The 115,033-nt window shown below is 39.2% G+C and overlaps 12 protein-coding genes, 2 long non-coding RNA genes and 2 pseudogenes across 16 annotated transcripts; 4 read left to right on the forward strand and 12 right to left on the reverse strand.

Annotated features, from left to right (window-relative positions):
- Positions 1-2,017: 2,017 nt before the first annotated feature.
- LOC148909132 (uncharacterized) lies at positions 2,018-4,500 on the reverse strand. Its single transcript, XM_089033963.1, has 2 exons — positions 4,005-4,500; positions 2,018-3,681 (listed from the first exon to the last, which is right to left on the reverse strand). Exons 1-2 carry the CDS (start codon positions 4,217-4,219, stop codon positions 3,264-3,266), a joined length of 633 nt encoding a protein of 210 aa, XP_088890089.1. The 5' UTR covers positions 4,220-4,500; the 3' UTR covers positions 2,018-3,263.
- Positions 4,501-12,154: 7,654 nt separating this feature from the next.
- Positions 12,155-15,178, reverse strand: LOC116299126 (uncharacterized; annotated as a pseudogene).
- Positions 15,179-15,599: 421 nt separating this feature from the next.
- On the reverse strand, positions 15,600-18,630 carry LOC148909133 (uncharacterized). Its single transcript, XM_089034022.1, has 3 exons — positions 18,437-18,630; positions 17,025-17,092; positions 15,600-16,285 (listed from the first exon to the last, which is right to left on the reverse strand). Exons 1-3 carry the CDS (start codon positions 18,628-18,630, stop codon positions 15,600-15,602), a joined length of 948 nt encoding a protein of 315 aa, XP_088890148.1.
- Positions 18,631-19,110: 480 nt separating this feature from the next.
- LOC148909134 (uncharacterized) lies at positions 19,111-19,940 on the forward strand. The gene is made up of 2 exons (XM_089034023.1): positions 19,111-19,191; positions 19,611-19,940. Exons 1-2 carry the CDS (start codon positions 19,111-19,113, stop codon positions 19,938-19,940), a joined length of 411 nt encoding a protein of 136 aa, XP_088890149.1.
- A 3,754-nt stretch (positions 19,941-23,694) lies between these two features.
- LOC148909135 (uncharacterized) lies at positions 23,695-27,442 on the reverse strand. Its single transcript, XM_089034024.1, has one exon. The coding sequence runs from the start codon at positions 27,440-27,442 to the stop codon at positions 23,840-23,842; it is 3,603 nt and encodes a 1,200-aa protein (XP_088890150.1). The 3' UTR covers positions 23,695-23,839.
- A 1,938-nt stretch (positions 27,443-29,380) lies between these two features.
- Positions 29,381-30,011, reverse strand: LOC148909136 (uncharacterized). Its single transcript, XM_089034025.1, has one exon. It carries the CDS (start codon positions 29,957-29,959, stop codon positions 29,381-29,383), a length of 579 nt encoding a protein of 192 aa, XP_088890151.1. The 5' UTR covers positions 29,960-30,011.
- Positions 30,012-31,219: 1,208 nt separating this feature from the next.
- On the reverse strand, positions 31,220-37,086 carry LOC148909137 (uncharacterized). Its single transcript, XM_089034026.1, has 7 exons — positions 36,910-37,086; positions 36,727-36,794; positions 35,987-36,482; positions 35,308-35,482; positions 33,811-34,080; positions 31,993-32,211; positions 31,220-31,920 (listed from the first exon to the last, which is right to left on the reverse strand). Exons 1-7 carry the CDS (start codon positions 37,069-37,071, stop codon positions 31,238-31,240), a joined length of 2,073 nt encoding a protein of 690 aa, XP_088890152.1. The 5' UTR covers positions 37,072-37,086; the 3' UTR covers positions 31,220-31,237.
- A 394-nt stretch (positions 37,087-37,480) lies between these two features.
- Positions 37,481-38,613, forward strand: LOC148909138 (uncharacterized). Its single transcript, XR_016120440.1, has 3 exons — positions 37,481-37,730; positions 38,124-38,168; positions 38,514-38,613. It is a non-coding gene; the product is annotated as an uncharacterized LOC148909138 (long non-coding RNA).
- Positions 38,614-38,635: 22 nt separating this feature from the next.
- Positions 38,636-44,085, reverse strand: LOC148909139 (uncharacterized). Of its 2 annotated transcripts, none has more exons than XR_016120438.1 (2): positions 38,789-44,085; positions 38,636-38,680 (listed from the first exon to the last, which is right to left on the reverse strand). XR_016120438.1 is itself a non-coding variant. In XM_089033961.1 (2 exons), the coding sequence occupies exon 2, from the start codon at positions 43,755-43,757 to the stop codon at positions 38,988-38,990; it is 4,770 nt and encodes a 1,589-aa protein (XP_088890087.1). In that variant the 5' UTR covers positions 43,758-43,827; positions 43,936-44,085; the 3' UTR covers positions 38,636-38,987. The 2 variants fall into 2 exon arrangements, 1 of the variants encoding a protein (XP_088890087.1); XM_089033961.1 differs by having other exon boundaries at positions 38,636-43,827; positions 43,936-44,085.
- A 7,166-nt stretch (positions 44,086-51,251) lies between these two features.
- On the reverse strand, positions 51,252-56,118 carry LOC148909140 (uncharacterized; annotated as a pseudogene).
- A 12,724-nt stretch (positions 56,119-68,842) lies between these two features.
- On the reverse strand, positions 68,843-78,549 carry LOC116299131 (transmembrane prolyl 4-hydroxylase). Its single transcript, XM_031707765.2, has 11 exons — positions 78,288-78,549; positions 77,075-77,156; positions 76,327-76,461; positions 75,531-75,604; positions 74,308-74,369; positions 73,534-73,568; positions 72,640-72,805; positions 72,066-72,123; positions 71,552-71,676; positions 70,697-70,787; positions 68,843-70,314 (listed from the first exon to the last, which is right to left on the reverse strand). The coding sequence occupies exons 1-11, from the start codon at positions 78,444-78,446 to the stop codon at positions 70,027-70,029; spliced, it is 1,275 nt and encodes a 424-aa protein (XP_031563625.2). The 5' UTR covers positions 78,447-78,549; the 3' UTR covers positions 68,843-70,026.
- Positions 78,550-79,473: 924 nt separating this feature from the next.
- On the reverse strand, positions 79,474-87,333 carry LOC116299132 (transmembrane prolyl 4-hydroxylase). The gene is made up of 11 exons (XM_031707766.2): positions 87,045-87,333; positions 85,872-85,953; positions 85,318-85,443; positions 85,075-85,148; positions 84,356-84,417; positions 83,507-83,541; positions 83,263-83,428; positions 82,886-82,943; positions 81,872-81,999; positions 80,938-81,028; positions 79,474-80,599 (listed from the first exon to the last, which is right to left on the reverse strand). Exons 1-11 carry the CDS (start codon positions 87,231-87,233, stop codon positions 80,318-80,320), a joined length of 1,293 nt encoding a protein of 430 aa, XP_031563626.1. The 5' UTR covers positions 87,234-87,333; the 3' UTR covers positions 79,474-80,317.
- Positions 87,334-88,758: 1,425 nt separating this feature from the next.
- Positions 88,759-94,127, forward strand: LOC116299117 (ankyrin repeat and SOCS box protein 7). Of its 2 annotated transcripts, XM_031707754.2 has the most exons (3): positions 88,759-89,707; positions 91,684-91,824; positions 93,839-94,127. In XM_031707754.2, the coding sequence occupies exons 1-2, from the start codon at positions 88,852-88,854 to the stop codon at positions 91,821-91,823; spliced, it is 996 nt and encodes a 331-aa protein (XP_031563614.1). In that variant the 5' UTR covers positions 88,759-88,851; the 3' UTR covers position 91,824; positions 93,839-94,127. The 2 variants fall into 2 exon arrangements, with proteins under 2 accessions (XP_031563614.1, XP_031563613.1); XM_031707753.2 differs by having other exon boundaries at positions 91,684-94,127.
- Positions 94,128-94,798: 671 nt separating this feature from the next.
- On the reverse strand, positions 94,799-98,476 carry LOC148909141 (rhodopsin, G0-coupled-like). The gene is made up of 2 exons (XM_089034531.1): positions 97,579-98,476; positions 94,799-96,001 (listed from the first exon to the last, which is right to left on the reverse strand). Exons 1-2 carry the CDS (start codon positions 98,271-98,273, stop codon positions 95,668-95,670), a joined length of 1,029 nt encoding a protein of 342 aa, XP_088890657.1. The 5' UTR covers positions 98,274-98,476; the 3' UTR covers positions 94,799-95,667.
- Positions 98,477-99,676: 1,200 nt separating this feature from the next.
- On the forward strand, positions 99,677-101,973 carry LOC116299104 (uncharacterized). The gene is made up of 3 exons (XR_004197426.2): positions 99,677-99,809; positions 99,978-100,088; positions 101,821-101,973. It is a non-coding gene; the product is annotated as an uncharacterized LOC116299104 (long non-coding RNA).
- A 955-nt stretch (positions 101,974-102,928) lies between these two features.
- Positions 102,929-103,902, reverse strand: LOC148909142 (uncharacterized). The gene has a single exon (XM_089034604.1). It carries the CDS (start codon positions 103,797-103,799, stop codon positions 102,966-102,968), a length of 834 nt encoding a protein of 277 aa, XP_088890730.1. The 5' UTR covers positions 103,800-103,902; the 3' UTR covers positions 102,929-102,965.
- Positions 103,903-115,033: the final 11,131 nt, after the last annotated feature.

The raw sequence follows: 115,033 nt of genomic DNA on the forward strand, positions 1-115,033 counted from the left end.
GTTGGTTAATATGTTTATTTTGTATTATTTAAGGTAAAGTAGGCCTCGAAGAATGGTTTATAGTATTGTTGAAAACATTGTTTATTTTTGTATTTTCAAAGAATGTGGAGCAGCTATGTGCCACAATAAATCCCTCGTGTGAAGATCCACCAAGTATGGAAACACCAGAGTTCTCTCCTGAACCACTTTGTAAGGAGATTGGTGTTCAGTGTTGCCTTGGTTGTAGATATGTTGTAACATCCACTGCATCAACTCAGACAGAGCCTGGATACTATAAAGATGCCGACACAACAACAGTTTACAATCCCTCCCCTTCACCAAACATCAGTAGAGATGAAATACTCAGTGTGAGCTTCCACGACCACAGCTACAGTACTAGCTATCACACCTCACCAGTAAAGTCAATGCCAACAGTGTCTCCACAAAAGTCAGAAAAGTCTTTGTTTTCAGAGGAAGAGGGACTCCCACTAAGTGACGATGATGATGGTTTCATTGTTTCATCGCAAGAGACAGTTTCAACAACGGACAGTGAATTAGAGCCAGAAAACAAAGACTGCAATAAAACTCTTGAAAACCATATCAAAGAACCTAAATATTTGGTATTTAACTCTTGTTTGCAGCAGTTATTCAAGTTTTGTAGAAGCTGTGGAGCACCTATTGCTGATGTCAACTTTGTATGTCAAGGCAGCCTACTTATTGTGACAACTATATGTATGAAACATCATGCTTTGACATGGTACTCACAGCCAATGTTAAATCGCTTAGCTATTGGGAACTTGTTGATTTCCTCATCAATATTATTTACTGGTAATACTTTTACCAGACTTCAAAACTTTGCATCCTGTCTTGGCCTAAAATTTCTGAGTGAGAGGGTCTTTTACAGACATCAGGAACGTTACCTATTTCCTGTTGTTAATGATGCTTGGAAGAGAGAGGAGGCTGCTGTAATTGAAGAGCTGTCAAATAAGGACATAGTAAATCTCAATGGTGATGGCCGAAGTGACAGTCCTGGCCATAGTGCTAAATATGGCACATATACTATGATGGAGACAAGCACAGGGAAAATTGCCACCTTCAGCATTGTTCAAGTCTCTGAAGTAACCAGCTCCAATGCTATGGAGAAAGAGGGGTTTCTAAGGTGTTTGAACACTTTAGAAGACACGGTCAGTATAAAATGTATCACAACTGACAGACACACATCCATCACCAGCACTATGGCAAAAGATTTTAGCCACATCAAACACCAGTATGATGTGTGGCATCTTTCCAAGTCAATTGTAAAAAAGCTGAACAAGAAAGCAAAATTGAAGAAAAACCAAGAGCTGGCACCCTGGATACAATCCATTTCAAACCATCTTTGGTGGTGTGCTGCTACATGTAATGGGGATGTACAACTTTTGAGAGAGAAGTGGAAATCTGTTGTTCACCATTGCGTGAACAAGCATTCCTGGAAGGATGCAGAGGTATTCAAAAAGTGTGCCCATCCTCCCCTAACCCGCAGACAAGTGCGCACCACACACTGGATCAAGCCGGGGTCACCAGCTCATGTGGCCCTAGAAGAGGTTGTCCTTCAACCAAAGTTACTTAATGACTTGGCAAGATTGACCGACTTTTGTCACACAGGAGGGCTTGAAGTTTATCATTTGATGATGCTGAAGTATTGCTCAAAAAGAGAGCACTTCTCTTACAAGGGAATGGTTGCTCGTACTCAACTTGCTGCCATTGACAACAATTTCAATACAGCTAGAATTCAAGCAATTGTTCAAAAAGGCCCAAGGAGTGGAGAAGCTCGTTATCGCAAGTGCTTCCCTAAGATGCACAAGCGCTGGGTTGTTAAGCCAGTCTTACAAAGAAAAAGCTATGCTTTCCTCCCTGAGCTACAACTGAAAGTACTTGAAATTTGTGAGGGTGGCATGGAGGCTGCAGGGGTTGACCCAATTGAAGAGGTTGAATTACCAAGAAACATTGCTAGTGTTCCTGCCCCAGACAAACAGGAATTGATTGAATGACACCGGTCAAGATTTTCTAGGTAATTAATTTAAATGGAATGTAGTAGAGACTAAAAACACTGAAATGTGTAGTGTTAAGTGATGCTAATTCTAACCATTTCCTATTTTTAATTAACACTATTTAGTAGAAAATAATGCAAAGCATCATTGGCACTCTTTTAGTGATTGTACTCTAGTGAATAGCTGTTTTGAAAGAACTGTCAAGTAAGCCTGTCGTCCCAATCCCCCTCATCTTTGAACAGTTGTGTTCATTACTGGTAATAATTACAATGCTTCTACAAATGGGAAGGTACATGACAGACCCAAGTAAAACTGCTATAAACAAAATATGTAATTAATGTGAAGGGGACCTGATTAAAGTGGTAGATAAGTTTGCAGTTTTTAGATGTTCAGATGAAAATTGTATTAAAATATCATTACCACTTAGGAAACGATTGACTTTTAAATGAAATCTTAAAAGAGGTCTTTTCTTTAACTATCTACGCTCCATTATATATGGGGTCTCTCCCAGTATGAATGTAGTATAGAAAAAATTCCAGCTGAATAGTGACTTTCGCTTTCACTCATGGGAATCAAGATGTTCATTCATTTGCTCTCAGTGAATTAATCAGCACATGATTACTGAGCTGCAAAGGGCCTATTTGCCTGGAAAAAAAATATATGAGCCATAAATGGCTGACAAGCCTGGATGCCAAGATTTCCTAGTGCCAATTTGTCTGACAATGAGACTAGTCAGTACCGAGATTCTAAGATGGGGTGGGATTCTATCACCAAGAGAATTTTTTTTTCATTTAGCACAATTTTTGAATCCATTATAGCATGCTACTTCAAGGCAAATTCTTTATAAACAATACTGACTAGCCTTGTTTTCAGACAAATTGGTGCCCAGGAAATATTGGTTATCCATGTCTAGTATAACTGCAGAATTTGCTTGGTTAGCTCATGATTTTGTCCACTAGTGCTTTGTACACTAGGTTCTCTATTCAGCTGGATATTTTGTCTAGGTGTAGTTGTTTTTAAATAATAAAATATGCAAAACCTAGAAAACATTTATATAAACAACTTTCTATATGTACTTCATCTAAAAATAAATTCATGACTACTCTTATACATTTTGGTCTCAGCCTTTCCATGTTTTCCTTTTCAATTTATCAATTCAGAAATCCTGATAGAAAAAAATCCACTCTGTGTATATGAAATGAAGTAAGGAATAAATAAAATGTATATAATAACTCCATGTAACTTTAGGCCAAGCTAATCATCTGCATAGTGAAAACCTTCAAATTCAAAGTCCTCCTCTAGTCCAGGGGGAGGGAAGTGTGCTCTGATGCACATGACAGCACAAGAGGGCAGAACAACCCGAACTTCCTTTCCAAGAACTCCCCAGCACCATCTTGCTAGTTGCCTATATGCAATGTGTCTGTACTGCTTGTGCTCTGGGCCTTCATACGCATTACTGTACTGCTGTTTGTACTGAGCCCATGCGGTTCGAAGAACATACTTATTGGCACAAACAGGTAAGAATCCAGGATGTTGAGTAATGCATGGTGGTGGTTCATCAGCATCTCCATCTTCAACAACAGACTGGCATGTTGCAACCACTTTTTCGATTTCTTGGCAACAAATGCATTCAGATATTGAATCCATAATTTGGCAGCTACCACAGGTACACCTATTTAACAGAAATAAAACAATTCTTAGTATCTTTGAACATTATCAACGATTGTCCCAAGTGAGAATATACATACACAACTTGTGACACAACTATATCCCTGTATCTATATCCTGCAGTATATAACTTATTGACTATCAAGCGATGTTTTTAAACATGTTTTTAATTAAAATTGTGAAAGTTGGTATTGCTTTTGGTCGCAAACTGGATTCATGCATACCAATATCTAAAGAACAGATTGCAAGAACACGAGTGGCAAGATACGATTTTATATAAAATGGATATGTAGTTCAGTTTTGTGATAAGACAGAGGTACGACTTACCAATCTGAATTTGTAAGTCGATTGTTCTCTTGTTCATCGTCTTCAATAATGTCACTGTCAGATCCTTCTCTGAACTCTTCATCTGAGGAGATTTCTATTTCTGGTTCAAACTGATATGGCCGTAAACCAAATTCGTCGTCCATTCCGAAAAATTCTTGAGCGAAATCGTCTCCCGAGCTGTCCGAGCCTTCGGAAGAAGAATTAGATTCTGACATGCCTTTAATTTGATGACCAAGTTGTATTTTTTGAGTAAAAAGTATAAGAAACTGAGGAAGAAGTCAGGCAAACAACTGGAAGCTTGAACTCTTGTGACGTTGTGACGTCATTACGCTATTTTTCTGAGCCCGCGATAAAAGCGCAAGATGGCGGCCACCAGAGCGATATATGCGATGTTTTCAAAAAATTGTTTTAGAAAAATGGATGCTCTATCCCCTTTAAAAACTGGATTTTTGGACTTCTCAAATGATGTAGTTCCTCTTAAAAATGGGTCATTTTGGAGGGTCAGTTGTCCTTTAACGCGCCATTGACCACTTTCCGCCAACTCGTCGTCGGTGTAGAATTCCTTCATCTTTTCTAACACTTCGGGCTTTACGTACAAGGAATCCGTAGCTACGCGCGGGATGTCTTCTTTATCAAACCACAGTAGCATCGCCAATAGGTTAATGTGCGCATAGGCAAGCATGCTGGCACGCAGATGGTAATACTGCGGTCGATGGTCCTGGTAATAACACAGCGCATTCCATTCGTGTAGTTTATCATCTACAAGGTAATCCCATTTCTCTACAGACACCATTGTTCCTTCATCATGTGCACGCTTGATGAGGAAGCTTAGCTCACCTTCGTCCGTTATCAGGCGCCGCTGCATATGTTTTTCACCTTCTTTTGCGCCTTGCGTGAATTTACCTATGACCACACGCGCCGTGGGGTTATGCTCCGGTAACCACTGCGTAAAGGCGCTGTGACAAAGTATGGCTTCATGCGCTGTGTATTTTAAAAGTTTGCGCTCTTCAAAGAACTTCAATAGGGGTATGGGTATCCATTCTTTCTCCTGCAGGTGCTTCCCATACCACGCATGGATTATGGGGTGCAGACCCGCTGCTAATTTCCAGGTGGTCAACCGTACAAACCCCGTTGCTGGGGCGTCGTAGTGACCATCCAACGCAACACGAAAGAACTGTGAATCTGGATGTCCTTCTGGAACATTTGGGCAAAGTGTTGATGATACTTGGCAACCATGGAAATACAATAGGAGATTAGAGGTTGCACAGGAGGTTGCGAAGTTGAAAGGGAGAGTTGAAAAACTCAAGAGTTCCGAAGCTACAAAAAGAAAAAGGATTCTTGACTATATTTCAAATAAGAATAGTAGACAAGAATTTGAGCCTTTGAATTCCTTCCCACCTCCTCTCCATTTGTTAAGCTTGTCATTTGCCTTCAGAAGAAAGCAAAGCTAGCTCGACTTGCTAATAAGGTGAAGCAATGGTTTAATGAAACTAATGGTTCTCAGAAGGATTTTCAATATCGGTTTACAGGGCAAGACTCTAGATTATTTCTCCATAACTTCATGTACGTCATTGATGCAGTCAAAGAGCAATCTGATAGTAATAAGCAGACGTTTGCTCTTCATGTTTTTGCATATCTTTGCTTGCAGCTGAGGCAGATTGTCTGTCTGTTTTGTAGGGTAGTGAACATTACTGCACAGGACATTCAAACATTAAAGCATCATTGCACAAACTTTTTCAGAGCTTCATGTTTATTCTCAGTTTCCATTACACCCACAACCTGGGGAATTGGCCATATCATCCCAGCACATGCTTTAGAGGTATTTAGGGCATATGGATTAGGCCTTAATGTTGTCTCAATGGAGGGACGCGAAGCTAAACATGTAGCTATATCACGTTATAGCCAAAACACAAATTTTTCTGGAAGATGGGAGCAGATCTTTAGATATGAATTTGTCCAGCTTATATGGTTAAGGGAAAGGGGTTATTATGATGAGGAAAACAATTTATCAAAGCAAACTTACATCCCACCTAGAGTTTCTAATGAGGAATCTTGCTTCTGTGGTTTTGATAAGGCAGAACAGGGACAGTGTCCCTATTGTCTGCATAGATACAGAAAACAAATCGAGGAAAGTGTTAAGTCATGTAAACCTCTAGTTGACAAAGATGTCTTTACTTAAAGTAAAACAAAGGATAAAATTAAGCTTTACCTTCATGAGTAGGGGGAATGTTGTGATCTAAAATGAGGTTAGATATTGAGTTAGTATTTAAAACCAGGGAATATTTCATATACATTTTGTTTTTATTGAAATCATTTGATTTCTATTATTGAATGGAGAACTAAAACCTTAAATGACAGTCTCAAGCCAGCAGACAAAAACAAAAAACAAAACAAAAAAACACAACATACCACATGACGAATTTCTATTATCCAACTAATTTATTAGGGTAGTTTTATTGAACCATGGAATACTGTTTGTTATTGTCTTGCCTAAATTATTAAATTATTGCAAATCCTGCAATCTGATTGGTTAAAAGGAGTGCGATTAATTCCCAAATCGCATCCTTAGAGGCTCTTAATCGCATCCTAAAAAATATTCTTTCTAAACAATAAAATAAAGCAAAGTAAAACAAAAAAAATTTTTTTTTCTTTAGATGTATTTTTTTGTTCGCATTTAGTTCTTCTACTACATTAAATTTATTATTCTGCACTCTTTATTGTGTCTTTTTCTTGTGTATGATTACAAAAAGGATATGATTAAGTGGTAACTGAACTTCGTGTCATGCAATTTTAGTCTGAAATCAAACTTGCAATTACAAATCGCACTCCCGCAAATTGCACTCCACTCAGTTCAATTACATGTACCATCATTAATTCAACTCTTTGTTTCTCTTTCTATTTTAAAAAACTCTAAAAAAGAAAATTCATTTTCATGTGTTCATCAAAACTACTCTAGAAACTAACATTATTTTTTAAAGGAGCAGCTGAAACCATAACTAGGGCTTCAATAGTGACATGAGCATGAGCAGAATGTGCCAGTAATTTCTTGCTTCTTAGCAATGCTTGTCTTTTCTCACACCTGTGTGAGTAATAGCTCTGCAGAGATATTCCGAGTTATGCTCATGCAACTAATGAAAACTAAGAAACAAACAACATTGGGCCTACTGTAGTTGTTGCCTTAACTACTGTTATTTGATGTCTACTTTGCCCAATTTATTATACTTTGTTGTAAATTCTGTTTGAAATGAATAAAACAAATGGTTTGGTTACAAATTGTTTGACTTTGATAATTAAATAGAGGTAGATCTATAACACCTAGAGCAATAGACAGTCTTTAACAATGTTTGTTAAACTAGTTTACTATTTTACAGGTTAAGTACCACCACTATACTTCAACATACTATTATCTAGCCATGTTTGAGTCATTTCAGGAATAAACCTGGGCTCTATTAATTTCTGTATATGCAATGTCCAAATGACTCTGTGAGGAAATGCATGAATCAAAGTAAACCCTGTAGGGAGGAGTGCAGATAAAAAGAAAGGGGGTTTGATAGCTAACATGAGCACTGAGTGGGGAATTTGATCAAAAATTCTTTGATTTTTTTGAATATTTTTTTCTTAAGATTTCTATGCTTTCATGTTATTTGATCAAGAACTGCTTCCACAACTTGGGGCATTTAAATATGTTTACATTTTTTAAAGAATTTTGTTCAATTCTCCACTATTTGCCCGCAATCCCCCATCCCATCCCCTTCACAGGGTTAACTTTGATAATTGCAAACATTACTTATTGTGTATGGCGAATCCGGCCTTGTTCCATACCCCATAATGAAAATTTATATGAAGTTCCGATGGCTTAATCTTGTAGATGAAAGCAAAGTCTTTCTCGGGACTTACAATTACACGAGACTTTCCATTGATTCTCCCTGACGGTGACTTCTTGAAGTAGCTTTTGACTTGTTCTTCGCCTAAAGAAGTCAGCTTTGAGAACAAAGTTATCACACTTGGCTTTGATGTAAATGAAAGCACATACCCTTTCTTGTTCTCACTAAAACAAACATGATCAGAAATATTTCTATCCCTTGTATGACTAATAGCTTTCCTTAAACAAAGGAAAAGGTCAACTGGGACGTTTCTTACAACTTCTCCTTGATATGGGTTCCTGATTCTTGTTCTGCCATTCAGCCGGGAACTTATTTTTGTCAACCACATTTTGGCCTCCGTCTCAAAACAGGATCCACAATTTACATTCGTATTTAATATCACCTTCAGGGGATCAGAAGGTGGTTTGAAAGCTGCATGTGTTGCTCTGATATAGCCACGTACGCTGTTCTTGAAAGCTTCGATATTTTCACCAAGTCCAATGTCTTCAAAAGCCTGTATACATGTCTCTATTTTCCTTTCTATCAGCAACGCTCCTTCATCATACAGCTGAGCATCAGAATGGTCTGATTCATCTTCGCTTTCAGAGTTCATAAGTTGATCAATTACTTCATCCACCAAAAACGTCGCCATCTTGAATTACTTACAAATCAATTTTTTCAAGGCATACTGCTGACCCGGGATATCGGCTTCCCATGCCTCATTTCAAGGCCTGTGTGCCCACCCTGAAGGGGACCCTTTCTTGGCGGAAGCGGATGAGCACACCTGTCAGGTCGTTGATGATACTTAGGCCTTGTAACAGCTGATGGTTGAGTGATGTGCCGCCGAACTTAGCGGCCGCGTCGAAGACGACACGTGTCTTTGCCGGCTTGGGGTTGCTGACAGGGTGGTGGGGTAAGAACCAGGTCTTGTCGCTCACTGTCTCGACTTCGTCCTTCGTAAGCTTCCGAGCGTGTCCCTTGTCTAAGTGGCCCTCGATTGCTGACTTGTATCTAGACAACAACTCCGGATCTCTAACGAGACGTCCCTTGAGACTTCGTAGTCTAGCTTCAGCAAGTTGGCGGTTGTAAGGTAATTGGAGTTTCTCTCTCTTCCATAGCAAACCCATTTGGTAGTGTCCATCTTGCTTCGATATGGTATCTTCTATCACCTTCATTGCTCTCTTATCCTCCACTGACATTGGTTCGATCTCCGGTCTCTCAATACCATAAGACTCTACTTTCCAAAACTCCTCTACTTGATGGCTCAGAGTAACGTCTGTTCCGCAGACGTGATTGGAACACGACCCTTTGCATGGTCTCTCCTTGGAGGCTCCACCGAGGACGCTCCAACCTAAGATTGTTCTGATGGCAAAGGGTTCGTCGGATTTTCCCTGTCTGACTTCAAGGGGTACGAAGGCCTCTTCGACACCCGTTCAGGTGAGGAGTGATATCTTCTTTCTCTGCACTTCTGGAAATGGCACTTCTTTCAGGTGTGGCCAACGATCAACGGCCTTGAGGATCTTGGTGTGTTTGAGAGGGATCTCCAGCTCCTTAATAGCCCACGCTGAGCTGACATTAACGGATCGTTTGTCATCAGTGTTCTCTTCCGTTTCTCTACCGTTTCGTACCGTTTTCTGGAACTCCAGTATTGCTGACGGTAGACAACGAGATTCGGCTCGGAGTCCCTTGCATGCTGAGTTGGTTTGCTTATGATGGGTCTATCATGCTTATGTCTGAACCCGTGTCTAGTAGACCGTAGGTTGTGAGTGAGTCTCCGTTCTTACTTATCACTTTAAGTGGTATGACTTGTAACAGAATTTCACAGGAGTCAACACTTGAGGAGACTGTGTGCGATCCACCAACATCTGAATTCACGGTGGGTTCGGTCTTGCCGGTTTCTTGTGAGAAGGTTGCAGCATTAGCTCCTTCAGTCTCCTTGTTGTCATTGAAATGCAGCAATGTGTGATGCGGTTTGTCGCAGCTTGGCGCACGACATCGCGTAGATGACCCGCACGATCTGGAGCGGTGTTTAGTTGAACTGAGGCAGTTGAAGCATATATGCCTGGACTTGACAAAGTCGTTTCTCTCTTTGGGTGATTTGGCTTTAAAGACATCACAGTGATACAGTCTATGCGACTTGGAACACAGGAAACATGACTCTGCTGGACTTTTAACATCAGTAGTGGTAGTAAAGGTTTAGGCCCTTTGTGCTGTTGTCTTTATTCTTGGTTTTAGGCTTGTCAGTTCTTCGGCCGGCGGCTTAGCGAGGAAGGGGTGGTTGACGACATCTGCTCTCTCTCTTAAAAACTTGGAAACGTCCTTGAAGTTTGGCATGGTCTGACCTTGCCTTTCACGCTTGTTCAACAGCTCTACAAATCTGGACTGTATCTGTCTTGGTAGACGAACCATTATTTTCTCTAGGTTATCTGTGTTCATCTCGGATAGATAGCCCATCGCATCTAGGGTATCGTAGTTCGACTGTACCAGGTCGGCGAAGTTCCGTAGTGTCTGACTGTCGTTCGCTTGGATGACTGGTTCCTTTGTCATTGTTTCAATACATGCCTTCACAACTTGATACAGCCTTCCGAAGCGTTCTTCTAGCACCTTAAAAGCCTTGTCGAGCCCTCCAGGTATGGTTTCGTATCTCTGCACTGCAGCTAAGGCTGGTCCCTCAAGGAATTGAAGTAGTCGAGTCATTTTTACAGCGTTATCCAGGGGTCTCGATTCTACCAGCTGCTTGAACCTCTGGCGAAAACCATGATATTTGTTGGGCGAGCCGTCGAACTTTAAAACTTGAACATTTAGTAGGTCGTTGGCTGCACTAATCCTGTCCATGGTTGATACGATAGTGGTGAGAAGGGTTTCCCCTGCTAAGGCGTTGGTAGTTGAGGGTGTGTCTACTGGTAGGCCCGTCTGTGGGACGGTTAACATGGGCTTGATCTTGGTGGGTTCTTCATCGTCCTTCATTACTGTCTCCTGAATCATCATAGGTCGCATGGGCTCTATTCCGGCTGTTGCAATGTTTATCCAGTCCTCGCTCTCCATGTCGTTGTGCGTACTTGTTTGGTCCCTGTTCGGACACTGGTATTCACGGTTTTTCGGGGGTAGAATATCCTCTTGATAGCAAGGTGGGTCTTTGGGTGTGGACGTCTTGATCATTTTCGGTAAGACCGATGGGCTTGGTGTTTGGTAGTCCGAGAACATGGGTGGAGGTGGAATTATAGGTGCCTCAAAACTGCTAAAGTTTCCTCCTTCGAGCGAGTTTTCAAACATTTCACGGGGCTGGTCGGACTGGTCGGTTTGCACAGGTTCCTGGTTCCGGGTAGTTTGCACGTTAACTGATCTCTCAGGAGAGAAATCCACTGATTTACCACCGCCACAGTGCACTCTGGACAGCTCTAAAGCCTGTTGTAGTTCTTCTTCCTTCTGTTTGATTTCTATTTCCAACCTTGTCATCTCGAGCTCAACTGTGTTTGAGATATAAGAATTTATTTTCTTGTTGTATTCTTGCACTCTAAGTCGCTGGGACTGAAACTGTTCTTCAACACTGCGGTATTTCTCACACGATTTGTTTGACAATTCTCCATATTTTTCACAACATTCCTTGTAGCGATCAAAGGCGCCGCTAAGGCGGCCTTGGAGGTCTTGAATGTCTTCAATATTTGAATAACTATTCAAACTCTCGTCGATTTTCTTGTACAAACGAGTCAAAAAGGCAATATATCCACTTCGGGATTTATCAAGACCACGGATCTTCTCAATTAACACTCCTTGCTTGTCCATAGCTTGACATTTCACTCATGGGTGATCACGTTTGGATTTTACGGCGATGTAGAAGGTTTATTTCAAAACAATGTTTACGTTCGATCGATTGGGTTTACAAACAAATCAGAGTAAAATCCTAGGAAAAAAGACATTAAGTTAAACACGTATGACACCACGAACAAGCAAGGCACATTTAACTCACAAACAATGCGATAAGAAGACAAAAACAAGATGAAAATGAAGAGAGAACAAACACTTACCAAATGATGAATGACTCACAATAAAGCACATGGCAGAAAACACGGCGCGCGGGGTTAATCGGTGAGGGAACACACGGACACTGGACATACGGAACGACGGATACACGAAACTAAACTTAATACTGTTGAGAATGCCTCAACATAGTACATAGTATATCTAATGTAGTACTGTTTGGTGGATTAAGCATGAGCACCATCTAACAAGAACAGGAACTTTTCGATTTTACAGCCATGATATGAAGTAAATCAATATCTAGCATGTTTAAACAATGCTAAAAGACCATAAATCCTTATTGTTAATGACATTTGAGAACTCTTCTGCAAGCTCATTATAAGATTGGTAAGACGTGGGCACTTCAATAGTTGGCCCACAGATGTGTGCAATAGGTTTTCGTAAAGCACCATCTAAGGTATTAAAGGTAACTTCAATGGATGTCACTGTAACTAGAATACTACCAGTTGTAAACTCCAAAAAACTTTTCTGTGAGTTTTCATTGAGAGACTTGATAAAACGTTTCAGAAAATCTAAGCAGTTATGTTGTTAGTCATTTGAAGGAGTGACATCTAGCAACTTTACAACCTTCTTTGCAGTTGGCTTTTTAGCTTCATAAAACTGTTTCATAGCTTCTAAAGAAGTGAATGCAGGTTGACCCTTCAATGATACAAAAATTGGTTTCCAGCAATTTGATATGTACTTAGGCTTTTGTATGAGCTCCTGGTGAGCGAGTTGACATGTGAGTTGTAAAATGTTTTCTTTTGTTGGACGTTTATAACACTTATAGCTGCTTAGCAGGTCAAGAAGGTCTTCATCACATTCATCAAACTCACATGTTTTACATTTAAGCAAAACTTCTGCCTCATTATTTGCCACATACAACAAAAATGACTCAAAAAGGAAGTCTTCACTAATAGAATTCTCATCAAACAAGCAGCACCCAGAATACACCATAAAGTTCAACTGGAAAGTAATTAACCTTATTGTAACCATAAACTAAAATTCTGGCTTTAGCCTCCCATTCTTGGCGCTGATAGTCATGTCTGACTGATGGCACTTTTTCTGTTGCACCCATTGAAGGGAAGTAAAAAAGTGATTCATGATCTCACGTAACACCCCAAAACCTCTACCCTTCTCTTCCTGCCCACGCTCATCTACAATGATTACGTTTAAATCATTACTGAATATTTCAGTATATTTGAATTCTTCAATAAGATCCTTCAACAGATTACTTCTGTGAACCAGTACATCTCTTGATGGTAAGTTTCCTAAACATAAAATACATAGTTAAAATATAGTAACATAGTTTATTTATATATTTCATTATCAAGCTTTACGTCCAAAGAATCGCCAGTGTTGCAACTTTTAAAATATATGATTTGAGATTAATTTTCCCTTGTGGATTTTTGGCAAAGCAGTAATGGTCTTACCTTGGTCTAAATTCAACAATATGCTGGGCACAGCTTCCTTGCTTACACCTTCAGCAGATGAAGACCCAGATAAGGTACATTATTCATTGGACAATAGTTCATTAACAATTTTACAGTATTTGTCTTGTCTGTTGTTTCCCTTAGTAGATGGCACACTTTATAAAAGTTAAATGCTGTAATTCTTCCTGCACGTTGGTTGAACCAGAATTGGCTTTGTCCCTGGTGAATGGTTTTGTAACATATGACATCTATTTGATTTTCATCAATTTCAATAAAGTCCATAAATTTCAAAACAGTTTCCTCATCCAACTCTTCCTTGCAATCGTGCAATTCAACACTTTTGAAAATGTCAGCATATTCCAACATGGTATATACTGTAACATTTTGAACAGTTTCAAACAATTCGACATTCAAGTTTTTTTTTCCTGCAACATGATTTATATTTTATGATTTACATCTTTTTCCATCTTATGATGAAAAGTTTACATCATATATAAATCATCAGTATAAATATATTGATATTAGATTACAGCACACACAACAACAAGCACACAAAAAATATATATATATAAATATAAATACACGAAAAAACATAAGATTTGCCAGTTATTTGATTATATCTAGTGCGAGACATATTTTCCCTCATTTCTTTTTGTGTTTGAAAATAACGTTATTCTCCTTGGCTACCTTATACTCCATTCTTTCATTTTGTCTCAAAACATTTTGTATAAACTTTAAATTAGGAGTTTTCTGGCTCTCTCTTGCTTTATATAAACACATTTTGTATGTTAATATGATATTGTTGATTATGGTATCATCTACACCTAAAATAATATTGGATTTATTACATTCTGGTAAGTGAATATCAAAATCAAAGAGCCAATTCCTTAATTCAAAATAAAAATTCATTGATTCAATGCACTCTACAAAGAGATGATCAATAGTTTCAGGATATAATGAGCAAAAAGAACAGGACGAGTACTCCAAAATTTTAAAATGGTGAAGATCCCGGTTGAGATATAATATGTTATTCAAAATATTATTCGACATTCAAGTTATCATTCATGTGTTTGTCCAGACTAGATTTGTCAGTGACTTGTACACTGGGTTCTTCCAAAAACGCCAAGGCCAAAGAATCGGGACAAACTTACTGAAGACCCTTTCGCAGAGACTCACGTTTTGAACCTTGATCTACAGCAGTACATCTTGGGTCAAAATTGTGTGGTTTGAAGTACGTTTTCTCTTCTTTTCCAAACTCTGCTTTAGTTAACTTTAACTTATCAAGCGAAACAGCATAGCTATCATTTCGTTGACGCCTTTTCCATACACATTTTTCAGAGGTGCACGTACTTATCATGTTACTGCAAACAGTTGCTTGAAGATCAAACAAAGCAGCAGCGACATGTTTATAAAGACCATCCATCCCCCCTTTACACTCGCAGTAAGCAGAGTGGACGTCAGCGTCATCTTTCATAAACGCGAATCCATTGTATGTTGGCAATCCACCTTCTGTTTTGCTCCTATCGGTTGGCTTAACGGAAAATTTAAAGAAGCAGTACTTGGTTCTCGGTACGGCATAAAATTGCAACTGCACTACGTGGCCGTCTCTGTATAACTTGAATCCTGTGAGACTTTTGAAAGCACGGAGACTCTCTTCCGTATAATCATCCTTGCCAATGAAGTAGCTATACAGTTGTCCAAAAGTGAACTCAGGTATTGTGGAAAAATTGTACGTCCATCCAGTCACATCTTTAGGATTGGTAAGCTGATCTCCTTTGTCAGTTCGCAACTTTTCCTTCAATACTTCCGATAAATTATACTCCAAAGGATTATCCAATTTTAGGCTTTGAATTTCCTCCATATTCTTGCATAAAAGGATACTAAATACAATTTTTACCTCACTTTTATTTCTCAAAAACTATGTAAGGTATGTTTTCATTTTACCCTTGTTATGACGTCATATGGGTCACGTGACCCGAAGTTAATTAGTTCAACAGACTATTCAAGATGGCGGACGCTAAAGAATTTTAGCCAAATTAATTTGTGTTTTATTGCCCACTATATCGGTTTGTTCACTAAATATTAGCATTTTTAATGTTGCACCATAGTGTGAGCCTTAAACAGACTACGTTTTTCTACATTGCCAATGTCCTTTAATTAGTCCGCCTGGAGGATTAGTGTGCTCACTCGAGCTCGTAAATCATCCATTTCTTTCACAAATTCTTCCGCAGCAGTATTAAGTGGTATGTTTTGGCGCCTTGTTGGAGTGTAATTAACTCTAGCTATCTTATGTGGGGGTTCAATGTAAAAATGTGAAAGTGAAAATTGATGAACAACAGCCATCTTGACCGACCAAAATTAGCTAAATTTCCGGCTCTTGACTGAATCACACTTCGTAAAGCGCCATGAGTAAAGAACGTTTGCGCGTGATCACGAATCGCTTCGGGATCGGACCACTGTAAACGGTCAGCTTCAACAGCATTATTTAACAAGAAATGGAAATTTCTCTCACTGGAGCACGAGTAGGAGGCTGCCCCTTGCATCAGGAGTTGTAAATATTGCATCAGCGTGTACTGAGCCATACCTTGTTGATGAGTTGTATATTCAAGAAAGCCACCGATAAACTCGGTAATATTTAACTGGCTGTATTCAACATTACCTTTAGGTGAAAACAGGAATTCATTAGGAAGCAGCCCTTTGTTCTTCTTCCGTAGGTCAATCAGAGTAGGTACAGAATGTGGTGGCGTAAAAACAATAGGTTCTCCAGAGGTAAAAACGTGCTGTAATGGATTACTGTCGCCGGTAGTATAAGCGGGTGTAGCGCGATGTGCCTCTAAATCCAACTGAACGTTTGCTAAATCCAACTGGAATTTGAGGTTTTCGTGTTTTAGCGTCTCCAATTGAATTTGCTCGTCGATGTCTATAGCTAACTGGTGGTGTGAGACAATAGATTCGGGCTGGCGAGAACCTGGTGAGGAGCGATCGGTTTGGATTTAGATCACCAAGTTCAAGATGAGCAGAAAGCTCAGATAAATCCGTTAGATAGTCGGAAGGCTCGAGGCGTTTGTGTAGCTGCCTCACAGGCTTTGAACTATCTGGTTTATTTCTGTGAATTCTGGTTTGTTACAACTATTTTGACTCATTTCTCATCCACTGTTTGATGTTTTGACCTTTTGTTTTGTCAAAAACCTATGAGGACTACACGTGCAAATATGCAAATCAGCACAGGTAGCCCAAACTACAAAAACTTAACAAAATCAACTCAAGAAACGGGAGTTACAGTTTGGGTTCTTTGGGCTTTCGCTGAGATTGACTAGAATGAGCCATTGCGAAGAATAAAAGAGCGGCTAGTGGATATGGTTACCTGAACGAAGAGATTGCTAACTGATTATATTACATATGCTTGCTCATTATTGTCCCATGACTGCTGAAGTGTTACAGGATTAATTGCACATTTTAACATTCCCATGTCAAAATATACACATTACCATAGCGCGGTCTTAAAAAATGGCTGGAGAAGAAGCACTTTATGTTTACAACACTGCTTTTAAAATTTGCTTGATTTTTGAGAAAGCGAAATCTATTTCTTCTCAATCTGAGGTTACATACTTTGCAAAGGAGAAGAAGACGTCAATTGGCGATTTCTTCTAACGATTCAACTCCAAAATAGAGTTTATAATCGCAGACGACCAAGAGCACGGGTTTACCCTCGTCCTCAGTTCTGGTTTGGACAACTTCTAAACGACTTAAATCAAGACCTTCTTTGGCGTGAACACTTCAGAATTAACAGAAACTCGTTCAATTTCATTTGTGGTATTTTTGGTCCAGATATGAGTAAGCAGGACACAATATTTCATCAAGCAATCTCAGTTGAGAAGCAAGTAGCGATTGCTTTATGACGGCTAGCTACTGGCCGTCTGGCTAGCTACTGAACGATAGGGCAAACGTTTGGAATTGGACGTGCCACAGCAATGAAAATCAAGGATTCCCTATGCTCTGCTGTCATTCGTAGAGCCAATGATTTTATCAAGCTTCCAAAAATAGGAACAAGAAAATGTATCCAGGGGTTTCAAAACAGCAGCACATTTCCACAAGTTGTTGGTGTTTTTGAATGATGGATCGCATATAGCAATAGGCACCCCAAGGGAAAACCCAAACGCGTATTATGACAGAAAGCAGTTTCACAGTATTATTCTGCAAGGAGTTGCCGATAGCGATAAGAAATTCTTAAATGTTAGCACTGGGTATGCGGGAAGCATCCACAATGCAAGAGTCTTAAGAATGAGCTCCGGTTACGCTACGGTTGAAAACAATTCCATTTTAGACGCCCCCTTGGACAGAATTTCGGACAGGGAAGTAAAGCCTCTATTAGTTGCCGATCCAGCCTACAAACTGACTATGTGGTGCATGAAGCCATACCCAAAGGTAAGAGGTATCACCAAGAGGCAAACAGCTTTTAACAGCTTTGTGATTGAGCAAGCTTTTGATCTTTTTAAAGGGAGATGGAGATGCCTACTAGATAATCTTAACGAATCTGAGGAGAAGGCTGCTTACACTATCATTGCCTGTTGTATTTTACATAATATATGTTTAGATGTAGATGACGAAATTCTAGTTAACGTTGTGAATGACGGAAATGGCAATCAAGCTAACGCACTGCCAGGCCATGTCATAAACCAAGATGGTTCAGGTTAAGAAAGCATATAAAAAATTCTTTCCTTTGATAATGACTGTTATCAAAAAAGATATCTAATTCATATGCAACAAGAGAACTCATGTAAATTTATTTTTAAAAATATTTCTGCTTGCATGAACTTCCAGAATATAAATCAAAGACATTTCAAATTATGCTTCTAATAGTATAAATCATTGTTTATGAACAGTAGCAAAAGTATGGTAGTTCCAACCACAAAAAAATTGAAAAAAAAAAAAAAATCACTTCTTGCCGTCACCTTTGAAAATTTTGGCTACTTGTGTGGTGTCCATCATAAGTTTTTGGCTTTTAAGTTCTCGTTCGCCTTCAGCCTCTGAAAGGCGCTAAAAAATCGTAATGTTTCCTCTGACTCTCCTGCAAATAACTAATCAACTCTGCAGAATTCGTAGGGTCAGGATAACTTGCCTTTCTCTTCCTTTCCCTTTTTTTGCTGGAGTTTTCCCCTTTGATGATGAGGCATTTTTCTTGGCAGTGGTCTTTTCTTGATCTGGATCTTCATTGCCACTCTCTTCCAAGTCTGTTATGATTTCGGAATCACCATCAAATGATGTTTTGTTCTTTGAAGAGGAGGCAGAGGACTCACCAATCCCAGTTTCCATCACCAACTTCGGTGTAATGTTGGGTTTGCATCCCAGGACGACCCATATCGTCGAAATATTCAAATTTCTCCCTGTTGTTGCCACTTTGGTTATTATGATCTTTTACTTTTTTGTATTTCTCTTCCAGTGATTTGATGCGGAATTTGCACTGAGGTCCAGTCCTGAAGCTGCTGAGACCTTGATCATTTAATATTTTGTTAAATTTCTTTGAATTATCATCCCAAACATCGCTGTTTCGGCTTTAGGTTATAGGGAAACTATCAGGCCACAATTCAAGAAAGAATCTTGTCACGGCGTCAGACCAGTTGGGACCACGTAGGCGCTCACTGCTAGTTGTTGAGATATTTGTGGCAGAAGCTTGTGGTTGAGCCAAGTATTCACTTGGAAACTCCAAGCTGAATGCTGTTGCAGATAGGTTTGGCAATGGTGGTCGGCTGCCATGGAAATGCAATGGGGTATTTGCGCCGAGCTGGGTCGGCAATGGTTAGCAGATCCATTGCTGGTACATGGGAAAGAGAATCGGTCAACGTGGAGCAACTGATTGTGTATCACGCGGAGGTGGTATGACGAAGCGATTTCTAAAAATCAGATAGTCAAATATGTATTATAATCAGCAGTCAGATGTAACAATTTGGGAAGTTGAATATTTACATATATACCTTGGAGTCGACAAACGAGTATTTTCCTCTGGTGCTTTTCAAGTCAGCCTTGATTTAACAGATCAAAAACAGTTTTCCGTGTTTGATACTCTGATCAAAACACGCGGGATGTTGGGAGAACACGAGAGGAGCGTAGGAAACCACGACGCGTAGCGGAGCCACATTTCTGCGCCTTTAACCAAGGTATTCAATCAGTCATATAGATGCGGGCGATTCCCCTCTGCATGGAAGATTGCCAAAGTAAGTCCTGCTTTCAAGGGAGGATCAAAATTTGAACGAGACAACTACAGACCCATATCAGTGCTTCCGTGTGTTTCCAAGATACAAGAATCTCTTGCAAACAAGGCCCTTGTTATATATGCACAAGAATTTGGTCTTATAAAACAACACCAATTCGCTTTTAGGAAGCATTCATCAACAACGGTTGCACTAATTCAAGCTGTAGATTCATGGAAAATGGCTATCGACAAAACAGAGAAAGTAGTATGTGCATTCTTGGACTTGAGGAAAGCCTTCGACATCATTGATCATCAGATCTCGTTACAAAAGCTTACTCGACATGGTGTCACTGACAAGGAATATGAATCGTTTGAAAGCTATCTGTCCGTAAGAACTCAGTTTGTTTCTTGTGGTGGAATTGACTCTGAGTGATTGACAATTACCCATGGAGTGCCGCAAGGATCCGTATTAGGTCCAACTTTGTTCAATATTCACATAGATGACGTCTCTGACGTCTGTAATAGCTGTAATGTTGTATTATACGCCGATGACACAGAGATCCACGCTAGCTCTAAAGATGCTAAAATTGCTGAACTGCGTATCAATGATAATCTTGAAGAAGTTAGTGCTTGGCTCAACACTAATGGTCTCATCAGTAATCATAAGAAGTCTAAAGCAATGCTGATTGGATCAAGACATGCAGTGAAAAATGCTCTGGACCTACAAATTATCTTGAATGGAAAGCTATTGGAACAATGTGAACACTTTAAGTACCTAGGTGTCTATATAGATAACTGCCTCAGTTTGAATAAGCATATTTCATACTTAGCATCTAGAATATATCCTAAGCTGAAGATGTTAAATAGAATTGCACCTTTTTTGAGCCAAAAAGCGCTTTTAACTATCTATAAGCAAACAATATTACCTATTGTAGATTACAGTTGCATTATATGGGGAGATTGTGGAAAGAACAATTCTCAGCGCTTAGAAAGGTTACAAAATCAAACAATGCGTATCATTTTATTTGCAAACCGTAAGACATGTTCTCAAGAGATGCGTAGTAGGCTTTCTCTATTGTCTCTAGGGAGTAGACGTAGATTTTTAAGACTCCAGCTTGCATTTAAGATTGTACATAATATAAATTGCCCACAGCAGTTAGAGGGCTATCTCTTTAAGAGGTCATCCTTTCATAATAGGAACTTTAGAGATTCCACATTATTAGATATCATTGCGACTAAGTCCAAAATGGGTCAAACGACTTTTAAATGTGCTGCTGCTAGGGACTGGAATCTTTTACCAAGGGACATTCGTGAAATACAATCATTATCTAAGTTCAAATCTAATGTTTTTAAATATTTTCTTGAACATGATGAGCATAGCCATTCATGTAGTTTAAGATAAGTATAGTATTTTATTATTTAGTCTAGTTTTATATATATGTGTCTTAGATGTATTTATATTTTTATTTATTTATTCTTTTATATACAGATTTTTTAGATATTGTATTGTAGTTTAGACTTTAGATTTTATTATTATATATTTATTATGCTGATCACCAGTTAATACCAGCTAATCTTTTTAGATAGCTGATTGGTCTTATCAGTTGAAATAAAGTTTCTTTTTTTTTTCTTTTTTTTTAGGTCAACATATCATTATTTGTTTTAATATTCAGTATTTTTGCTATTTGTGGAGAGTTTATGAAGTTTTCAGAAAAGTTTTCTTCTCTCACAAGCTCCAAAAGCATGGTAGCCGAGCTTTTTGCAAATTCAAAAAGGATTAATTTTTCAAATTTCATATTTTTGAACAATTAGAATAATGGAAGTAGCCTGCAAAAGTCTGAAGCCTTTCCCAAAAAGCCGGCAAGCTTCAAAATTTTTCAACAAATAATATTTTGAACCCTGAAATCTCATACAAAATATTAAAAATCATGAACTTGCCATCATGAAGCCTTTCTTGTATGTACTGTACAGTTGAGAGACAAATGCATCGTTTGCAACAACAAAGTGCCAATCTTCTGCACATCGGGATTTAAGCAAAAGATAAATTTGGCACTAACTTTGTCGTTGTCTTTCTGTTTTGGCCACTGGTAGTAGTAGTTTGTTGACTGCTTCAACAAGGTAAGGAATGTCACTACCTTCTTCAGGGCTTGGAATAGAAATTACCTTTCCAACATAGTATGCATCATCATATGCCACAGCAACCCACTGGTTGACTTGCAAGCTTTTTCCATCATGGGCCTGCAGATGAAACATAAGATTATGTTTTAGGGAAAGAGATAATTCAAAAATTAAACGAGACTTACCTGTAAGTTGAAGTTTGATTGGAATTCTATCTGTCACCAGGCGCTGAGGGATAAAGTGAGATAGCATTGTGCCTGCGCAAAGTCAGTTTTTAAAGGACTTACCATGTGTGCAGTGGAAAACTACTGTCAGTAATTTATTACATGGGATGGGATATAAGGGCGGGCACGTAATCCCTCAGCGCCTGGTGACAGATAGAATTCCAATCAAACTTCAACTTACAGGTAATTCTCGTTTAATTTTTGAATTCTATTCTGTCACCGCACTGAGGGCTCACGTGAGACTTCAAAGCCCAATGCACACACGAACACAACATGTTAATAAACAACATGGTTTATTGACTAACTGATGTCAAATAGTCCAGTAGCTTAATGCTTAAATCGTGACCGAGGTGACTAAAGCACCAAATTTGGCACAGAACTTCGTTTTGATGTAACAAACGATTTCAGAAGGGGTGCCCAGTGAAACGAGGTCGGGGGGTCTGATTTCACTCCAAAAGGGGGAGGGGTGGGGTATTTCTTTTAAACTCGCTATATAAAGTAAATTGAATATATTAAATTCTTTGAAATAGTAATTTAAGCACTCAACTCGTGTACAGATCTTCGTTTTGATCTAAGAAACGATTTACAAAGGACTGATTAGTTATATGAGGTCGGGGGGGGGGGGGGGGGGCTGATTTCACTCCAAAAGTTTGAGGGTATTTCCTAAAACTGTCTATATAAAGTAGTAAAAATATAAATAAAAGCCATACGGTAATGATAAAGTTGATGAATAGCTCCTCATTAAAATAAACAATTTAAAAGGGATATCCATTGGTTTTGGGATGGGAGTGGAGGGGAATGTTTTTTAGAGGGGAGGGTATGAGACATTTTCTTCTTGAAATATACCTTTTCAATCTACTAATTAAGATATCTTTTCAACGCAAGATAGTTTTGGGTCTTACATATCACTCAATGTTATTTGCTGTGAAGCATTCGGGACATGCTGCATGGCTGGAGGGATATGATCTGGACCTGTTAGATCGAGAAGGAAAGCTTACCTCATCATATTACAGGTTAGCTAGTATTGGTGCACCCAGCGGAGCAATAACAAAGCTCTGTGCACGAGAGATTCGACTTCACACATTTGCATCGGTTACTGCAGCCTTTTTTGCATCCACATCTCAGCAGCTCGGCGCAGGCTTTTGACGCATCGGGCAGTGCACTCCAAACAGGATCCCAAGTCTTCTTCATGGTCCACCCCCAGCCTTCTGGCGGGGGAATGTTCTGCTGGGCCTCCATACAAGTTGTCCAAATCCCTCCCTGGTAAATAGCTCTTCGTGTGTGCTGTAACAACGCTTCCTTAATATGATTAAAAGTCAAATTAATTATTTAAGACCAAGTGATGTATTTCTCAAAAACTAATGCAGCTAGTCAGTTACGAGCAGCAAAACCTCTTGTACTTGTCTTCTTACCTGTGTTGGTGGAATATGTTCCAAGTTTCGGTTTTGCTTGGTGAACAGGTGACGCCGTGATTCATTGACACAACTGGTTGAGCTTGATTTGTCATACATGACCACAGTGAGACGTTCAAGAGTCTTGAAATGGGGTGACATTATGTCGATGGCATCAAATGGATTCTCCTTAATATGAATGAATGCATCGGTTGCTTCTTCATATGATTTCCAAGCCCCCCAAGCAGTCTGCTTCCCCCTACCAGAAAACGATGAAGTCGTATCACAGCCTGTAAAGGCATGGAAGAGTGGTAGGGCATTAGCCTTTCTCTCACCAAGCTTCTCGCAGATAGCATTAATATGGTAGCACCGATAGTACTTTCCCATGCCAAAGCCAACCCAAATATCAAGAGGGCCATAACTTCTCATCAACTGATAAAAATGTCCAGCAATGATTACGATAACATCAGTATCGACTGTGCGAACAAAAATGGATTTCTCGCCGTTTCTTAGGGCGTCCAGGATGTGTACAACTATCCTCGTGTCAGCTTCTTCCTGGTCACACACCTGCATGACACTCTCCCCACCTGACGTGACATTCACTCCTGAGGTGATATAGATCTTCTTGCCTTCATATGGGCAAACAAAGCTTCCAACTCGCTCTGACAAAAGTGCAAAGAGTTCTTCCTTATTTGTCGAATCAAGAAGAAAGTTTTTCCAGTCTCGAGGAAGTTGGTATTCCCTCCAACTTTCTTTCTTCTGCCTTGACCTCGTTTCTCTCGTGTGGCCTCTTTTAAACTATCAGAACGGTACTCATCCCAAACGACATCAACTCGCTTTGACGAATGAAGCTCCCGAGTTAAGAAAGGTAAAAATACTCTTTCGACATACTGTGAAAACGTAGACGCCGGCCCAGGTAGCAATGCATGGACAAGAGCAGCACCATCAAAGATTTTTGTATCATAACTGGCTGGCGGGTCTTGCTGTGATGGTACTTCAAGGCATTTTAGAAGATCTGACTTCTTGCCGAAGCGCATTTTACCAAACTGAGACAATGATGGTGGATATGGCTGGTTCTCGTGTTTGAAGAAATCTTCAAGGTCTCCATCCCGGTTCTGACTGGCAATATATAGTCGACTGAACAAGCTACAATCGCTTTTAAGTACAGACAATTCCTTCGATGTTTTGGAGGAGGTTTTTGGTTTCTGGCGCTTGAACAAAGGTAAGGAATTCTTCTTGATCGGGTCGTTTATAGACACCTTCTTCTCTACGATCACATTGTGGACATAATCCTTGTATTTCGCGGATCCGATATCTTCGATTGTGCGCACAGTTATCGCAACAGATTCGTTTGCACAGTCGCGAGAGTCTAAAGCGATAAGTTCAGGAGAATCATCGATGAAGGGATTACCCATTTCAGAGATAGTGGCAGAGAGGTTTTTCACTTGCTTTTGAAAAAGTTTCTGCGAGGAGAGGCCTTTATCATGATGGGCGTAGCTACTTTCTTCTTCATTATCATCGTAATAAGGCAGGTCTACTTCAAACTCCTTGAGAAGTCTAGCCAGCTCAGGACCTGAAACCATCCATCTGGCAAAGGCTCCAGGGTTTTCTGTCAACCCAACGGCTCCCCCAGAACCCTTAACAAGAGCATTATTTTGCTCGTGTGCTTGGTCAACTGTAATGGAAGAGAACTTCTTCGCAGTTTTCTGGATAACCCAAAACTGTGACAGCTGCTGCTTGATTTCATCTGGCAATAACTTCATATCTTGAATGAAGACGGGCACCCATCGGGAATAGTTCACATGGTCTAACGCAAAAAACCACGGGGTTAATGCCTCCAGTACTTCTACAAAAAGATCAAACTTCCTTTCGCGGTGAGCTTTTATAAACACCAGGATCTTGATTTCCAGTTGCATTATAATATCCCAGAACTGAAAGGTAGGACTCTTCGTCATCATATTGGACCTCCATGACGCAAATGAATCTTCATCATCAAAATCTTCTGCTGATCGAAATGCATCTCTCTGCAGCTTGAAAAGAGCAACCACTGTGACCTGATGAGCATGTCTCGTTCGTGCTAGGTGAGACACTTTTAAGAAGGATTCTGACGTTCCAGACGACGCAACTCCGGCTTCTGTTAGCGCACTGGTCCAACCAGACCCATCGAGTAGATCGCCGCATAGGGCCCACAGAGCCATTTCAATGTGAAGGCCGCCTAGCATTGTTACATACATATTTTCGCCATATCTGTCCGGCCATTGCCACTGAATATACTTTGAAATGGCGTAAAGTAGTTGATCAATTGTCAGTACAGGAACCTGGTCTGGATTAAGAAACGATGTTGTGTTACGCAAGAGATCCATACCATGCTTTATCATTGATACCGATGCGGCTTTTTCATTGAACATTGGTAGAAGACTAGATATAGCAGGGTGTTCTTTGCTTGACTCTATTAGCGCAGCGTGATAGCCTGACCATGATACAAAGCTACCCTTGACAAGATTGCTTTCTAAGAGAGAAATACTTTGTTCAATCCAGCACTTTTCTTGTTGAACTTCACCAATGAGGTTTCCATTGGTTTCATGTGGATTGTTATTTCTGGTGTTAAGAGTAATTTTGGAAGTATGGATATTAACTGCTGGCACCGTCGCATAGTTGTCAGGAAGTGTAAAATCTTTTTCAAGATCTTCTTCTGACAGAGATACTGCAGGTCTCGATATCCCTGGTTTACCCTCAGTTGGAAATTGAAACACGCTTAAAGCAGTGCCATGAAAAGAACCTTGCGATGTGGTCGAAGAAGGGTTGTGATCGATATTGTCAAGTGCCCCAACTGTGTAAAGTCCATGACGTAGATTTGAGGGGCAAACAATGTTTTCAGCTCTAAACTGTCTACAAACTGATGATGCTAATCCATTTATAATCTCTGTAACCCTGTCGTAGGAAACACTTAGGCCTAATTGGTACAGGCTATCAACCAGCATTCTACTTCTGGTAAGAGTATGAATATTCAAACCCACATATATAGGGAGTGGCGGTTCTCGTGATCTGGAATGGCGTTTCTTTTTACTTGCTTGAGAGGCGCCTTTCTTGGAATTAAAAATTATCATCTGCGCAATTGTTAGACATGCTTGTGAAACATCTGAGGGTTGATCTTGGATGTTAGGCCCATTTAAGAGCAGGGATACAAAATATAACAAGTTGGGTGGTACGCTGTCAAATTGACATCCTTGCGTGAAGGTCCCTGAGAACTGAAAACCATCATTTTCAAACATTTCTCTTCTGATTAGTTTTGCCACACTCGTGAAATCCAGGGCCTCTGACTGAAAGTCTCGTGATTCTAGCTCCCTTTTCAAAAGTGATTTTAGAGCGTCACTGAAAATTAAGATAACATTTCTACCATCTGACTGCTCCTTGAGATCTTCACAAAAGTGTCCAAGAATTTGATTCTTCAGACGGGTCTTGTTTACAGTCTTGACGATGTCGAATGCCTGCAGACGCTTAACATAGAGCTGATGGAGGTCAGAAAGCTTAAAGATACGAACGCCATTTTCTGCTGAATATTCCATATATGATATCAGTTCCGAGAAGGCTCGTGCTTCAGCAATTAATTCGCTTTCACCAGAGGAATTTTCAGCAGTACCCTTTTGCAGCAGCGACCTGTATCGGTTCTTGAAAGACCTCATGCAATTTCGGTGATATTTCGCTTCGCTTGCAATCATATCTGTGCCAGCCAATTTGGATAACAGCTCGACGTCCTCAAGCTCTGTGGCCATCATTTTCACTGTCTCATCTACTGTAAAAGTCGTCACTTGATGGAGGTCTTCATTTCCATCTCCACAGAAGATACAGACATCCTTGTCACAAGCATGACGTTTTGACGCTCTTCTGTCAGTTTCGGCGCCACCATCGTCACTTTTTCTTTTCTGTGCTGACAAAGCTTTATCCAGCTTTGTTTTTGAAAACTTTAAATGACATGATTTGTGCCAACTGGCTTTGTTGTTAATAAGGCATTGGGCATTCTCATCATCGTCTTTGAATGCCAATTTTATGGGTAAGGAATTGGCTTCTCTAAACTGAGATACGGTATGCAGAAATGTTTCATATGCATTCAAAGCAGTGCCATCATGAAAGCTATTAAGAGGGCATCGTAGTGGCTCTGAAGGCCGTTTTTCTTGACATATGCAACACAATGACCAGTCCATACAGGCATGAATTGCTGGATAAAATATCAATAAATTATAATAATTCTGCTGGTTTGTCAGCATTAACTTGGAACTATTCATTTAGAGTGATTACACTAAGCTATTACACACTAATAATCAATTATTATTTAAGAGGTTAAGTGCAATCACTCTACCTTATTTAACTAGGCAAATGCAATCAGGTGCAAAAAAATATTTTCAAGTTCGTCTGCTAAAAGTAGTCTGACCAAAAAAATAATGTCAAATTCTTAAACGAGTCAACCAAAAATTATGTATCTTACCTTAGAAGTAAATAAGAGATTGTTTAATGAAAATAATGCTAACACGAGCAATTTTTCAAGGTTAATTTTGAAACTTTACAGTCTGTGTAGTGACGATCACGATCAGTTAAAAAGACAAAATGGCCGCCTTAGTTTGTGATTTGTAGAGAAACTCTGCTGACCAGTTTACTGCAGCTTCACACTATTTGATGAAAAATACTCATAACTTTAATTTGCAGTATAATTTTTAAAACTTTTTTTCCAAGAAAACATTTAATAGCTTGATGTATTCTAAGAGAAATTACTGTAAAAATAAATATTCTTTAGCAGTACTTATACGAAACCCTTCCTGAAGAAACTCTCCCACCCCTTCCCCCAAAAAGCCATTACCCCTTCCCTCCCATCCCCAAACCACTGGATATCCCTTTTAAATTGTTTATTTTAATGAGGAAGACTATTCATCAACTTTATCATTACCGTATGGCTTTTATTTATATATTTACTACTTTATATAGCGAGTTTAAGAGAAATACCCCACCCCTCCCCCTTTTGGAGTGAAATCAGACCCCCCGACCTCGTTTCACTGGGCACCCCTTCTGAAATCGTTTGTTACATCAAAACGAAGTTCTTTGCCAAGTTTGGTGCTTTAGTCACCTCGGTCACGATTTTAGCATTTTTTGGGCCTAAGCAACTGGACTAAAAATCTTATTAGCAAAACTGTTGTCTACTTCTCCCTGAATTAGTTTATCATAAAACTTAGCAAATGTGTTTGCTGAACTCCACCCAGCTGTGAACAATATCTGATCTAATGGCACAGAACATGCACTAGCTTTAGAGGTAGCCGCTGACCTTGTACTATGTGGTTTAAATGTATCTGTATTAATTCCCGAACTGTTCATGACTACTTTAATCCATCGACTGATCGTGCTTCTGGATACTGGGTGGAATGGTTTCAAATAACTGATAAAAAGTTGCTTGTGGTCTCCACGCAATGACTCTGTGTGTGCTAGATAATTCAAGACACAAAACAAGGAACTTGCTTGTTTAGTCTTGAGGCAAATAAATCAATAGAAGGCTCTCCCCATATTTTGGTTATTTGTTGAAAAATGTTTGGGGACAGCATCCACTCCTTGTTATCATTAAATACTCTAGACTCTTTGTCTGTATGTATATTGTCTTTCCCTGGAATATGGGCACATGACAACCAAATTTGCCTTTTCATGCAAAACAGCCAAATGGCTTTTGTAACACCATTACAATCCATGGAGTGTGTCCCCCCCATTGCGTTAATATAGTTAACAGTAGTGGTATTATCAGAATAAATGCGAATATGTGTTGAGTGTAGATTACTACAAAAAGATTTCAAACCATAGAGTACAGCTGTTAACTCGAGGCAATTAATGTGTTTGTTTGACTCACTCTCATTCCACCTGCCTCCTGTTCTGTTAGAACCCATTACTGCACCCCACCCTAAGTTGGATGCATCAGTGTACATGATGTTGTTTCTGGAGTCGCTGGAGTAACAACGTGGCCTCGTAGACGTAGAGGAGCCCGCAGTAGTGGTTGTAACTTTCTTACCAACACGATTCACTTCGGTCAGGTCTTTTACCTACTTTGCTAAATCATCTCCAAATAGCTGGTCGGTTATATTGAGAGATGAATTAGCTGAACAGAGATGTTAATAATCATTGTGTAGGTTGTTTATTATGCTCGCGAGTTCAGTGTCCACATCAGGACCTGTTTCCTCTTTCGGAAGTTCTTGTTTGAGGCTATTAAGCACTTCACTCTTTTCCTCATTAGAGGCTGGTTTGTTTTTGGTGGATCTACCGATTAAATTACCCAAAGACGTATCAGCGTCCATACTAGTATCGTCGCTGACCTTTTCACAGCGCTTCTTCGCGGGGGGTTCCTCGTCCTCGTCTGTAATGTTTGGATCTTCTGGCTCCTTATTATCGTCGTAGACGACTTCTAGCTCTCCTCTCAGTGTCTGAAAAGCCTCCGAAATGGCATTAGCCATTTTCGTGGAAAGCTGAGCAAACCCTTCATGCATTACATCTAAGAGGAGCTGTTTTTCTGAGTTGTCAACAGGATTTGTATGGACACCAATTTTGGCGCCATTTTCCTTCTCCACTACCTGGACTTCGATATGCTCTTTAGCCGGGGAGTCCTCTTCGATTCTCTGCTTCCTTTTCTTCGTAGAAACCTCTTTGCTCCGCTTTTGGTCATTAGGGTCAATTTTTGTGCTGTTATCGGGCATTTTGAGAGGCAAATTATTCCCCCTCAAAAAACTCCTAACTGATCGCTTGTGGAGGCGGCAATACACTGACTTCGGGCAGGCGCAATGCTATCTCACGTGAGCCCTCAGTGCGGTGACAGAATAGAATTACTATGTGTTATTAGGATCCAGTGGAATTACTTATAGCTGTTATTTAGTTACCTTAACTGCATGATCAACCATTTGTTTATGTTCTGAAAGGATATAAGAAGCAAACTTAAAATTAAAGACCCATAATAGAAAATTACATGAAGTATCATCAGCTCCAAAATTATGATCTGTCTGGGTTTTTTTTTTTGCTCGATCGAAAAGTCATTCCTATGACGAGTCGATTGTAGCAAAATTCAATACTCATATATATATGTTCAATTCAATGTCTATATGCACTCAATTCAATGTCTCGATTACTACTCATACAATTCCATCCAAGTATATGCATTCAATTCAATCTAAATGTATATTCAAATTCAATCCAAGCATATACATTCAATTCAATCTAAATATATATTCAAATTCAATCCAAGCATATACATTCAATATCAATGCGCCAAAATATATTCAATATCGATCCGACTTGATTCAATTTAATCCACCAAAATACAGAATTCAAATGGCTTTGCCTCAGCGACACGCACTTTCTTCTTGGAATTTCCTGTGGCCCTTAATCGCTGGTTCTGATTAAGTCTTCTAAAGAGTCCACCTTTAAGGGCTTTGCTCTATCATTGATCTCGCACGTCGAACGGTGTTGGACTGTTGAGATACCTGAAGCAGAATTCCTGTTACTTCCACCTGATCCTGAAGAAGAACTACCTGCTACTAACATATCTGATGCTTTTTTGTTAAAAGGATTGCGGCTTTTTCAATTTTTTTCTCCATGTTTTGTAATATTAGGTAAAAGAACAAGACAGCTTGAACTGAACTACAAGCTTTAATCAAGATGGCAGATTGCCTGCCCATGGATACCGCTGCAAAACGTCTGCGCATGCGCGAGTTTATATATTTCAAAATGGCGGATGGCGTGCTTCGAATAGGATGCGATCGTTGGAAGAATGGCCAAGAAAAACTCACACCGTGTAAATTTTTCATCGAATTCAATTCAATGGATTGAACCTAACTCTGTGTGAGAGTTTTATTTGTTTGATCATTAGATTTACCGTTCTGAAAGTATTTTTCGAACTCGATGATGTTCGTAAACCTTCGTAAACAGTGTTCTCTGGTCCATACTATTAGACAAAGGAGGCAAAAGTCAAAGAGAAAACGTTAAAGTTGGGGCAAATTATCCACAGGTGCCATTCCAACCATTGCTCCAAATACTTGCCCATAATAGTGTGGATGACTGTCCAAAAAATACACGTTGTTGTTTTGACCAACGAAACACACGGTCATCCCGTTCGCTATGATCAACGCTGCCAAGTTTCGTTCTCTAACTAGCCGTTGTAGATAGAAGGCAAGGGAACTCTGAGGTACTTGAGGATCCACAGAAGTAATAGAAAGATCCAAGGATTCCTCCAATGTCACAGTGACAGGGGCAATTACAGCTGTTAGATGGTGATTTGCTTCAGCTACACTGAAGAATGGATTGCCTAGGGATTGCGTTACATTGTCATATCCCTGGTTCCCTCGAGCAATGGCAGACAACAACAATGATAACCATGTTTGATTCAGATTGGAATTACAAGTCAATTGGAGAGTAGCATAATGTAGTGAGCTAGTGTGTTCCTTTGCCATTAACAAGGAGATGAAAGTACAGGCATTAGAACCATTCCTTCCAAACTGAGTTGCTTGAGACAGCTGTGGTGGTAGAAACCAGAATTTGGAGGTACCAAGCGATGATTTAGCAATCTGAATATTAACTGCAACTGGATGATGCACAGACTGGGATGTTTGCTGGGAGCTTGCACTGACATTAATTTGTGGTTGCAAAACTGTCAAGGTGTCTAATTCTTGGTCAATGTATGATTCTCAAGCTCTTGAAGAATACTATTCAGGATCCACTGTTTGGTTGATGTGGATACTATCGTCATCACTGCCATCACCAAAATCATCATCATCTGAATGGTCTTGGGAAGTTGTGTTTGAACTGGACGTTGGTTTAAGGAGGCTTTCATTAAAGGAAGTTGCTAAGTTATTTATTTTAACATCAAGATTTTTAGTGCAGATGGGACATTTCTTTGCAACCAAGTTGAGACATGTTCTGTGGATGGTGTGGAAACATGGAAGTCTTACAGCATGAGCTGTTGAGTCAGTAACATTGCATTCAGTATAGTCACAGACTTTGGTTGCATCTGGGAATGTTGCTGGGGCAGACTTGCAGTGAGTGTAAGCAAATGGGAGAGCCTTTGCGTCGACAGTTGAGTCAAACGTATACATACATACATACATACATACATATTTTATTGTACCAAAAAGTAAAATAGAACTAATACAATGTGTATATAACGAATTATAAGGTACAGGCTATCTGCAATAACCATGAGGCTAACCTAGGCAGACAGCTTGACATGAAAAATAATTGCAAATTTGGTACAGGAAGAGAATGAGTAAAATTATATAGTGCAAGAAAAAAAGAAAAAAAAATTACTTAAAAAAAAAACAACTAAATATAAGTTAATAATCAATACTGACAAATACAATAAGAAAAAAAAAAAAAAAAAAGGAAATTAGACAAATAGGAAATGGATCAGTTCATTTTAGATTGTTACAATAAATAGAAAAAAGAAAATTTTTAGTAATTAACAAAAATTTTGATCTATTAAGATTATCATTTCATAAGTTGGTATAGATAACACTTTTTTATTTTATTTTATTTTTTTAATTAGAAGAAGAATAAGCCTGCAGTAATTTTTCTTTTAAGGATTTCTTGAACCTATCTTTGCTATATGGTTTTAAGCACTCCTCAACAGAATTCCAAACTTTAGCGCCAGCATATTTTATATTAAATTTTCCATAATTGGTTCTAATTTTTGGTAGGGAAAAAGAAGTTTTAGAAGCAAATCTTGTATTGTAAGAATGTTTCATGCTTACCGAGTGAAAAAATGACTTAAAGTAAATAGGTAAATTTCCAGAATAAAAATCATGCATAAAAACAGCAGTATGAAAGTAGACCAAGTCACAAAGCTTGAGAATTTTTAAATTAATGAAAATAGGATGAGTATGGGCATTGTAGTCAGCAAAGGTCATTAGACGTAGAACTTTCTTTAGGAGAATAAACAAAGGATCAAGTGTTGTGTTATAACTGTGTCCCCACACTACAATACCATAGGTTAAATAAGGATATATTAAAGAATAATATATGTTAATTAGAATATCCAAATTGACATAATGGCGAGCCTTGGCTATTATTCCAATGCTGCGTTTTATTTTATTTGAAATAAATGAAATATGTGATTTCCAAGTAAGGTGGCTATCAATCATGACACCTAAATATTTAATTTGATACTCCCGCTGAAGAGGTTGATTATCTATCTGAAGCTGAACATCATATAACAATTTCTTTTGAGCTGGATGAAAAATAATAAAATTTGATTTTTCAATATTCAAGGAAAGTTTATTAGCACAAAGCCAGGTGTGCACATCAGATAATTGATTATTAATGATCAATTCTAGAGATTTTAAACTCTTATTAGCATAAAAAAGATTGCTGTCATCAGCAAATAAATGAAAAGAGAATTTATTGGATGATTTAGAGAAATCATTTATATACAAGAGAAAAAGAATGGGTCCAAGAACTGAACCTTGAGGAACACCACAAGATATAGGTAAAATTTCGGAACAGGTGCTTCCAAGAGAAGTAAATTGTCGTCTATTATGGAGGTATGATTCAAACCATTTACCTGCTAACCCACGTATTCCATAATAATCTAGTTTTTGGAGTAAAAGTTGATGATTAACAGTATCAAAAGCTTTGCTAAGGTCAAGAAAAATTCCACAAGAATAGATGTTGTCTTCAATAGCATTTTGTATATTATCTGTTATGGAAAGAACAGCCTGTAAAGTGGAATGCTTTGGTCGAAAACCAAATTGCTTATGAGATAAAACAGCTTCTTTATTGACAAAGTTAATAAGTCTGTCAAACATAAGTTTTTCAAGAATTCTATTGAAAACTGAAAGAAGGGAAATAGGACGGTAGTTATTAACATTGACTTGAGAACCCTTTTTAAACACAGGAATGACCCTAGCTAATTTGAAACTTTCAGGAACAATTCCAGAAGAAAAAGAGTTATCAAAAATACGTTTAAGAGGTTTTGAGATAAGATGTTTAATAGATTTTAAAACTGCAACAAGTATACTGAAGGGCCCAGTGCTCTTTAAAGGGTTCAGTTTATCTATTTCATCCTCTATTTCTTTAAGTGTAACAGGAGTTAGAAAAATGCTGTTAAGTGACTTTTGAGGCAAATAACTCAATGGAGATACATTGCTTTTTGGGACTGAACTAGCAAGATTCGTACCAATATTAGTAAAAAATTCATTAAAATGATTTGCTATACTCTTACAATCAGTTAACTCAACATTATTAGATGTTAGTAATTTAGAAGGCAGATTAGATAATCCATGTTTAAAACCAATAATATCTTTAATTCCTTTCCAAACGTTCTTAATATTAGTTCTATTGGATATAAAATAGTTATTATAATATCGAGTTTTTGATAATTTTATAAGGTGATTAAGCTTATTTCTGTATATTTTGAATTTATCAAAATAATACAAAGATTTGGTTTTAATATATTTCTTATACAGTTTATTTTTAATTTTAATTGATACTTCAATTCCTTTAGTTATCCATGGTTTACATAATTGCCTTACATCATTTTTACTAAGTTCCCTAATAGGAATATGCTTATTAACTACATTAGACAGTTTGGAATAAAAAATATCAAATAGCATAGAAGCATTAATGGTATGTTCAAATTCTTCAGTCCAATCAATAGCCTTAATTTCATCTAATAAATCAGCTTCATTAAATTTAGAGTAGTCTCTTCTAGATATTTTAATATTTTTTGGAAGAGCTGATAATTTATTTATAATTAGAAAATTTGGAAGATGGTCAGTTAAATCATAAACAATATTACCACTAACAGTATAGTGTGTTAATGAATTGAAGAATATATGATCTATTAGAGAAGCAGAATGATCGGTAATGCGAGTAGGTTGAAGTATATGAGGATTAAATGAATATGATTGAAGAGTGTTAAGGTAATTTTCAGTATCTGAATGGGAAGAGGATTTTAATAGATCAATGTTAAAATCCCCCATGATTACACAAAATTTGTTTTCTCTATTAATTTTATCAAGTGAACTTTCAAGATAATTAAAAAATACATCAAAGTTACTATGAGGATGCCTATAGATAACCCCACACACAATATTATGATGTAGATCACTTTCTACTTCAATCCATAGAGACTCAAATTCAGATTTAATAGAGCAAGAAAGATCACTTCTAAGGGAAGAAGATAATTTGTCAGAAACATAGAAAGCTGCACCACCTGCATGAGATAAGGTGGGCTGAGAAAAGAATTTATAACCATTAATAAAGTTATTAAATGGAATTCCAGGTGTGCTTTTAAGTCTGGTTTCAGTAAGACCAATAACAGAAAAATTATGATTTAGTTCCGAAAGCATATGTATAAAATTGTCAATGTTGGCATTTAGACTTCTGATGTTGGAGTGCAAAACCGAAAAACATTTACCAGAAATGCTACTTTCAATTTCGGGGTTTTCTGAAAAATCTTGGGTAGAATAATACTTAAAATTAGATTGAGTTGGAAGGTGAGAGTCAGGATCTAAATTATTCAAATCGTATATATCATTAAATGAACTCAAGTGTTGTAATAAATCAGTTGAATGACACATAGAAAGTTGAACATCTAAGATTACTTAGCTTCATTCGTATAAGTTATCAATGTCTAGATCATTGGAGATCGTGACCACAGGACTAGATCCATCCTTCCTCAGCGATATTCTACCATTATTAGTCCATATATATTTATACTTTAGTTCTCTTCTTGCCTTGAGACATCGGTTGAATAGCATTTGGTTATGACGCGTCAGGCTTTCTGCAAGGTATATTTTCTGTGTTGGAAACCTTACAAGACCAATATCTCGGGTCGACTTGTCACGTAGATATTTTCTAGCTTGGTATAATTCATCACGAAGTTCGCGTCGTACGAATTTAACTATGATTGCAGGATCATAGTTCTTGTTTTTCTGTCCAGCTAAACGGTGGCTCACAGAAATATCATCTACTTCAATATTAACATCCACAAGATCACCAATTTTACGGACAATTTCGCTAGTGTCTTCATCGTCACTGACAGGAATCCCTCGAATTTCCAGGCAGTCCCGTCTTGAGTACTGACCAAGATTATTGCATTCCTCCTTAATTTGACTTAGTTCGTTTGATAGACGATGAAGTTGAGTGGATAAACAAGTATTTTCCATCTTGATTTGATGATTTTCAAGCTCGATCTTCTTCATTTTGGTATCAAACTCATCGTATTTCTTGCTTAGAAAATCAAGTGATCGTTCAAATTCTTCTAACTTTGAGACTTTCGCTTTAAGTTCGCGAAGGTCGCTAATTATTGGGCTTAATTTCTCATCAAGTAACTTAGAAAATGTGTTTATAGATTCTTGATCCATCAGAAAAGTAGTTAAACAAAAAAAAGCTAAAGAAAATATCAAATTTAGAAAACCAAAACACTAAATTTGAAGAGCGCGGGAATCGACATCCTCCTTCCTCGACCGCTGACCAGTTATGAAGATGGTACATGCATTTCTTGTCATTTGTTTTGCCACTGCTATTTTGATTTTGCTGCACCTGCACCTACGTTTTGATAGTTAAGATTCTCAAGTCTCGATTTTTTTAATTTATATTTATAACTTACTATATATATAGGGGTTAAAAATGTTTTAAACTCATTAGGTAAACATACCTGTTTTGATTTACCCAAGTTTTTTCCAACTGACTTAATAGTTGAAAGGAGAACCTCTGCAGATTTTCCAGCCACAATACTCATATCTTTTTCAGAACACCCTCTTTTATAAGGTTTCACAAAACTGTTTTGGAAGTTCTGTTCCGACTTTGAAGCTGCCATTGCTGTTTCTTTTGATCTTATTTGCTTTGCATCATCGTATACCTGCACTCGGTCTCTCAGCATACTGTGCCATATCTCAACCTTTTTTTCAGTAATAAAAGTCGTCCAAAATTGTTTCATCTTGTAGTAGCTTAGAAAATAATTTTTATGGTACCATAAATCACTTAGCATTGATATTGTTGATCGATTGTAATGTTTTCTTCTCCAGATTATGAACAAAACCATTTGCCGCAACATTGTCTCAGTGTATTCTTCAAGATCTCCTGACCTAAAAATTAAGGAATAATGGAAAAATCCAAGTGGAATAACTTCTTCAAGTATATGAAGTAGACAAAAATATTCAATATCTTTGCAAAATTCGAATTTCTGAAGTACTTTTGATCTAATTTTTAACCATCCCAGAAAGACAGCATTAAAATATTGATGTGAAAAGGTTTGGGCTTGTTTGGTAAAACTGATCCAAATATCTTGTGGTATACATTTCCCAACATGAAGTGATACATCTTGATTATGTCTTCTTGAAGATTAAGAAAGACATGAAATGGGCCTTGCTCTGGGATTATTGAAAGAATACTTGGATTATTCGATTGAGCTATCAGCTTCTTTTGATACAACCATGTTGGCCAGTGTCCAGGAGCCGGCAGTACATATTGCTGAAGGTAGTTATGAAGATGAGGGCATTGACCAAATATATGATGAATGGCTGCTTCATAGTCCTCCATACTTTTCAGAGATTGTTCGAACTCATCTATAAGTATTGTCGTACTCAGAGTGGACAGTTCACTATGTGAAAGCTCAGAATATACCCTAGTAAAATGGAAAATATTACTGTGAATTAAAAATGGCTGATGACGAATGTCTATATTATTCTAATTTATGCTATATATTTTACCTTAATTCTCTTATTTGCTGCTGGCTGCTTTTAGGACTGATTGAAAGTCCTGATGGCATTCTTGCAATAAATGTTTGGTGTCTATCTTTATTAAAGGCATTGAGCAATTCCTTTATATTTGCTACAATTATGCCTCCCCGGCAATTTTTTTCTGTTCCAGACACTTTTACTTGGACACTGCTGTGTTGGCTTCCTCTTTTTAAAGGTAGGTGTACAGCTGGTATATTTCTATGGATGTCCAATAGGCTGCTTGCCATATGTGTGGCAACAGATAGCTTAAGCTCTGATGGAAGCCTGATGGTTAAAGTGTCATGGAAATCATCTAGAAGATTCACCATGAGAAATTGTCCCTGTTAGACAAGACAAAAAATATATGATATTCAAATAAAGCTGACTTGCACTTGATGCTTGATTAAATGAGCATCAACTTTTCCTTTCCCTTAGCAGTTCAAGATATTAGGGATTCCACTGCACACTTCTATATTATGTTTTTTTTGTTGTTGTTGTTTTATTTTGTTTTTGATTTTTTCCTTTCTTAATTATTTTTCAGAAAAAAAGTACCTTGATAGCAGCCATTATATGTTGTTGCAGCACTCCTGGGTAGGTGTGGATTAGCTGCTGCTTATGTTGATCAACATTCCTTGGACTGGTGCTAAATGAAGAAAGAGATGCTTCTCGATGTCTGATAGTATTTTATTCTACAACGATGATAGAGTCCTAAGATACAAATATATAAAATCTAAGCTAAATAATAGCACTTAAAGTAAATCATGTATAGATAAATGTGAAGTAAACGATTACACATATAATAAATGGAAAACTTACATAAATAAAGATATACTGGTGCTGAATAGTCTTGTATTATAGTTCTGTCCTAAAACGTAATCTTAACGTAAACAAGATGGCCGCTCCTACTGAGCCGGTCAGCGGTATCTAACTCGTGTCCAGGCCCTAGTGGCCAGTAGAGAACTCTTCATCCCCCCCAGTCCTGGAATCTCTGACTGGGCAGTCAGAATTACTGGACTCAGTTTCTAACCCAGGTGCCTGTCTCGGGTTCATAGCGCCGTGGTGTCCTTCTGTCACGTGTAGGGCGTATGTATGGAGGTGCCTGGGTCAACGGGTTTTCTGGGGGACTGACGTCTGGTTGTGGTCCCTCGGTGGCTGGTGGTTGGGGGAGTGTGGGGACGATGGGTTGAGGAACGTTTGGGGATGTGGCACATGGTTCATCTTGTGGTAGCTCACAGGTCTCTTCAAGTGGTCCCTTGTCTGTGGGTATCAGTATGTGCTCCTGCTCCTGGCTTCTTCCTAGGGACGGCGGCGGGGATACTGTCTGCTGCGGGACTGTCGGGTGGACTGGTGTGTAAGCTCTCAGGAATCGACGATTGCGCAGTGTCAGCCGTCCCGATCCATCTACTTTCACTCTGTATTGGTCGTTCTTCAGGGATTCAACTACAAGGCCAGATCGGTCCCACTTAGTTGGGTTTGGGCCATGCTGGTTTTGAAGGAAGACTCTGTCGCCAGGGGTTAGTGGGCGAAGTGGTCTCGAGTGGATTCTCAAGGACTCGGTTGTGCGGGACATCCTTGTGCGCAGGGCTTCTTCCTTCGCTATCCAAGCCTGACGCCATAGTGGTCGGACGTTGGGGTTTGAGAACTTTTCTAGTCGACTTACAAAGGTAAGTGAGTCTCGTAGTGGCCGACCAAAGATTATTTGTGCGGGTGATAAGTTGCAGTCGCGGTCGGGCGTGTTTCGCAGCTGTAGGATTGCACGCAAGAAGCGGTCTTGGTCGAGGTTCCCGGTTGGACCAGTGTTGGACATTAAAAGTCTCTTTGCTGCCTTAACAGCAACCTCCGCTCTCCCATTGGACTGGGGGAAGCTTACTGAGGACACGCGGTGTCGCACGTTCCAGGAGCGGAGGAAGTTTTGAGTGTTACCTGCTGTGAACTCTGGGCCACCATCACTCCCAAGTTCCTCTGGGACGCCGAACGTAGCGAAGAATCTGCGTAAATGATGGACCAGGCCTGCTGATCCTCCTAGATCGGTGCCAGCTGTTGAGCGTAGAACCTCTACCCAACCTGAGAGGCGGTCTCCGACGACAAGGTAGTGGCAACCCCCGTGGTCGAAGAAGTCTGCAAAGATCGCTTCGAAGGGGGTGGATGGTGGTGGCGAAGGTAGAGGGGGTGTGGCCGCTTGTGACGGGGCATTGCGGTTGCAGTCGGCACATCTTTCTCTGGTGTCCTGAATGTCCTTTGATAGCCCAGGCCAGTAGACGATGGCACGGGCACGCTGTTCCATCGTGGAGGCCCCTTGGTGGGCAGCGTGGAGGTGCTGGAGGATCCCTTGGCGTAGGGAGGAGGGAACAATGACGCGGTCGTTGTACAGCAGGACACCTTCTTGGATATAGATGGATTCGCTGATTGGGGAGAGATTGGTTAAGGTAGGGTCTTTGCTGTCTATATTGCCGTTTTGCTCGAGGAGACGGAGAGCGTGGCAGAGGGATTCATCTTTAGCTGTTTCCTGTGCTAGGAGGGACCACGATATTGCACTGAGGCCTTGAGCGTCTTCGCGGATTGTAGACATCAGCGCTGATTCTGCTAGGTCAGGTTCGCTTGGTTTACCGAGTGAGTAGTGGTTCTCGGAGCTCGATGGTGAGGGGTGTCTTGAAGTGGCGTCAGCGGCGTGGTTGGTTTTCCCGGGTCTGTGGACAATCTCGAAGCGCCACGGTAGGGTGCGCTGCTTTAGTCGGAACAGGCGGGAGTTCGATATTTCGTCTAGTGTGCGGTCACCGAAGATTTTTACTAGTGGCTTATGGTCGGTTACTATCACAAGGTTGTCACATCCTTGCGTAAAATATCGTGTTTGTTCGAGGCCCCAAGCGACAGCAAGTGCCTCACCTTCGACGGCTGCGTAACGCTGCTCTGCTGATGAAAGGAATCTTGAACCTGCTAGCGTGATTTTCCATCCCCCTGGGCAGCAGTCTGGTATACCGGAGGGGCAGTTGCAATGTTGCTGAAGCAGGAAGTAACCGATCCCGCGGTTGGACCAATCAGGCCGTAGGCAGGTGCGCCGTTGCATGTCAAAGATTTCAACACCTTCCCGGATGGCTTCTACGATGACTTCTTTGGACTGTTGGAATGCTGCCTCCAGGTCTTGGGACCATGTGAACTTACATCGAGGGCTGAGAAAAGGTTTGAATACGGCCATTGTGTCTCGCAACTGTGCGTAGTTCGCCACCTGGTTGACGAGGCCAAACCAGCTCCTGATGTCTGTCGTTGATTCTGGGGAGGGGAAGTCGCGGATGGCATCCAGGTACTTGGGGAGCGGTTCGATTGTTGCGTCCGATATCTGGAATCCCGCAAAGCTGACACTTTTCCCTGCAAATTGAAACTTATCTGGGTTGAGGACGATGCCGGACTGGCCGACTCTGGTCAGGAAGTCAATCGTTCTCCACCAATGTTGTTCCAGATCGGTGTCGTGGTGTATGGTGTCATCTACGCAACGTTCCTTTCGTTCAAACTCCGAGAGGATGGCACTGAAACGGCGATTGTATCCGTCTCCTGAGGACAGGAAGCCTTGCGGCGCCCTGGTGTATCGCCAGCGTCCAAATGGTGTGATAAACGTGGTGAAATGGCGATCTGATTCTCGCAGTGGGACGCTGTGATAACCGTTCCAGGCATCCGTGACCGTCTTCCACGTGTTCTTGGGGATGCGTCGCGCCAGGTGGAAGGGTGACTCAGTGGCGAAGGTTTCGCGTTGGCAGAACTTGTTAAGGGGTGATAGGTCCACAGTCCTGCGGGGTGAACCGTCGTGCTTCCGAGTGACCACCATGCGGTGGCACCAGGTCACCGGTTCCCCATACGGCACTCGCTCGACAACACCGAGTGCCTCGTCGCGGAGGAGGTCCTCGTAGACTTTCTGCTGCCAATGGACAGGTATGCTGGCTGGTTTGTGACATGCCTTTGGTGTGGCCTCTGGATCCACATGTATCTCAACTGGAGGTCCTGCCATGCAGGGCAATGCTCGATGAGGGCAAGTGTTGAAGGTTGAAGATGCGTATTGTTCGAGGAGCCAGGCTTTCATTCTTTCATTGTTTTCCGGGGTGCACGGAAATGGTAGCTCGTTGGGGCGTTGTGGTGGGGCTGTGCGCAGAGGGCATGAACACGTTGTGTCGTTGGCGTTAGGTGGCGTAGTACAGCCATCGTTGATAAACCTACTGGCGTTGATGGATGAGGGTTGTTGTGGTTTATGGACGCTGTCGTGGACGTGTATGCCGTTGAGGGGTGTCTTTGTGTTCTCTCTGGTAGGGAAGTGCTCGCCCAGTAGGTCGAGGTTGAGCAGTGACTCGTAGGACAGGTACATGTCTCGCACGGAGCTGCTTACATACACCATCGAGCGGCAGGTTGTTTTGGCACCGTCTCGTGAGGCTGCTGTTAGTGTGGCAAAGAACGCACCCTCAATGGCGATAGGGGAGCGGTTGGCGGCTGAGAGGCCAAGACTGACTGGTCGCAAGTCATCACGGGAAAATCCACAGGCAGTGAACTCCTCTAGGGACCAGAGGTCTGATTGTGCGCCAGTATCTGCGATTGCAGATATTTTTGCCTCCTTGTTAAAGCAGTGGTTGTGAGATCGGTTGTTTGGTCCGTCAACGGTGATGGTGACGGACACTCTGGGGTGTTCTCTGAAACGAGCTCTTCTCCATTCGCCCTTGGAGAATATGTGATGCTCTAGTCTCGTAGATGGGGGCCTATGGATTGTACTATGTGTTATGGTCAGGTCCCGTTTATAGCGTTGAGAGTGCTGTCTTCTTCGGCGCCGATGACTGTTGTGGGTGCTGTGTACGCTGACTGTTGTGATTTGGGCGATAGGCTCAGATTCTAGTGCCTGGATGTTGGCGGGTTTTTGGCGTTGCTTTCGTCTTCGGGCCCTGTAGCAGTTTATGCACACTTGATGGGGCTTGGTGTTCCATCCTCGCGCTCCTTCTGTAAAGGTTTTGAAGGGACTCTTACAGTCGGGGCAAGTTGCCTCTTTGGCTTGATCTGGATGTGATGGGGCCGCAGAGGGTTGTGTTCTTCGTTGTTGCTGGAATGATGACATGCCAGAGAGGGTTGATGGTGGGAGTGCATTTCGGGCCATTTCTTTGTTTTCCACCAAGGCAATAACGTCGTTCACCGCTTTCTGCAGGATGTCTTTGGTCCCGAGTACCTCGCGACGTATGTCGGGGTCGTAAATGCCGTTGAGTAGGACGTCTCGGAGGATGTGGTCTGTATAGTTAACGGTTTTGCCGCACTCGCACCGTGTGCTGTAGGCACAGGTTTCGGCCTTTCCTCGCGCCCGAGCTGTGAAGGCACGGAATGCCTCGTCGCGTTCCTGATGTAATTGCAGCAACTCGGTGCGTATAACGCACGTGGCAACCGGGATGACGGCCAGTGAGCGCATAGCAGAGAGAAGATTTCCGAGGGATTCCGATGTTGCCTTGTGGTTGGCCTTTAGGATGCTATCTCCCAATGCAGGTCCAGCACACTGAAAGAGCTGAGATGGGGCTGAAGCATCGTCTATGCCAGAGCCAGAGCGAAATACTTCCCAACGGCGGACGAATACGTTCCATTCCTCTATTGAAATGCCGATGTCTACTTTCGGCCGATCTAGTTTCGGTCCTCTTGACGCTGGGGCCTGGAGCGTTGTGGCAGTGTCTCTGTGTGCTAGCCCATGGTTATTTAGTAGTGCAACGGCGACGGCGTCTGTGACATCCTGTGTCTTAAAGGTGCAGCTAGGAACAGAACATTCAACTACAACCATGACTCTATCATGAAGAAAGAGATGCTTCTCGATGTCTGATAGTATTTTATTCTACAACGATGATAGAGTCCTAAGATACAAATATATAAAATCTAAGCTAAATAATAGCACTTAAAGTAAATCATGTATAGATAAATGTGAAGTAAACGATTACACATATAATAAATGGAAAACTTACATAAATAAAGATATACTGGTGCTGAATAGTCTTGTATTATAGTTCTGTCCTAAAACGTAATCTTAACGTAAACAAGATGGCCGCTCCTACTGAGCCGGTCAGCGGTATCTAACTCGTGTCCAGGCCCTAGTGGCCAGTAGAGAACTCTTCACTAAAGCCAATGACCCTTCCAGCATTTATGGCAGAACGTGAGGCTCCATGCTCTTGGAGAAAAAGGCCTTCATCTTTCTGGAGTGAGCAAGTTTTTTGTGATCTATTGATTCAGAAACAAAAGAAACAGTGTTGCTGAAGTAATAGTTAAAATTAAATTCCAAAAAAGGGAAAGTATTATTATCCTTAGATACATATCACAGATATCTAGCTTAAAGCACCATTCCTCAGTTACACAGCTTATCATATGATATTATGAAACCTCTACCTGAAATAGGCAAGTGTGTGCAACAAAACAACAGTTCTTTGTTCTTGGACAGCAGTATATTCCTCACTGAGGCGGGCATCTTCCCTGGATATAGATTTTAAGACCAGATCATACAACCCAGGTGCATTATAAAATGTATAATATAAAACATTTTCCATTTAGGATTAATTACTGCTTGACGTTCGTACTTATTTTAGAAGGTTGAAAAATGCTAAGCAAATCAGAAACATGCACTTTATGAAAAACTTGCACCTTGACCTTTGACTGTAAACAAAGAACCGAAACGTTCAGGAGAAATTAGAATTTTAAACGATAACAAAAATACCAAAGCTACAGTTTTTCTTAGGGAAAAGGTAAACAAAAACTTTACACATGTGTCTGCTGCTACAAACTGACAAAAATGTTAAAGAGAGAGACTGCAATTCAATTCCAAAAGCTTCAAAGAATGAGAAAGAGTAGAGTTGTTTTGTTTTACTTCTTTTGCTCGCGCTGCCGATGCGTATAGCTGGTGGTTTTTAAAGTCTTCGTCTGCTGTTTGTTTGCATAAATTGCACCAATGAGTTCCTGGACAATACCCTTGTATGCTTGATCCAACATCATCAAATACAGCGTAAAATCTTTGTGGTATTTTGTTCGCATTTAGTCTTGAGTGCTTGAAATAGTCTTGTTTTGGACAAGCACATTGTAGGTTTTCCCTCCGTGCGACATCCCAATGATACCGACAAAGCCGGGAATTTATCGGCAACCGTGTTACCCTACTTATCTCCGAATTCACTGTGTACATTCTGCCTTGGCAAGCCCTTCCTGTTCTTGTTTTTTCAGCCCTCATGCATATACCAGTCTTGTTTGAACCATGTATTAAGACTACCACTCGTAAAAACAACAACACGAAAGTAGCGATAGCAGTACTCGACGGCACGCGACCCACTTTACCCTTCATTTTCACCTTTGGTGCAAACGTAAAATTATGTGGTACAAAACGTATGTTATTGTAAATATGACACTCTAGCTACTCTGAGAATTTCTCGCTCGGCTTTGCTTTATTCGCTTCGGCTTTTTGAATTTCGCGCTATGGCAGCAAGGTTTGTTTACAAAACAAATAATATTTTAGCACATGCGCATTGCGTTTTGCAGCGGTGTCCTGCCCATGTGCTTGTCACGTGATCCATAAACTCAGGGATACCATACTACATGTTTAAACTGAGAAGTTACCAAACTTCAAACAAACAACAGCACGAACATGAGTTCGAGAAGCCATAAGCAGCCACCACAGGAAACCCAGCTACTAGTTTCAGTCTTACCCGTGGCTACCCCAAACCGCTCGCCCCATTCTCCAGGATTGAGTTTAATAAATGTATATACGTGGATTGAATTGAATACATATTTAGATTGAATTGAATGTCTATACTTGGATTGAATTGCATGAGTAGTAATCGAGACATTGAATTGAAATGAGACGCCAAAACAAAACCAGATTGCATCCTCAGGGATGCAAAAATAATTTTGAAAGAGAGTTTGAAAAGGTACATGCTTAAGGGGATTCCTAAAGCATCGAGTTGGGAGTCCAATGGACCCCAAATTGAATTGACGTAGTAAAAAACCATGCATAGCAAAAGTAAATGTGTGCATGCATAATGTAAGCAAATAACTAAAGCAAGCAAAATTGATACAAGCACATGAACAGCAAAACTATTTACCATACCCCTTAAAAATCAATTTTCGAGATGTTGACTCAACTTTTTTTTTGTTCACAACTTTATGTTTAATCAAATAAAGCGGTTTACTTACCGTAAGCTCACTTAGGGTTGTGTATCACTCTTGTGTTTTTTCGGGCAAAGGTACTCCCTCGCCATTTTCCAGGTCAGGAAACTTAGCCTTCAGTTGTAACAGAGAAATCATGTCTATAAAATAAACCAAAATGTAAATAATAAAGCCAGCTGCCAGAGCAAGAAAATATAAAGTAAATAATTCATAAATGACGTTTACTGCCAGCATCATTACCATCCTTTTGACCAAATTAAATTGCCTTAACCAGTTTGCAGGACTTGTCTGGTTTTTGGCATACAATCAAATCTTGCATGTTAAGAAAACCAAAACACAAAAGTTATACATGTATAGATTGAATTAAAGTACAGTATATTTATATTACATTTGAATTCCTGTGTGGGGTGTTATGAACCCTGACCAGGCTCTTTAGTCGCATACCACTTTGTAATTTTTTGTTTGAAGATGCCGTTCTAGTACAAGTATGTCATCATGTTTTGAAGTTTGGAAAGCAAACATTTTATGTTTCATTTAAACAAAGTTCCCATGAATTTTGCAAGTCCATTTACTAGCAGTTTGGCGACTTTTGGACAAACTTCAGAACCCCTTTGTTTTAAGTATTAAGGTTGCATTTCTTGGTATTAGCTGCAGTGAATCATCTTTTTATGGAATTGAAGACAAAATGATACAAACCCTTGCTTATATGGGGTTTCTGCCTTTTTTGTAAACTCATGATCATTCTTTCATTCAAGGGAGTCACTCTTTTTTGAAGACTGAACTACATCTTTGTCCATTTTCCTAAGAGAAATAAATATAGTGTCAGTAGCTGAACTATAGAGTTTATTCTAGATGGAGAATTCCTTCATGCCAATACAAAATCGTTTATATAAAAAATTTTAAACATCAATTCTCAGAAACCACAATACAATGTAAAAACATCATCGAAGCAATATATCAAACATGAGGGAGATTGAATGTTATAGTTTCTCAAATTCAAAGCAAAATTGGCTTAATTTATGGTTTGATCACAGTTTCAAGACACTGTCATGGTGGTGTTATAATATTGCCACTGTCCTGCCGCTATGCTCAATGAGTTTAAACACTACAAAAATTCGTTAGAATTATATCTAGTCTCTTTTCGGGATTTTCGCTCTGACTAGCAAGTCTTTAAGCGATTTATTCCTCTTGTAAGAGACGAAAGGAGGATTAGGAAAGATCCTTTTAAGGTTCTAATTGCCAGTAATAAGGTGCCAGTGCTTCATTAAAAGGTTTTTGATGTTCGGTACGGCTGGATTGTACATAGTGACGAATGGTAGCATTTTACGATGCGGTTTTGAGTTTCGTTTTTTAAGCGCCTCTTCCAATAAATTGAACTTCTTTAAGGATTCATGATAGTTTTGATTCATCAGCTTTTTAATTATAAATTAAGCCAAGCTTTCGAGCATCTTGCTCTTCATCAGGGCAAACGGTTGTGACAATATTCACAAGAAATACGCAACATAACAATGTGCGCGTGCTGTAGTTAAATGTATCAGTTGCTAGGAGCGCGCGTGTTACGAAGGGATAATTAAATGTGCGCGCTATTTTTTTATTTTTTTTATTTTTATTTTTTGTCTATTAAGATACGATATACGATCTTATTTGCCTATCAAGCTACGATAGCTATCAAGTAATGTCCTTCCACTGTCTCTATTAAAGAGAGCATCCGATTCACTAGCAATCTTCCATGCCTCCAGCCATTTCCTCTGGTGCCATCGTTTTTTTTATAAACTACAGAACAACCAAGCCAGTTAATGCTGTGGCCAGTCTTCATGGCGTGCTCTGCTAGTGCTGACTTATCCGGATGGTTCAGTCTTAGAGCTGCTTGGTGTTCTATCTCTCTGGTCTTAAGTGCTCGTTTCGTCTCACCGATGTACTTTATATCACATTTATGACAGGGGATTGAATACACTACCCCTGTCTGACTTCCCTTGGCAATGGGGTCTTTTGGTTTGGAGAGAAACCCGCGTAATGTTTGGCAGGGTTTCATGCATGTTATAACGTGGCAATATGCGTGAAATTCTCTCACTCACATTTTGTACATACGGTAACACTACCAACCCTTTATCCTCGTCTGTAGTCTTCTTTTTCTAATGTAAATGCTTATTTATGTAAATGCTTATTTGGATAGCCGTTCTCTGATAGGCATGTCTTGATATGTTCTTTAAGGATGTTTGTAACAAACTCTTTATTTATTTATTTATTTGTTTGTTTGTTTGTTTATTTATTTATTTATTTATTACAAAACTTTACCTCAAAATAAAGATATAATAAACTATAAAATATATACAAATATATACAAAACAAACAAATAAAGAATCACGAATGAGGTAGGGATTATACAACAGAGCATAGCTCCAATCTAAGTACACCCTTAACTAAAATGATTACTAATAAACAATAAATTCTAACTGATAAGATACATTGAATTATATATACTATGTACAATTTTAAAAATGCTAGTTATCAAGGACTCGATAGTTAGTAGCAGCAGCGTTTGTTATTTAGAAGATTATGAGCAGAGCAGTACTTGGGGCAAATTGACTTCCAAGTGTTGAAAATAGAAGGATCATAGAAGTTGGAAGTTGCATTAGTGTAGTAATGATAAATAGAAGATTTAAATTGGTTAAGCGAATTAGCTAAGTGGCAAGTGTTAGGTAAGATATTCTAAAGTTTCGGAATGCGATTAAAGAAGCTTGCTTGGAAGTGTTTAGTCCTACATTTAGGTATTAGCAAATCAGTTTCAGAATTATGGGGTTACCCTGCGGTTAGTACGAGCCTTAACATAGTGTTCGATGGGTATTTTAAAGTGACCTGAACGACATTTGAAATAAAATACTAAATCCTTAAATTCATGCCAATATGATGTGGGCAATAAATTAAGTTGTTTCAAACGGTCACAATAAGACGTATTATCATCATAACTAATACCTAAGATATATCTCGAGGCTCTGCGTTGCAGACTTTCCACTTTCTTAATGCTTACAATAGCTTGTGGAGACCAAAGTTCACTAGCATATCCTAAGTGAGGCCATAGCTAAGATGTAAAAGCTTCCTTGCATTGATGTCAAAAGAGCTTAGATAGGTATGTCTCCGAAGAAGGCCTAGCATTCTATAGCCTGGCTAAGGAACTATTTATATGATCGTTCCATTTCAAATTATGAGAAACAGTAACTCCTAAATCCTTAATAGATGTAACATGACTTAGTGTCTTAGTGTTCATTGTATAGTTATAGTTAATAGCGTTACATTTACGCGATACAATCAATACATCACACTTTGTGGTGTTGAAATTTAGTTTCCAGTCGTTGGACCAGCATTGTAAGTTGTCCAGATCATCTTTTAGTATTTCACAGTCGGAAACATCGCGGATCATTCTTGAGCACTTTGAATCGTCAGCAAATAAAGCCATGTTACTTTCATATATTGCTGGAAGGTCGTTGATGTAAATTTGGAATAGTAATGGACCAAGTATGCTGCCCTGAGGAACTCCAGACGATACAGGAAGAAAGGAAGATGTATGACCATTGATAATTCAGCGTTGACGTCGGTTAAGAAGATAGTTACCAAACCATTATAAAAGTTGACCATGAATGCCAAAATGGCAGAGGTTGTAGAGAAGACGTTGGGGTGGTACGCTGTCGAAGGCTTTCCAGGTCTAGGTAGGCAATATCGGTTTGTTAACCATTGTCGAGGTTTTTTCCAACGTTGTGGTAGTAAGTTAAGAGCTGTGTGACTGTAGAGCGTCCTTTAAGAAAGCCATGTTGAGCGTCGTCCAATAGAGGAGAGATGTGTTGTTTCACGTGATTGAATATACAACGCTGGAGGACCTTGGATATAATGCACAGTAATGAAATAGGTCTGTAGTTTGTTACATCGTCGCGTTTACCCTTTTTATGTACTGGGACTACTAGTGAATCTTTCCATTTTTCGGGAAGCTCACCCAATGATAACGAGAGGTTGAATAGCTGACAGATGTAGGTGACAGTTCCTTGGCACATTCCTTCAGAACAAATGTAGGCAATCCGTCTGGACCAGGAGCTTTATGTGGGTCTAATTTAGAAAGCAGCTTACAAACTGTCTCCTCCAATATGTGGGGAGTGTCCAGAGAAGAAACATTACTGGAAGATGATAAAGCAATGTCATTAGTGTTTTGAGTAAATGTGGAGAAGAAAAACTTGTTGAATTGCTCAGCTTGCTCAACAGGAGAACAATAGATTTTACCATTGTATCTTACAGAAGCTGGGATAAAATCAGTTTTGGTCTTATGACGAAAAATAGCTCCAGAAACGCTTAGTATTGCTTTTCAAAGAGTCATGCCATCCTGCATTTGGTTCCTCGATGTTTGTTGAATTTACTTTCAAAATGAACTAAAGAATACAGACTGGCCTTCTAATAACTTGGGTACATGCTCTTTAGTTTTCCTCTCATGACATTTCATCGCCATCAAAAAGTATCCATGGATCTTGAAATTTGATTTCTTTAATTTCATGGCAAATTAATGGCAATAAAAAAATAAAATAAAAAAAACTGTGAAATTTCATGGCCATCAAAAAGTTTTCGTGGGTCTTGAAATTTGATTTTTAATTTCATGGCCATGAAATAAATTATTCTATAAAATTCCATGGCCATCAGAAAGTATCAATGGGCCTTGAAATTTGGTTTTTTTATTTTATTGCAAATTGATGGCCATGAAAAAGTTATGCTATATAACTTCATGGCCATCAAAAAAAATTCTTTGGGTATTAAATTTTATCTTTTGATTTTATAGTAATTTCATGGCCATGAACTTTTTCCATGTGGCCATTAAAAAGTATTCATGGTTCATGAAAATTTTTAATTTTTATGCCCATTACTCTTTTTTCATGGCCATGAAATTAAAAATCCATATTTAATAGTATTTTCATTGCCATTAAAGGTCATCTTTTGTATTTTAATGGCCTTTAAAAAGTTTTCCATGCCCTCGGAAAAAAGTTATGGTAAATCCATGGGCTCACAAGCAGGCCATGAATTTCAAAATGCGATATTCATGGCCATGAAAAACAGGATCATGGGTTTTTCATGTTTAATTAATGGTATTTTCATTGGGTTGCTGCTAGTAGTGCGCGTCTAAAACTGTGTGGTGAAAATTGTTTGTCGTCTCAGGCACTAAAATGATGGTAGGTGATGGGAGAGTGTGAACTGTGGAGTAAGTCGAGAAGAGCGGCGTGGACTCGGCTCTTTGAAGTCTGTTGACTCTGAAATGATAATGTAATGCAAAAACGGGGCACAGCGGGGAATTAGCTATATGTGGAATTGGTATGGAGAGTACACGCTGCTGAAACTGGATGGTTTTGGTGTGACAAATGGTAAGGATTGCGCCTTGAGGACCGAATGTGAGATCCGAACAAAGGAGAACCTTAGGCGACATAGCGTGAACACGCTCTACAACTTAAATTTGATTTTCGCAAAAAAGAAAAGAAGGCGACTTAAAAAGGGCCCGCATTGCAGCGTGCAAAGGATTCGTTAACGAAAGCAGAGGGGGGCACACAAAAAAGAACGTGTGGCGTAATGGCTTGTTTACGAATCTTAGGCGTTGTTCCTATGAAACGACGCGCAATAGTAATTGGTGACGATAAACTTCATCCCACGAGAGCTTGAAACCTAAAAACTGGTGTGCGTGCTTAATGCTGCTGAGATGATTTAAAATTGTGCTATAAGCACGTCTTAATTAACTAGATAAGCAATGTAACGAGAGATTGAACTAACAGTGACAGGAAATGGCTTAACAAAAGCGGTAATATGTTCAACAATTAGACTGCATGTTCTTGTGAGTAAAATCAGCAAAAGACAAGTGGATCAATTTCGAACAAAGTGAATCCAGAGTACAGAGGGACTGATCTCTTGCTGTTTCTGGAACACAAGAAAACAATAAAATAAATAGAATGAAAACTAAGCTATGACTATGACTTCCACGCCTTGAATAAATCAAATGTTTTCAAAAACTAAATAATGTTTTGGAACTGTAAAATGTTTATATGTGACGCCTGTTCGCTGGGTGACTTCGTTGAATCGCTCGTGAACAGTCGAGTCTGTAGACCTTCGACTTAAGCAGTAGGCCAGCGTGTTATGTATGCCTGGGATGTGTTGTACGTGAATTTCCATGTCGTTATACGCGGCTGTAAGCCAGAGTTGTCGCAAACATTTTGTATGAAAATATCTCAAGATCTCCCGCAGTTGATGACTGTCACAACCGCTTCGTTGTCGCACGAAATAAAAAAATTCTGACCAGTTAGACGCGAAGCCCAGAAACGTACTGCGACTATGAAGACGAACATTTCGAGAGCCGCGATATGGCCAGCTTGCTTGACAATGTCTGTAGAAAATAGGAAGGAAAACATTCATTAATACAAGTAGCACCACCGCTTTCAAGGCATGCGTCTGTGGTTAAAAATAGATCCTGAAAATTAACATAGTTGGACTTGATTAATATTGTTCCGTTGAAACGTGGCAGAAAGGTAAACCACCAACGAATGTCATCTTTCATATGCTCATGGACTTATAGCGGTGATAGGTTGATTTCGCGTAATGTATTTGATAGTCTAGCCATGAAAATTCGACCAGGTTTAATACAGGCAGTAACGAATGAATGTAGTGTGTAATTGCTTAGTTATCCAAGTGTGTAACTCCTCCGTGCGTTCTGTGAGGCTGGACTCCTGGACAGTCAACATTAACGTGTCTGACAGTTACGTGAATGCAGAGGCAAGTCATTTGCGTAGACGGAGGCGAGTCTTTTTCAGGTGATGATGCTAGGCCTAATTCGCTGAGTATTTGATGTAATCTGGAGTAAGCATTGTCTGCAAATTCGTAGTATTCAGCACCATAGAAATCGTATACGTCAGCGGTAAAACCTTCTTAAGAGAAAATCTGTACTACGGCTTTCGTTGTGCGTTGGCAGATAAGGGCTGACCAACGAAGTCCGAAAGGGCAGCGTAAATGTCGCGTTCCCGATGTCGCAGACACGTGGTGTTGGGCACCGGAGTTCGCCAGGTTAACCACTTTGAGTCGTTGTACAATAAATTGGCTACGTTTTTTATTGAGAGTTAACTAACCATTCAATTACACGTTTGACTCACTTGCGGTAAAAACTAAGGGCGAATAAATTTAATTGTTAGCTGCTACTAAGGCAGTGTTTAAGCGATACAAATGGTGACACTTACGTCTTATCTTGACTCCGCGGGTATGAGAAGTTAATTTGTGTTCCTAATAACTGAAAGTTGTCTCCAAGTACTCCGTTCGTTAGTCTAGCTCTGCTCCGTTTGACTACTTAGGTCGTACTACTGAAATGGACTAAACGTGTTGCGAGATATTGGCACGAAACACTCCTAAATTCCTTACCTATAATATCACCGGAAAAGAGCTACAAAATGGGATAACCGCAAGTAGTTACCTTTGGCTGTTTTACAAAATTCTTGAGATAAGTGATTATATGTTTCGTTAGTAATAATAAAGTTAGTAAATATAAATCTGATTAAATGTCCCTACATATCTTGACAGTAAATCAAAGTACAATTTGTCGTTGAACATAAATCCTAAGAATCGATAGTCCTTGGGTTCAACTGGGATCTGCCGATAAACGCAGTGAAGTTCCAACTTAAAAATCAAACAGCCACGGCCCTTGTCGCGAATGAACTGACAAAGTCTGTCAATTATTGATTGTTGATTAGTATTCGTAAGAGTTTGATTGACGACTTTTAACTCATACGTTTTAAAGTATATGCGACAAGCTGCACATATTGTTACATTTCAAGTCTATTTATCATGGATTTATTTATTTACAGTGGATTAATAATTACGAAGTGACTAAACGTCCGGCAGTCCGAAATTTTCCCATATTACTCTTTGAAATCGGCCTATTTTTGTTTGAAACCGTTTATCTTTATTTAGAATCCCCAAGCGCTTCCAAAAAACCAAAAAATCTTAGGTTTCTCTTTTTAGCCAGCCCCGTACATAGAGTACGAGCGATGCAAGTGTGACACTTAGAAAATGTTTCTCTGACACATATCATTCTCTTTGAAATCGGCCAATCTTTCTTTCGAAACTTTTTATTTTTACTTAGAATCCTAAATGAAAGTGACGTTATAGACCTATGCCCTCTGTGCTTTAACTCTAACCCTGAATATGATATAAAGGGATGCATTTCTTTTTTGCTTTCATTTCATAAAAAATGTTAGCCTTAATTTCAGCACCCTAAGATTGAAACATATTCTCGTGTAATTACGTTTCTTGATTCATGCATCGTAACGATTAATTCTGTGCTTTGCACAAGGTAAACTAGTTATGATCAACTTTTATATCATATTCAAAGTTATCACAAGAACTTATTCTTACAGAATTTGCAAAACCAAATGCGGCTTTTTGGTCTCTTTTTCAAAGTTGTGCATTCGAAGTGCGACCATAGAAGGCATCTATGATAGGCAATGCTGTCTTCCATATCATCGTCAATCATTGTTTGGCATACAGCACAAAGCCATCCAATTTTATTTTTTGTTTCCTTTAGTTCAATAGTCGTTTGCCAACCTAAGCTTTGCCTGCCGCTCTTTCAGAGGTTATGAAAGTTAGTATCAGCCTATTTTTTTCATCGGGGGAAAGTTTACTGAAGGGTAACAATGTGTGCGATTTCTCTTTTCGTTTTTTGGTTCTCGATAGACCAATGACCGTCACCTCAGCTCCTTTTGGACGACCTCTTTTAAGAATCTTGGGTGGCAGTTTTATATTTTTCAACTGTGAGGTATCATTAGGATCGGCTGCATCCAAGGTGTCATCCATAGACGCACTCGTGTCACCTATTTTTTGATCTTTTTGTTTTTCTTTTTCCTTATCAGTAGAAATAATTGGGGGTAGGTTGTCGGAAGTTTGTTCAAGGCCAGCGATTTTGAATTCTGAATTCTCATGATCTGTGGTCACATCACTCTCTTTGTCTTTAATTTCTTCAGCATCAAAAACAACAACTTCGTGGCAAAGTTGCCAGCTTTCAATGATTGATTCAAGAACACGTTGCCTTCGTTTAAACGTAGCCATTCCTCCCTCACTTGCTAATGAGGCTAAAACTTGTGCACTCTGCAAAGCTTTCCTAAATTTCTGAGCCTGCGAAAGGGTCTTACAGGTGTTCTCCTGCTTTGTCATCGCATTCACAGCAAAGTTCGGTATTTCAACGATGTCCTCAACATGATTCTCACTATAGAAGTCCTCAACAAGATTATTACTGATGGCAGAGTTGAAGCGATCCGTTTCTTTATAAAACTCCATAGTCCATCGTTTATGCGACATACATGGATCGGGAGATTGAGTAGAGTTCGGACTTTAGATATATGTTTAAAAGGTAGATGCATTCTCGTGAAAAAAGAGCAATCACAAAGCGTAGGTGTAAATTGGTGTGATTGAAGATTACTATTTTTCGATGCGCTTAAAGTGAATTCGTTACTGCTTTTCCTGGAAACAATTGTTACTTTATGGACTAAATCGAATGGCTTACGAAGAAATCCAAACGCATATGGTGTTAGATGCTCTGCGTAGGACTGGAGGTCTTTGGCTAGGGCTTGCAACTCTGTTTTCTTCCCCGTTATAGCCATTAAGTATTGATGGTTTTTCTCTCTTCTCTCAAGCATTTCATTACAGTTAGAAACTCTGTAAAAAAACTGCATCAAACTGGCATTTTTTGAGCACACACTTTTAATCTTGCTGAATGTGGACTCCAGCCTGTTATTCGTCGTTTCTCCAAGATTAAAACTGTTATCCTTGAAGTATGTAACCCATTGCTCTTTTATTGGATACCAGTTCTCTAGAATATGGTCAATGACGCTTTTGATGTTGGAGTTCTTTAATTCGTTGAGATTACGGTCGTAGTCGGTAGCGGACATTGAATGCACGAGAGAGGTAAGGATTTCTAGTGCTCTCAACCTTTCGGCGGATGTTATTCCCATTTTTTGCACGTTATCTCCCTTTTAAATGAACTTAAAGTGTGAAAAAAAAAATAAATGTTGCACCAGGGAAGCACTTCGTAAACACATCTCGTTCTACGAAATCTTTGTCGGACATTATAACTTAAGTTTTGCTCCATGAAGAATTATACGTCTTAAAAATCTCGACAGACGCTTCTATACCTTCCTTGGTCTCTTCTGCTAAAATGAATACGCCCACTATCTCAATTAAACCATTGCCGTCAATGCACATGAGCAAATAAACAGGCATTCTTAGGTCGTAATAGAGGCCTTCAAAATTGTTGTCTTCATCAACCACAACCTTTGCAAGAGCTCCTTGTTCGGCGGCCGGTCTTCAAAAAAGGTATGACGTCCTCCAAATAATTTCTGTTAATCTCTCTTTTTAAATTGAATTTCAGGTTGGCGATGTCTTTCAGGGTTATCTTTTGTCCAGTGTTGTCTTCGATTCGTTTTTTTAACAGCTTTGGGTTAGCTTGCAGTTTAAGTGCTTCCTCCATATCATCAATATCAATATCCCATCCGTTTCCCGAAAGTGTTGCCAAATCAGATGCGAGAATATAACTGTTGTTATCCAGGATACAACGCCCACTGGGGCTATCAAAGATCTTGATTTCAAAAGCTTTAAGATGCTCCTTTGAGTATGAACAGGCTGCATTTGACACAATTATTTGCCTAGCTAACCACTGCTGCTCACTAATGACTGCGCTCTTTATGTCACGGAGATCATGGACTTTAATCAACTCGTCAAGCGAACTGACCGTGAATGTTCCCAATTCGCAAGAAACAGCTTGGTTTTTTCCCTTTAAGCAAAGTTGTTTCATTTGCTCAGACGTTGATCTTGACAGCATATTTTTTATTGCAGACACCTCTGTTGGAGCGTACGGGAGCTTTTTGAGAAGGCTTTTCCATTTATCTGGAAAATTCGGAAATTCCGCTTGGAAAACAAATGGTATGTGTCATACCAAATAGAAATATTCTGTAAAAACTCGGTCTTCGAACTGAGATAATCCACTTTTCCCTCTCACCAAGTAGTACTATTACTATTGTAGTACTATTTGTCGGAAGTTTATCTGTTTGGAACTTCGTCTAACAGTAGCAAAAAAAAAGAAAAAAAGTCCTACGGGGAGCACCCCAGAATTCATTATGGTTAGTTAATCAGAATAATTCTTGGCTGAGTGGGATTGAACCCACGACTTTTTGAGTTCTAACCCGATGCTCTTCAAATTAACTGAGCTATCAGTAGCATTAAAGTAATAATAATAATAATATAATAATTTAATCACTTGTGCGCGCATTCCATACAATGATCATGCGCGCATTACAATAATAATATAATATATATATAACTATATAACTATTTATAAATAAGGTGAATAAATATATTGATGAATACTAAAAAAACTATTAAAATGCTAATTTAAAAAGGTGGGTCTTAAGATGGCGCTTAAACAAACTAACATCTTTAATGGCGCGAAGGTCTGCGGGAAGTGCGTTCCAGAGAACGGGTGCCGCCACAGCAAATGACCTGTCCCCCAATGTTTTTCCTGGTCTTGCGATTAAATGGGGCAAGTAATAAACCTTTACTAGATCTTAAGTTATAACTCCCCTTATCCTTTATAGTTGATAAGCTCAGATATGTAATCAGGTGCGATACCATTAATAGCTTTGAAAAGACGAGGGTCAAAAGACGTTCATGGGCATTATTCGCACGCAATCCTTTCTGCGCATAAAATTCATCTGTGCGCGCTCATCGTGACGATGTCATTCGAATGTATTTTGATGGACAAAATATTAAGAAAACGAGGTTTTCGTGCACTCGTTCATTCATTCGTTCATTCATTCATTCATTCAGATCATTCGTTCGTTCGTTTGTTCGCTCGTTCCATCAATCAATCATCCATATTTCTTAAGTTACAGATAAAAGGATTGGGTCTAACTAAGAACGACTAAAGCACTAGTATTATCGGCGATAGGTAAAAGAAGTTTTATTTTCTTGCACAACTTAATATATGAACTTCTTCTGGTGCTCCTTTTTTTCGCTGCATAGACATATTGTACCATTTGCTGCCGATGTCGACCTGCTGGAATGACCCACAGAATTTATATTCGTCATCGCTGGCAAACGCTGCGGGGTACCTTTGTGATCTTGTTGGACAAATGCTTTGAGAGGCTTTGACTCTCAGTTTGTCACTGGATGTACAACTTCCCGATGACCCAGCATAGCTTACAGAGTCACGCACAGATAGATCACCATCATCATTATTTGACAAAGAATGCTTCATTTTAACTATCAACAATGGCCAAAATCTGTGCAAACCTCAATACACAATAAATATACAAATAGCAGTGAATCAATCGTTAAATCTTGAACAATCAATGTAATCTCTCATGTTTTCGCCACAACAAGCAGTCGTCCAAAGAGCCCTCGATCAGCATTCACAGTGATGAGTTTTTCACGAGTTCCTTTCAGAGAAATCTTCCGCCGAGTAGTACTAAAAGTCTCAATTTTCAGCTTGGTAAGAGGATCCCAAAAACTAACTTGAATGGTATCTTGAAAAGTCTTGAATTGATGAAGTTGTGTATACTACGTTTTCCGATCCTAGATGAACTTACCAGACGATTTGCAACTTGTTCGGGTAGAACTACTCCAGTTGCAATATTGCTAAGCGCAGTGTCAGCACTGTTTCCATCTTCAGTTACGAATGGGTTATTCATTAAACCAGTGGTAAAACATGAGACAAGGCTCTGGACATCCTTCTCATCTTGCTCGATACAATTAACACTTGCTTCCTTATGTGTCCCTATCCTGTCATTCTCTACGCCGCATATTTCTTTAAGTGATCTTGCCATGGATGCACGTTCGTGACTTGTCAAAAACCAACGATCAACTGCTTCCCTCTTTCTGGTCATGCCAACCAGACCTACTTTTGATTTATAGTCAAGTGCCATATCTGACCAAACTTGACCAAAGGGCTGTTGTGAGCGACTCACGCTATGGTTACCAGCTCTGAACTCCGAATACACTTCTGGGTGGTCTTCCTGTATCGAATGCATGTCCGCCAGGTATACATGGAGCCATCTTGCATAATTCATCCTGTCCATGGCGTAGAAATATGGCATCATTTCAACAGTGGAGAACAAATGTAAATCCCAATTTCCACTTCTCTCAGCTTTGATGAACTGCATAAGCAATGACACCATTGACATATATTCGAAGAAAGCAAATAACTTTGATTTGGCCTTTCTTTCACTTTCAAAGTCTCTAAAAAGAAGTAACAGCGTACTCAAACCATCTTTTAAGGGCTGCCAGTTTTCTTTAAGATATTCTTCCTTTTTGTCGGAATCTTGTGGACTCGTACTCCATTATATCACTTTCCTGCCATCAATGCATTTGTAGTTCCAGGGGCATTGGATAGAAGAAATGATTATAAGCACGTTTTATAGAATATTCTAGACTTTCCAGGACATTCTTGATTAGTCTTTGTTATAGAAAGTTCTAGTAAGTTAGGATTATAAAATGTCTATTTATAGATTAAGCTTGACTTATTTATCGTAATTTCTGGAAACTTCTATGATGTAATGTTAGAACATTCTAGAATAATTGTAAAAGACTATATAAGAAGTTGCTGTAGTGTGTGTTGGGAGTTCATCGTGAATTGTACGTTCGACACAAGTGCGAAGAAAATAAAGTGTTAAAGGGAAAAATTGATCTCAAGGTTTATCGCGAAACCAGGCATACACTCCAGAATCAATAAGAAGATCTTCCAAAATTGGAATACGTCTTTCCCAGAAGGGAAAGATAGTTTAACGCTATGTGAAATCCTCCTAATCTTGATTTTTTGACGCTCTTTACGGAACTTTTCTCGAAGCGAAGCATCAGTGGTTTTTCTGACTTTTCCCATAGAGTTTTCTTTTTCTTAATTGCTTTGGCTAAATCTTTAGAAATCCAAGGTGGAAGATTAGGATTACGACATTTCACTTTAGGTATAGAATCATTTATGGTTGAAGTAACAAGATCGCACCAAAAGTCCCAATGCGTGTCCAGTTCCTCTTGGGATTTGATTGTGTTTACACCGCAGCCAATGGGCAACAATGTAAATTTATTACTATGAGGGCTCCCAGGGGTCAGAGAAAAGTAAGGGAAAACCACAGTCAGGGAAAAGTCAGGGAATTTTTTATTTAGTCAGGGAAATTGCGATTTTTACCTAAAGTCAGGGAAAAGCCAGGGAATTTAGTTAAAGTTAACCATGAGTATCCGTGTGATGCTCATGCTGTTTGAAATTTTCGATTAGACAGATAAATCTTTTCAAATAATGAAAAAAATATTGAGGTATTTAGTATCATTCATGCCGAACAGTTTAATTACGTTGGGTATCCTATGTAATATGATACACAGGGACCTAGGTAAAAGTTAGGCATGTGGCCCATGCTCGCCCATGCTTGTCCATGCGGCCATATTGACAATTTTTAATATTCAAGATGCTCAACAAGGTCAGTGAAATCTGTTATTTAGTCATGGAAGAGTCAGGAAAAAGTCAGGGAAATTCTATTTTCAAAATGGCTGGGAACCCTGACTATGAAGACAGTTGTAAGCAGATTGGTAAGTTTGAAGATAATTCGTGAGTAGATGGTCGTTAAGTTGGCGAGCAACTGCTTTGTCGACAATCTTTAAGACAAATGATAAGTTTGAAACAGGTCGATAATTGCTCTTAACTTCTGCATCCAATGTTGTTGTTTTTTTTTCAATAAAGGCGTGACAATAGGATTCTTTAGAGAGGATGGAAACAATGAGCCTAAACTTATGTTGACAATCCTTGTTATTATTGATAACACCACGCAGAGGTTTTCCTTCAATAATGTAGTTGATATTGGGTCCAGGCTGCACGATTTTGAAGGTGATGATTTGATGATCTCTTCAATATCAGACGACGATAAAGGTTGAAACTCAGATAATGACGATGATAAATGCACCTCAGAATTCTCATCTAAAAAAGTAATCAAGTTATCTATAATGTCTTGAGTTACAATGTGATACTTGCGTGACATATGTTAATATAGAATAACGTCACATCTCCCATCCTTTCAACAAAAAACAAAAAAATAATAATAGTGATTACCTAAGCTAATTGTGATAATATTTAAAAAGTGTCATTGTCCTGCTTATATTTATGATAGTAAATCAATTGTCAATGTCCAATTTTTTCTCTCACTCGTCTTCTTTGAATGAATGAATGAATTAACTTTATTTATCCACGGTTAAGGACTCAGATACACTGTTTTTCAGGCGTGGCGTGCTATCCGGGGGTCTGCTGATCCTTCCAGATTGCGTGGTAACATGACCTGCTGTTTGCTGTGTGGTAACAGGTGCAGGCTTGGTCTGTTCAGGTGAAGTAGTTGGTAGGGTTGGTAGGCTTTGTGGATGTCCCATGGTTATGGATGGAGGGTTTTCTTTGGTCTTTCGCAGGTGTCTGGGGTTTGTCCTGAATCAATCAATCAATCAATCAGTTTATTCAATCTACCTTTCTGGAAATATAGTAACAAGTATTCAAAATTCTATTAACAATAATTGCACAAATATGTAATAAAAGAAATAGTGATTGCAGATTTTATAATTGAATGTATATATATCCAGAAGGAAGACACCTAAAGAAGAAACCATAGGCTTATATTCTTGAGGTGTCTTATATAAGCTTGGGTAATTTAGATATAATTATTTGATGAAGCATGAAGGTGTATATTGTCATATATAAAAATGAATATATAGAAATAAATACATATTAGTACATACATATGCACATGAAGTTAAAGTTAGAAAGTAGTAATTTACAATGATCAGTAATTATAAAGAGTTCATTTACAATTTAATTCAAAAATAATAAAAAATACAGATATTAAACTCAATTGATAGATTAAATTAATAAGCACGTAAAGATCAGTGTTTAGACATAACAGCTAATAATCTGCCATCCTCAGTCCTTACCCGGTAGGTGACCTGATATCAAACTTAGACTCTACTTGGGCCGGTGTCCAATACTTATATAGCTTGAGTAGGTTGTATCCTTACACTATCACCTGGTTGCAACTCAGGTAGCTCCTTTGCTCCTCTATTGTAGTAGTAAGACTTTTTCGCCTTTTGTAGCTCGAGTCTTTGTTGTACCTCTGGTATTTGCGGTTTTTTAATTAGGTTGGCAGACGTTGACAGCAGTGTTTTCGTGTGTCTACCGAAGATTCTTTGACAGGGTGAATAGTTTAGCTGTTCGGATGGTGTGTTTCTCCAATCCAGGAGGGCTAGATAGGGGTCTTACTTTGAGTCTGTGGCCTTCCTCATCAGGTTCTTGTGTTTTTTTTTGGACAGCGTTTTTGACCTTACCTTTAGACTGGGTGTTGCCTGGAGAGCTTGTTGCGTGCTCGAATAATAATGATAGTAATAATAATAATAATGATGATAATAATAATAAACTTTATTTATACTGGTAAATCCTTCAGTATTATAAAATACTGATATCAATAGATGACCAGTGTAGCTAAAAAATATTAAGTACTATATTAAAATTTACAATTATAATAATATAATAATTAAAAATGGTAGTAATATGTTTATTAATTAAAAGATAGTGATATATATAAACGAATAAATAAATAAATAATAAAATCTAATTAATTTACAAGGAACACTTATGGCTAACTATATCTTTCTGTCTTAGGAATTTGTAAAGTTCTTTTTTAAAAGTACCTAGAATTTTAATGCTCTTTAACTTATTTGGTAACAGATTCCTATCTTTGGAAGCTGCAATTTCCAATGTTTTTTGTCCCTGTGCTGATTTTGTTTTCTTAACATTAAGATTCGATTGATTTCTTAAGTTTTTATTATGTAATTTTGCCCTTGGAACTAGTATTCCATTTAGTTGTTTAGGACAGTTGACATTGTTCAGAATTTTAAAGTGTAGGTAAATCTGAAGAATCCATAAAGGTCTACAAACTGTTAGAAATATGATGATGAGAAGGGTGGACCATTGTCAGAGATAACGGTATCTGGAATACAGTGTCTAGCAAAGTGTGGTTTAATCCTGCTAATTACCTCCTTTGCTGTTATGATCAATAGTCTGTCTACTTCAAAGTAGCTTGAGCAGTAGTCGACTGTAACAAGGAACTCTTTCTGATCAAGCTCGAATATGTCGACAGCGACTTTCTCCCATGGCCTCGTCGGAAGCTCATGGCAGATCAACGGTTCCTTAGCTTGTTCACTGCGATAGTTGTTGCAGGTTTCATATCTTGAGACGTATTCTTCTACCTCTTTATTCATGCCAGGCCAGTATAGAAATTCACCGGCTCTACATAGGCATCTTTGTATACCTACATGGCTTGCATGTATCTTCTGTATCATGTCATTCCGGACGGACTTCGGGAAAACTAGTCGTTCTCTGTTGAATATCAGATCGTTCTGTAGTGTGAGCTCGTCTCTGACAGGAAAGTAGTCTCTAATATTCACACAGACTTCGTCTTTAGTTAGCGGCTATACTTGCGTATAACCGACTTCAGCTCTCTCAAGGACTCATCGGACTCATTAGCTTTCTGGATGACAGCCTGGGTTTCTTAAGAAACAAGTAAGAATTGTATCATGTATACTGGGGTTCTGGTTTGTACTGTAGGTACGGCTCAGAGTATCTGCTAATGCCATCTCAGGACCCTTCTTGTAGGTAACGGTTAGATCAAACCGTTGTAGTCTGAGAAGCATACGTTGAAGACATTTTGGCGCGCTGATAAGGCTTTTCTTGTGGATACTTTCCAGTGGCTTGTGGTCTGTTTGCACGAGAACGACTCGGCCGTAGACACTACTCGAAGCGTTCGACAGTAAATATGATAGCTAGCATTTCTTTCTCTATTTGAGCGTAGTTTGTTTCAGTGTCGGTCATCGAACGAGAGGCATATGCTATTGGTTGGCCATTCTGCATGAGGCAGGCTCCCAATCCTCTTTCTGAGGCATCACACTGGATTTCCACATTGTCTTGGCAGTTGAAGAACTTCAGAACAGGTACTTCTGTTACCGAACAGTTGGATGTCACCCTAGTTATGCCGACATACCTTAAGCCTTCCCTCAAAGAAATCAACAAACGCATGTATCACAACCACTTTTATTATTGATTATCCTAAAGCTAATTTCCACTCTAATTTTGAAAATCAATAACTTGTATTTTCTTAGATAAATTAGATAACTTAAATAAACTGTTAACTCGATACCACTTTATTGGTAACTTATTCATAGACTTGGAAATGGTAATATAATAATAATGATGTGATATCTTGTAAAGTTTGTATTTCTAATGTTCTAACTTTGGATTCTTTAGAAATATCCAAGCTATGATTCTTCCTTTTTTTCTACCTAAATAAGCTAACGTGATGGAATAGTGTTCCTTGTTTTAAGCATGCTTACTTTTTGGTTTTCAAGGCTTCTGTAAAGTCTCTCATTCCCAAGCGGTTGTCGTTCTTGTTTAGTACAGTCTTCTTCTCGACTTAATTCCTCTCTGATTTAACACCTGATAACAATAATGAACTAAATCCCCTAAGATCTACTTAAGTTATTCCGTGACAGCTTCTGAAAATATGTTCTCTACTTTCTCGAATTTTTGTTCTTTGGGTGTGTCCCAACAGAACGGGTTCGTTTCCTTCAGCAGGTCTCTCAGAGGGGCTGTGGCATCTGAAAGGTTAGGTGCAAAACGATGGAGGCAGTTCACCATGCCGAGGAAACGCTTCACGTCTTGCTTGGTTTGCGGAGACGGCATATCTTGGATGCCTTCCAGCTTGCTGGGTCTGGCTTTAGACCATCCCTGGTCACGGTGTGACCCATGAATGTTACTTCAGTACAACAAAGCTTCAGTTTGTCTTTGTTGAGTTAAACAGCCTTCTCACGGCATCTCTGGAAGAGTACACAGAACTTTGTGTCGTGATCATGCTGAGCTTCAGCATCAGTTTCACCGACACCATACAGTAGGATGTCGTCAAAGATCGATGGGCTCCATCTAGACCTGCAATGGGCGTTGTCATGTCGTCTATGGAATTCGTCGGGAGCTACGGAAATTCCAAAAGGCATGCGAGTCCACCTGTGCCTTCCCCAGGGTGTGCCAAAAGTATTTAGGTAGCTGCTTTCCTCGTCTAGCTGTACATGGCAGAAACCATTCTTTGCGTCCACTACTGTGAATAGTCGAGCATTTGTCAACTTACGTAGTAGGTCGTCAATAACTGGTAAGGGATAATGGTTACTCATTAGTGCCTTTTTCAGTGGCTTAGGGTCGATGCATAGTCGTATCTGGCCATTCCGTTTAGTTGCCACTACCATGGAGGAAACCTAGTCGGTAGGAACTTCCACTGGTTCTGGAATACCCTTTAACGCTATAGGAGTATTGCGTATTGCGGATTCTTTTTTGGAGTCTCCTTTTGTCTCGGCAAATGGACTTGACTCCGCCACGTGCTGTACTGTGACTGTAGTGTGACCACGTCACGGCAACCGAGTACCGCATCTATTTCGTTATAGAATGGAGAGTATTTTCTTTCACCGCCAATCTGTTTTCTATTATGATCTTTCGCCTCTTTGTATTTATCTTTTAGATACTGCATCTTTCTTTTGCACTGGGGAACGGACTTGCCTACTACTTTTGATGTCTCCTTCCATACAACTTTGGCATGCCTAGATTCTAGGCGAGTGAAGTTATCACTCCAGAGCTGTACGAGGCAGCTTTCTTCTTTTTCGGTCCACCTTTGCGTTTTTGTGCTGGACGTATCCGTACTAGACTTACTGAGTCCTGAGGCCGAACTGGATTTGCCTGATTGTAAATTGTAGGGAGATGGCGTCCTTGTTATGCTTGGAGTTGTCGCTACATATCCCATGTGAGGAATATTTGATGGCATCATAGTTAATGACGAATGATCGTCGAGACGACGCCTGAATAGGGTGCCCGGTTGATATTGCTCGAACTGGTCCGCTGGACCATCCCAATTGTAGAAATAGGGATTCATGTTGATTCAGCTGCGTTGGCTAGTGTTGATCCTGTGTTTTCGAGAAGAACATACAGTTCTCTTTCAGCGCATCGGCACCGGAAATAATGACTGGCGTTTTTATCGCCGTTTTATTAGTTGAACGAGAAAACTTCTCGGGAGTACATCGGCGTCTTTGAAGTTCTGTTGCAAAACACAAATTCAGAACGGTTCAAAACAAATCGGTTGCACTTGTATCGGTACAGTGATGACAGTATTTTGACAGTTTTTCACTAAACTAAACAGATTTGTTCTGAAATTGGTCCAAGTGCGACCCGGGCCTAAGTAAATCATTTTGCGCGGACGCTTCCGCTGCGACCGATAAGATGTTCTCATTGTTAATTATTATGAGATCAAAATGCTGAATAGCCTGAGCTTCAAGCGCCTATGACCTTGCGTGACTACTAAATAGCGTAGCGTGTGGCTATTGTGATTCTTAGGATTGCGTGTTTCGATCTCAATTTTTTCGATCTTTTTTTTAAACATTCGTAATTTGGTATCTGTTTTCTTTAAAAGGGGGAGCGTGAAGTCATTACATACATTAGTGTAGATGTCCACAGGAGTAATATTTACTGTCGCTCCATAATCTAGTTGAAACTTGACCTTTTGATCTTTCAAGAGCATCGTAGCAAATATCTTGTTTTTGTTCACGCTATCCCACTTCTGACACCATGTATCCTTGCTGTGTAGTGAGAGAGTATCGAGGGAGACAGAAGGAATGAAAGACGTATACGATTGAGAATCACGTTTACTCGTACTAAGTACAACTGAGTACACCTAAGCAATCAAGTTATCTATAAGGTCTTGAGTTACAATGTGATACTAGCGTGACATGTTAATATAGAATAACGTCACAATTATAATGCGACTTTTATTATTTCAAAAGTACTCTAAATCTTTTAAAACTATCAGGAAGTATTCTATGAATAATTCATGCGTCCTTGGGGGGCGTATAGAGTTGAAATTTATGCGCCATTCCTGTTTTTTTATGCGGCGATTCCCGCAGTGGCACGGCCTGGAAAGAACACTGAAACGTCATTCTATGCTTAACCGGAAATAGGCTGCTACATATTCGTATTTATCAAATCAAATTTTATGACAAGTTATCTTTAGATACCAAAGCAGTGGTCTTGGTGTTCTTGGATATGTCGGCCGCGTTTGATACAGTAAATCATAAGATCTTACTGTCAAGACTGTCTGAGAATTTTGGAATAAAAGGAATGGTATTGAAGTGGTTCAATTCATATCTGACAAATAGGAAACAGTTTGTCGCAATCAATAACGCTGTCTCTTCTGTTTGGGATCTAAATGTTGGAGTGCCTCAAGGATCAGTGCCTGGTCCGCTTCTGTATGTTTTGTATACGTTCCCGGTAGCTGACATCATCAGGAGCTATGGGCTGAGTTATCATTTCTATGCGGATGATTTTTAACTTTACATTGCCTTCAGTCATAAGTCGCATCGACAGCTTTTGGACGCAAAGGAATGCATTGAGAAGTGTGTTGCAGATATTCAGAGGTGGATGCAAGCAAATGATCTGAAGTTGAATCGGGATAAAACTGAAATTATGCTAATTCACTCTAAATTTAAAGCCTACATTGACCCTCCGATCATTCAAATAAGTTCCTGTGTAGCCATGAACAAATCAAGCAAGTCTGTAAGTCCTCATTCTATTTCATCCGGAACATTGCTAGAATTAGAAAGTTTCTTACTGATTCTTCTACAGAGAGTGTGATTTATGCATTTATTACCTCCAAGTTGGACTATTGTAACTCACTCTACTATGGTCTACCGAAATATCTTTTGAAAAGGCTTCAGTATATTCAGAACTGTGCAGCTAGATTAGTAGTTCAAGCGAGTAAATTTGATCATGTCACTCCAGTTTTGATAGAATTGCACTGGCTTCCTGTCCGTTTCCGAATTATATTCAAGATATTGCTCATTGTGTACAAGTGCTTGCATGATATGGCTCCCCCATACCTGGCTGATGCTATAAAATCGAGGAAAAATTTGCGCACTCTCAGATCTACAACCATGGAGTATCTAGAAGAACAAAGATCTCGTCTGGTGACCTATGGTGACAGATCTTTTTACGTTGCTGGCCCTAAACTATGGAATGACCTCCCACTTCAAATTAGGAAAAGTTCTTCAATCCAATTATTTAAGAATGAACTGAAAACTCATTTGTTCAAGAACTTTGTCTCCTCTGGTTCAAAGTGAACATCAATGAAGTATGACATTTCATTAATATTGTAACATACGTCTGTTATTTATTTTATTTCTTATTGTGAAGCGCCATGAATTTTGATATGTGCGCTATATAAGTTCCATTATTATTATTATTAATATGACACTTGTAAGAACGGTACTAAATAAACAACATGACATCAACTTCCCATCAAAATATGTCAGCAATAAGAACACTGTCATCACCAGAAGCTGCAACATTAGCATTAACTTCCCATCCAGAACTTTCAGCAATGAGAACACTTCCATCGCCAGCAGCTACAACATTATCATTAACTTCCCTTCCAAAACTGGGGGTAATGACAACACTTCTATCAGCAGCAGCTGGAACATGAGCATTGAGATGTACCGTATGTACCCTGTACGGATTTTGTGGATGTGTAAATTTTTGAGGTGAGCTTGTCAGCTATAAATTATAAGAACTTGTACTACTTTGATTCTTTTAATTTTATTATATTGATAAAAATTTATAAATAGTTTATTTAACGTAAATTGTAACAATAAACCTACGTTTAAGCACTAACAAGTGCTAGATACTTTCTAGAAACGACTGCAAAATCCCATTTTGGGACTTTGGCAAATAGCCGATTGGTCGCTTACTGTGCGCACACACTTACTGGAACCACTTGAAGAAAGTTAACCAATCACGAGATGAAAAAAAAACTTTGGCTATTTAGGAACAAGAAACGAACCTGGATATCTGAGAGAAAACTTAGTGTTAACATCAAGTTTGGCAATAAGAAATTTGTTCAAATGGTTCCCAATAGTGCGTGTGCACTTTAATAGGTGACAGCTTCGTAAAGGATCTAGTGTATTTGATTTTACAGTACTTTTTCATATGTTTACAGTTTGCACTTTCAACGTCATGTTTAAGTTTCATTAAATTAATTTGTTATTTTTATATCCATTTTTGTAAACCAAATTTGGTTTTCAATAATACGAAACATAATAATGCCGAATTCAAAATATCAGCTTATTTGTTTTGTTTTGCTAGTTTGATGCTTTTGTCTCATTGTGATTGTACAAGGAAGTGTATTAGTTCAAGTGCATATTATTTTAGTCCATTATCTATAGTGGATCATAGATTATAGTACGTAAATTTTAATAGTCTCCTTGTCATATTGTGTCACGTATTTTATTTATTTGTATTTTGTGTCGACAGGGTCTTGCACCGTCTTTACAAGAAGGGTATGTCAACACCAGCAAGAAAAATGATAAAAGTAATAAGAGTAAGTATGCTAATGATAAAAACCAAGGCTATTGATATTAACTATTCTGAGGTTGAGAAAGACTGGGTTGAGTTGACATTGCGCAGTGCATTTTGGAGCTGTTTAGGGAACGAAATGGACGCCATATGGAAATATGTCCCCTAAGACAGCCCTAAAATGCACTGCGCAATGTCAACTCGACCTTTTATCTATCCATAAATACTACTGTAAACTTTGACCACTGACTAAACAGGTTAAGCCACGTTGCAAATGAATAAATTGTAAGAAATGTGCAAGCGGTATGTGTGGATTGAGTTAGAAGACTGTTATTGTGAGTTTGAATTTAACCTTTCTTCATGAGAACATGACAAAAGGGAACGGAATAGTTATAAGACTAATACGTGAATCTTATGCTTCGTCTAATTCTTCATCATCAAGATAATCACTTCTCAAATGAAATGAATCAGCTTCCGGTGCTGGCAGCCAATTATTGGCCACGAATTTTTCTCCCTTTTTGACGTCACATCCGCCGTGTAAAGATCTGTCGTCACGTGGTCCCATCCATCCAGTTTTCTCGTCTTGTAAGAAATTGTACCACATTATGGCTTTACCTTTTTTGGGAGGAACCACGAGGTTTGCTGAATGGCAGTATTTGTATAGATTGTAGAGATTTCCTTGTTTGCGATCTCTGAATTCCTGCAAATGCGAAATAAGATTTTCATCATACTCGATCGTTTTTTCCCACTGCAATACTAATGCCGCTGTAATCCTTGACTAGAGATTCATTTTGTGTAGGTTTAGCAGTATGACCAAATTATTCACTTGCACAAAAGGCAAACCTGTACAACTGAATCGATTGTGATCAAAACAGCGGTACACATTGAATGAGAAAAGGAGTCTATTACCAAAGAGAATTTCAGTGAAAATCATAAATAATAAGTCAGAACTAACCAATGACTACCTGATGTTACTGTGGATTTGAAACGAACATAGTTTCCGGCAAACTACAACTGAAAATATGCCGGGGGAAAATGAAAACATGGAACAAAAAATAAGAGAATAGTAAATATAGACATACAGTTTCGTTGAAGTTCTCTATGTCAGCCACCGGGAAAGCTGTTTCTCCTCCTTCCTCGACGTCATTGAGATAATACAGGACAGTTATGTATCTAGGCATTGATAAATGACAAAATGTTAATGATAGACCAGGAGTAGTACATGTTGTTAATAGAAGGAAAACGTAGTAAAAGACTGGGCGTACTTCATTTGATGGTTCGTGGTGCTTTTGCCTCTTTAAAAAATATTAGACTAAGCTGTATCAATCAACATTGAATTAGGGAGGGGGAACAGCATTACGGATATTTACCACCAAGGCTTCTGACGTGCAATTAAATGAGCCAATGTGTAGTAAGAACACTTATTGGTTGGGAGCGCGTACTTTATGAGAACACGCACACGCACACGCGCAATTTCTATCTCCGCTACGCGTTGTGTTTCTAAACGTTTCTCGTGTTCTGCCAATCCCCACGAACAGCTTTTTTCCGTGCCCTGTTCAGTAATAAAGTACGCAGGATGTGACATAAGCACGAAAGAAGTGTAAGGAGAAGCACGAGCCGTAGTAGAGTTCTTCTCACACCTCTTGAGTGCTTACAGCGCTTCCTAAGTGCCTTATTACTGAATGGAGTAAGGAAAAAGCTGTTTAATTCGTTTTAATATATAGTTACTTTTTTCCGGTATTGAATTTATTTACGCAAAAAGAAAGACGGTCGCAAGATCTAGCAACACTTCGCGCTCACGGATGGCGTCAGCACTGTGCTCCGTTCACTAGTAAAGCACAGTTTTCGACCAATCAGCGCGCGCGTACTATCCTAAGTATATAATAAAACTGCATTCGGCACGCGCGCAAGTTATTTATTTTTTTCAATAACGTTACCTGCAAAGTCTGCAGTATGGAACACCAAGAAGATCAAAATGACAGCACTTGTCTTTAGGAAAGTCGGATCTTCTTGTGCCATCATAATGAGCATTATAATGACCTCGCCTGTCGTATCCTACCACCTACAGGAGTTTTAAAAGGATAATGTTGGTAACGAAAATAGATTATTAGCTTTTCCGTAAATGTTTTATGTCACGGTACCACCTGCCATATAGACCCCTTGCATTGAATTCCTAGTGGAATTGTTCTGGGGGACAAAACAATAGAGTGTCTTTTGTTATGCAAAAAAATCCAGTTTTGTCCTCCAGAACAATCCCTCAAGGGACTCAGTGCAAGGGGTCTATATCTCAAAAGTAAGGCAATTTAGGATGCAACACAGTGGCAATGACGTTTTAGAAAGTCAAAAAAGAAGAGCATATCCCTGACCTTCGACGTGGGTGTGGGATTGGTCGCGGTAGCGGGGGTGGGGGTGGGGAGAGGGGGCAAAATTTTGTTGGTACCATTCACTTACCTGCAAGGGTTCTCCACCATAAATGATGTTTTTAGGAAGCTTTGTTAATTTCCAAAGCCTAAAGCAAATCAAACATTAATACTTTGCCCTTGCGCTCACCACACATGTCGTTCTCATTCTCAGCAGCTGCGCTCGTTTTGATCTCCGCCATGAAATAGAAACGATAGGGAAAACCTAACTGCCACTGTTTTCTGATTTGATACTAAGGCAATAAAAACCACCAAAATAATGATGCCGTTACTAGAAAAAAAGGGGGATTCATTTGGATTCTTCCCTAAGCCTTATTTTGTTGGCAGAAACCAAAGGAATGCAAGCTCTGGAAATAAGAATGCGCAATGAAATGGAAATAATATATTTACTTTGCACATGGCTTTTGCAAGCGTTGTCCTTGTTTCGTGCTTGCGAACCAAATCGCTCTATAGACCCTTATAGACCCCTTGCAGCACGTCTGAATGCAGTTCAATTTGGAGGACATAGCAATAGGTTTACAATCCTCACGAGATTGAAATTCTTTCGTTTTGTCCTCCAAATTGAGCTGCTTTGACGTCGCATGCAAGGGGTCTATAGTATGTACCTTTTCCTCAACGTTTTCATTATTTTGCTAGATTTCTTTCCTTGGAAGAGCCATACTTGTTTGCTGTATCGGTCGCGGTGATGAGGATGGTGATCTTTGAGGTCATTGAAGTACATGTCGATGGCGTTTGTTCGTAGCGTCTGCCATTCTGGGTAAGTAATGATACCTGAAAACCACATAAATATATCAAAAAACATAAAAATACGTCCTCATTCTTGTGTGTATATTTTACATGATGGTCTGTTCCTCATTAGCTGTACTAAGGTTAAGGAAAACACATGGTCGAGTTGGAATTGAACTTAAACTTATAAACTTATATTTTACGACCACCACTCCCCATACGGGGCTCATCCATTTGCTGCCCTTCACACGCAATACCACTACATTGTATATTTACAACTTACAACACTCAACTCACATGTTGCTTTTTACGGAGGGAGGAAACCGGAGATCCTGGAATTGCAGTGAATTGTGAAACAGTTTTAGGCGACCAGAGCAACTGTACGATACTTTTACATCTGATTAATATTTCAACTTCCTAATAGTGCTGCTTTTGACCAATCAGAGCCATCTAAGCATATTATAGATGAAATCTAAAGTTTTTCAGCCAATGAAAGTGCGCATTCTGATACTACAACTGTCTAATATAGCAAATGGGAAATGATAAGGATTTTGACCAATAAGAGCAAGCTAAGAGGATTCTGTTGCATCATAATCCTAGTGCTTATCACATCAAATGCAATATATCAACTGCGCAATGGCTGTTGACTAATCACAGCAAAGTAAGCAACCTGATGCATGTAATGTAAATGGAATCTAAATATTTTTATCCAATCAGAGTGCTCACAGCGCTGTATTCTGTTACTTTTAATTTCAGTATTTATCTTAACTCACCATCTTCCAGCTCTTTGAGATCAAGATTTTGAATCCTAAGAAAATCGAAATAGTATTAGTATTCGCAAAAATTTATTCATATTAAATTTTTTGAGGTTCTATTATTTAACAATTTTTCGCCGAAGGCGAAGTGAATATCGGGGAATATTTACCTACACGCGAGTCTTTTTTTGGTATTTTTAACAAAAGTGATTTTAATAAATAACTGAGAGAGATTTTTAAAAATGTTATTTATCTCTGCAAGGGGCACAAATCCATAAAAAAGCGTGCGCGTGCACCCTATATTCCGCACGCTATATTCACCTGTAGGTGAATATATAACAGCATAAGACGTAAATTGTGACCAATGAGCGCGCCGGATTTATTATATGCACTTGTATAAAAATAAATTATTGTTAATCTTTTCACTACGGTCAATTTAATCCGTGATTTAGCCGTGCCCTGATTTAGTTTAGAGCAGTTTTCGTATGACTCTGAAAAGCTCGTGACACCTTCACGGTAATGACACAGCAAGCCAGAATTTACTCTCCATCCAATCAGATATCCGGAACACGGCATAAACACGTGTAAACACGGTCACGGCACTGAAAGAATCAACCAACTAAAATTCTAGGCAACATCACGGTCACGGCACGCTTACGGGATCGATCTTACGAAAACTGCTCTATCCTAAATTCAATTTCAGGCTTCTATAAAATTGATGTTCTTTTGCAAATGTTTAATGAGATTTCAAATGGTTTTAATGATTTTTTGATTGCATAACTGGACACTTACATCTCGTCAATGTCTTGATCTTCAAGAATAAGATACTTAACTCTCTCAGCAAATATCTTGATCTATAGATTATTAAGAGCATGTAGTTATACTATAAGTGATAATGGGTTACTAGCAACATCTACAATGGACTAATCGCAAGGCATTATGGGTAGCCCCGGAAGCAAAACAAAGCGAAGATGCTGAAATGATGACCCCACGATCTTTGATATATTTACTTACATGTGGAACTTTCCATTGTTTTTTTAATTCATCTCTTGTGAAGTGTCAAAGTGAAGGCATTTAACCCGTGTAATAAAAAATACTACTCAACGTACAATAGTCAAATAGACCCCTCGCATTGATTTCCTAGAGGAATTGCTTCTGGAGGAGAAAACAAAAGGCCGTCTTTTCTTATGCAAAAAAACCTATTGTTTTGTCCCCAAGATCAATTCCTCTAGGGACTCAGTGCAAGGGATCAATAGACACAAAAGAAAACAATCGAATCAGGGTCTGCTAATGTGCATTAGTCTAAGATCTATTTCGCGGTTTTAATGACTTCACTTTAATGTCAATCAGCGTCATCACTGTAACAAAGCTTTGTCTATTTGCCCCCTGGACGCCCCATAATGCCTTGCAATTCAAGATGGCCGACGCATCGTCGAAGTAGTCCATTGTTTCCGAACGTCATCGTTTGTTCAGCCAAATGAAATGCTGCACATACAGTGATGAAATGCTGTGCACAAGTATCGCAGAAAACTAATTCGAGTGACCTTTTACTACAAGTGCGAGAACAATACTACAAGTGAGAACAATAACGTCTGCTATTGTGTTTCATGGTGTCGATTATTTAGGTGCACGTGATCGAAGTTGTGCACAACATTGCATGCAGTGATGATATGCTTTGTGCATATGCGTATGTTATGCCAGTAGAGTGTCGCTTAACTAAAAACGCGATTACACGGAGCAATTATCTCAACGACGTTGCGACACAAATTGCATGAGTGTTTACACTGTGCATAGGAGACACAAACAATTAATGCTGCAACTTGTTTCGCAACATTTTTTCAAATTGCGCTACAATGCGTTACATGCTGCAATGTTCCATGCAACTTGCGAGACAATTTGCAGAGAAAATTTCTCTGTGTAATCGCGCCTCTAGGAGCCCTTGATGAATGTTGAATGCAGTGATGAAATATTGCATGCAAGTGTTGCAACAAATGTTTACGTGTAACATATGTTACCTCGTCTCTAGTGATTTCGTAGTCTCTATTAGCATCCCAGTTAAGAAAATATCCTGCTGTACTGTTGGAATGACCTGGTTGTTGAAATTAGCCCATGCATAAAGATTAGTTGTAGCAAATTATATTTTTAATAAAAGGTTTTTCTTTATGACATTTGCACTAGAAACTTTGTGGTGCGATGAAGTAAAATGAAATAAAATTGGAACGCCGCTGAAGTTGTGCGTCAAAATTGCCAGTTTAAATAGTACTTTTCGACTTAAAAAACGATGTAGTGCGTGATCATGTAAAAAATGCTCGTTGAAGCATTAAAAGCCGACTAGGCTCTTTCACAGCCACCCACTTTACTACTTGGCCGTTCCGTTGTCTGCTAGTATTATATTATCCAATACGAAAATCGCTTTACATGAGCCAACATGACCTCTTTACCATTGTATTTTAACCACTTAGTGTGAGAATTGTGTACGAGTGAATTAAAGTGCATAACATTGCTGCCTATCCAATTAGGTAGCTTGATGTTACCCATACAATCAAAATGGATATTGTCGGCACCGTCATGCAATCACGGCACGGTACGCTAAGTAAATCCTTACTTTAAGTTTTACGTAAGGTTCGAGGCCCAATTGTACGAAAGGTGGAAAGTGCTATCCAACGGATAAATCCTCATCCAGTGGATAAGTCGATTCTAGTATGCAATAAATTAATCAACTGGATAAGGTTTATCCGTCGGATGGCGCTATCCACCCTTTGTACAATCGGGCCCTGGACTGTAATAACAAGAGTTAATTTTTTGAGATACCTTCAGTAGATCTGATTCGGTTCATATGGTCTTGTGTGATAGGATCCATGTGTAAATCACTTGTGTGCATGCCTGCTTTTTTGGCCAACTCGATGATGTGATCGCATTCTTCTGCCGTCAGGAAGTTGGGGATTTCTGAGAAAAGAATCAAGAAACAATAAAGGTGAGTGCAACTTAGAAGCTGACAGTGATGTTGCAGGAGAAAGAAAGTTAGCTGTAAAGCTGTTATCATTATATTTTTCTTTCAATATTCCATCAAATCACATTAGAGCGTTTTTCATGTCTTAGTGAAACAGACAGCTCGAGATTGAGGAAAACTCTCAGTCGCATTTCCGAAAGCTTTAATAAGCCCTTTACAGGACATAATAACTGGACTGTTATTAACCGGCAAAAAAATTTACAATTTAATTTTGATGGATTAGTAAGGTTATTGGTGTGAGCCGTTAAGTGGTTAAAGAAAAGACTGGGTGGAGTCGACATTGCAGTACACTGTGCGACTGTTTTAGAGAACATATTTCCATGACGGCGTCTCCCTTGCCCTAAACCAATCCCAAAATGCACTGCAATGCCAAATCCACCAAGTCTTTTACCCAACCTCGGAATGACTAATATCAACTAGCACTGAAGGAGAGCCGGCTTATTTCGTGCTTAAATCGGTGGTGGCACACTAGAAGAGAGGAACCCTCCTCCCCTTTTAACTGGAGAAATGGTTCTGTCCCAGTAATGGTTTCTCCCCTTTTTTACTCACCAAAGATTGGTGGAAACTTAGCCCTTGTTATTATTCTATACTTCTTGTTGCCTTCTAACTTTATTTTACGTACATGACCAACCTGTGAAAACAATCGTAACTTAGTATTAAGATAAAAAGACAGGCCACTCCAATCCAGCTATCCCTCACCCTCACCTAAACAAACCCCTAACCCTATCCTTTTACTTAACTATTGTTTAACTATACCGTTTACAATAAAACAAATCTGTTCTGAGATTCAGCAAAATGGGTACAATTGATTGGTCAGCCAGCGAAATATTTTCAATATAATAATGCGATCGATAGGAAAATAACTAATAAGACTTCGAAACAGTTTAATGGCAAAGAAGTAATTAGCATAGTATCTGAGCAACCAAAAATTCTCAAACTCAAATTCGACACCATTTTTTCCGAATTTCTACATTTTCATGTATTTCATAAGTGCTACGCGGTCCACATATTCTCACAATTATTTCCTATATCAGTGTTGCTAGTAACAATTTTATTCTCGCCTTTTTTCAATTCCATTGCTATAGAGTTTACAAAGACTTGCTAACCCCCCACCCCTACCCTCCTAAGCAAATTGAGGCAATAAGATAAAAAAGTCAGACAGAGATATAAAAGACTAATACCCCATTAACACCTAAACGTGTTTAGTTAAACTATGTTTTCATTAGGAAAAAAATTTGAGAAACTAGAAACCTAGAAAGTTTTCAATGGTCATTTTCACATAACGTGCTCGCTAGCTTTATGAGACAGGTACATCCGGTCAATTAATTTGAATTCCAGGCCTAAAAATTTCACTAAACTTTTTTTTCTAATTTTTGAAAAAGCCGTGGAATTTAAATGATTGCCATTTTTAAAGTGGATGGTTGAAATATATATAAATTGATGAAGATGTGCTAAATTTCAAAACATTTCGTCAGTAGGGCGTTTATTCAATGCCATCAGCAGTTTACTGAAAAATACTTTAGACATCATTTAGACAAATTACTTCAAAAAAGGAAAGAAAGTGTCGTTTAGTAGCAGGAAAAAATAAGTATTGTAAAATGAAAAAAATCCCTTTCGTTTTTTTCAGAGTTAAAAAGTATTATATTCAATTCGAATTCAAAATGCTTATTTGCAACAGATTAATTAAGATTTTGATTACAGCAAGTGCTATTCAATAGCGAAGGGTTTTAAAACAGTATTAAGTAAAGAATATTCTAAATACCTCCACAGGATCCCAGCGATATAACTTAGGTTTGCCATCATCAAGACACGGTCCAGGATCGTCTGTTTTCTGTTGGTTCGCTTCTTTGCTATACTTATTGGAACAACATGTTTGAATCACTAGAAAAAGAAAAACTAAAGCGACTAGTTTCCCAACCATTCTCTTTACTCCACTTTAGATTTGTTCTTAGTTTAGAGTTCGAGTTTTTCTGGGGTTAAGATTCGATCAAAAGATAGACTGACTGATTACAGATGAATCCCACGTGCTCTCTTCTGGGTAAACTGAACTAAACAAAATAAAACAAAGGACCTTATCAGAACAGTATCAATAAATAATGAGAACTGATCGTATTAATGATGAAATTAGTCTAAGGCTTCTTTGTGATGGAGAATATCAACCAGGTAGAGATTGAACAAGTGGCTTTATTGAATTTTTCTAATAAATATTCATACTTTTTTGAAAAAGAAGACAGGTCCTCTAGAGAAAAAATTGCAAAGAAAAATCTTAAAATTCAGCGATCTTCAATGGTGACTTACTTAGATTCATTTTGACAATTTTTCACATATTTTAGGCATTTTTATTTCATTATTTATTCTATTTTAGTCCGTGATTCTCTGCACGTTTTTTCCATTGACATTAAGCACCAGCAGACGAAACAAGAAGACGGCAGGTTAGAAATCTTACACACAAAAACGACGCCAAAAATACTCATCATTTAAAAAAATCCTCGTGAGGTAGTTTATACATGACAAAAATGTGTTGTGAAGTTAACAACCAACGATGAAAAGGAAAAAAAACATTACTGCGGCTTTCCATATTCTGCGTACTCAGTAGTTGCGAGCTGCACGAAGAAGCTAGATTTTTTGCTGCCGTCAATCAAAAACAATCAGTCGGTACCTTTTATATTCTTGACTCTGAGTTCGCAGAATATCGAAAACCGCAGTAAAAATGGATGGAGAGAGAGAGAGAGAGAGAGAGAGAGGCACCACCGTCTTATCTGAATGAACCGTCCCAGCATGCCTTGCAATCAAACCGGAAACCCTAAACTTTTTATGCGAGTATATCGTATCAGGCGAGTATATCGTATCAGGCTCGCTCAGATAAAGGGATCCCATCAATTATTATTAGCATAGCTTTATATACTGGAAACAATTCGGTGATCCACATGCATGTTCAATTTACATTTATTTAAATCTTTCATTTAAGCTGTATAGTTTTTTAGAAAATATGTTATAGTAATTACATTAATCTATCATGACATGGAATTGCTTTTAAAAATTAATTACGATATGACTACGATTATTTGAAGTTTAAACTTGATTGTCTCATCATAAGCGAATCTCAATCAGTATTAATTTCTTTCCTTATAAATAACTGTCTTGATTAACCCCGTTAAAAATTGATCATCAAGTTTGCATGTCTATCTTTTGTTAACGGGTTTTATCACTAATTTAATTTGTAGCATAGTACTGCCTAACAGATAGAGTGATTTTCATAAACCCGTGAGCCAGATATCATAAATTAGTATGTAATAGTGAAATAAGAACAAAAGAACACAATGGAATTAGGGTCTACTAATTTGTATTAGGCTGGTGTGTATTTCACGGGCTGTGAAAACCACTCTAAAATATAAAAAGTTATATAGAATTATCTAGGTGTATCAAGCTGGTGTATCAAGAATAAACCGTACAGTGTGCGTGCGCATGACGTGACGTCACAGCCGTGACCTTGACTTGATTACCGTGACTCACAGCGCGAGCATGCCGTGCCGTGATAGCATGCAACCGCGGTAGAAGTGGTAAACACCATGTCATCGAGTGTATAAGTATGTTCATTGAATGAGCATTGAAATCCTACTCTTTGATTGGTTCAGAGAATGTCGTCAGCACTAGCTCCGTATCTTTCCGTGTGCCTTGGATTTCCACATGCAAATTCTACTCTGTCGCTTTGTGCGTGTAACTCAAGTCAATTTGTCTTGCGCATGCGCATACTGCACGTTTTGTCGACAGTATCATTCCCCGTCGGATTATTTAGGTAGTTGTCGCATCATCATCAAAACTACTCTTATAATCGATATTTTCCAAGTCAGGCGCAGTGATCCAGTTATTAGCAACCCATTTATATCCTTTCGTCACTCCACATCCTCCATGGATCGTATAGTCATCTCTCTCTCCCATGAATCCGGTGTCTTCATCCACAAAGTGGTTGTACCACAGGATAGCCTTTCCTTTCTCCGGTGGAACCACAAGACGGGCTTTATGACAGTTTTGCAGTAAATTGAATACATCTCCAGTCACGTTCTTTACTAAGTCCTAAAACCGAGAAAGAAATTGTTAAGAAAACTTTTGCACCATGGTATGTAATATACATTTCGTCCTAACGTCTTAGTCACTGGAAGTTAAGAAGATGAAGTTCCAACAAACGTGTATTTAAACCAAATCAAGCGAATGACAATCTAAGACTGTGTTGAGTGTCATTGTGGAGTAATATATAACGGAAAAGAATGTTGCGCGTTTGGAGTTTTAAACATTCGTAGTAGATCTTCATAATTTTACAGCGATGGAAAAAGGCTAATGTCGTTGTTGTATGTGCAGCATTCCGCGCAATCAGTCGACCGGTTCATCTGCCCCTTAAAGATGTAGAACGTTACCTCTTCTCTGTATGTTTCATTGTCTGCTGCCGGGAAAGCCGTCTCACCGCCTTCTTCAACATCGTTTAGATAGTACAGCACCGTGGCATACCTAGGAGACGGTATTAGAGGATGTACATTTTTATGATGGCAGAATAAGATTTTTTGTTGGAGTTGTATCACATTCATGTGTCTTCTCATTCGAAAACGTTAAACAAAGAAATTATACTCTAGGGAATCAGTGACACGTGGTCTGAAATGAGTTAACAATGCACCAAGTCTATTGCTGGGTTTCAATCAATCAGGTAATAAAAGTCTTTGAATCTCATTATCTGGTCTAAATGGTGGTCAAGCACTGACCAACATTTGCTGTCACCCAGAAAGAATTCTGTATATCTCTACTTTCCCATAGCCCATAATGCTTTGCTCCATGGGGGTAACGAATCAAAAAACTGTCCCAAATTTAAACGTTCTTTAATTGAATATATGCTATACCTGCTGCTAACTGTACAATACTGATTATCTGTTTGTTCCGAGTTAATTTTGCGCATACAGAACATCAAGAGGCAAAATATCTATTGACAGGCAAAAAAGTGTTTAAAATTTACTTTAAACTTCTTCAAGCTTCTATCTTTTTGTGTTTTTTACTTCTTCATTTTATATTTGGATATCAAACGAGGTATTTTCAACAGTTTCTCGTCAACTTTTCGCAAAATAAGTGTTTTTTTCCTCTGGTTACTTCCAAAGCCGCAAAGTGCTATGGGTATGGGAAATATTAGAGAATCAGCTGTATTTTAAAAGAGACATATATCTTCCGAAGCAGTATTTTTTTTAAAATCTGATTAAGAAACAATTTTCAACTCCACCTCATCCCCAAGAAAAGAAGACCTCTCGTGGTAAAAGCAAATGATTAAAAGATGGACGCACTCAGTTTTACTTATCAACATGTTCTTACCTGCAGAGTCTGCAGTGTGGTGTACTGGCGACAGTTGTGTGACAGCATTTGTAATCACGTGGATGTGCCGTGATTGATTGACTATCGTAGTGTCCGTTATAGTGACCATTTTCATCGTATCGAACCACCTTGGTAGCATAAGAAAATAACATTAATGCCCTGTTGCGCAGTCTGAAGCTGTCTGCAGGAGCCTGACCCATTGTATGTGAAGTCAAAGCAGATCAATTTGGAGGAAAAACAAAAGAATTTCAATATCCTGAAATTGGAAACCTATTGTTATATCCTCCAAATTGAGCTTTATTCCCTCTTGCTGCAAGGGATCTGTAGCAACTCAATTTGCGCTATTTTTGGTCACTTTTTCCCAAAATTTCCTTTATTCTTTTGGGTGCAAAACGTGCATCAAATGAGATTGATTTGTATTTTTCTGCGCAGTTATGATATAGTTTAATGGCTCATTAGGATAGGAACATGACAGAGTCGCCAACTAAGAATATCTCCGTCATCCAGTTCATACTGGTTTAGATTGGTTATAGGATGCATGAGCCGGTCAGCGATTCAGAACGTTGGTCTCACGTTTTTGGGTTTGGAGAGATGTAGTTTTAGAGTTGTAAACAAGAGTTCTTAAAAAGCTATTTTCGCAGTTTTACACTAGATATTGACACGGAAATGAAGTATTTATATGCTACTCGTATACTTGTATGGAAAAATATTGTTAAGTCTGTGTAATAGACTGTGAAGCAGTTCAATGGAGAATGAAGGCCATTCGGAAAAGCCTCCTACTTTACAAACATCTCGACCAGCAACAAACACAATTAAACGCTGGCCACTTGCGGACACTTAAACCAAAGGTAGCCCAGCAAGCTATAATAACAGTATACTCGAAAACTACAATGTTCATAAGTTTATAAATCAGTACAGTCTGTGCAAAATGAGAGGTAAGGCGTATAGATGTTCAAATCCCCTTCTGATGCCTTCAAGAAGAGAACATGATATTTACCAGTGCGTAATACTTACTTGAAGAGGTTCACTGCCGCGAATTATTTCCTCGGGTAGTCTTGTCAGCACTTTGATTCTTTAAGACAATCAGAGAATATATCATAGATATTACTAGACAGGTCGTTGGTTTTCTAAGTTCTGTGTCATATTTTTATTGATTCCTCCTATTTTTAACTTATCGAACAGTGCAGTAGTCCGAAGTGCCTTTGCGAGAACGTATTCGCCCCTAGGCCTCTAATCATGCTAACAGTAGGAAGTTGAAATTCCTCCAAGCCAAAATACGTCAAGCTGAGAAACATTTCTTTGACAGACTGCTCTGTATGTTGTGTTAATAATCGTAGTTGATAATCGATGGTATTCTTCAAGAGACCATGAAGGACATAGTCTTGTCTTACCTTTCTCTGAGCCGTCTGATCACTGGATCAGCGGATCTTCCGTGAGGCAACCAAGCTTGGTTGCTGTACCTCTCTTTATGTCGTGGGTGATATTGTTTTAGTACATTAATGTATGAGTCGATTGAGGCGGTAGGGAAGGTGGAAAATTCTTGAAGGGTCACCTTTCCTATAAAAGAAAAAGATATAAATCAAAGATCCATTAAGGTTTAGTAAGGTTACTAATTTCTTGCGCAAACAAACTCACCATCATCCATTTCCTTTAGTTTTAGTTTGTTGATCCTTGAAGTAAAAAAATTACATGCATAATTTAATATTGTATGCAAGAAAATCTCCTTTTCTGAGACGATCAAAGAGATACGGGCGCTAATGTGCTGCAACTGGAGGCATTGAGAGTTTCCGGGAATGCCACACGCAGCAACGCTGCAAAAAAAACTGTCCACATCTACCCAAGTCTGGATATGGGTATTTCATTGTAATTCTATTTCATTGACTGAAAATGTCTCGCAATAGACCTCTTTACGAATGAGTTAACCTTTTAAATCTACCAAGGAAATTCACTGAAATAAATAACTTTGGTTTTTTAAAAGTGGGGGTTGATCATCGATCATTTCACTGATTGGCCAAGAGGTTGGTCAGTTTTTTCCCAAATTGCGGCATTGGTTAAAGTCTGTCTGTCTTTCTGATGTATAACCAGAAACCTTGCATTTGGTGTGCGCGAATATTATCATCATTTTTGCGCGAAATATTGCAGACTTTGACTCTGCAACGTTACGAAAACAGTTGCGCCGTGTGTCCGGACAACACTTATGGAGAAATCTGCACGGAATATTGCTGCGCTGTAATGCATTCGTATTGCTGGGATAGAGGCTTTGCACTATTACGTGATGGCAGCCGTGACAGGAGGCAGGGACAATTGAATCTGGTATAATCTAACTTATATGAGAAACAATACAGTTTTCCCAGGATAAAAAGGCTCCGTTTTTGTTCCTCCTGACATGGCTGCCATCACGTGATAATGCAAAGCCTCCATATGTAAAAGTAGTTCTCTTAACTGACGAATAAAATGACTATGAAAGCCACAGAGACCACTTACATATTATCCACGTCTTCTTCTGTTAGATACGCATATTTATAATTTACAGCGAAGTGCATGAACTAAGAACAGAAATGCCAAATCAAAATTAGCGTTATTGATAAAACAGAGGAATATAGCGGGTATTTGTGACTACTCTGCACATAATCTTTTCCCATTTCAATGTCGTGAGACTAAGAATTTTTTGTACTTTCACAATTATTTACTTTCATTAGTGAAGAAATAATAAGCATGCACGTGTGGTGGGTGTAGTTTTGAAGCACTCTAGGATTAGCAAAGCACTCAAGATGTGTAGGGTGTGCTTCTCAACACTTCTCGAGTGTGCTGCCGATCCCCGATTTCTTCACGTCTTCTGCTAGATACAGAGATTTATAATTCATAGGAAGCGTATGAATTAAGAAATTGCACACAGCAAGGGAAGCTATTTGTGAAATACAGTATTTTGAATAGCAAACAGATCATTCAGAAAACGACATTTATAAAATAGCTGTCATAAAACTCGCATTCTGATTGGTTTACTCTGCTACGCGTCGTGCTTCTCCTAACACTTCTCTCGTGTTCTGTCAACCCCCGCGTGCTTTATAACTGCAGACAGCACGGGCGCATTTTCTATTACTTCAATATAACAGTTATTTTATAACGTATCCAAGATATATCATGATGATATCTTAAACATAACTAATGGAAAAGAAAGGGATAACACTCAAGGGAATATTTACCTCGTCTTTTGTAATAGAAAGATCTTGATTTTTGTCCCAGCTACCAAAGCTTGATGCAGCTCCTTCTGCATGACCTGTTGAGGTAGAGAAGATACCATCTTTTATTTAGAAGGTTGATGTGTTCGCATGACCACAGCCATATTGGATGACAGGAAAAATTCCTTTGAGGAAGAAGGCGGTTGATAAGTTGTTCCTGCCCTTTACGGTGCAAGGCAAATCACTCTAGTTACATATGCATCATACCTTCGATGTTTTTCCTCTTTTCAAGTAAGTGCTCATCAAAGTGCACTATACTTGTGTGTAGACCCTTGCCTGTAGCAAGGTTTTTGATCTGTTCGCATTCCTCTGGACTTAGAAAATTACGAATTTCTGCAATACAACAGCAACGACATTTTGCGTAACTTTCGTATAAAAGAAGACTTGTGAGACACGTGCTATCACGCTCAAATGGCTTCCGTTCTCGACCAATAAGAAAAGCCTGTGCTTGTGCCAGTCATGTGCTTCCAATTTCAGACCACGTTTCATTCCCTAGAGTAGCATTTCTTTGTGTAATGGTTGTACATGAGAAGACATTAATATGGATACTAGTCAAAGAATCTTAATCTTATTCTAGAGAATGACACGTCGTCTGAATTAGGAAAATCAACATACGAATAACGTCTAGTGTCGTACACTCATAAGATTAAGGATGTTCTTTTTCCCATACCCAAAGGCTAATCAAAAGGGCGGGGTCTTGTATTGAACCTCGCATTTTAAGCCTCATGTCAAAATTCTGGATTCGCCCCTGAATCGCTTACCAAATATTGGTGGTTTGTTTGCCATTGTGGTCATCTTGTACTTCTTTCCTGGTTCTAGCTCCAGTTCTCTAGTGTAGCCTTTCTGTAGATAAAAATCAGAAAGGGTGATCAGTAAAGATCGCTGGGCTTCAATAGCAATAATAGATAATAATAATAACAATCAATAATTATTATTATAATAATAGCTTCAATAGATGGACAATAACTTATTTTTTCTTTGATGACTCTCTTATTCTATTATTTAAAAGAAAGGGGGAAAAGGGAAAAAAACAATAAAAGATTTTACGTTGTCAGGTAATCTCGTCTAACAGAAAAATGTAAATTACGTCGAACAGTTGAACTTTTTTCTAACTTGCAAATGTTTCAATGTAAACGAATTTTTTGGAAGTATTTCATTTTAAAATATATTTGCCTTGATTCTTATTGATTGTACATTGTAATTGCTGACAAGATCAATTGATTTCTTCACTTCTTTTATAGTTCATTCACTTAGTTTACCAGTAAGACACTGGTACAGTACTATCTGTTCGTAAAAAGGCGTTAAAAATAGAAGCAACATATGCCTATTTCAAAAAACGTCATCGCCAAAGGCGAATAGGCGAAAAGCGATAGGATATATGTCATTCCAAGATCCAAGAATAGCTGGAATGACTTGTGTTTCTGCTTCTTATTCTCGTCAAGAACATGGAACTTAGTGTTGATACTGGTTCTATGTTCTTTGTATTAAACGAAACCATTTCTATGTCGGAATGACCTATTTATTGAAATATATAACCAATATAACCAAGGTCTTCATAGTAACGAAACAGTTAACGAGTGAGAAAAGTTTGAAACTAATCCTAATGATAAAAAAAACTCGTTTGCCTTTTTGTTGCTTTAATAATCAAGAGCCCTAATTGGCTTGTAGTTTTACAATTTTTTTTTTTTTTTTTCAATTTATAACGGTTTGTCATTTCAAAGTTTAAAATATCATCGATATCTTTAATTATCTTTAATTTTCGTTAATGATTTTAACATCGTTTGAATTTTCGTCTTAATTTTTCAAATTTAAAACATGAATATTATATAATGTAGTTAAAACTGTTACCCGTGTCGAAAAAGTACACAGTGAAAATCACTTTCTATTAATAGGTTCAACTTTCTTTTTGTTCCTAAAATACCAAAGTTTCTCACCTTTATTGGTTCCCAGCGAAATAGCTTTGGTTTGTCGTTGTCTACCTCACATGGTCCTTCATCGTCCGGCCTCCAACAAACCCCATTTTCACAGGACATGCTATATCTCCTGTCTTCTAGCTTTGCCATGGCGTGAAAACACAACCAAAAGAGAGCCGCGAGGTTAATAATAAATCTAAAGTGTTCCATAACTGAGAGAAATAAATAGGACTAAATCATTTGGAATCAAAAGTTTCGAGAGCCTTTCTCGGATCCTTCACGTAATTATTAAGGTTCTTTTTCATGGTGGAACGCATGTGCAAAATCAACAACGGGGAACGTATGAATTATTTAATTATTATTTTACTGTTTTTCATGCAATTTGTCATGACTTTCTTTTCACTTCACTGACTAGTAAGCCTCAGTCGGGTAATATTTTGCGATTCTGTTCGCCACCCGTCGCAGAGACAATAAGACGCATCTTAGATGGCTTTATTAGTCGTTTTGTATACCAGCTTTTAAGATAGTCTAGACCACGTGGTCTGTGCTTTTGTATTCCAGTTGAGTGTAACTTGACAGGGCAGAAAAACGGTTTTTGGCCTTTCGCCATAAGGACAGCTTTACGTATTTAAGCTCAACATTTTTTAAACACGTTTTTTTGGAGCCAAATAGCAAAATATCCAATGCGATCAAAATTTATTGAATGCGCATTTGAGATATAAAGCCGTGTACTTTGGGAGAAGTGATATTTTGATCAGCAGAAAAACTGACATTTTCGTCAATACTAATAAGTAGCCTTTACTCTAATTCGACCAAATTTCGTCACAAGTTTCGAGCAGCAGTGTCACAAATGAAACGCTTAAAAATTTGGAGTATTCAACTCAGTTAAATAAAAAAAATCGTGAAAGTAGCGCGCTTGTCGTTTTTCTACCCTGTCGTGTAACCTGCTGTAGTTACCAGTGTAATGTATATATCTCCTTGTCGGACCGTGGTACTTTATTTACACTTTTAAAGTGACATGGCTGGAATCTCCTAGGAGGGGGGAGGGGTTTGTTTCTCCTCTCTGGAACCCCCCGTACCCCACCCCTGGAAACTCTTTTCCAATTGCCAGGGGAAATTCTTAACGAAATATAGATAGGAATTTTCCAATAAAATAAAAACGACAAGATATATATTTTTTCGATGCTATCAGGATCTATCGTCATTTTTTTAGATAAAAATTTTATAGAGCTATGTAGGTATGTTTCTCTTGCGCTCACGAAGATAAGGTAGATGATTTATATCCGTGAGGCACAATCAGCAGTTGCATATCCTCGAGGTTACACCATTGAAAACATTGCCTCGTGTGGAATAAAAAAGAGTATACAATGCCTTCTCGTGGCACAAAATATCTCACTTGTCACTCGTATTGTCTTGGTAAAGAAATAATAATAATAATAATAATAATACTGATAATCATATAATTATGACGATGATGATAAGAATAAGAATGATACTTTATTATATAGCGCTAAATCGCTAATTATTCTAAGCGCTCTAATTAAAAGTACCCTGTGAGATATTCCATGCTGTGCTACTCAAAGCCATGGTATATCAATAGGTATTTTTTATTGCTTCTATAATTACTATAAGACTGAAGCGCAAGGACACTAAAATAATAATAAATGAAGTATCAAACTATATTTAGGTTCCAGTTCAACGCGGATAAACAATGCCCGCATTGCTTGCCGGGATACTAACATGGCGTCGAAGTGAAAATCTTTTGATCAAAACATCTCAGAATTTTCTCCTTAGTTTTGCTCTATTTTCTTTAAAAATTGAGTTAATAATGAGCAGACGTAAACGTCTAAGAGGAGAAGAAGGCAAAGTGAGGAACAAAGCTCAGATTCAGCGCGAAGCTCGTCTTCGAGAGTCTGTTGCTACAGGAAATGTGAAAAAGGTTCGAGAACTCATAAATGATGGAGCATCAGTCAACCAAAAAGACGTTAATGGCTGGACTTTACTTCATCTTGCGGCTAGTAGAGGACAAGAAAGGGCTTTGAGGGTGTTACTAGAGAAAGGTGGTGATCCTTTGGCTAAGGATTCGGTGGGAGGCTTTACTGCTATGCACTATGCTGCCATGCATGGAAGAACAAGAATTTGTCGTCTTCTATTAAATTATGAAGGATTTGACAAGAAAAAACTTGTGGACGCCAGGAGCGATGATGGTTGGACTCCACTCCATGTCGCTGCTCATTATGGTAGACAATCGTTTGTGGTTCTTTTATTGGATTCTAAAGCACGAGTAGATGCTTTAAGCGACAAAGGTACAACTGCACTTCAGCTGGCGATCATTCGTGAACGATGTAATTGTGTTAAGGTTTTACTCGAAGCTGGTGCTAATATAGACATACAGTTCGGTTTCCCTCTTCGTTATGCTGTGATCAAAGGTAACTTAACTTGTGCTAAAATGTTAGTTGAACACGGAGCGAAGACGAGTATAAGGAGACTCGAAGATGGACAGACTCCTTTACATTTGGCAGCCATGAGGAACAACGAATCCTTGGCCAAGTTATTGTTTAAGTTCGGTGCTGATGTTAATGTTTTCAATGATGAAGGACTAACGCCACTGGGAATTTCGCAAATGATGTGTAACATAAACAATACTGAGAGTGGCTGTGTAAAATTCCTTGCCAGTGTCACAAGTAAGTAGTGTTACACACCTTTTAATTCTGAATTCAAACTCTTTATATTTAATAGTAATAAAAATATATATAATAATAATAATAATAGTAATAATAATAATAATAATAATATATATGCTGACCACATGTATGTACGATCTAACCGTGTGGACGCGTGTTTCATCGACCACAATAACAAGAAAGTACTCATGGTGGAAATGAGCTGTCCGTGGGTTAACAACCGAGAAAAGAAAGACAAAGAGAAGACGAAGAAGTATGGAGCACTTAGACTTGAGCTCACAAAACAACACCCAGGATACACGATCTTGCAAGTGAACCTCATTTTGGACGCTCTTGGAGGATGGTCTAAAGAGATGGAGCCTGAGATGAAGCATATCTTTGGAGCAAGATACAAAGATGTATTACTTAGAATGCAGAAAGCGGTATTAAGCTGCACAGTGAACATTGCAAGAACATTTAAATTAATCACATCTCAAGGACATTTCAAACATTCCAAGTATTTAAACTGCATCTTAAGAACATTAATAATTGGTTTAAGTGATTGTATATATTATTAATCCTGTCATGCTGGTAGGTTACGAAATTACGCCCTATCTAGCTTACCTAATTAGCATTCAAACGTGTTTACTGCTGATAATAATTCACAGGAAAATAAAAAGAGATTTCCCAATTGGGAATTTGTTAGGAATTTCCTTGAATTCCCAACGAATTCCCATCCAATACCCAGAGAGAACGAAAATGGGAACGTGGCACTGATTCCCAATGTTAGTTTGTTGGGAATTTTGTTTTCTATTGGGTATTAGAAGGAAATTCCCAACAATAAATCCCAACGTTGGTGTTCGAATTGGGAATTCAAGGAAATTCCCAACAATTCCCAATTTGGGAATCTGTTTTTTTCCCCTGTGAATCGAAACATTATTTTTACTAATTGTTGACTACATATACAACTGGCTGCTTGAATTAAGATAATAATAATAATGATGATAATGATAATAATGATGGCATTAACAGTGGATTCCACAGAGTGGATCTTCTTTCCACTAAATTCCAATTGGAATTTAGAAGTCGATTGTTACGGAGGGAGGAAAGCCGGAGAACCCAGAGAAAAACCCTTGAAGCAAAGGAGACTCTGTATTAGTTACTAAGAGTAAATGGTTTGAACCTGGTGTTGGAGTTTGTTGTGAAATGTGAGTGTAGTCTTGAGAAAGACTGTTGTTGGTGGTGACTGACATTTCAACAACCTGAGCTGAAGTCATCATTAGAGTCCAGTGAGAAAACGAGAGACAGTCGATGGTATTTATACCTCTATTAGTTATTGTTGCTGTTTCTGACACATTTTAAGAATTTTAATTCTGAAAAGATATCTAGAATGTGTTGGTTTTACTCTACCTGTGACTGTCTAAAATCTAAAAGCTAATTGGATTCACCACTCCATAGTGGACAGAAAGTCTTTCAGGTTTTGCAATGCACTTGAAAAGGGAACTGATAGATCTAATTTAAATTTAGCAGTTGATTTTTGCAGAGGGAGACAAAAAAATGAAACCAGAGAAAAACCCTTGAAGCACAGGTGATAACCAACAAAGAGCTCTACTCACAGATGACACAGAGTCTGGGAATCGAATCTAGGTCACCTCAGTGAGAGGAGGTGGCTTTGCAGAGACATCAGTATACCCCAGGACAATGGGATTACAAATAATCTTTTACTTTTTATTTAAGAATTAAAATAGAATGTCTTGGTACTGCAAACTGTCACAAACAGCTGCCTGTGTCTGACATGCATCTATCACTCTGGCTGTGACTGTGTCTGGCTTTGCATGAGCATGACTATACCCCAGGCCATAGGATTATAAAAAATGCTTTACTTTACATTTAAGAATTAAGTTAGAATGTGGTGGTACTGTAAACTGTTTGATGTGAAAGACTAACATTTAACTTTGACTTAATCATGACATAATATCTCAAATTTTGATTTTCAGAAAATGTTAGAAGTTTACAAGACTCATGCCGAATAGTGATACGTGAAGCATTAAGTCGTAACCGCCTAGAACAGATCTCAGACCTACCTGTCCCTATCATATTAAAACAGTTCTTGAATTACAAGTATAATTTCCTTTAATGTAAGTATGACATTCTTAGAAACCGAGGATCATATGTTTTCTCAACACTGCAAAAATTAACCCAAAACTTTCTTGTTTTTTTTTTTTCGATATTCTGCAAACTCAGACATTTCAACGGCTTGTTGTGAAATTGTTTTTTTACTGCTTTTACTGTTTTTTTTTTGAATGACAGCAGCAATAAACAAATTTCATAGTGCATTATGTAACTACTGAGTTTGTAGAATATCAAAAATCACGAAAAAAATATCTCAGAGTAAGAAAATCTTAGCTGACATCTAAAAGGTTCATTCAGAAATCAAAACTATCCCAAAATTAATTACGTCGAAGTTAGAATTATATTGTTCTTCTTGCTGATCTTTTATCCAAACACAGTGTTGTAGACCAAGGTGTTATTTGAAGAAAATATGTAGTAGCATTTCAGGGCGTAAAATTACAGCCAGTTATCAGTCAGTGTCTAGTCAGAATATGGTCTTTTCAATTTTTTGCCTTACTGATAATTTTGACCAATAACATTAAGCCAGAAACTGAGCTAAAACTAATTTGGCTGCTGATCTTGACTGGTGACTGACTGTCCATGGTTTTAAGCCATGGTGTTTCTTGATTGACTTTCATTTTCTGTGTTTTTAGATCTAGTCATCCAAATGTTTTTGATATGTTTACATGTCTGTCAGCCTACAACTATTTGCAAAATACAATATAAACCAGGAGTTCCTTCCCTCTTATGAGGGATAATGGAAACTACTTGGAAAGTCATGCAAATACTGTGGCATAGTAAGCTAATCATACTCCTTGAAAAATCATTTTTGAGTCCTTGAATAGTCCTCGAATTGTAAGTGGTTTTGTGGTTTCAGTCCTTGGTGTTAAGTCTCTGTTGGATATGGTGTACATTTGTAGAGGGACTGTGAGAAAAGGGGCTAAGATGATTTTAACCCCCACATATTTTAACCCTTTTAAAGTTGCAAAATTTTTCATCCTAGTCTACCATAGTTTCCAATCTGTGCCTCCCATTTTTCATTTCTCTCCATGGTCCTTTTATGTCTCTGAGTACTACATGTAGTAAAATTTTGTTTTCAACATCCTTGGGATGTAAAATTCTGTTGCTTCTTTTTTGCTCTGCTAGTGAGAAATCAGCAAGAGAATAGACCCCTTCACAGTTCCCTGCACCATCTGGAAAGGTAACTGTGCCTTTGCATTGAAGCAAGACGAAAAATGAGCTTGCAATAAGACACCCCCCCTACCCCCAGAAATTCCAATTTTCTTTCATACAAACTCCGTAATTTTTGTTCTTTCTCTGACCCCGTCACTCTTCGGAAACTCCAAATTCCTCTGGGGGGTGGGTATGGATAATTTCCGGAACTACACAATGGCATGGCTACCATTCAAGATGACACAGAGAACTGTGAAAGGACTATTTTACTCCTGGGTTCCAAGGATGGTTTTTCAAGAGATACGTAAAAAATGTCTAGCTGAAAACAAATTAACTAGAGACTGGGTGATTATCTTGAGATGAAAAATATCAAATATCCTGGAAAAACCATGGCTCATTCAACTATCTGAATGGCCTGTTACATACCAGCGTTCAAAAACTGGTGTATCATCATTTATTACATAGGTATTGACAAAACAAAGTTCACAGAATTTAGAGTGATTGTACTTCAGGGCTTAAAATAATGGCCATTAATCATGCAATGTCTGGCGAGAATTATAACTTTTCTGGTCAAAGCTTTGCCTTACAGTCATTTTAACCAGTAAATTTGAGCCAGAAACAAGCTAAAACAATAAACCAGCCATTATTTTAGATCCTGCACTTGGAAACAGTATTTCATTTATTGTCCGCTAAAAAGCACAATATCTATAATTGTATAGTCAGTGCTGTTTAGGACTAAATAGTGTAAGTTATATAACAGTGTTTTAAAGACAGAGTGGTTTTAATTAAACCCAGTGAAATATTTGAATAATGGTTTGTCAAGGCTTGTCAATCTTATTTACTGTTGTTTTCTACTGTGTCTAATAGGCCTTCCTCATGCGGCATGCTGCCATGTTGACTGGAACAATAGGCGGCATGAGTAAGGAACAACACATCAACAAGTAATGTTTTTTGCAAGTAAAATCACACTATAGTGTAATTGCAAATCACTATGCTTTTTACCAGCATTTTTTATAAAAACATCTGCATTTACAGGTTGCAAAGCAAAGATAATATTTAGTATTATTTATAAACAAATTATATGGAAAGTGCATAAGAGATGTGAAAATTTATATGAGAATATCTTATCGTCTGAATAAAGAAAAGGTAACATTGATTATGTTTTGTGCTTCCATTTCTTCCTTATTTCATTATGTCATGACTGGCCACACAACTAGCTATAATTCAAGTCTTCCATCATTCATTTTCAAAGGCCTGAATTAGTTCTTTTTATCATCATTATCATCATTATTATCATTTATACTATTATTATTATTTCATGCAAGTTTAAACACTATTATTATTATTCATAAATTTATAATTTATATATATATCATATGAAGATGAGCCAAAAGGCTTAAAAGCTTGAATTCATAAAGAAAAAATGTAAATGAAACACAAAATTCTTGTTCAATAAGTCGATCTATTTCCCTTGGCCACTGTTGGTCGCATGCATTTTTCAGCCTTACTCTTAAGCTCCCTCTCCTAATGCCCCTTTTTACAGTTCCATTCAGGGACCACAAATAATAACTGTTCCTTGCCAAGGCTGTAGTTACCACTCATGATAAACTGTATTTTTGCTATGCGCAGAAACTCCAGCCTCCACTAGGAACTATTATTCATGGTCACTGAATCGAACTGTAAAATGGAGTATTGTACTCATTACAAATCCTCCCTCATCTATATTAACAGCGAATATAGCGGAGTAGTGACTCAAAGAAATGCTTGCAGTCTAAATTATTTTTATATATTTATGCTTTTGCTTATTTTATATTTATTTGTTTTTCTATTCTTCAATCTATGGGAATTCTCCTTAAAAAAAACACAGGTCGCCCAAGTTCTTCAGCTTGGGTTTCCTGTGTCTATGTGTTCTCAAACCTAGTCCTCCTCGATAAGTTTCGCCATTCATGGATTGCGTTGCTTGCGATCATTCATGATCGATAGGAATGCGCCTCGAGAATACGCTCAACCAATCAGAGTATTAACAAATAATCAACCAATCAGAGTACTAACCAATAATGACGTCAGTTAGAGCCTGTTGTTCTTGGAGCAGCGGTTGGATCGTGAGAAGAGGTAAGTGCTTCAAATTCAAAGCCTTTTACGCGTGTACAGTAGACAAAATGGCGGCGGAAAGAAAGGTTGTCATGGGATACTTACTCACTTTACATTGTTTTTATAGTAGATATTTTTTGTAAATATGTACAAAATTGACTCGACGCTGAAATAATATTATCATAAGAATTAATATTAGACTTTGAACGGGTAATGTCCACGTGACCTATTAGCACAGGTTTAATGAGCTACTGACTGTTTATAGCTCGGGATAACAAATTAGACGATATTCATAGGTTAATTATTTTAGCTTATTAGTCAATTTAAGTTGCCTAATGACGTCATTTAATTGAACTCATCTTCCTCTACTAAATAGGCCACCTGCATCATACCTTCATTTACTACCACTCCCAGAATCCCTTGCACACTTTCTTTTCAGTTAATTAGCGACAGATGTCTTACTATTCTCATGAGGGAATGCAGATTTGAATAAGAAACAAAAATTCGTAAAGCATTTTGGTGCTGATTATAAAATGACGCTACTTCATCAGTGTTATCCAACAATACTTAGTTCCAAACTCCATCTCCTCACACACTCATACAAATCATATCGAGTTCTCTTCCCTTTGCTCAATTTTCAAGCTTCGGAAAACAAGTATTTTAAGGGACCGTCTAAACCTTGCATTCATCATAGTATATACAAAAGGATTGTAAATAACAGACGCTTTAGCCATCAGCTCAGGTATCTCGGCTTCTAAGGGTGACAGGTCATTTTTTCCTTTGATAGCTGACACAACACTCACTATACAATATGGTGTCCAGCTGAAAATAAATGCTGCTACAGAAAAGCCAATCATTTGGACAATTTTCTTCTGAGATCTTTGCCAAGCTTCCCTGAGCTTGTTAGACTTACTGGAGTAATCCTTTATACGCAGAACCCTAGAAAAACCAATGAATGAAATATTATTTAATATTATTAATATCAAATTTTCCACCAGTGGCTCGTGCCTTGGCAAAACGTCGGTTCGTGTATTAGTTTACCGCAAGCGGAGAACAGATAGATGAAAACCTCCACCATGAGCTTGCTATTGATTTCAAACGCGGTTTCGTTGGTGATATATTTCTTGTTGTTTTTGGTGGTGGTAGTGGTGGTAATGGGGTTGTTGTTGTTGTTGTGGTGGTGGTGGTGGTCGTGTTGATGTTTTTGGTGATGTTGGTTGAGGTGGGAGGTGGTGTGCTGATGGCGGATTGTTGTTGTTGGTGGTGCCGGTTTTTGTAGTGGTACCAGTGTTGTTGTTGAACGTTGTTGTTGTGTTTCATGGTGGTGTTGTTCTTGTTTTTGGTGTTGTTGTTGTTATTGTGGTTGTTGTTGTTGTTGTTGATTTTGGTGGTGGTGGTGGAGTTGTTTTTCTTAGTGTTGTTTATGTTGGTGGTGGTGGTGCTTTTGGTGGTGGTGGAGTTGTTTTTCTTAGTGTTGTTTATGTTGGTTGTGGTAGTGCTTTTGATGGTGGTGTTGTTTTTCTCAGTGCTGTTTATGTTGGTGGTAGTGTTCTTGTTTGTATTTTTGTGGTTGCTTTTGTTTGTGGAGTTGATGGTTATTGTGGTGAATATGGTAATGCTGTCGTTGTTGGTATTCTTTGTGTTAGTGTAGTGGAGGTGCGGTTGTGGTGTAGCTTCAATTTTTCCATTTTCTATACCTTCGATATTTGATCTTTTCTTATTAGTTTCAAGTTTTCATGCACATACTCTTGACCAGAGTTTTATATTAATCAAAAAAGATTAATTTATTTTTTCATACTCCAATGTCTTCTCATTTTATTTCACCTTTATATCCTCGACTAAATTAAAGATCCAAAATTCACTTCGCCTCCTGTTTCCCGTGCCCCGCACAGTTGCTCACGATAGGGGGCAACAATTTCCGAGAACAATTTTAGAAATTTATAAGTTCGATTTATAAGTCTTTGCCCTTAGGCAGTTAACAAGTGCAAGCCATGAATTATTTCGCTTCTCCGATTCATTTAAAGAAGCCATTCGTTAAGATATGGGCATATCAATATGGGCATATTTGCCTTCCGATTGATGGCCATGTATCTCGGGGTAATCAATTTTCAGGGTATTCATTTTTTTTACTGCTGGTTCGCTTGTTTTCAAGGAAGCGAAATAATAAAAGACACGGTGGCCATGTTGGTTGATATAACAAGAGAATTCATTGACAAGTTTTTTCACTTAACCAAGACTCAACCAACAAACTCAACCATCTTGAAAATGGCGGCAACGACGTCATGTGCATTGCATTTGTTGAATAGATAGTAGCAGATTTAATAAAGCTGTAAAGAGGTTGCTTGGTGATCAAACGCTAACATTCTGACACCCCTCCCCTTCCGCCGCCACTGTCTTTCAGGTGGTTTGCAGCATAGTTTAAACTATGTTTGCAGTGAACGGCAAAGCAAGGATCAAAGACCCTGTATGTCCAAGGCCTCTTATAAAATATATATGAATATTGTTTCTTAACTCACCTAAAGATTTTGGAGTAACATGTGATGATTATGATCAAGGGCAGGACAAATCCAGTAAAGACCAAAAACGCGTTATACGCACGATCTTCTAGCTGGTTAGACGCCCACTTTGGACCACAACTTATCCCGCCAAATCCGGGAACAAATGTACTCCATCCTAACAATGGTGGGCAAGATGTGAGAATCCCGTAGCCCCAGATTGCCAGCATCATGACCACATAGGTCTTATTCGAAAAATGTCTTCGTGTTGTTTTCTTGTTGGTGACGGAGTGACACATTAGGATACTCATTACTGTGAAAGTAATGATGGAGGCAATACCTATGGAACTGTTTACGAATGCTGACCACTTGCACCGTGTTCTTTCTAATGTTATAAAGTCTTTGGACAAGATAGATGACACAGCGATGGGGTATCCAAAAACCACGATAAAGACATCCGCTGCAGCGAGATTGATAATGAACGGTACGATCATCTTCTTGCGATGTTCTTTCTGTCGTAGCACAATGATGGTCAACACGTTGCCAAAGAATCCCAGAAACAGAATGAATGACATTACCAGACCATATATAAGGTAGTTGAACTCACCGAGGTGCGGATATGGAGGCGTAGACGTATTCTGGAAGGTTGTCGTTGGAGTGGTTTGAAAAGAACAGCATGGGCTTACTGGCACAGGACTCATCTTCAATGGCTTCATATCAGATCTTAAAGCAATATGACGTTCAATATGTCCTGAGATAACTGGTAAATCTGGCGAGGAATTAACTGAGAACCTAGTTATTGTTTCTGATAATTATGTGAAGCTAGCTTGAAGTATTCCTGCCATCTAGTCTCATCTTTTATTCCTTTTGATTTAAAACAATAGTTATTTTAGTATAGGCTCAAATTCACGGATATTCAATATCCTATTTATCATCTCTCTAATGTATTTCCAAGGAGTTTTCATATCACAATGCGTTGTTTTGGTACAGACAATTCTTCAGTCTAATGAACAATTTCTTATAGACTGTGGTCACGGATGGTCTAATAGAGCAGTTTTCGTATGACTGTGAAAAGCTCAGTGCCGTAAGCGTGACGTGCCGTGACCGTGACCGTGATACTTTCTAGAATTTTAATTGGCTGATTTTTTTCCCGCGCAAAATGATTGGTCTAAAAGTGCCGTGATCTTGGCGTGCCCGTGTCCGCGCCGTGTTTATGCCGTGTTCCGGGTATTTGATTGGATGGAGAGTAAATTCTCGTGCAATGTGATTTGTCTGGCGTATCCTTTGCTGTGTCACGACCGTGTTCGTACCGTGAACTTTTCACAGTCATACGAAAACTGCACTAACAGGATAAAATATTTCTCGTAATATTCATGAGCGCGTTGAAAGCTTCATTAAGGAAGACGATCACGTCAAGGGGGATTGACATGTGGTAAAGGAAACGAGACAATGACGTTGGTTAGGATAGAAATAGAAAAAGGAAAGTAGGGCAAGGTTAATTAATAAGTAGATAAAATAAAAAATAAAAGAAAGAAACGAAAAAAAGGAACGATAAAATGAATTTTAAGACTAGGAAGGCTTTATTACCCAGAACATTGCACATACGTTCAATAAAAAGAATCCTGACGATTTGACAATAGCACCAGTCGTAATTCTATAATATTCAGAGATCATATATAAACCTACCATCTCATTTCTTTCTCGAGTAATTGTTTGAAGATGTTCCGGTTTAAGTTAGCAACTTGTTATCTGGCCAATTCAACTCGTCTTCAGTACATGCATTGTTCAAACGTCATGTTTTCACTAACTTATTCAAAAAAAGTGACATTATATAAACCAGTAAAGTTAACTCAAGTGAGGCACAATAAAACCAAAAACTTAATCTGTCGCGTTTTAACCCTTCTCATCTGATTCTATTTTTTAAGTGCGCGACAGAAGCCTCGGAAAGACAGATGGAAGACAATAAATTAATTTAAGATCAACCAAGGTGGTTTTACTCTTCAAGTGCTATTTTAGATAGGCTTTCTTCAAACGTAACATTAGAAATAGTTAAAAAAGAGAAAAGAAAAAAGAAGAAAAAACACAGTAAACTAATAATTTTCTCTATCAGTGCAGACAATATCTAAACTTGCGTATACTTACACACACTATTTCACAAGATCCCATTAATAGTCCATGTTCGCTATTAATCCAAAGTCTTTCTCAGATTATGACGATCTTCTTAGCCACAAAGATACTGCATGTTGAAGAGGGTAAGCCTCGAATATACATATATGTTTATATTTATATATTATCTGCTCCTAACAACAACAATCATTTAATTTGTCTTGACTAATTCAAGATCTCTCCTCCAAGATGTGTGACACTTCACCACGCAAATATAGATAAAGTCAATTATATCCTGAATGTCTTCCTTTCAGTGAAGCTGTCGTAGTCTACAAAACCTGAAAGCTAGTCTTCAAAACCGGCGATTGCGAAGTGTTTTGGAAAACTCACGGTACATTATAAAAATCGATGGTACCCCACGCGAAGTAAGTAAATGATTTTCCCCCCTTAATTAGTTGGGGATTATGATGCTTTTAGAGTACGTTTGAGGGCGTTAGAACACGTTGTTTTAGCAGACGTTCTTTAAAGAGAACTCAAGTTCAATTATTTGCAATTGACCAAGCATTTTAAATTCGTTATGTAAATTGTGTACGCCATTCCTTCTCTTACCGAAGGAGGACAAACAAAATTAAAGCAAATTATTTGTGTGCGTGTGTGCTTGTGAAATAGAATTAGAAAAATAAAAAGGTCGGAAAGATGAAAATACAGAATATATAGCAAATGAAAAATATAGAAATAAAGGACATTGAAATAGGGAAAAGTAGAAATATGAGAATATCGGAAAATGAAAATATATATAGGATTATGGAAGCATAGAAATAATGGGAGATAATAGAAATGTAGAAATAATGGGAGTATAGGGAAAATATAGAGGTTTGCACCAACTCGTGATGGCAGCCATGACAGGAGGCACAACATTGGAGTCTCGAGAATATAGGAATACGGGAAGATAAAAATATAGAATTAATATAAGATGAAGTGGTATTAAGAGGTATTATAAGCCAGAAGAAGACTCTTCTCTTGAAGTCGACAACACTTCAGTGAATGTCATGTGAAAGCGGAAATAAAAGCGAATTAAAGAAAACCCAAAGTTTGAAAACAATGCTAAAAATGACATCTTCAACCGACAAAGGTTTCTGACACAGGTGTACGTCAATGGTATTGAAGCACGCATACGTACCTTAACAGGACTCGGTATCCATTTTCGTTAACATTCAAACGAACTTGTTAGCGATATAATTTTTCGTGTCTGCATTAAATAGATAGGTAATAGATAAACCAGGTATGTGTTATCTTTTGATATTTGCCATCTGCGTATTCATGACTACAACCTTCAACTTAAGCTCAATTGGAACTATTAACACGACGAATTATAAATGAAATTATTTTTAAAACGAAGTTGCAATAAAACTCATCAACACTTAGACGTTAATGAAAAATCTAAGAATCAAAATTCGCTAATAATAGTAGATTTTCAAGATGTTTCATTACTCGCCGCTGTCTTCTTGATTATATTTTTGTTTTTCTCTTTGTTATAAGTTTTAAAAAAGTTATTTATTTTTAATAAAATTTAAATCAGAATACAAGCCAATGTTTGAAGTAAAAAACATTCAACCAAGTTGGAGAGAATATAGCTACAAAATACTATAGCACTACTCGTTATATTATCGAATTAAGACACGTTCTTGTCTCATTCTTATGATAGTAAAAAAACTGAAATCATTCATCGTTAGAGATGAATGTTCGAATTTTAGATTTTCAAGTAAGTTATTCGTGTAACAAAAACACTTTTTAGGATATTATTCATACAGGAAGCCCATGGATGCATGGATGGAAGCAAAGATGGATGCATGGATGGATGCATGGATGGATGAATGGATAAATGCAAGAATGGATGGATGCATGGATGGATGCACGGATGGATAGATGGATGGATAAATGTTAAAAAAAAAAGGCTAATGGGAAAATGATTAAATTGGATTGCATGAATGGAATGAATAGGTGGATAGATAGCGAGAGAGAGGACAAATGGATGGGAGTGGATAGGATTTGAACGATAAATGGATGGATAAAATATTTTACTAATTTCTCATAAGTTTTTCTTTTTAAAATTATTTTTAACATTTTTTAATATTATTTTTTCATTTTTAATGACAGGGTCACCACTACAGCACAGGACAATAACAGCAGACCTTAAAGAAGGTGTTAATTTGTGTGGATCCAGAGGGTACTGAAGAACAAGGAAAAAACCCATCAAAGTACAGAAGAGAAGCAACAATCATTTATACTAACACATCACATTATGTACAAGTTTACGAAATCTGCTACTAAGAGGTAAGAGGGAGGACATCAATGTATTTCATTGGATTGGATGAAAGGATGGTATTTCATTGGATTGGATGAATGGAAGGTATTTCATTGCATTGGATGAAAGGATGGTATTTCATTGGATTGGATGAATGGATGGTATTTCATTGGATTGGATGAATGGATGGTATTTCATTGGATTGGATGAATGGATGGTATTTCATTGGATTGGATGAATGGATGGTATTTCATTGGATTGGATGGATGGATGGTACTATTTCATTGGATTGGATGGATGGATGGTATTTCATTGGCTTGGATGGATGGATGGTATTTCATTCGATTGGATGAATGGATGGTATTTCATTGGATTGGATGGATGGATGGTATTTCATTGGATTGGATGAATGGATGGTACTATTTCATTGGATTGGATGAATGGATGGTATTTCATTGGATGGATGAATGGATGGTATTTCATTGGATTGGATGGATGGATGGTACTATAATAATAATAATAATAATAATAATAATAATAAACTCTTTATTTACTGAGGGTAGCACTAAATAGCAATATGCTAACAAACCTGTGGCCCTCTAATACGATTTCATTGGATTGGATGGATGGATGGTATTTCATTGGATGGATGAATGGATGGTATTTCATTGGATTGGATGGATGGATGGTACTATTTCATTGGATTGGATGGATGGATGGTATTTCATTGGATTGGATGGATGGATGGTATTTCATTGGATTGGATGCATGGATGGTATTTCATTGGATTGGATCAATGGATGGTATTTCATTGGATTGGATGAATGGATGGTATTTCATGGGATGGATGAATGGATGGTATTTCATTGGATTGGATGGATGGATGGTACTATAATAATAATAATAATAATAATAATAATAATAATAATAATAATAATAAAGCAATATAACAGAGGTTTTAATAACAATAATGTAATAATAATAATAAGTTTGTAAATCATTGGATGCCCAAACCACCCTGATTTGGAGTTAACGTGACAACTTCGTGCAGTGAATCAGTTAGGGGCTCCTCTTGACCAAAAAGGGTAGGTAGGAAAACCTCATGAAGTACCTCTTGAATAGGATTCACAAAGTCTTCAAAGGATTCAATTGTACGCATGCAGAAAGTGAACTTTGATTTGAAGCCTTTCGTAAAGGCAACAAAGGCTGCCTGTGGTTGACTTTTGGCGATTTCAGAGAGAGCCTCAAGTTCTTCCTTCCATTTTGCAACCTTTTCAGTGCAAAATTGCTCCTTGTAACTTAGAGATCCAATCACAGCTCCTAGATGACGTTTACCTTCTGTGGAAATGTTCACTCCGTCCCCGAAAGCTCGTTCAGCTGCTGAGGATAATTCGTGGTTCTTTAGAATTAGCCAGCTCTTTGATCCATTCACGTGGTATCCATATTTTATTCCTTCCTTACTAAGGTGTTTGTACCAAGCAGAGAGTGTATCGAGATTTCCTGCTCCTGTAGAATCATCTGCAAACCAGACTTGTTTGACTGTCGGGAAGCTCGATCTTAAATTGCTTATCATCAGAGAGGTGTTGATTGCATACCAAGGCATGGCCAAAGGGTCCCCTTGTGTTGTACCTTCTTGCGATAGGTTCTCACCACCTCCAGTTATGAAGAGTCTTGAGGGGCTTCTATAGGTGTTTATTATGTACAATGATATTTCTTGGCACGTGATCTGAATGTTATGCATAGCAACATTTCTATTCATCATGTTGAAAGCGTTGTTTGCATCTACCAGTAGAACCCCATCCGTTTCTTCTTCGGAAAAGATGTCACTCATGGCATGAATGGCTGCTTCCGCTCCAGCGGTGTAGCCTGCACAGACTTGCAGAGGGCCTGCTGCTTCTCTGATATCGTCTTTAAAGAACGCAGAAATTGCTTTCCCGATGATTCGTCTAAGTAGTATAGGGAATGGGGGTTCCAGCGCAATCTCAACACGGGGTAAGACCCGCGTCAAAAATCCACCTACGGAAACAACCCACTCCAAGTGTGGTTGGGGGCAACAGCGCAAATATGTTAGTCTATATATGGAGTGCGAAGATTGTAAGAGAACTTTTAAGAAAGAAGCGGATTTGAAAAAGCATTTGAAAATGAAGACGAAGTGTATGAGCAGTTATGATTGTGGATGTGGTAAGAAGTTTGAGACTAAGGTTAAATTGTTTTGGCATTGTCAGGACTGTGAGTACGACTACGACGACTTAAAAAGTGCTTGGTATTAGGTATAAAATATTTCCTATTATATAGATGGAATCCCAAAGCAACTTCAGCACGGTGTCAATACCCGGTAACGGTGAGATTGACGTTAGACAGTTTTGGCGTCAGTCAGAAAGGAAGGTTAAAAGGACTCTCCGAAAAGGTATAGAAGAATTAGGAGCCCTGAAAGCGAGCATAATGGTAGAAGTAAGTTTGTCAAAAGACGAGGTAATGACGACAGCAATGTTGCGATCAAAGTCGTTAGTGATATTAGAATCCACGAATCTGGATAGGTCACTCAGTGAAGCCTTAGAAGCAATAATGGAGTCGCTGTCTAACTACACGAAAGAAGGATCGGGTTGGACAGTAGAGGAGGTTGAAGGAATAGAGATAAGTATAGCCAGGTACGTACCCATACGAGGGGGGAGTTACGTACCGCTACCAACGTGGGTAGAAAGGAAGAAGGCTATTGTAAACGTGAAGAATGAAGACAATCGATGCTTTATGTGGGCAATCAGGTCTGCACTGTATCCAGCAGAGAAGGATCCCTGTAGGACAAGTAAGTATCCCACAGATGATTTAGAGTGGGATGGTGTGGAATTTCCCATGCAGTTGATAGACATCCCCATATTTGAGGAAATAAACGATCTAGCAATTAACGTTTACGGAGTCAGAGAGCAGACGATAGTACCGTTAGTTCTGTCAAAAAGTAAAGGAGAGCGCGTACATTTATTCTACCACGGCGGACACTACTCATGGGTTAAACACATTAGCAGACTATTCTACAGACATACTAAGCACAAAGGCAAAAAGTACTTCTGTGACTGCTGCTTGCTGTCATTTACATCCTTAAATACCCTAAAGAAACACGATGAGATCTGCCGCGGAGTCGAAGAAGTGGCGCAACGGATCCAGATGCCCACCAACAAAGAGCTTTCATACGCAGACCATCAAAAGCAGATGCAAGTGCCTTACGTGATATATGCAGACTTCGAAGCGTTGATAACTAAGGAAGAGCAGAAACGTGGCGCCACGAATAAGGTAGGATTACACGAGATCTGCTCCTTTGGTTACATAGTAGTCAGATCAGACGGTAAAGCAAACCCTCCTGTGATTTACCGAGGTAAGAACGCAGCTAATGAGTTTCTAGAAGCATTGCGAGAAGAGGAGGGAGAGATTAGAGAACAATTAAGATGTCCAAAGAAGATGGAATTTACCAAAGAGAACCAGGAGGCTTTTAACAAGGCAAAAAAATGCTACATTTGCCAACATACGCTTCTTCAGTTTGGAAGACGAGCCAAGAAAGCGTGGGATGAAGATGGAAAGTATCTAGGAGAAGCTCATTTTAAATGCGGGAAGTATGCTAAGAAAGGTGAGAAGCCGGGAAAGCCCTCCACGCACTGCATTCACTGTCACAAAGCATTTGTTGAGGATTTCTATGTGGATAAGGTTAGGGATCACTGCCACATCACGGGTAAATACAGAGGAGCGGCTCATTGGAAATGCAATATAAACTTCAAAGTAAATCCAGACATGGAGATTCCGGTGTTCTTTCACAACCTCCGCGGTTACGACTCCCATTTGCTACTACAAGGAACAGACGGCTCCGACGTCAAATGCATACCCAACAACAAAGAGCGCTACATGTCCGTAACTGTGGGTAAGCTAAAGTTCTTAGATTCGCAGCAGTTTATGGCGGACTCCTTAGCAAACCTCGTAAAGTATAACACCAACTTTCCCATTTCCAGTCAATACGGCGCGGAAAGGAAAGGAGTCTACCCATACGAATACATGGACTCCTGGGATCGATTCAAAGAACCCCTACCACCCAAAGATCGCTTCTACAGCACCCTAAACGAGTCTGGTATAAAGGATGAGGAGTACCAGCATGCGTTAGACGTGTGGGAAAAGTACTCCTGTGAGAACATGGGTGACTACCACGACATCTACCTAAGGTCTGACGTAGTGCTGCTCGCAGATGTTTTCCAAAGCTTCAGAAAGATGGCTATGGAATATTACGGATTGGATCCCGCTAATTTCTACACGGCTCCTGGGCTCAGCTGGAGTGCTTTGTTAAAGAAGACAAATGCGCAGTTGGATCTCCTAACGGAGTACGACATGTATCGGTTTATGGAAGACGGTATTCGTGGCGGCGTATGCGGACCCAGCCGACGTTACGCCCGCGCAAACAACCCCTTAGTAGAGCACGACCCAGAGAAACCAACCACATACATTTACTACCTGGATGCGAATAACCTTTATGGTTGGGCAATGTCACAGTACCTACCTGTGAGAGACTTCGAATGGGATCCAGTGAAGCCGATAGACTTCTACATGCAGGTAGGAAAGGAGGAAGACAAGGGTTACGTCTTAGAAGTGGATCTGGAGTACCCAGAGCGCCTGCACGACGAACACAATGAGTTCCCCTTAGCACCAGAAGCGATAGAGATACCATTTAAGCAGCTAAGTCCGCTGCAAAAGCAAATGTGCCCTGGTTACAAACCGTACAGGAAACTAACTATGAACCTGATGGATAAGAAGAAGTATGTGGTACATTACCGCAACCTGCAGTTCTACGTGCGACACGGAATGCGCGTAGAGAAGATCCACAGAGTCCTAAAATTCACGCAGGAACCCTGGATGCGCCCCTACATTGACTTTAACACGCAAAAGCGTACCGCAGCGAAAAATGACTTCGAGAAAAATCTCTTCAAACTGATGAACAACAGCGTGTTCGGAAAGACAATGGAGAACATCCGCAAGCGCGTAAGCGTAAAAATAGTCAGCACCAAAGAGGAAGCAGAAGCATACGTGTCACAGCCAGGCTTCGTTAGATACGTAGAAATGCTGAACTTCTACGTGATTCACATGAAAAAGGCAAACCTCTTACTAAACAAGCCCGTTTACACAGGCTTTACGGTGCTGGATCTATCGAAGCTGCTTATGTACGAGTTCTACTACGATAAGCTTAAGCCAAAGTACGGAGACCGCTGTCGCCTCCTGTACACAGACACCGACTCCCTAATTCTAGAAGTGCAAACGGAAGACGTTTACAAAGACTGCCTCCCCGACATAGACGAGTACGACACCAGCGGTTACCCGAAGGAGCACTTCCTTTACTCTGCGAAGAATAAGAAGGTAATTGGGAAGATGAAAGACGAAATGTTAGGAAAACCCATCGTGGAATACGTGGGTCTGAAACCAAAGATGTACAGCGTGCTAAAGTTAGACGGCGTAGAAAAGAAAGCTAAAGGCGTAAAAAAGTATGTGGTTAAGAAGGACATTACGCACGAGTCCTACCTCAACGTATTACGAACACGCAAGGAACAGCGGCATAAGATGAACAGCCTGCGCAGCTATGGTCATCAGATACATAACGTCACGCAGGAGAAGGTGTCACTGTCTGCATTTGACGGTAAGCGATGGATGTGTGATGACGGAGTGCATACGATAGCATTCGGACATCACACGATAAGCAGTTCTTCTTTGACGAACCCACGCGTGGGACCATCATGAAGATAATACAAGATGGGCTGACCCTTCTTAGCTATCGCACTTCGGATCTGGTAAGTTTCCAAAGACCAATTAGGATCCGTAGCTCTTTTGGATCCTCCTTCTAATTCACCCGGCTCATAGAGATATCGAACCGTGACATTACCTAATTTCTTTTCATGGGGGAAGACCGCCCTCGAACTTCTGATGAAGGACTTGTGTTCCACGTGTTTCTTTTTTATGGCATCCCTGGGTTTCATTCCCGTAGCCCTGGCCGCCTCGTTGTTCGAAGCTGCGACGACCTGGGGGAGCCTCTGAGTCCATTCCCTATTGCGTTTGGAGGGATCTTCCAGCTCTTTCCAATACTGGTATCCAAAGAGACGCTCGGCCAGGGTCTTATTGAATCTTTCGACAATGCTTTGACCCCTGTGGTACTCTGCTTTAGCTCTTCTAATCTTAGTGTCGTGGTCTTTCAGGGTCTTGGTAACCACGCCCATAAACTCCGTCCCCGCATCCACTTGCAGCAGCTTAGGCCATTTCAAGACGCGCTTATAAACCCTACCTAGGGCTTCTGCGACTTCCCCAGAATCCTTGCTGGTTATAGGTTCGGCGTCCTTGTATCTGCTTGCGATATCGACTACGGTCAAAGCGTACCTATAGGTCTTCTTTCTCACCTTATCGTGCGGCAAGAAAAGCAAATCCGCCTGATGAACTTCATTGGGGGTATTTACGGTGAAGCTGGGCCTGGGAATGTACTTAGGCACGGGAAGATAAACCTGCCAGAGGGTTTGTTTTTTCAACCAGTTCTTAGCCGTTTCGTCTGATACCCTGGCCGCGGTCGCGAGTTTCTTGATAGCTGACGCTCCTCTCCAATAGCCTTCCGGCCCATAGTAAATCCTTTTAAGTTTGTCCTCTACGCGGCCCATTATATGAATTCCAAAACAAGATTGATCTTACGTCCGTTAAAATCCACCGTCTTTCCGTCCACTTTAATGGTGATGTTTATGCTTTCTACCAAATTAGATAAGTCATAGCTCAAAGAAATGGGAGTGTATTCTACTGGGTCAAATGGATTACCTTGGGGCAGAAACTTGGACATAAGAGAAGACTTTTCTCCATTGTTGTAACTATGGACCAAGTCGCAATAGACTTCATAAGAGGATGCGACTTTCCATTTCACATCATATGTACTACCGCTATTTATCGTGGTACTAGTAAGGCCCAGGAGTTCTACCAATGAACTGTCCTTTAGATTGGCGCTCCCATTATTTTTCTTGAATGTCATTTCATGGGGCAATCCTGTGGTAAGAGTATATCCATGCTTTGCTAGCTCCTTAGCCAGTGTTATGGGGGTGTAATGGGAATCTGGTATTTTTGGTTTGGTGGAAGTCACGACGACAAAGCCATTAATTAAATTATACCAAGAATTGTACAAAGAGCAACTAACCAGCCGAACCCTTTCCGCGCGGATGGGAGGATTCAGATAAGTAGTAAAGTTATTCTTGTCGCTTTCCAAAAAGACGATCATTATATTAGATACGCCAAGGCCACGCCTCCCGCCAGCCCTGCGACTCCTACAAAGACCAATTCATTGTCTTTTTGTTTCTTAGAAGGCTGGTAGTAATTCTTGAACTGAGGCTTTTTCATTCTAAAGTCGGGGTGTGCTTGCGCATAAAGTTTGAAGGCGTAGTCTGTGTTTTCGAAGTTCTTGTCTGCCTGCATTTTGTCTTGGTAGTTCTTATCCAACCAATCCCTGTAAGCTTGTCTTTTTTCATTCCAAGCTGCCACGTCCCGCTGATATTTCTCCAGCGCTAAGTCGTGTCTCTTCCTTTCGGCGGCACCGCTTTTGTCGCCTCTGACTAATCTATCCAAATATTGACCGCCATAATTAGCTCCAGTGAATGCTAAAGCTGCAATGACTCCACCTGCGACTAAGCCAGCCATTATATATTACGTCGTAGGCAGGTACTTTTCCTTTCGTAGGTAATCCTTTAGCATGATAGCCCCGCCTACGGCAGCGGTCATCTTAGCAAAGTTAGCGAAGCTCTTGCTTGGGTCTTCAGTAAAGTCTTCTTTGAGCACTTTCTTACCTACCCAACCAATACCCGCAACAATAGAAGTAATGATAGCTGCTTCTTCAACAGTTTTCAACAACGCGGTCGACATTATATTACAAAGCGAGAAGGTTATTCCATTTCAGGGATCTTACTTTTTCTAACCTCCACAGGTGCGTGATATGTTGCGGCCTCCCACTTTACTTTTGGCTTCGTAGCCCGCCATTGTAAGTAGAGGCTGCCTGCTGCTATAGCGACTCCTAACGCGCCAATGACGTACCCAGGATTGATAAAGGATTCCTCTTCTCTTTCCTCCACCTTTTCCTCCTTCTTTTGCCTTGTTCTTTTTATTCATCTCCGCGAGCTTCTTTCCGGCAGCGACTCTGCCCGGAGATTTAGCCTTGGTAATCTTGGTATCTTCTACGGAGCCTTTTCTGGTTGTTCTTCGGTGTCACTCATCTTATATTAAGGGACTTGAAGGACTTGACAAGTAACTTGATGACGACTTGACAATGACTTGGCAATGACTTGACAACGACTTGACTAAGTACTTGAGAATGACTTAAGGACGACTTGACTAAGTACTTGAGGTGACTTGACAACGACTTGACTAAGTACTTGAGAATGACTTAAGGACGACTTGACTAAGTACTTGAGGTGACTTGACAACGACTTGACTAGGTACTTGAGGCGACTTGATCAGGTACCTCAGTAAGTGCTGCCTGGAAGACCTTTTCAACGTCTCTGTTCTTCTTGAAGTCCTTCCAAGAGGTCCTAGTACTAGTACCTCCTTCAAGTCGACGTGCTGAGCTACGTGAAGTGCCGCAGAGGCGACTGCCATTAACTTACCGCACTTCAAAGACAACCAGCCGCAGGTTATCTTAAGTTCTTGGGCGATGACATAGTCCTCGCTTATGTCCTTCCGCAGTTGCTCCACGTCGTCTATAGGCAGTGCAAGTCCAAGCAATTTAGTTGCAAGTCGGATAGCGGAGTCTGCGACGGCGTCTGTGGTCTTACTTGCAAGGGCAGCCTCGTACCTTTTATGGAACTTTTTGACTTCCTCTTCCGACAGCTTATTAACCTGCTCATGGGTAAGTTCCCTGCCTATCATTTCTTTGCACTTCCCAGAAGACACAAGGATGTTAAGTTGTTCCTTGAGGTTACTTTCATCTAACTGCGTGGGGACTTCATCTATGAGCTGCTCAATCTCCATATACATTAACGTCATAAGGAAACCTCAAAGAGAAAATCATTTTGGAATGTTGGTGCGTCTTTAAATGCCGCATGTATTCATGCAACTGTTCCTTGGATATCTCACCAGCCGTAGTCGCTTAAGATGGTTTCCAGATCAGACTTACTGGGTGTATAAAATACTACGAGAGAGCCTATGTTTTCCCTAAAGGGTTTAGAGACACTGGTAAGCTGCTGGGAAAGCAACCAAACGCTGATATTGTCGTGTCTGCCGCTGAAAGCGAGCTTCACTAATTCGGAGGTGCGTCTTTTTACGTCGTCCCCGCAGGCGATGTCATCCAATATGAGTAAAGTCTGTGTATCTTTAGGGAATTGCTTATGCCAGAACTTAAGATGGCTGGATAACTCATTAGGGTCTAAGATATCTACGAAGAAGTCGTCATCTTTCACTCCTACGCCCGTCCAGGTGCGGTTATTCACGTAGGTGGGGCATAATAGCACAATATAGTCGAAAGCGGTATCTAAAGGGTCCTAATAGCTGCTCTACCACGAACTGGGTCTTTCCGCAGCCGGTGGGTCCTACTATCAGAGCATTGCAGGGAATATGGTTCGGATCCATTATATATACGATGGACCCAGTGGAAGCAGTAAGAAGGATTGCCGCCGACGCAAAAGATAAAAGAGACACCATAGAAATGCAAAGGGAAGAGATAGACCGGTTAAAAGAGCGCGTGCAGGAATTGTACGATGAAATGTGCGGTCTGAAGCGCGCAGAACGGTTTGGCGCGCTTTTGACAATGGCGGGCTGGGCTAAGGAGTCCATTAAGGATTTCATGCGATACCCTCCATAGAATACAGTTCTCATTACCATTTCAATATATGGACTGTATTACGTGCGAACTACCTGCCGACTGCATTACCCCTCCCAAAACACCGATACCCAAACCGTGTAAAAAATACACCTGCCTTCATTGTAATAAGGTATTCCCCGAAGGATCCTTTGTTGGGCATTGGTGTCCCGCAGATCCTAAAGCACAGCGAACCTTAGCTGACACCTACAAAGAGGATCTGCAAGGTGGTTTTAAATAAGGTCTTCTTATTTATTGTTAATTTGTTAAAGTAAGATAAGAGGTTTCAAAAGAGTCTTAATAATTATTGTTAATTTGTTAAGACCTTCTCGCAGGCATTTAACAAAATAACAAGAAATAATAGACCCTATCCTAAAACCCTCTTGCAGGGTTGAACAAAATAACAATAAAAAATAAGGTATGTATAATGGAGTGCATGCAATGTAATAAATCTTTCAGCAGTAAGCAGCGACTGCAATACCATCTTTCCAAAAAGGTTTGTCAAAAGACCGTAAGCACCCTTTGCGGTGACTGCGGTCGAGAGCTGTCCACCCTCCAAGCCTTACGATATCACCGCGACAACAGGGTCTGTCTTAAGAACTGCTGCCGCCGCTGTGATGAGCCCTTCTTTGAAGAGAACTGGCATAAGTACCGCTGCCGCCGTTACCACCTCGAAGGTATTGCCTGCGAAACCCACGGTGACATAGCCGAACGCTGTTGCCCCCTTGAAACCTCCCGGGTGCTGACAAAGCTTAAGAAGGAAATTGACCAAACCTTTGTAGGCTTTGACGATGTTGAGGGTGTTAAATGGGAGGACAGGGAACACTGGGAGGCTATTTGCGATCGCTGCGGCTGTCAACGGAGTGGACAACATATTTGGTGCTGTCTATACGACGGACCACGTCCTTTAGACCATTACCTGGTGGTACGAAAGGCTTGGAAAAAAGAAAATATCTAATGAGTTCCACGGTGCTATTCTACGCCGCCTTTGCGGTTGGTGTTACCTCTACGACAGTTGTTTGCGGGAGGCGTCTTGGATCGCCAACGCCAAGAAAATGAGAAAGATATATGATACCTCAAATCGCAGCGTTCATAGGCGGTGTCTTAATTACCGCATCCGTTTACCACATGACAGAAAAAATGAGGTCCGCCGTAGCAGACCAATACTTAACCGCTCATGAGGATGACTTCTAATCACAAAGAGGATTAGCATCTACCTTCCTTTCAACGTCGAACTTCCATCGCCCGTTAACTTTACCATAGCTGCGTATGTGCGTGTACTCTTCACCTTGGATTACATACCGCACACAGTCAGGTGCCCACAGGGTGCACTCTTTACCTTCGTGTTTGAGGACCAACCTTAAGCGGCTGATGTCTTCGAAGACGACGTAATTTTTTATTTTGTATGTGATGCCTTGAACTAATTCACGCCAGTGTGTCTGTTCAACTATCATTATATCTATGAAATATTCTTTGGTGAGTCCTTAACGCCTCCTGCGTCTTAAAAGCCTTAACACACCAAGGACAAGGTACACGAATGCCTTCCGCGTAATGGTCGATCTCCCTACATATAAGGTCGTAATCGTTGCACACCATGGTTAGGTAACCATTTGCCTCGTATTGTGTGAGTAACGCCTCTTGTTTTGAGGATAATACGCCGTTACCCTTAGGCGTCTTCAACTCCAGGCATAACCCATTATGTTTTTTATGTGCATTAAGGACTAAGATGTCGGGTTGCCCCGCCTGATACCCTTTCTGCCAACATACTATCCTTTTGCTAGCTGAGTCCTGTAGTTCTCCAAGACCTGGTGCGAGCAGTAGGATAGGGTGGAATCGACGTATGTAGTTTACAACCTTCTTATGCAGGTCAAATTCATTTTCTATTTTGAATACCAACTTGTTAGGACCGTCAAAGCGCCGCTCTATTTCATACTTACCTGTTTTCCTGAGGGTAGGGAGAACGTCACCTAACACCCATTTTCTGAACTCCTTAGCTACGGACTTTTCAGATCCGAATATTAACTCATAAAGACCCATTTCAGTGATGTAAACGGAATGTGGTTGCGCATTAAGGGTGTCAGTCAGATTTACACCCTTTATAGACCTCAAAGTTACCTTGTTTTCCTCTGAGACGTGATCAGACGCCGCTTTTCTGGAATTTACGTAACCCAAGGCATCAGCCACGGACTTTGCTTTGAAATAAAGTTTATCGCCTTGCACTATGCATTGCAGTTTGGTGTTGTTGTTTTCGAATACGCGAAGCATTATATACGTAAGGGATATTTTATCCTTTCTTGGATGAGGGAGCGCAGCGCGCGAATCAATACGCAACGCTCTTTAGCTGATTCATTTCTACGCTCAACTGGGCGTCAGACACCACGAAGATGTATGCGTTGATCTTGTCTGAGTCGCCTGCGCTAGCGTTTAAGTCACGCTTGATTTCCAGGGTAATGCCGTCCTGGGTATTTACCAGACGCAATCCCTGCCCATGTAAATCCTCGTCGTTGGTGGTTCGCATGTCAATCCACAGTGCATACTTATTGGTAAAGAACTCACCGGGTGCAACTTGATCCCCAAACTTTCTTTTTATTTCCCTGTAGATGTCTGAGGGCTTCATTCCCTGCGAATACACCTTATTTGGAACTCCATTGATGCTAATCCCGACGTTGGTGATGCCGGGGTTATGAAAGGCTTCAGAGTCGCGCTTACCGGCTTCATAAGGCTTAATAAATACCAACATCAGCCCCGTAAGACTACGACGTGGTAAATTAATGCTCTGAGTAATTACCGCGTCTGTCTTATCCAGGAAACTAAAGGTTTTGTACATTACCGCGTGGTCGTACAAGAAAGCCTTTCCAGCACTGTATTCCATGCCAGCGCTACGTGCTAGATCTTCGGAGTGTATGGTTTCATACTGCAATTCCAGGTTGGTAATGGCGTATGGATGAATACTTCCCGACAACGCAGTGCTTAACCCGCCAATGATGTTAGTCATGTTGGCTAAGGTCACTTCAAACTGCAACTCACTCAACTGTCTAGGATAATAAACCCCGTGGCTGGTAATAGCCTCAAAGTCCAATGGTATTACGTATTTAGTACCATAGGCTGTCTTGATGGCCTTTGCATCTGCCACGTCAGTTGCGTCGCCAGAATCGGTAGGTTGTGTCTTGGTGGGAGTCCTAACCTTACGTAATATTGCGCTACCGATACCCTGCTCTATTTTTTGTGCCCTTTCG

Source organism: Actinia tenebrosa, unplaced genomic scaffold, assembly GCF_029948245.1.
Source record: "Actinia tenebrosa isolate PJP-AT-01 unplaced genomic scaffold, QUT_ActTen_1.0 PGA_scaffold2__45_contigs__length_23673736, whole genome shotgun sequence".
In the NCBI taxonomy this organism is placed as follows: domain Eukaryota; kingdom Metazoa; phylum Cnidaria; class Anthozoa; order Actiniaria; family Actiniidae; genus Actinia; species Actinia tenebrosa.

What these genes read in the sequence shown, in the direction of transcription:
- LOC148909134 (XM_089034023.1), top strand. Translation starts at nt 19,111, where the DNA reads ATGGTTAGCAGATCCATTGCTGGTACATGGGAAAGAGAATCGGTCAAC. An exon ending in TTGTGTATCACGCGGAGGTG is followed by an intron (nt 19,192 to 19,610) that starts GTATGACGAAGC and finishes TGTGTTTCCAAG; the next exon opens with ATACAAGAATCTCTTGCAAA.
- LOC148909135 (XM_089034024.1), bottom strand. Translation starts at nt 27,442, where the DNA reads ATGGACTGGTCATTGTGTTGCATATGTCAAGAAAAACGGCCTTCAGAG.
- LOC116299131 (XM_031707765.2), bottom strand. Translation starts at nt 78,446, where the DNA reads ATGGTTGGGAAACTAGTCGCTTTAGTTTTTCTTTTTCTAGTGATTCAA. An exon ending in ATCGCTGGGATCCTGTGGAG is followed by an intron (nt 77,157 to 78,287) that starts GTATTTAGAATA and finishes TTGTTTTCACAG; the next exon opens with GTTGGTCATGTACGTAAAAT. An exon ending in CCATACTGCAGACTTTGCAG is followed by an intron (nt 70,788 to 71,551) that starts GTAACGTTATTG and finishes ATCAATGCCTAG; the next exon opens with ATACATAACTGTCCTGTATT.
- LOC148909141 (XM_089034531.1), bottom strand. Translation starts at nt 98,273, where the DNA reads ATGAAGCCATTGAAGATGAGTCCTGTGCCAGTAAGCCCATGCTGTTCT. An exon ending in TGTTACTCCAAAATCTTTAG is followed by an intron (nt 96,002 to 97,578) that starts GTGAGTTAAGAA and finishes TGGTTTTTCTAG; the next exon opens with GGTTCTGCGTATAAAGGATT.
- LOC116299132 (XM_031707766.2), bottom strand. Translation starts at nt 87,233, where the DNA reads ATGGAACACTTTAGATTTATTATTAACCTCGCGGCTCTCTTTTGGTTG. An exon ending in GAAGAAGACGTGGATAATAT is followed by an intron (nt 83,542 to 84,355) that starts GTAAGTGGTCTC and finishes TTTTACTTCAAG; the next exon opens with GATCAACAAACTAAAACTAA. An exon ending in ATCAGACGGCTCAGAGAAAG is followed by an intron (nt 82,944 to 83,262) that starts GTAAGACAAGAC and finishes ATTGTCTTAAAG; the next exon opens with AATCAAAGTGCTGACAAGAC.
- LOC148909133 (XM_089034022.1), bottom strand. Translation starts at nt 18,630, where the DNA reads ATGGAAACTGGGATTGGTGAGTCCTCTGCCTCCTCTTCAAAGAACAAA. An exon ending in AAAGGGAAAGGAAGAGAAAG is followed by an intron (nt 17,093 to 18,436) that starts GCAAGTTATCCT and finishes TTAATTCTGAAG; the next exon opens with TGTTCACGCCAAAGAAGGTC. An exon ending in AACCAGAACTGAGGACGAGG is followed by an intron (nt 16,286 to 17,024) that starts GTAAACCCGTGC and finishes GCTCCTCACCAG; the next exon opens with GTTCTCGCCAGCCCGAATCT.
- LOC148909136 (XM_089034025.1), bottom strand. Translation starts at nt 29,959, where the DNA reads ATGCCCGATAACAGCACAAAAATTGACCCTAATGACCAAAAGCGGAGC.
- LOC116299117 (XM_031707753.2), top strand. Translation starts at nt 88,852, where the DNA reads ATGAGCAGACGTAAACGTCTAAGAGGAGAAGAAGGCAAAGTGAGGAAC. An exon ending in ATTCCTTGCCAGTGTCACAA is followed by an intron (nt 89,708 to 91,683) that starts GTAAGTAGTGTT and finishes TTTGATTTTCAG; the next exon opens with AAAATGTTAGAAGTTTACAA.
- LOC148909139 (XM_089033961.1), bottom strand. Translation starts at nt 43,757, where the DNA reads ATGGTTGTAGTTGAATGTTCTGTTCCTAGCTGCACCTTTAAGACACAG.
- LOC148909137 (XM_089034026.1), bottom strand. Translation starts at nt 37,071, where the DNA reads ATGGCAGCTTCAAAGTCGGAACAGAACTTCCAAAACAGTTTTGTGAAA. An exon ending in TATCTATAGGCATCCTCATA is followed by an intron (nt 34,081 to 35,307) that starts GTAACTTTGATG and finishes CCCTTCTTTCAG; the next exon opens with TTTTCAATAGAATTCTTGAA. An exon ending in TGGAATACGTGGGTTAGCAG is followed by an intron (nt 32,212 to 33,810) that starts GTAAATGGTTTG and finishes CTGACTCAACAG; the next exon opens with CTCATGCTGTAAGACTTCCA.
- LOC148909142 (XM_089034604.1), bottom strand. Translation starts at nt 103,799, where the DNA reads ATGAGTGACATCTTTTCCGAAGAAGAAACGGATGGGGTTCTACTGGTA.
- LOC148909132 (XM_089033963.1), bottom strand. Translation starts at nt 4,219, where the DNA reads ATGTCAGAATCTAATTCTTCTTCCGAAGGCTCGGACAGCTCGGGAGAC. An exon ending in CGACTTACAAATTCAGATTG is followed by an intron (nt 3,682 to 4,004) that starts GTAAGTCGTACC and finishes TCTGTTAAATAG; the next exon opens with GTGTACCTGTGGTAGCTGCC.